Here is a 144,179-nt window from a genome sequence, read left to right as displayed (position 1 = left end):
TATATGGTTTCACGTCTTATGTTTAAGTCTTTAATCCATTTTGAGTTAATTTTTGTGAGTGGCGTAAGACAGGGGTCCAATTTCATTTTTTCTGTATGTAGTTATCCAGTTTTCCCACCATTTTTTATTGTAGAGACTATCCTTTCCCCACTGAGTATTCTTGACTTCCTGTCAAGTGTTAGTTGACCATATATGTGAGGGGTTATTTCTGGGCTTTCTATTTTGTTCCATTGGTCTGTGTGTCTATTTTTATGCCAGTACCATACTGTTTTGATTATTATAGTTTTTTAGTATAGGCTGAAATCAGGAAGTGTGAGACTTCCAGCTTTGTTTTTCTTTCTCAGGATTGCTTTGGCTATTTGGAATCTTCTGTGGTTCCATACACATTTTAAGATTTTATTTTTTATTATGTGAAAAATGCCATTGGAATTTTGATAGAGATTGCATTGAATCTATAGGTGGCTTTGGGCAGTTCTTCCTTTTCTATAATAAATAGTCTTTGTTTGCAGCTGGATAGCTTTCACATTCTGCTTCTTTCCCACAGAAGGTTGGAGATCCAAAGGCCTTTTTTCAATTTGTGCTACTTCTGTCTTTCAGTTCAAGATGGTATTGCTTCTGCCAATATAATTCTCTTGAAAATTTTGTGGGTCTTTATGAATCTTATTAGAGTTTCCTTCCTTAGGCAAAACCCACAAAGGGTCTTTGAGGCAGACCCTTCTCTATCTTGGACTCTCAGTAAGACTGCTAAGGGCAATATCCTTAAGAGTCTAGAAGCTCTATTATTTAAGAGGTAAGGTCTACAAAGCATGACCTTAAGATCCTTAGACATTTTTAATATGGTTGATGATGTTTATGAGATACCACTTGGATCTTTCTGAAATCTTTAAAAGAATGTTTTTAAGTCACCTTCTCTGGATTCATTTTTACCCTGTGACTACAACTTCCTGAAAATATTTTTCCTGGGGCTCTTTTTTTACTTTAAGAACCCTTTGCTGGCTAAAAATATTCTCTCGGGCTATTTGTATATCCTCCAAATTCCACTTGAAAACTGAATAGTTGGTTTATCAGTTTATCTGTTTATATCTCTCTGCCCTCATTTTATTAAAGGCAGCTCAAAGAAGCCATGTGGCATCTTAAACACTCTGCCTAGAAGTTTTCTTAGCTGGAGCATAGAGTTCATTGAGTGTACTTTCTACTTTCCACATCGCTGCAGGTGATGGTTTTGCTAAACTTTCCACCACTGCATTACAATCATCTCCTTTCCTTCAGCTTCTTGTAACATTTTCCTCACATTCCTTTAAGTCCTCACTGACATACGTCTCAGGCCTTTCCAGCCCTTACACCTTGCCCAGTGTCAAAGTCAATGCCACACATTTTAGGTTTTTGTTAGAGCAGCCGCTCATTTCCAGGTACCAAAATTCATTTTTGTTACTATTGTTGTGTAGAAAACTGCCTCAAAAAACTTAGGGGCTTAAACCAACAGTTTTATTTTGCTCGTGATTTTGTGCATCAGAAATTTGAAAAGAGCTTAGCTGAGCAGTTCTCACTTGAGGTTATTCATGCAGTTGCAATAAGATGTCAGCTGGGGCTACAAACATCTGATGACTTAACTGTGCTGGATTTCCAAGACGGCTCACTCATACGGTTAAGAGTTGATGCTGGCTGTCAGCTGCAAGCTCAGCTGGGCTGTCGATCAGAGTGTCTACATGTGGGATCTCCAGCATGGCAGTCTCAGGATACTTGGCCTTCTTACATGTTGCCAGTTTCCCCTAGAGCTAACATCCCAAAAGAACCAGGCAAAAGACTTTTCTGAAGCAGTTTTGCAAGTTATGCAGCATTACTTCTACTGCATTCTATTGGCTACAAGGAGGTCATAAGTCATCCCAGATTAGAGGGGTGGAGACATAGAAACTACCTCTTAAAGAGAGGAGTGGCAAATAATTTGCAGATATGTTTGAAAACTGTCAGACAACATATTAAATTCTCTAGGATTAAGTACAAAAGACAGAATCTAGAATTGAATGTATACTGTCATTGGAGCAATACACAAGGAACGAGGATATGGAAAACATCAGAAAGAAATGCAAAAATTATTGTAACTGTTTTGTTATTATGGATGATTTTTCTTCATTTATTTTATAATAGGAAGGAAAGGTGGAAGGAAAGAAAACAACATATACCACATAGATCTAAGTGATTCCGTGTTTTTGCTTCTTAACCTCTGTTCCATTTTTCTTAGAGTTTACAATTAGTATAGCTATGAGAATCACTTTAAGCTGGGTCTGGGGATGAGATGGGGAGCATTGAGAAGATGACTGGTTGGACATGAGGCAGCCCTGGACTGAGCAGTGGTCTGCAGGCTTTTATATGATACTATCTAATTTAGGGCCATGCAGAAGCCCACAGGTGTTACCTTTTTCTTTTCTTTTTTCTTTTTTTGGCTGCACCACGTGGCTTGTGGGATTTTAGTTCCCTGACCAGGGATCGAACCCAGGCCCTTGGCAATGAGAGCACAGAGTTGTAACCACTGGACAACCAGGGAATTCTCAGTGTTAACTTTTTTTTTTTTTGCGGTACACAGGCCTCTCACTGTTGTGGCCTCTCCTGTTGTGGAGCACAGGCTCTGGACGCACAGGCTCAGTGTCCATGGCTCACGGCCCCAGCCGCTCCACGGCATGTGGATCTTCCCAGACTGGGGCACGAACCCATGTCCCCTGCATCGGCAGGCGGACTCTCAACCACTGTGCCACCAGGGAAGCCTGAGTGTTAACTTCTTAGTTGCAGGCTCAGTACCTCCCAAAGCGGGTTCATACATTCCATTACAATCAAATTCTGTTTCTTCTGTGAAAGAATTAAAAGGAGAAATAGATCAAGTGATGTCACTGAAAAATGGTATAAGCCTGTCCAAACAGAATGTGCTTACATTCAGTCACCCAAGAAATGTGGAGTCAAAAGCCACCCATGTGTTACAGCTGTATATACTCCACCACACCCATCTGCCCCCTCCCCGTCCCATCCCCACTGTGGCATCCAGAGAGCTTCCTTGATCTGCTTTTGCTCACACATTAGAACCTGGATCATGATACAAGTGGAAGAACTCTTACGGACTGAATTGTATACTCTCAAGATCCCTATGTGGAAGCACTAACCCCCAATGAGACTGTATTTGGAAACAAGGTCTTTAAAGAGGTAATTATGGTTAAATGAGGTCATCAGGGTGACCTAATCTGATAGGATTAATGTCCTTATCAGAAGAGGGGGAGATGCCAGAGATGTCTCTCTCTCTCTCTCTCTCTCTCAGCGCACACACAAAGGAAAGGCCATGTGAGGACACAGAAAAGAGACAGCAATCTGCAAGCCAGGAAGAGAGGCCTCAGGAGTAACTCAACCTGCCAACACCTTGCTCTTAGACTTCTAGCCTCCAGAACTGTGAGAAGCTAAATTTCTGTTGTTTAAGCCGCCCAGTCTGGGTACTTCATTATGGCGACCAGAGCAGACTAATACAAGGTCCATCAAGCTGGTTCCTGGTGTCATTTTGACATGTCCCCATTATTTATTGATCACTTCTTTACTTTCTGACACAATCGAATGCTTTCGCTGCCTGTAATAGACAGAACAATGCCCCCTCCCCCCACCAAAGATGTCCACATCTTAATCCTCCAAGTTTGTGAATAGGTTACCTTGACAGCAATCAGCCCAGCACATCTGCTGCCATATGAAATTTCCCTCAAGAGAACCAAGAAAAGAATTCTGAAAAACACACATTTGTAATGTTTCCTAATGAGAGAAATGTTGAAAATGAACCTAACTGAAATTTAAGAAAATGAGGAGCTGGCCTGAGGATGAGACAGTTCACTTCTTACCGTCTCTGCACAGCAGAGATAAGTGAAGATGGTGCAGAGCTGCCGTGGATGGACCCTAAGTGGGTAGTAAGGGGAAATGGAGGGCATATGCCATTGGAATGAGGCAAGTACTGGCTCAAAACTACCCTTTGAGGGAACGCATGTAACATATGAACCGATTCTGAACAACTCCAATGTGTCTACAGTGAGGCATGGAACCTGGAACTGAGGGGAAGCCAGAGATGCTTAAGACATGAACCTTGTCCTCAAGGAATTTACAACCTAGGGATAGATTCGCATCTACATGGGCAACCAAAGAGATTGCCTAGACTATACATGGCATGTTTCTGGTGCTGGCAAGGAAATCAGATAAGTAGTGTACTGACCCAAGTGAGGGGTGTGGGGAGATGGGTGTGGTGTGGTATAGACAGCTGTAACACGTGGGTGGCTTTTGACTCCACATTGCTTGGGTGACTGAATGTAAGCACATTCTGTTTGGACAGGTTTATACCATTTCTCAGTGGCATCACTTGATCTATTTCTCCTTTTAATTCTCTCACAGAGGAAACAGAGTTTGATGGTAATGGAATGTATGAACCTACTTTGGGAGGTATTGCTGGGTAGCTGGTAGCAGGGAGGCAAACAGAGGGGCCTGGGTCAGTGTCTCTTTACCAAGGAGTATGAAAATATTACAATGTTTTAACAACCGGAGCAGCTGAGTATGGATACACACCAGTCCTGCCTACACATACCTACACACAACACAGGTGCTCTCACCCCGACGCCATTTCCTCATAGGGTACAGATAGAAGACTGAGGCTCTGGGGCTTCCCTGGTGGTGCAGTGGTTAAGAATCCACCTGCCAATGCAGGGGACACGGGTTCGAGCCCTGGTCTGGGAAGATCCCACATCCCGCGGAGCAACTAAGCCCGTGCGCCACAACTGCTGAGCCTGCGCTCTAGAGCCTACGTGGCACAGCTGCTGAAGCCCGAATGCCTAGAGCCGGCGCTCCACAACAAGAGAAGCCACCGCAATGAGAGACCCACGCACCGCAACAAAGAGTAGCCCCTGCTCGATGCAACTAAAGAAAGCCCGTGTGTAGCTTTCTACACCTGTGCTGTGTGTAGGTATGTGTAGGCAGGGCGGGTGTGCATCCGTACTCAGCTGCTCAAACAAACCCCATTCAAGGTCTTCACAAACTCAACCCATACCCTCCTACTACAAATCAATGAAGTTGACTCAGTTTCCTGCTAACTCACAGCAGTCCCGGCTTTTTCAGTCAGCTGGTTCCACAGGTTAAAAGTGGCTCCTGGCAGAACCCACCATCTCTGGGAATCTGAGCGTCGCATATGGCCACTGGGAGATACTCGGTGTGGTCCTCAGACTCCCTGTGTTGTCCTCACGGTCTGGATCTTCTCACTGGGCTGAATATTTCCAGTTTGCACTCTGAAATGGGAGAGTGAACAAGAGTGGGTGGTACAAAGCCAGATGGAAGCTACTGGGCCAAAGGCCTCCGATTTCTCACTCAATTCAAAGCCTACTTGAAATCAAAGACCTTGGGATATTCAGGCAACATGATGGTCAGCTGCTTAGAAAAACTGGATTCTAAAGTAAACTAAACTTCCACACATGGGGAGTTACTACGGAAGAAAGTAAACTCTATTGCTGGTGACAGAGAAAGGCTCTGAAGCCCTTTTAGATCTTCCCAATAAGCCACATATTCCTTTCTGCTGAGACCAATAGAACTCTCAACACTGATCTTTTTAATTCTGGGTTTTGATACTGGGGTTCTTTCAAGAGAGCAGAAGGAATCAGATTTTCTTAAAGGAATATGTTCCTGACTTAAGATCAACGTTTTTACATCCACTCTAGTGAATCTCCTTCCACAATTAACACTCACTCCTGCTGGCAAAAAAAGTTGATAATCTTTTAACAAAAGCATCAATTAATCTTTTAATAAGGCATCAATAATTGGGGGAGCAGCTAAGGAATTTAAATCGAATCTGTTTGTAACCAAACCAGAGAAATATACCTTCAAATAACCGCTGAACTCTTGTCCTTACACCCTAAAGATGAAATTTTTTGAGTATCCCCTAACACCTGTTAAATTGTGAGAGTTAATTTTATATGTCAACTTGGCTGGGCCACAGTGTCTAGATATGGGATCAAACATTCTTCTGAATGTTTCTGTGACAGTGTTTTGGGGTGACATTAACATTTACACCAGTGGACCTTGAGCAAAGCAGATAGCTCTTTATATCGTGGGTGGCCCTCATCCGGTCAGTTGAAGGCCTGAATAGAACAGAAGACTCAACCTCCTCAAGCAAGAGAGAATTTAGCAGCAGATGGCCTTTAGACTTGAACTGCAGCATCTTCTCTTCTCCGGTCTCTCGTCTGTGGGCCCATTCTGCAGATTTTGCACTTTCCATCTCCATAGTCACATGAGTCAATTCCTTAGAATAAATCTCTTTCTATGTACATACACACCCCGTTGGTTTTTCTCTGGAGAACCCTGACTAATACAAACGTGTTTCCCTATTTCCCTAATTTGATTCCCTGCTCATATTCTCTTCTCAATCTTGACAGAACAGTGGACTCACCAAGGGAGTTTTAAAAAACACAAGTGCCTGCGTCCCCAACTGCAGAGTCTAATTTGATTTGTCTAGGCTGTGGCCTGGACATCAAGATTTTAAAAGCTTCCCAGAAGATTCTAAAGTGCAATGAGATGGTTGAGAAACACCATCTTCCAGTTCCTTGATCAAATAATCTAAGGAAGAGCTAGGCTGAAACTCTACAACTATCCTATTTCCTAATCCCCTGATTGGCTCCCTCTGCCGCAAATCTCACACTTATGGACTCCAGAGCAGGGTCACAGTGTCCCAGGAATGGATTTTTTTCTCTTTCTCTTTTTCTCTTTCTTGTGAGAGTGCTTGAGGTCACCAAGTATAAACCATGTTACTTTGTATTTACACAAATTCCAATCTTTAAGAAGAAAAACATGCTTTTCATTTCAAAGTTTTACATTAATTATTTGACCTGGCAAGTGGCTAGTTAATTGGCATCTATTTTATTCACAAATAGAATGGGATAAAACAGACAATTTCTTTGCATAGAATTTTTCCCAACAGCCCAAACTGTCCAGTGAAGGAATAAATTGTCTTCTGAGAATTTCTTCCCATAGCGGTTCTTAAGAAGTCATGGAACCATGTCCTCTGCTATATTTGCACATGAGCAAATGACACGCATACAGGGTTAGCCGTTAAAGTCTGGATTGTGGAAGTAAAAGACTGGAAACAACCTAAGTGTCTACTATGAAGGACTGGTTAAAAAATTATAGTACATCCTAAAATGACCTGCTATGCAGTCATAAAAGGGAATGAGGCAGCTCTTCATGCTCTGATAGGGAAGGATCCAGTTGTGTGCTGGAGGTCGCTTGGACCAATTCATGAGCGCAGATAATTAGCTTCTCTTCCTAACTCTGCAGTCAGCGACCTCACAAAGCTTGAAACTGACCATGGTGGCAGTTATGCCATGGACATCTGTAAATGCTACCAATCAAGGAACTCCCTACCCCACGAGACCTAGTTGTTAAACATTTACTAGCAAACCACTGAAAAGATCTCCAAAACCCATTGTCAAATAAATAAAGCAAAGTGTAACACAATATGCTTAGTATGCTAGCAACAGTGTGAAAATAGGGGAAATCGCATGTTTAAAAACCTCTTATTCCTCAATATTTAAATTCTATTGTATTACTGTATGACCCAGCAATTTTACTCCTAGGTATATACCCCAAAGAAATGAAAACATATGTCTGCGTGGAAACTTGTGCACAAATTACTATAGCAGCATTATTCATAATAACCAAATAGGTGAAAACAACCCAAATGTCATTCATCAACAAATAAATGGATAAATAAATTGTGGTATATACATACAACAGAATGTTATTCAGCCATAAAAAGGAAAGAAGTAGTGATACACGCTACAACTTGGATGAACCTTGAATACATTATAAGTGAAAGAAGCTAGACAGAAAAGGTCATATATTGCATGATTCCTTTTAGAGGAGAGATCCGGAACAGGCAAATCCATAGAGATGGAAAACAGATTAGTGGTTACGAATAGGGGGAGGGGGAAACAGGGAGTGAGAGCATAATGGTTAATTTTGCTTCTTGTTGTTTCTGGGGGGATGAAAAAGTTTTAGAGAGAGGTGATGGTTGCACATTGTAACTACACTAAATGCCACTGAATTGTACACTTTAAAATTGCTATATGTGAATTTTACCTCAAGTTAAAAAAAAAAAAAAAACTCTGGGAAACTATACATAGAAACTGCATTGTATAAACTAGTCGTCTCTGGGAAGGAGAACTGTATACCTGGGAGACAGGGCATCAGGGTGCCTTTTCATTGTATGCCTTTTAAAAAATAATTTTATTGAATTATATAGTTGATTTATAATGTTGTGTTAATTTCTGCTGTACAGCAAAGTGACTCAGTTATACACACATATACTCTTTTTAATGTTCTTTTCCATTATGGTTTTTCATAGGATATTGAATATAGTTCCCTGTGCTATACAGTAGGACCTCGTTTTTTTTTTTTTTTTTTTTTTTTGCTGTACTTGGGCCTCTCACTGTTGCGGCCTCTCCCGTTGCGGAGCACAAGCTCCGGACGCGCAGGCCCAGCGGCCATGGCTCACGGGCCCAGCCGCTCCGCAGCATGTGGGATCTTCCCGGACCGGGGCACGAACCCATGTCCCCTGCATCGGCAGGCGGACTCTCAACCACTGCACCACCAGGGAAGCCCCAGGACCTCGTTTTTTATGCATCTTATATAGAATAGTTTGCATCTACTAATCCCAAACCCCCATCCTTCCCTCCCCCACCCCCCTCCCCCTTGGCAACCACAAGTCTGTTCTTTATGTCTGGGAGTCTGTTTCGTAAATATGTGCACTTGTGTCGTGTATGCCTTTTTTGTACTTCAAAATTTTGAACCATGTGGACAAAAGGGGATACAAAGGTCTAACAGACGTATGTGTCCCCTCTACAAAGCCCAAGATAAACAGATAACGAGTTAGTGGCAGATAATATTTAAAGTCTATAAACACAGATTCTAGCTCAGTCCTCCAAATGCTAGCTTTCTAGAGGCTTCCATCGGTTGGGCTAAATTCGCCATATCCCATCAGGTGGGAACATCTTTTCAGAGGGCAACGGGGCATCTGGATTGACTCTGCCCTGTGAACGGAAGATACAGCAGAACACCTGGGAGACTTGGTGGTAGAGTGGGTGAGGCAGTTTGGGGGAATGGCCATATGTCCTTAGGTTAGGCATGTGACCTCTCTGAGACTTGATTTTCTCTCTGTAAAATGGGGATGATCAGACCTACCTCTCAGGGATGGTATGACAATGTTATAGAGTATTAAGGTAACATGAGGATGTTCCTGGTACTCTACAGGCACTCAGTGCTAATCTCCTTTCCCAGAAAGGGGCCAGTGCTGCAGGTCTCTTCTGCATGCTCAGGAGACCCTACCTGATGACTCAGCATGAAGGTTTGCTCTCCCTTCATTGTTCAACTAGTCCAGCTACAAGCTTGATCTTTCTCCAATATCTTTCTGAGCCCTCCATTTCTTCCATTTTTACAAATCAAGATTGCATCCTTGAAGTGGAGAATGAATAAAAAAGTTAAGAATTAGACTCCTAAGAGCAACTAGAGCTGTGATTTATTGAGTGCTTACCTTGGATCTTGTATTTTAAATGTATTGTTTCTAACTCTTACAACAGCCTTAGAAGCAATATATTTCGATCCTCATTTTAGAGAGCACAGAGAGTTTAAGTAACTTGCTCGCAATAACACAGCCCTAGTAAGAGAGCAGGGGTTGGAACCCAGGATTGCCTGACCTTCTACTCTATCACACTCCATCATGGGACCCAACTTGCAAATTTCCGAAGTCAAGGCTACTGCTCTGTGTGGCCTACAACAATCACAGAATCTAGATGAAAGTTGGAAGACTCCCCAAAGAGTATCAAGTCTAACCTCCCCTGACAAGGAACCCTCGCTTCAACATCCCTGATTCTTTGACGGGGAGCTCACCACCTCATGTGACAGCCCATTCCATTTTTAGGCAATTCTAATTACTAGGAAGACTCACAATGTGCTATTTGCCAGTCAGATGCACTTTCTATTTTCATTACAACTTCATACACCCTGAGGAGGCCATCATTAAGACATCCTCAGCTGAAATCCTGACTCCATTACCTCCTGGACTTACAATAGTCCCCCAACACCATTGCCAAATAAAGTCCCCCCAGAACATCAGCGATGCAGACAGTCATGAAAGGGATGTTGATTGCTGCTTCAGATGAGTCTGGGATAGGTGATTATCTCTTCCTGAGAAAAGGTTTTTCTGGATGGGATGTATTGTCACTCGGGACAGAGGTATAGCATATATTGCAAAAGTTTAAAAATAATCAACACAATTCCTCGGTTAATTAAAGCACTGCAAAAAGCAATGAAAGCTGATTTTTGTGCTTCTCCTTCTTCCTGGTTTTCAGCTTCTTTGGCAGTTTTCTGTTGAGTTGAAGGACAGTCAGCTCTAAACAATGAAAAATGAGCTACTGTCACTAGCTTCCTGCACCATGACATTACTGTAAGATCCAACCGCTAATAATGGCGATTAAAAACGGATAATAATTAAGAAGGGGGTAACAAAGGTCTTCTGAGTGTGGGAGCTGTGCTCATCTGATTCTCCACAGGGGAAACAAAATATGTTTATGTGATTGTGCAAACTGCGGGAAACTAAAAGATGCCAGGGTCAGAAGAGCAACGTGGCTCCTCTGGGATTCCAGGTGGCAAATAGGATGGAGAATCTTAACTTTAATGAGGACAACAAAAATCACATAATTAACACACACTGTTAACACCTCATTAGTCTCCCGGGGCTTAAGTTGTGTTAAAAATAATCAACACATTTTACTTAAATAGGGTGCTCCTACAGGTGATTGTGAAGGCTGCCTTGGCCGCAGCAGAATGGGGCCATGGCTCTGCATGTCCTTCAATTGCTTTAAAGCAGGGTTTATCTTCATACCAAGGAAAGGATTATTAAAAACATATTAGAGTGGAAATGAGTGTGTTATGAAGAGCTTCTCTGACTCTGAGCCTGACTCCAAAATCTTGCATAACCCTATTTCACAAGCCAGGTCCCTTAAGTCAGTGTTGTCTCATAAACTAATCTGCTGGGGGACATTGGTACTGGCTACAAGTCAAGCTGTAAAAACAGGCCAGTTTTGTTCAGGGCCTTCTCTTCCTTGAGACAGTCTAAGTATGAAAACTCCTAAGCATTAGACATTTGCCTCCACCGAATCTGGTTTGGCCCATGACTGCTCTGACCAATGGAATTTGGGGGCAGTGACATTACAGGATTCTGAGCCCAGGCATTACAGAGTGAAGTAAGTCAGAAAGAGAAAGACAAATACCGTATGCTAACACATATATATGGAATTTAAGAAAAAAGAAATGTCATGAAGAACCTAGGGGTAAGACAGGAATAAAGACACAGACCTACTAGAGAATGGACTTGAGGATATGGAGAGGGGGAAGGGTAAGCTGTGACAAAGCGAGAGAGTGGCATGGACATATATACCTGCCAAACGTAAGGTAGATAGCTAGTGGGAAGCAGCCGCATAGCACAGGGAGATCAGCTGGGTGCTTTGTGACCACCTAGAGGGGTGGGATAGGGAGGGTGGGAGGGAGGGAGACGCAAGAGGGAAGAGATATGGGGATATATGTATATGTATAACTGATTCACTTTGTTATAAAGCAGAAACGAACACACCATTGTAAAGCAATTATACTCCAATAAAGATGTTAAAAAAAAGAAGGCCTGAACCTTTTGCCATGCCTTGAGCTCCCAAGTAAGAAGTTGGAGTACCCCAATCGGAAAACAAGGCCACAGGGAGAGGCCTTAGAGGATGAGTCAACACATGAAGGGCAGTCACATGGAAGAACACCTGAGGCTCAGATACCCAGCCTTGCTGCCCACTGATGGCAGTACGAGAGAGAAGCCAAGCGAGGCCCGTAGAGGAACTGCCAGCAGCCAATTCCCAGCCAACCCACTATCAAAACCACCCATGAGACATGATAAAAGGGTTGCTGGGGTGCGTGCTGCAGGGCAATAGATAACCCAAAGGCCGCCTCTCTGCCCCTCCCCTTGACAGTGTCCCTGCTCACCCACTCTTGAGCACCTCTCTGTGCATTTCCAAGGTATCTTCTAACACATTTGGGAAAATCCTCTACGTGTGTTCACGTGTGCTCACGGAAGCAGTTCTCCCTCCGTTTCTTGGCAAAATAATCATAGTCACTGGAATTCTTGGAGACGAGACAGCAGACTTCGTCGTCAGCTAAGAGAGAAATACTAAGTTGCTCTTGGTCTTGTTTTCCCACTGTGTAAAAATCAGAGCACTAATATACCCGCGTGGGATTAAATAGCAAAACCCCGGGCTTAAGGGCTGGTGGTGGAGAGGGGTGAGAGTCATTGGTTAATTACGCGGCCCTGGACGTCTCCCTAAGTTTTAGAGTCAGTGATAGCTCTCCAAGGGGACTTTTCAAGTAATCCTCAACTTGAAAGCTCTTCTGTTCCTGTCAAAAGTCAGGGCAGATAGCAAACCTGCTCCTACCCCCTCAGTGAAGATTGGAGCTTGCTCCAAACAGGGAGTGGCAGGGAGGCAGAAAACAGCCATACAGCTCTGATAGACAGAAAGCAAAACAAAGAATTTTGTGAGCGTATTGAAGGAACATTTACACAGACCTGTGCAGTAGCCTCATCACTAGCAGAGCTAAAGTTTTAGAAGTATTTTTTTTTCTTTTTTACTTCCTCACGTCCCAACACGCTATTGTAGAGCCAGATGGCAAACAAAATAACATAAACACATAAACAGCAAAGCCAGAGAAAAGAATATCCCTCTAAACCGAATCTAACAGTTGTAGAAGTATTATTGACAAGACTCTGTCCTTTGATTCTTAGAAAACTTATATTGAATGAATAAATGGACGGATAGATGGATCGCCGGATGCCCATGATGGGCAGAGAGAGTGCAATGTGCCCACCAGCTCTTCTAGAGGGAAACGACCATATAACATTGTGAGACCCAGAGAAGGTCTGTGAATGGTGCAGAACCAGGAGGATGAGGAAGGAAGATCTGGGTGAAACATTTCCTTTAGTTGCACCTGGTTAAGGTTTACATCACTCCCCTCAGGTAAGGAGGGATATACAAGACTTTGTTGCTGTTCCTAGTCTGGGTCCTCTTTGTTCATGCTTAAGTTAACTATAAGTAGTTAATTCCATGGAATGAGCTTGGTCCTTCTCAGCTAATCTTCTTGCCGTCTTTGTAAAAATCTCAAATTAAAGAACCTCCTTAGTTTCTTAAAGAACTACAGATAAATATCTGAACTAGTGTTGCAGTCATTGTGGGCTGCCTACCTAATAAACATTCTCTTCCTTCTTAATAAGGAAAATTCAGTTTTGTTAGGGTAGCGGTATGTTAGGCTAAGAACAGTTACTCGGCCAGATTCCCATGAACCTAGGGATGCCCTGTGATACGTTTCTCGCCATGAGACATAAATTGAAGGCAACTGGGAAATCTGCCAGTGCTGTCACTGCCCCCCTTCTCCTGAACCAGATGCACCTCTGGAGGTATAAAAGCCAACTTGCAGCAATGAGGCTACAAGCATGAGGTCAGAAGTCTACGCACTGCTGATGAAGACAGAAAGGAAAGATGTGAATGCCCCGAGCCCAAAGGTAAGGTAAAGCCACCCTACCAGCTGTGAACTTTTTGTTCCATGTGACAAACATCTAAATGTTTAAGCAACTTTTTATCATATTTGCAGCCAAAAGCACTTTTGGCAGTTACTCTTGGGTTGATCTGATTCAAAATTACAGTCTGGGTTCTAGTGCCCAGAGTAGGTTAGGGAAGAAGCAGTCTTAATTGGACATTGCCTGAATGAAGGGCAATTCCTTACAGGGTATGGTACATTGTATTAGTTTGGGCTACATATAAAAGAAACTCCTGACTTGCACTAACTTATATAACAAATCACAGAGTAGAAAGTCCAGAGGTAAAAAAGACACAGATGAAGAACCATCACAGCCTTAGGAGTCCAGATTATTCCATCTCTCTGCCTGACTATCCTTGGGGAACCCCATGTGCTCGTTGAAGTAAATTAATCAGGAACTATCCTCGGTGACCCCCTGAACCCTGTTGGGTAGAGTTAGATACTTGGACAAAATGTATGCCTATTAGAAAGGAAAAGCAGGGATTGATAATCATAGCAAACCAAAAGTGTCCACGACACACATGCTGGATAAATGCTTTGCAAAATGCGGAAAGTCCCAAAGTACGAAATGATGATGATTCTACCAGCCTAGTGCCAGCATTAGTTTGAATACATTCTTCTGCTGCCACTTGAAAAAAAAGAGGGCTTGTTTTCTTGTCCATTCAGCTAACATTTACGGCTTCCAACTGAATGGTCTGATTCATTCATCCCATTTGACTGGTCTCATAACAGGAAGTAATTAAAATATCCCAAGGGATCAAACAGCCCGCTTGTAAAATTGGAATCTTTGAAAAAAAAACAAACAGTTCCTTCCTTCTCTTCCTCCCAACTAAGCCACCTTCACTGGTAGTATCGAATAAACCCAAACCCTGTTTAAATGAAAAGAAAGAGATTCCAAAGTCTGTTTAATAACAAGACATAGTCATGGATGCTTATTAGAAATGGTCTTTTTTTCAGTGTGGAGCTAAGGTTCTTAAGAATTTTAACAACTGGCACCTCACTGGGAATAGATGTGAAAGCTGAGTGAAGGATCACATGATGTGTAGGCAGCTTCACAGGAGTTCATTTCTCCTCAGAACACCAACCTGCTTGTGCGTAATCCACCGTGGTACTCAGTGTGGCATCCGTCGGGGAGAACAATTCCTAGTTCCGGGAGCCACCTGCCAGACGTGCAGAATTTTGACAGAGTGGCATCTGTGTTTTCCTTTGGGGAACTACGTCTTTCTCGTTCTCCCCATGTGGTTCTGGTGGTGCTGACCCAGCTCCTGGTAGGGGTGGGCCTATCACACAGTAGTGTATTCCATCCTTATCCAGGCAGCAGCTGGTTATTCTGCTAATGTTTACAAATGTCTTTGCTTTTCAAATTTATTGAAGTACAATTTACAAGCAATAAACATGCATGATCTTTGACAAACATAAACCCTTATGTAAGCATCCCATATCAATATATAGAACATCTCGATCACCCCACGTCCATCATCCCAGAAAGATCTCTTACGTCTCTTTGTAGCTAATTCTGACACACATCCATACCCAGTGCCCCTTAACGCCCATCCTAGGAAGCCATTGTTCTGATTTCTATGACAATAGATTAGTTAACCTGTTCTAGAACTTCATTTCAATAGAATCATACAATATGTACTATTTTGTGTCTGGCTTCTTTCACTCCAGGTATTATTGTTGACATCAATCCATGTTGTTATGTGTACTAGCAGTTTATTCCTTCTTCTTTCTGAATAGCATCCGATTATGGAAATATAACACAGATGATCTATGCACCTGCTTATGGACATTTGTGACGTTTCCAGTGGAACAATTATGAATAAAGTTCTTATGCATAGTCTTGTATAAGTCTTTGTGTGGACATACATTCTCATTTCTCTCTTTTTTTTTTTTTTTTGCGGTACGCGGGCCTCTCACTGCTGTGGCCTTTCCCGTTGCGGGGCACAGGCTCCGGACGCGCAGGCTCAGCGGCCATGGCTCACGGGACCAGCCGCTCCGTGGCATGTGGGATCTTCCCGGACCGGGGCACGAACCCGAGTCCCCTGCATCGGCAGGTGGACTCTCAACCACTGCGCCACCAGGGAAGCCCCTCATTTCTCTTGAGTAAATATCTAGGAAAGAAATGATTGGATCACATGTTAAGTGAATGTTTCACCCTATAAGAAACTTCTGAAGTCTCTTCCGAAGTACTTCACCATTTTACACTCTCACCAATAACGTAGGAGAATTCTAGCTACTCTACATCCTCGTCAACATTTACATCAGTCTTTTTCTTTATAGCCAAGCATATTGAGGTACAGTGACATTCGATTGTGGTTTTGTTTTGCATTTTCCTGATGACCGATGTAGATGCTTATTGGTCATTTGTACTGAAGCACTGGTGAAATTCTTTGATCCCATTTTAAAAACAGGGTTAGCTTTCTTCTTAGTTTTTCATTGTAAGCATTCTCTAAATATTCTGGATACAAGTCCTTTGACAGATATGTGTATTATAATATTTTCTCCTGGTCTGTGGTTTGCCTTTTCAGTTTTGTAAAGGTGTCATTTGAACAGCAAAAATTGTTAATTGTGATGAAATGCTATTTGTCCATGTTTTAAATGATTTATGCTTTTTTGTTCTACTAAGCAAACTTTACCTACTTGAAGGTCACAAAGATTTATCTCCTATACTTTATTAACAGAGTTTTCTAATAGGTCTTGAAGTCAGGTAGTATAAGTCCTCTAACTTTTTTCCCCAAAATTATTTTAGGTATTCTAGATCCTCTGCTTTCCCGCACACATTGTAGAATCACCTCTTCAATTTCTACTTTCAGAAAGTCTGCTGGGCTTATGACTAGAATTGCACTGAATCTGAGATAACTGACATCCTAACAATACTGTATTTTATAACCCATGAATATGAAGTACTTGTATATTTAGATCTACTTTAATATCTCTCAGAAATATTTTGTATTTTTGTACATTTTAAGGGTTGAGGTATTAAAATCTTTTCTAAATTTATTACTGAATATTTTATTCCCAATGCTATTATAAATGGTATTTATTTCATTTTCAATTGTTTATTGCCAGTATATAAAAATTCAATTAATTTTCTTTACTGACTTTGTATTATGTGACCTTGTTAAATTCTTTTACTATTTACTTTTTTTAAATTGTCCTTGGGATTTTCTATGTAGACAATCACAATGTTTGTATAATGTTTACTTTCTTTCTCCTCAATATCCATGCATTTTTTCTTGTCTTACTGCACTGGCAACGACTTCCAGTACATTACTGAATGGAGGTAGGAAGAGCAGGTATCCTTGCCTTGTTCCCAAACTTAAGTGGAAAGCAGTCAGTATGTCTCCATTATGTACGCTGTTACCTGTAGGTTTTTCATAGCTGTCTTTAGTGAAATTGAGGAGGTTCCCCTCTATTCCTCAGTTGATAAGAGTTCTTATCATGAATGGGGGTTGGATTTTGTCAAATACTTTTTCTTCCATTATCAAGATAATCATGTGATTCTTCTCCTTTATTCTGTTAATGTGGTGAATTACATAAGCAAATTTTCAAGTGTTAAACCAATCTTGCATTTCTGAGCTAAATTCTACTCAGTCATGATATATTTTCCATATTATATATTTTCTGGATTTGTTTTGCTAATATTTTGCTGTGGAATTTTTCTCTATGTTCATGAAGAACATTGGTCTGTTAGGATTTTGGTTTCTGGTTTACGCTAGTCTCATAAAACGAATTGAGAAGAATTTTCTCTATTTTCTGAAAGAGATTGTGTAAGTGTGGTATTACTTCTTTCTTAAATATTTGATATCCGTTTGGTAGAATTCACCAGTGAACCCATGTGGGCCTATACTTTTCTTTGTGGAAAGGATTTTTACATTACAAAATAAATTTTTAAAAAATGTATAGGGCCATTTAAACTATTTTTCTTGTGTCAATTTTGGTAAGAAGTGTTTTTCAAGAATTTTTCTAGTTTATCTCAGTTATTGAATTTATAAACATAAATTTGTTCAGAATATTTACTTACCCTGTTGATAGCTATAGGATATGAAGTGATATGCCCTCTTTCATTTCTTATATTGGTAATTAGGATTTCTCTCTCTCTTTTTTTAGTTAGTCTTACTAGAACTTCATCAATTTCATTAATCTTTCCAAAGTATCTTCTTTTGGCTTTTTAAACTTTCTGTAAAGTTTATCTTGCAATTTCATTGATTTCTGTTCTTTATTATTTCTTTCCGTCTTCTTACATTGCTGTGATTTTTCTAGCTTCTTAACATTTAAACCTTTCTATTTTTCTGATATAGTTATATATTTTCCTCTAATAAGTGCTTTGGCTGCATTCCACAAATGTTGATCTGTTGTTTTCATTACGATTCACTTGGAAATATGTTCTAATTTCCCTTATGGTTTCTTCTTTGACTCATGGATTATTTAGTGTGCCTTATTTAATTTCCATATATTTGGGGATTTTCTAGATATCTCATCGCTATTGATTTGTATTTTTCCTTCATTATAATCAGATAACATAGTCTATAAAGCTTTAACCTTTTTAAATATAATGAAACCAGGATAGACTAGGATATGATCTATCTTGGTGAATATTTCATGTAAACTTGAAAAGAACATTTATTCTGCAATCGTTGGGAAAATATAACTTTAGTCATGTTGGTTGATGGTGTTGTTCAGATAATCTATATGCCAACTGCTTTGTCTATTTCTTCTATCAATTAATAAGAGAGTATGTTAAAAAATGTCCAACTATGATTATGTACTTATTTTTCTCTTTAGTCAAGTTTTTGTTAATGTATTTTAATGCCTTGTTATTGGGTATATAAACATTTAGCATTATTGTCTTCCTAATAAATGTGCCTTTTATCATCATGAAATGTCCAGTTGCTGAGGTTATCTACAGCCATCGTCTTTGTCTTGCCATCTACTTTGTCTGATATTAATATAATCATGCTCATCTTATGCTTACTGTTTGCATGGTAAATCTTTTTTCATCCTTTTACTGCCAATTTATCTGTATCTTGATATTTGATGTATATCTCTTACAGGCAGTAAATAACACTATTGAGCCATCATTTAAAAAACAAGAAATATCACATAGAAATGTGAATCTCTGGCCTCTCTTGAGATCTGGCAATAATAGGTAGCATTCCCATAGGCAATGTCTGGTTGGGCAGCTGCTGCCTCCCTATAGATTCAGAATGTTCTCTCCAGTCCCCACTCTTCTCTAGTGTTTCCCAGACACTGGGGCTGAGTTGCCATGTTTTAATGGGCTGTTGCTGTCTTTCTCATAGAAAAGAAATATTTTTTCAGGCAAATATCTCCACTAGAATATGAACACAAAATGTAGATAGGAAGGTTGTATGTTTAAAGACAAAAAGGAGACAACACGTACCTGGCCCACTTTATTCATGATGCAGCCTGTCTGGCTACCACAAGTGCTGGAGTTTTCAATTCCTGTTGTAGTAAATACTCAAGTCCTCTTTGAGATGATATAACTTCGAGCATTAGAATTCAAAAAAGAGAGGATGGTTTCAGCCTAGACATAGGCATTTTCTTTTACAAATGGCTATTCTCTCCTAGTAATGCATTTTAAAAACAATGTCAAGTCTATACTAATGTGTATATAATAAACATATGCTCACAAATAAGCAGATAACTTTATTCTGATCAATAATACCCAACCAGAACAATGCTCTGATTATTAAAACACGTCTCCATAAGTAAAATAAAGTAGTTGAGCCAATAGTTAGATCCCAGCTCTTCTGCATTGTCTTTGAGGGAAATTGGCCAACGAGAGATAAACTCCTGCTTCTGATGTCAAAGTTTTGTGGAGAAAGACCAGTGTGAAAAGCTTCTGATGCTGAGATGGACAAAAGCTGGAGAAACATTCAAAAAGTTCCATGCTTTGGTCCCCAGATGGGGCTGCCAACAGCTCCTATTACATCACCACCGTAAGGAGGATGTCCTAAGACCCAACCCTACTCCTTCTGTTCTCTCCGAGAAGGGCAAGATGGATCCTGCACAGCTGGGCCTGGGCCCAGAAGAACCGTCAGGAGGTTGACTGCTTTATAAGATTGCTCCAAAATTCCGTGAAATGAAAGTCAAAGTATACTATTAGGGCCCTAACACAGGACCATCTAATCTTCCAGATGCTGCTGCCCCCCTGGATTTATCTCTGGGTGGCCTTGGTGGGTGATGGTGGTTTGGAGGCTGTGATGGGAGTTGCTACCCACTCCATTTGAGACCGTCACTTAAGAAGGGCCAGAACCCTACTGGATTCATTTTCTAAGTGAGACACGTGGCTGCTTCTCTATTTTCCTCCCTGGGCTTCAAATCTGAGGCTTTTTGAATTCTGTCAGCATTTAGACTTCCCAATTCCTTTTCTAAAGTAGAGACTGAGTCAGAGGACCTCTCCTGTACAGTTTCTTCCAGCATCAATTTTCTATAATCCTAGGAGTAAAGAATGTTATATCACTTCTGCCCCTAGATTCTATTCTCTACATGTTGCAAGTTTGTGTATTTTGTACAAGCTCCCTGGGGGTTTTCTGTCCATCTTCTTTCGTTAGTCTGGTTGTTCTGAAGGTGTGGAGAAAAGGAACAGCGCCAGGCTGGCCATTTGAGTGCAGAGAGTTTTTCTTCTTTCCTGAATATATTCACCAGAACCTGGTGAGGTTTCAGGGTGTGTGTCTGAAGAGGTCAGCAGGGCAAAGGTGAAGAGATGGTCTATGAAGCCTCAGAACTGGTGAGGTAGAACGTCACCAATCTGAAGGTTCAGTGAACTGGGCTCAAGTTCTTCCTCTGCACCTAATAGGTGTGACACTGGACAAGTCAATTAAGCACCGTGGGTCTCTGTGTCGTTATTTGTAAAATATGGGAGTGACACTGGGGAGGATCTATGGTCCTTCATATATATGTCTCTTCAAATGGATTATAAGCCACCTGAACTAAGGCTATGATTTCTACATCTTCACAGTCACGATGCCCAGTGCAGAATCCGGCACATAATTGTATCAGTTGGCATGAATTTGGCTGCTAGTAACGGAAACCCACTAATAGTGGAACACATTGAGGTTATATTCTCCTATTACGAGAAAACTACAACTGTACTGGTGTTGGTTAAGGTGCTCAGTGAGACACTTTCCCTCCCTTTAGCTTTTAATTTTTTAATTTATTTTTTCAGTGAAGTTTTTGAGGACCTAGGTTCTCTCCTTCTTTTCCCCTCCATCCTGTGCGTGTTGGCTTTTGTTCTCATTCTCACTGACTATAGTCCCAAGGGAGCTGCCACATTGCTAGGCATCAAAAACATGTTCAAGACAAGAGGAAGGAGAAAGAGGCAGCACCAACCATTTCTGTCTCTTTTATAATGAAAGTAAGAGCCTTCCCCAGAGCCACATCAGGTTATGTCTCATTGGCTATATCTGGGTGACATGACCACAGCTAGCTGAAAGGGAAAGCTAGTGCCTGGTTTTCCAGCTTCTATAGTGGGAGGCAGCAAGAAGAGGGGTCAATATGGCCATTGGGTCAACAAATATTTTAAAATAAATACGACTAGAAAGTAAGCTGACAAAATGCTTCTCTTTTCCCAAGTGGAATGTACCATGCAATTATTTTGAGGAAAGAAGGGCTTCATTGGGTATGCTTTTAAATTATTCATACTGCTATTTTTTTTTTTATGTGGCAAAACAGGAATGACCTATGTGTTCCCTCACAGGTATGGGCAGGAAGTGGAACTAGAGGCAGGGTCAGAGTTCATGAAGGACTTAGCTTGGAGGGATTTCACTTTGATATTTTCCTGAGAGAATACTTTGCACACACTCACCTTCTGATCAGAAAGGCATTGCTTTCGTGTGCTACAATTGGTCTTCTCCTCACATGGCCAGCCAAGTGTAACTAGTTGAGAAGTTCCTGGTTCTGACTGGTTTCCATTACCTTGTGATTCACGCACATTTGAACAGAAGGGTGACACATTCACGGTGAAAAGGAAATTTCCCAGAATGTGGCATGGACACAGAATGCAATCTCTCTTCTTCACTGAAAAGCAGTGTTATTAATGCAACGAAAAGGTGCATGAAAATCATTTACAAGTGCCCAGCATGCAAGAGGCACTGAATACATGTGAGATGGTATGATTTTATGACTGTTAATAAGAATGATGTTTCTTTTCTCCCTGCCCACCTTGCCAATAGCATCTCCTTTTTTCCATATTACCCTGACGTGTTTGGACAAAATGACAGGATCCAAGATTGAACCACACAGGTCACTGGTCCCACTCGTACTCTCTGGGGGGCTTCTGAGAGAACCTCAGGCAGGCAAGACACGCTTGAAGTTTTCTCAGGTATGTCTGAATTACTCTGGTTGGATAAACTGTCATCACACAGAACCTGGCCTTCTAGGGATGCAACCTGCCACCGTAATTGTTGCTTTCAAAGCTTTCTCCTCATGGTAACCACTTTATTTCCTGGTAGAATTTAATCCGATCAGTTTTTTGAACACAATGAAAAGGAAGTTATATACAATTGATATCCCTGCATAAAAGAACTACCAAGTTCTCTAGCAGAGATCTCTTCTATACAGATAGAAGTGCTTTTGAATGCATCTCCTAATAATGGCTGATTTACAACGTTTGCTTGATTTTCTGTTGTATTACACATTAACACTGGGGAAAGAACAGAGGTCAGTGTAGGTGTCTTGTTTGCAAGGCGGTCACTGATGTTACAGAGATAACTGTGAGGTGTAGACTCATTTGTTGTTTCTAACTTTTCTTTCATCTCCCCTTTGGACTGGAAGGTAATAAAGTGTAATGATTAAGGGGTCAGGATTAGGAATCGGAGAATCTTGAGTTTAAATTTTGAGTTTGCCATTTTATAGCTCTGAAACTTTGGACCTATTACTTCTTTTTTTTTCTTAGTTGAAATATAACTGACCTATTATTCAGAAAGCATAATTATTCTTTCTGAACCTCCTTTCCTTATCTACAAAGTGGGCAAATTAACACCCATCCCACAAAATTATTGCAAGCATTAAATAAAGTGTTCACTTCCAAGTGCAGAAAATGCAACCCAAACAACTTAAGCAAAAAGAGAATATATTTGACTCACATAAAGAAAACAGAGTTTCAGGTACAGCTGGATCCAGGGGCTCAAACACTGCAATTAGGTCCAAATTTCTACTTTTATTGCACTTCCCTCCATTGGCCCTATCCTCAGACAGATTCTCCCTTAGGGGCTGAAATAACTCCACTCTTTCTCCTCCAGTTTCAAGTCCACTGGGAAAGAGAAGATACCTCTCTTACAACAGTCCCAGCAAAAATGTCATTGAATCTCACTGGCTCTGAATGGATTATCCCAGAACCAAGGCAATGTTATGACTGGTCAGGAGCCCACCTCTGGAGCAAGGGGTTAATCAACACCACTTGCATGGACTGAAAACGCAGTGGTTTCCAAGGAGGAAACTGGCGTGCAGTTGCCAAAGGAAAGGGCCATGAATGTTGGTGGGGTCGGGTGGGAGAAAAAGCAAATTTCCCCTAGAATGCCATAAAAAGGAAAGTGAATATGGACTTTAATATCAATCCTAGAATACCATAATGGAGGAAATCTTTCTTGACCCTTAAAAGAAATAAAATTAGGTTAAGTGAAGAAAGTGCCACCGGATACAGTAGTTACAAACTGATATAATTATTACTTCAAGAACTGAATGAAATACAGATTATATTCTTAGTCGAGTGAAAGAGTCACAAAGAGAAACCAGATGTTTCAGGGTGGGGCAGAGTGGCGGGCAGCATCTGGAACCTGGAAAAGTCATTAGTCAAAGGCACCTATGCCCATCAACAGAACGCAGAGAGGCGTGGATTGAGCTGATGGTGCCCGAGTTCCCAGTGAACCAGAAGGACTGATGTCGGGGACAGAGGGCTGGAGGCTCTGAGTTCTCAGAAGTCTCCACCTTATCTTGCGAAATGTCTGCCCCGGGACAAAGATCTTTAGTTTTTCTTCCTGCCAAGTAGAGGTTCCCAAACATGGTTGTACCCCAGAATAACCAGCTTTTAAAAAGATGATTCCAGAAAGTCCTTGCTGGTAATCGATTCACTCAGCCTGCGATGGTGCCTGGAAGTCTAGATTTTGAACACGCTGTCCTACGGCCAGGACTAATGTTTGGGTCTTTAGGGACCCTGTCCATCCCTCCCCAGAGTATGAACCCCAAAGGGCAGGGACCCTCCCAGCTTTGGGTACCAGCACACAATGGAGCGAGCACCCACTAAGCATTTATTGAAGGCAGGTTGGCAGGCAGACAAGCAGACAGGCAGGCTGCCTTTTCCCATGTGGACTTTTCTGGGGGAAAAAGCTCCTTTTGGAAAGAGCTGCTGTGATTGAGAAAAGATCATGGCCGCAAAGGAAGAAAGACTCATGGGTGCCTCAGACCACACTCTTTTAAAAGACTCTTCCATAACTTTAATAAGGAAGCGAGAACAGGATGAGCGTGATAACGTTTGGGGCATCGGGTTAGCCTCGCCTCCCCATTTTACAGATGATGAAACAGAGGCACAGGGAGTTGGTCCAGGAGCACATCCTTAGGAAGTGACACAGCTGACACTCTGCAGCCTGAGTCCCCGCCTGCGTCTCACCTCTCACAGGTGTGGCCGCACAGTTCTGGAGGAAACATCACGCATATTTGTGGGCGTTTCCATCTTAGCTGCATCCAGCAAAAATAAATCAATAGCTGAGGAAATCAGGGGAGAGCAAAGGGCCTCTCAAGAAAGAGACCATTGTACACGTCTCCAAACAGGCTATTTTCGGTCTACTTTTTATTCCGCTGCTACACCCTGAAGGTCACTTGCTACGTCTGCACAAACCAGTGAAGTCACGAAACGGAATACTTGGCTAGGGAACGCGGGGCTGGGGGGAGGTGACAGCGCTGGAGGAGGTGAGGCAATTCCACAACAAGGACTGCCTAGCCGCCTTCCCTCCCTAAACCGGCCCAATGACTTTCTTTCCTCGCGGTGACCACTCCCCCCGAGGCTGCCCTGCGCGGCCACAAACAGCCCAGGAGCCCGCTCCGAGTTCCTGCGACCGGCTGGCGGCTGGCGGGGTACTGCTCCCCAGGTCTCAGGAGGGAAAGCTCTCTTGGAAGAGCTGGAAAGGTGAGTGCGAAGTCGAGGTTCATTTCGTTCTTCTCGGAGTGTGCTTACTGAGTTTGAAACTGGGGCGGGGCATCCAGCCTGTCCCAGGAGAAGGATATGATCGTTTTCGTGGGACAGAAACACGCTTCTACTTCTTTTTATTTTTTAACATCTTTATTGGAGTATAATTGCTTTACAATGGTGTGTTAGTTTCTGCTTTATAACAAAGTGCATCAGTTATACATATACATATGTTCCCATATCTCCTCCCTCTTGCGTCTCCCTCCCACTCTCCCTATCCCACCCCTCCAGGTGGTCACAAAGCACCGAGCTGATCTCCCTGTGCTAGGTGGCTGCTTCCCACTGGCTATCTAAACACGCTTCTTGACAGAGCCCAGCCGCTGTAAAGCAGAGGAGTGGGGAGGCGGGGAGAGGGGTGAGGAGGGCAACCGGGGAGGAGAAACTGACTATTCTCGGATCTGCTAATGCCAGGCCAAGAGGACCTCAGCGTCCTCCGGGTTAGAGAAAAAAGAAATCTGGAGTGAGGAAGGCGGATGTTTCTGGATGTTGCCTGCATGGGTGGTGAGGAAAAGCCACCTGCTTAGGGGAGGCACAAAGGGAGGGCCTGGCTGCCTCAGGCGCACAGCTGGGACCCCTTCTCGGAGGGCGCCCAGGCATTAGAACACACCGCAGCCTTCGCGGGGGCTGCAGTCTTCCCAGACCCAGACCCAGGAAGGAGGCACCGGCCCGGAGGCTTGCTTTGTCCCCTGTCTCTGATAACTATGTTCTCCCTTCTGGACCAAGTGGGCCCTCCAAAAACCACTCGGTCGTCCACAGCTCAAACTGAGTGAGAGACTGAGCCAGTAGGGTGAGCCTTATGCAGGTGGGCCTTGAGGGCTAGAGTGAAAAGCTTAATAAGACCCAAGGAGTCAGGGGTTACCTGGGATTTAAGAAGAATTTTCTTTTTAAGAGAAAAACATCTCCTTCAAGTGTTCATTATGACCCAAGCATTCTTGGAAAAGAAAGCTTTGTGGACACACCCAAAACAATCTGTCTTTGCTGTATGTTTTTAAGGAAGTACCTTCCGATCGGCAGAGCCCACCTGAGGGCCACGACCGGTTCAGAAGGAGAGGGGTGGTGGGTGATGACGGAGACCTTGAAGCCAAGGTCTGGCCTCAGGGATGCTCCTCCACTCCCACCCCCACTCTCTGGGGCTTCAGCGTAGTAACCAGGCCACAGAGGGGGTTCCCTTGATGTCACTTTCTGGACTTCTCCTCCTACTTGTCCCTCCTTCTTGGCGCCTTTCCTGGCCACCTCCTCCTCCCAGGGCTGCAATAGCATCTTTCAGCTGATGGTCCTGAAATCCCTATCTGCAGTTTCTCTCTGATAGCTAAGAGCTGCCATTTACTGGGAATTTTCTATGTAGCAGGCTCTGGGCTAAGTGCCTTGATGAGAGCTGTTCAGTGTGGTGCCGAAACCTTGGGCTTGGAGCAGACCACACCTTTCAAATCCTGCCTCAGCTATTATTGTATGTGTAACCACAGGCAGGACACCTGCCTTTCTGTGCCTCAGTTTCCTGCACTTTAGAATGGGCATAACAATGGGCAAAAACCCCAGAGGGTTTTTGTGAGACTTAAATGAATTAACACATGCCAAGTGCTTTTAACAGTGCCTTCAAGTGTGTTCAGTAAATGCTGGCAATTCTAATTGTGTCTTAAGCCTCACAGCAAGACTCCAAGGTAAGTATTATTATCTCTATTTGCGGATAAGAAAACTGAGGCTCAGAGAGGAGGGGGGAGCCCAACTAGAGTTTGCAGTCCAGCATTTTCTCTGCTACTCTGTAACCAAAATAACAATTATGCTAACTCTTAAAGAGTAAGTGAAGTGGCAGAGTCAGGCTTCAGGTCCAGTGAGTTCCGGAATCCATTCTTTTAATCACCACACTGGACTGCATTCCTGTAATGGTTACGGAAAGAATAAACACTCAACCCCAGAATTTAATTTTAAAATGGCACCTGCTTGGGGGTCGGAGAAGCCCTCTGAAAGTGCAGTTGACCCTCAGACCAGCTCTTTGGAGGCAGCATTGATCCCTGTGGGCAGACTGAAAAATGTGAAAATAGCCTGGCATCTCATATCTCGTTTACACCTCCTGGTGGCCCTTGGTGGTCTTACCAGCCTTGTTTTACAGCTAAGAGAGAGTCAGTAACTTCCCCCATGATATTGTGGTTATGCAATATGGTATATGTGTCTCACCATAACATTCCTGGTTGGGTCCCCGAACCTCTGATGGAGCTTTAAACAAAACAAAGCAACTCACGCCCACTGAATCAGAATCCCTTAGGGTGGTGCCTGGGCGTCTGAACTTTAAGAACCAGAATCTGACGTGCAGCCGACACTGAGAACCCCTCCCCGTTACACTGCCTCTTACAAAGGCCAGAAGCCCCATTTATAACCATCTGCTGAACATCCCACCTGGGATCTCGCATCTCAGCAGGCTCGGGTTGAACTTGCCCTCTCTCCCTTCTTCTCGGGGCCTGGTACCACCATCCATCACCCAGTCTCCCCTGCTGGGAACTCAGTCATCCTCAACTCCTCTTCCCCACTGCCAGTGGTACCCAAAATGTCTCCTGTATCCATGCTGCCTCCACCTTGGTAATAGCCTTCACCACTTCTGGTCTGGATTGCTGCTGCTGCCTCCTAACTCATCACCCTCTGACTACCTCTATTTCTCCGCTGTGTCTCCATTTCTTCTTGTCCTTCTCCCCTGTCCTCTCTATTCCCCAAATCCAGCCCACATCCTTTCTCCTGCCAGACTTAAGGAACTAAAAACTATCTCAACACTCACTTTTCTGCTTAAAAACTTCCACCAGCACTAGCCTCCTGGCTAATAACCACACACCTTAGTACAGAAAAGCCAGCCCTTCCATCCCTGACTCAGCGTTCCCTCTTCAGCCTCGACTCCTCTCTGGTGGCACAGGCCATGTTCCAGCCACACTGAATTACCCCATCCCCAAAACGAACTGTGTCCCTTCACAGCCTGTGAACACATCATGTTGTGCCTCCTGCCTGAAATGGACTTCTGACCTGGCTTGGCTGAAAAACTCCTCCTTGTCTTGTGAGACCCTTAAAAGTCACCTCCTCTGGGAAGCCCTCCTGGAGTCTCCCAGGGAGATGGGCGCTCCTTACTCTGTCCTTCCCCAGAACAAGGCTCCATCTTCAGTTACAGGATGGCATTGGAATGATCTGATGACACATCTGTCTGTCAGTGAACTCCTCATTCAACCTTCACATATTAAACATGTCCTACTGCCAAGTGCAGGCCCAGATGCTACGGACACTGATGAATAAAACTGAGTTTCTAGCTTTAGTCTACTGAGCATGGCAGAGAAGAAGGGATAGGGCACTTCAGAGAGAAGGCACCGCAAGTGCAAGGAGCGCGGCAGCGAGCCTTATGCTGCCTGTGTAAGAGAGGATGCAGAAAGAGAGCAGCAGAAGATGAGAGGCAGAGATAAGGAGAGGGAGGACATCGAAAGGGCCATGAGAGCCTCGCTCTTGTATCCTGAGACAACCCCCCACCCCGGGCCAATTGTCCTGGACTCCCCACGCAATGGAGATGGGACTTGGGAGGACCGTGATCAGATCTGTGGCTCAGAAAGACCCTCCTGAGTTTCTTGAGATTATGTCCCACCCATCTTTACAACCACAGCACCTAACACAGTTCCTGGAACGCAGCAGGCCCTGAAGAGACAGGGGCCGAAAGAACAAAAAGCACGCTAGGCAAGGAAGCCCCTTGGCAGGCAGCGTTTGGATTCAAGGGCACCGGGTCCCTGGGATTCCAGGTTTCCAGTGACTAAATCTCGCTCTGCCCCCACCCCCTGGGGGTGCCCGCAGGTGCCCGACTCCGGCCATGCTGGCGCTGCTCTGTGCCTACCTGCTCCTGACATCCCGCACCTCGGAAGTCTCCGCCGACCCGGACATGGAGCAGCCCGGCTCCCGCATTCAGGAGCAGATCCGCGACATACACGCCAAAGTGACGGAGATCTGGCGGCAGCTGACGCAGTGGTGGGCGGCGGGCGGAAGCCAGGACGCCGCGCTCCACGCCACCTGCCCCGTGCTGCCGTCGGCCACGCTGGACGCGGCGCAGCCACGGGTGAGCGGCGTCGTGCTCTTCCGGCAGCTGCGGCCCGGCGCCTTGCTCGAGGCCTTCTTCCACCTGGAGGGGTTCCCGGCCGAGCCCAACGGCACCAGCCGCGCCATCCACGTGCACCAGTTCGGGGACCTGAGCCAGGGCTGCGACTCCACCGGCGCGCACTACAACCCGCTGGGCGTGCCGCATCCGCAGCACCCGGGCGACTTCGGCAACTTCGTGGTGCGCGACGGCCAAATCTGGAAGTACCGCTCCGGCCTGGCCGCCTCGCTCTTCGGCCCGCACTCGATCGCGGGCCGCGCCGTAGTGATCCACGAGGGCGAGGATGACCTGGGCCGCGGTGGCAACCAGGCCAGCCTGGAGAACGGCAACGCGGGCCGCCGGCTCGCCTGCTGCGTGGTGGGCCTGTGCGGGCCGGGGCCCTGGGCGCGCCAGGCACAGGAGCACGCGGAGCGCAAGAAGCGGCGGCGAGAGAGCGAGTGCAAGGCCAGCTGAGCCCCCCACCCGGACGCCCCGAGAGCTCCCTGCACGCTCCAGACCCATTCCATGTGCCCTGGGAGCCCCTCCACGCCCTGACACCCCTACAAGTGCCTGAGATCCCCTCCGAGTACCCCAAGACCCCTCTACGCCTGACACCTCTCCAAACTCCTGAGATTCCCTCCATGTGGCCCAGGGCCCCCTCTACTTGGATCTGTCTGTTCTGTGACACCTCTCCCAAGCACCCTGAGACCCCTTCTACACCCTGACACCCCTCCAAGTGCCCCAGGATCTCCTCTACACCCTGACTCTCCTCCCAGTGCCCAAGATGCCCTCCATGTGACCCAGGACCCTGTCAACACATCCCAGGATCCCTCCATGCCTGACAGCACTCCAAGAACCCTGGGACACCTCTACACCCTGACACCTCTCCAAGTGCCCAGGATCCCCTCCGTGTGACCCAAGTCCCCACCTTCTCATCTTGATTTTTCTCCTTTTGCTCCCAGAGACACTCCCTACTCTGAGGTACCACTTTTGCCATGGCTAGGATCTCCCCGAAAATCCCCTCCACCCTGAGGTCTCAAACCATGTATACTGAGACACCCCCTTTCATCCAGAGGGCACCCTGAGCTCGGAGGACCCCCAGAGATACTGAAATATCCTCATTTACCCTGAGGGTCTTCCAGACTCCCCCCCTTCCACCCTGGCAACCCTGCCCTCACCCTGTGAGCCCTGAGATCCCTCAATGCCCTAAGAACCTACCTACCCCCACCCCCTTTAGGTTCCTCCTAGGCAGTCTGAGACCCCTCCTGAGGTTGCCTCTCCCCCTCCCCCTCCCCAGCATGTGCAGTGCAGCCTGGCGCCCCTGCCCGGTGTCTCCAGCTATTCCCCCAACCCCACACCCCAGAGAGCTGCTCCTTTGTGGGCTGTTTGGCAGTCTTCGTGTTGCGCATTAAAAACTTAGCAATTCAGTACTGCATGGGGGCCTTGGTTACTGTTTTGGTTTATTTGAGGCTTCTCTCCCCACTCAGCTATTTTTTGGGGAATGGCAAAGATGTTTCCCAAACCTCTTAGGACTTCTCCTTCTCCCTGCCCAGCTCTGTTGGCTGCAAGGCTCAGTCACTGATCATCATGCCTTTGGGGTGTGGCTCGCAAGAGGGAGGAAACCAGGATCACTTAGGGAAATGGGGAAAAAAATACAGCTTCCTGGGCCACATGCCAGAGCTGTAGAATCCAAAGGGAGAGGAGAAAATCTATTTGCAACAAGCTTCCCAGCGATTCTGATGCTGGAGCCACTGGCCTGGCATGAGCGGTTCACCAGCTCACTGGGCCCACTGGCCTCTCACATCTGCCTCTGTGGGAAGCCTGAGGTCCATTTCCCAGAGGGCGGAGACAGGGCCAGTGAGGCAGTGTCCCTGGGCAAGTTATAGGGAGGTTGGTGTTGGTAGCTAAGGTTGTCAGCTTTCTCCACAGCCAGGACAATGCCCTTCTTGACTTCTTGATACAAAAGCAGTTGGAAGCAGTGGGGTCCAAAGGCAGGTTGGTCTTAATTAAGGCTTGATGGAGGTTCTGCCTCTCTCTGTGAAAATTATAATCTATACACAGACTAGATCAGTCTTGTGTATTCACTTTCATTTACTGAAGTATCCATCCTGGGGTAGACCCGCTTCCTAGCTGTGGCTTTCCCACCCTGGTTCCTCAGAGGCAGCTTCTGTTTCTCCCAGACTCTTAAGGCAGTGAGTCAAACTGAACCTTAGCCAGAAAGCCATCCCCAGTGGTTATTTTTACCTCTTACTAGGACTACCTTGTTATTTAAAACCCTTTCCTTGAGCCCAAGCGACAAGTGGGAAGAAAGGCTATTGCCTGGTGAATTTGCTCCACCAACCGGTTCTCACTGGTTTTGAAACGGAGCAGGACTCTGCGAGGCCTTCCCAGGGACAGACCCCTTGTGTCCCCCCACCCCACCCCCCACACACACCAGTTTGTATAAAAGCTCTAGCCTCGGGCTTCCCTGGTGGCGCAGTGGTTGAGAGTCCGCCTGCCGATGCAGGGGACACGGGTTCGTGCCCCGGTCCGGGAAGATCCCGCATGCCGCGGAGCGGCTGGGCCCGTGAGCCATGGCCGCTGAGCCTGAGCGTCCGGAGCCTGTGCTCCGCAACGGGAGAGGCCACAACAGTGAGAGGCCCGCATAACGCAAAAAAAAAAACAAAACAAAACAAAAAAAAGCTCTAGCCTCCTAGGCCTTCCCCAGGTTCCAGAGAGCAAATTTAATCAGAGAAGTGAGAAAATGCAGAAACAAAGGAAAACAGTCAAGCAAGACAATAATAGTCTAGTTATAAAACAAAGTCAAGGACCTTTAGTTCCTCCTCAAGTGCTATAGAGAACATCCTGAGCCATATCCTTGAGCTGTTTTGCAGATACTGAAACCCTCACCAGGTGGAAGAAGTTAACAGCATGCTGACCACCAGCACGTAGACCCCCAGACCGGCTGGAACCAGAAGGTTGATGACTGAGATTCCTGAAACATCACCCTGTCCTCATCACCAACCAACCAGAAGGATGTCCATGAGCTGATTGTGCACCCTGTGACCCTCTCCCTCACCTTGCCTTTAACCCTTCCCTGAAAGCTATCAGGGCCTTTGCGTCTTCTGATCATGAGCTGCCCGTGCTCCTTGCTTGGTCCCACGTTGGGTGCCTTGCAATAAACACTGTACTTTCCCTCACCACGAGGCAGTGTCCGTAGATTGGCTTTACCGCATGTCAGACGAGCGGTACCAAGTTTGGTTCAGTAATGGTTTGAAATATTAACTTGAAATGTACGGGTCAGCACGGAAAAGGGAATTAGCAAACTGAGTCTTCAAATATCCTGATTTCACATAGAGGCATTTGCCTACCCCCGCAATTAAAAGTTGTGAAAACAAGGCAGCAATTACATAGGAACACACGATGGACAGGAATAAAAACCAACACCCCATCTTCGACTCTGCCGCCCAGATTATAGGTTAATTCAGGATCATCAAGGGAAGTTTGCACTTAGTTTTCAGAAGGGGGCTGGTGCGTCTCATCGCTTGTCTTCCGTCTTGGTCTGTTCAGGCTGCTGTCACAAAATACTGGAGACTGGGTAGCTTATAAACAATAGAAATTTATCTCACAGTTCTGGAGACTGGGATTCCAAGATCAGGGCGCCAGCATCGTCAGTGAGAGCCCTCTTTGGGACTCATAGCCCGTACCTCTTTGCAGTGTTATCACGTGGTAGAAGGGATGAGGGATCTCTTTCAAGCCTTTTTTAAGGCAGCAACCTCATTCACGAGGGCTCCCCCTTCATGACTTTGGGACCCCCTACCAAAGGTCTCACCTTCTAATACCATCATATTTGGGGGTTAGGATTTCAACATATGAATTTTGGGGGGAACACAAACATTCAGACCACAGCACCTTCTGTTTTTAGTTTCTCTCTTCACTACCCTTGACACCCCCCAGACTGAAGAAATACCCTCGCAGATCTGCTTCATTTCTGTCGTGTCCATTCATGGGAATGGGATTGATACACTATTCTATGGGCCTCCAGAGCCAAGAAACAAAGAGAGGAAATAATAAAGGGGCAAGTTACCGTTCACTGTAAGGGCCAGGAATGTATACAGCACAGGGGCTGAAAGTTTAGGCTGAGGTAGAAAGGCCTGTTTGGAACCTCAGCTCAGCCACACTTATAAGCTGTGTGACCTGGGCAAGTCACTTCACCTCTCTGGGCCTGAGCTCTCTCATCTGTAAAATAAGACTATCGCATTGGACTGTTGTGAAGATTAAATCAAGAGTTACTCATGAGAGGTGTATAGCATAGCGTGAAGGCCTAAGGAGCTAATGAATGGCTAAGGTCAAAAATAGCTACCTAGTCATGGATTGGATGACCTTGAAAGGTAGTGAGTGTCGTGTCACTAGAAGGATTCAAGTAAAGGCAAGGCTGCTACCTCTTCGGTTTGGAAGGATTTCCGCATCCATTAAGAGGCCAGCTGAGATGAATTCTGTGATCCTAACTCTTGGGGGGAGGGGCCAAGATGAAGGAAAGACTGGTGCCCATAAGGGCAGGCATCTGGTTCCTGCACAGAACCGGATGTGTGCCACCAGACCCGCCCACAGGACCCCATTTGGCCCCTGGAGGCTATTTTTACTCCTCTCCTCTTACAGATCTATTTTGTTAATCTTCTTATATTTGCTGTTTTGACTTCCCAGCCAGCTTGCTAATCAGTTTGCCTATTTGACTCACAGGGTTTGCGTTTGTCACTGAGACTTAAACACACACTTGTTTTGATTTCTTTTTGTAAAATTAGAAGCGTTTGATGTAATGACTCTACCTAGACGCAGCTGGTAAAGTGAGAATAATGCTCCAGTTTGCACAGTTTAAACACAATGTCGACAATAATTAGAAACGCTATCTTTAGATGTTTAGGATAAGCTTTTTCTCCGAATTGCAGTGAATTTTTCTTCCAAGTGGGGCTTTTCAGTGCGTGTATATACAGAAATACTAAAAACGTAAGAAAATAGAGCAAATCAGTGAGTGCTTTGGTCAACTTGAAAGATGGCAGGAAATTAACTAACTGATTTTAGATCTGGCGTTTTTGACTGAATGCATAAAATCTTTACATTCTCCACATTTTTCACGACTAGCATATGATCTAAAAATTTTAGGGACGGATTGCAAGTGATAAGTTGCTGCAATATGCTAAAAGCTATGCTCAGCCTAGCCTCGGCCGTCGGCGAGGGTGGGAGGAGGATAATGTAAATAATACCGATGATTAATCGCCTACATCAGGATAATTACATTTTAATTTTAGGTAACAAAAAAGATACAGTTATGATACATGATGATCATAGATCCACTAAATCAAGGTCTACAACTGAATAGAAGTTACTTTGTTTAAATCAAATTACAAAACAGCACCTGATCTGTTGTTTTTTTTTTTAAGTCCGTTGTTTTAAATTTAATAGGCTATCACTGGCCTTTGCCAAGATCCCCAAATATATTCCTGGGCTCATATAATTCCAGAAAATCATACTTGTCAGTATTATGCAAACTTTCCCTAAGAATCCGAAAAAACAATCCTCATTTGGTAAAGAGGTGTTATGAAATGTAAGGCGACACATCTATATCTATCGTTTTAAATTACCTTCAGGCTGTATCAACTTGTTTTGTTTTGTTTTGTTTCTGTGAACAACTGTAATATCGAGAGATGGGTCCTTCTTATTTTTCTGCTTATTTCTAATTAGATTCACTGCCTCGCTCTCTATTGCATCTGTAGAATGTTCAAATTTTTCTCTGTTCAGAAAGACATCTGGAAAACAAGGAATATATTAATGTAGTGGGTTGAGGGGAATCCTTTGGCTTTTTGACATCCTAACTGAGCCTTATGAAGGTACCCTCAGTATTATTAAGGAGGAAGATTGCTCCAGATGGAGGCTTCCAAAATGAAAGCAGAGGGCAGAGATGGAAGGGACTCAAATAGAGACCTTCTTCAAAGAGAAATAAGGTATCAAGTCACAGGGCTACAGGAAATAAACCAGCCAGGAGAGAGCCACAGGTTTTAGAGGAAACCAAGAGTGGCAAAGGCATGCTGTGATTTGAAAGAGACAGAAAAGGTAACCCCAATGAGCAAGTAGCTGGTCTTCGAAATTCTTTAGAGAGAAGATTGGACATGCATTTGGAACAATTCAGATGGTGAGCTGGGGTGCAAATGCTCCCAGAAGGAATAACACATCCCCAAATTCACTCCAACACATGAATGACTGATACTAGAACTCTTTTTTTAGAGCTTCAAGTCATGATGGTGGTGTGTGTCTGGGAGTGAGGGCACAGAGAGAGGAAAAATGATGGGAAAATGAATTTTGCTTCCTTAAGACTGCCAACTGGGAGCAGGTTCCAGCAGGGATTGAGCTGAATGCCATCGGGGGCCTCCTAACGACAGAGGCTGTTCCAGGAGAAGGAGAAAGGGGGAGGGGGAGAGGAAGGTGCAGAGGAGGCATGGAAAGAGGAGTTAGGGATGAGAAATGTCTGGCTTACAAAAACCAATCCATTTCCACAGGCCTTAATTAAAAGAATGACAAACACTCATATGTAAAAATCCACACCTAAAGGCTCCCAGGTACAGAGCGATCACAAGAAATGCAGAGTGTACAAACAAGCTTTCATTAAGAGACCTGTCAGCTCGGTTTCATTTATCCAGACTGTTCAGCATTCTGCTGGCAACTGAGCTGGAAAAATAATGGAAGGACAGATACACTTGAAGAGGTAAACAAAGGTGGGAACGTTTCAGCTGCAAAATAGGACAGGTAATAAAGAAGTCAGGGAATGGGAGAGATGAGATGGCATTTTTCTTAACAAACAAACAAATAACAACCACCCCTCCCTCAACTCCACACTCATCAGTAATGCAATATTCTGGTTTTTAAAAGAAAAAATAAAACAAGAACAGACATGTGGGGTTCAGAGACAATGCTATTGGTGGCCTACTCAAATCTACTCAAATCTATCCCCCACTCTGCTACACTTCCCAAGATCTGATTTTGTTTTAGTGTTCACCCTTTTAGAGTCTGCATGTCCAGGGACAAGTCTCCTCCCCAATTCAGAGGATAATCTTGATGAATCTAAGCCCATCAGAGTAATTTCATCTTCCTTGCTAAGGACTGTTTTAGACATAGACATGTGACATGGTCATATAGACATGTGACAATTTTGACCAATGAAATGTGACAAGAACTGGGTTACCTGCTCTTAAAACACACACACACACACACACACACACACACACACACACACACACACAGAAACTTCCTTCTGCCTTTGGACACAGATGTGAGAACAGGTGATGGCTGGAGCTGTTGCAGCCATCTTGTTATCATGAGGGAGTAGATGACACCGAGGCAGGCAAAGCAGGAAGACAGAAACTCAGATCCTTGATAACTTTCTTGAATGAACCAGCCCTGCCTGGCATTCCCTACTTCTTAAGTTCTTGTTATGAAATATAATTCATTTCCTTATTGTTTAAGTTTCTTAAAGTGTGAACTGTAGCTGAGAGTACCCCAACTGATTCAGGGTTATCTGGTGGAGTAGGGCACAGAATGAAATACATTTTCACAATGACTCTTAAAAAGACAAAAGACAACCATAGGTAATTGCTGAAACTCTTTTTAATGTCTGTGGAACAGAAGAACCATGTTGAGTTGGGATAGCAGAGGTGGGACAGTGTCACATGTATGTACAGGGCAATGTCAAGATTACAAATATGACAGGATCATCTCATTGGCTCCAATTCCATCTAATAACACAAGACCCACCCCCCCCACAGGCTGATTGGATACACAGAGCTTATGTTATCGCTCCCTATGACCCCCTGCCCTGAACCCCATACTCTGGGACTCATGGCAGTTTTCTTGCCCATGATGGAATGTGTAGGAGTTTATTATAAGCCCTGCTTTCCAGAAGGTGATGAATGGGCCCTAAAAACATGCACCTGGCCAATCGTGTGTCAAAACCAAGGCTTCTGTGGAGAGAGATTTTTCTTGTTATTATCATTGTATTAAATCTGGCTGTGTTTTCCTTTGGTGGCTTTGGCGTCCTATGCAGTAGTGTTAAACATTTGCAGAGAGTTTAGGCCTGGTGCAGCAGGAAAGTGATTTCTGTGGCTGCTGGCCTGGGCAAACTTTGCAGCTGCAGAAGCGACCTCCGTGGAGGGAAAGGTAAGGGGATGAGTCTGGGAAGGGGGAGAGGCTGGAGCATAGAGGGATGAATGGGGCATTGGGGCCTGACGGGCAGGGGTAGATGTCATGTCCTGTTCACCGGGAGCCACAGTGCTCTGACTCAGGCGTGCCTGCATCCCTCTAGGTGATGAGGGTGGACTCAGGTGAGTGGGAAGAAAGCAGCTGGAGGTCCACCCAGGGTGCATTTGGCAGAGGATGGGACCCTCTGGTCTGCACCTTGCCCTCCTTCAGAGCAAGACATGCAAAGTCTGATGGATCCCACCCAGCTGGCAGAGTGATGTCAGGAGATAAACGTGGCAGGGAAGTTTTGGGGGCGGGCAGCTGGTCACCCACGTGCATGCAGGATTCACACCTGGGATCCCAAGCCTGGTCTAAACCTCTGATTTCTAGGATGAATTGAGGAATTTTCTACCTCTCCCACCTTGGGAACTTCTCTTTTCCCTGCAGGAGAGTCTCTCAAAGGAGTCATTCTGGTTCTCAGGGATGTTCTGAGCTTTGCGATCTAGTTTTAGGTCTTCCTGGAGAAATGAACTGCGTTCAGCACAAAGAAAGGTCTGTCATTTGATGAGGCTTCAAGTGCTGCAGCGCCAGATGCCGCCTAGAAGAGTTAATTTTATCCCTAAGGAAAGAAGCAGGTGGGGGTGACCACTCTCTGCTTTCCCACTCTTGGAGCTTGAACTTGGTTCCCTAGTCCCCTCCCCTCCCCATCATCACAAAGGCCGTAATGAGTTACTTTGTTTTTCCCTTTCTTTCCACTCTAGGGCCACGAGCTCTGTCTTTAAAACCCCAGTAGCCGGCAGCACAGGGGGAAGCAGCCGCAGCATTCTGTTGGAGGAGTGATGCTAGAGGTTTCAGGTGGTGGGGGGATTGTGGGTTGGCCCCTAAGCAGCTATATCTTGCCCCAACCCTACAGGACCATAAAACCATAAAACCCTATATGTAGCCTGGGATGAAGGGAGAGAACCAGCATTCCCAGGTTCTGGCTCTCATCTCATCTCAGAAACAAAACATCAAAACACCACTGGAGTCCCCCCCATCTTCCCTGTGTATCCACAGCCCGCCCCACTCCCCCCTGTCCTGCCCTCCCCAGTCACTCCAGGTCGATTAATCCTCTAGAATTACAGGCTGGAAAATTCAGCTCTAGTAGTCAGCAGACAGGTCTCAACAGGGGCTGTGGATTTCAGACCGGAAGCCTAACCTTCTGAGCCCACTTAAGCCCCTTTCCGCCTGCCAGTCGGTGCCACTACAGACAGCGCTGCGGGCAGGATGCCAAGAACACCCACGCTGGGAGGTCCTTCCGGGCCCTGACGTGATGGAGAGGAGCCGGGGGCCCTCTGGACCCATTGTGCTTAATTACACCTTACTCTACAGCCTCCTAATCATTACAAAGACCGGAATCTGATTAAAAACCCCATCCATTTCAAGCCCTTCCCATAATTCTGATCGACAACTTTAACCGCAAATAGAGAAACATCTTATCTCTAATAAAACAAGTGCTGACAGAAAGATGGATGTCGAAAACCAGCCATATGGCTGACACGATTCCGCGCCTGGCCATGTTCACAGCGTGCAGCTTCCGCAGAAAGAGATGACACTGAGAAGCTTGAGGACCCGCATTTAATAAATCGAACTGTGCTGGCATCATCAGGATATTCACAGTTTACAGCAGGAGCTGTGTGTCCTTTTTCACTTGCAGACTTGGAGGTGTTTTAGGAGAAAGTGACTTCGGTGAGCTGTTCTGATGCTTAATTCTTTACCGACCCGGGTGCCTTCAATGTGTCATCATGCCTGACCTCGTTCCCCTTCAAGTTTTCATGGTGTTCCTTCTACCTCCACTCTCGGGGGTCTCTCCTTGCCATCTTCCAGGGTGGGAGCTTCTGCTGCACGCTGGCTGGACTCAGCAGAGTCCGGGCAAGGTTTGGGGCACGACCCCTTGGCGGCCAGGTCCGGCGGGGCTGGCCCCATCTCGTCCCTCCGACTCTCCACGGGACCCTCTCTTGTGACCCCTTCTGGTTTGGCAGCTGCCTGCTCCTCTGCCAGTTTCACGATTTCCCTTCCAAGCCTGTTTACTTCTTCTTCCTCAGAAGGTAGCTGGGGTAATGAGGGATGAAAGTGCTTGCGTTGGTTCCTGTGACTCTGATTTGCTGGGGAGCTAACGGCGGGAATCCCAGCATCCTCCCGCACTGTCAACGCCTCGGCAGCGGCACGACTTTCATCTCGTTCTTGCTTCTGAGCCTCCCCTGAAACAGACCAGGGACAGCGTCAAACCTCTGGCTGGAAGTCAGCCCTTACTTCCCCTCTCCTCCCAACCTCAGGCCCACTGCTGCCAGGCCTCCGACATAGAAAATCCTGCTGAAGGGAACACAGGACCCACAAAAAAGAAAACAGCCACTCTGGTGATTCCTGTGTCATTAATGGAGGGAAAGGGATCACGTGGGCCATGTCTGTAACCCCTCCTTTCCAGGCGCCTGGTTATCGCCTGCTTCGCTCTCTGATGGTGGTTCCTTGTGCCCATGAAATATTTAACCTGAGGACAAAGGGTTTGTAGGTTCTGTAGCTCAGGGAAGATCTGGGGCTCTTTAGTAATGAAAAGAGGTTCTCGCTGCTCTCTGTGTGGGAAACAGAAGGAGAGTTAGGGAGGGATTGAGCACCTCCACCCCCATCTCCATCAGCACCTCATTCTTTGATGCAGACCACTTGTGCTTTCTCACTTTCAATAAAGTGCTGTATGCAAAAGCAACTTCAAGCTCCCTACCCCGCCTCTCTAAACTGTTCTTTCTAAACCTGTACAACAGAAATTCTCTAGCTGCAACTGGAGGGGGATGGGAGAGAGCATGGGGCCCTGAGAGCCAGCATCCAGACCCCATTTTCCTATTTGCTTGCTTTGTGGTCAGGATGACCTGTTTGGCCTTCTTTTTTTTTTTTTTTAACATCTTTATTGCAGTATACTTGCTTTACATTGTTGTGTTAGTTTCTGCTGTATAACAAAGTGAATCAGCTATACGTATACATACATCCCCATATTCCCTCCCTCTTGCGTCTCCCTCCCACCCTCCCTATCCCACCACTCTAGGTGGTTGCAAAGCACTGAGCTGATCTCCCTGTGCTATGCGGCTGCTTCCCACTAGCTATCTATTTTACATTTGGTAGTGTATATATGTCAATGCCATTCTCTCACTTTGTCCCAGCTTACCCTTCCCCCTCCCCGTGTCCTCAAGTCCATTCTCTACATCTGTGTCTTTATTCCTGTCCTGCCCTTAGGTTCATCAGAACCCTTTGATTTTTTTTTAGATTCCATATATATGTGTTAGCATACAGTATTTGTTTTTCTCTTTCTGACTTACTTCACTCTGTATGACAGACTCTAGGTCCATCCACCTCACTACAAATAACTCAGTCTTGTTTCTTTTTATGGCTGAGTAATATTCCATTGTATGTATGTGACACATCTTCTTTATCCATTCATCTGTGGATGGACACTTAGGTTGCTTCCATCTCCTGGCTATTGTAAATAGAGCTGCAATGAACATTGTGGTGCATGACTCTTTTTGAATTATAGTTTTCTCAGTGTATATGCCCAGTAGTGAGATTGCTGGGTCATATGGTAGTTCTATTTGTAGTTTTTTAAGGAACCTCCATACTGTTCTCCACAGTGGCTGTATCAATTTACATTCCCACCAACAGTGCAAGAGGGTTCCCTTTTCTCCACACCCTCTCCAGCATTTATTGTTTGTAGATTTTTTGATGATGGCCATTCTGACTGGTGTGAGGTGATACTCATTGTAGTTTTGATTTGCATTCTCTAGTGATTAGTGATGTTGAGCATCTTTTCATGTGTTTATTGGCAATCTGTATATCTTCTTTGGAGCAATGTCTATTTAGGTCTTCTGACCATTTTTGGATTGGGTTGTTAGTTTTTTTGATATTGAGCTGCATGAGCTGCTTGTATATCTTGAAGATTAATCCTTTGTCAGTTGCTTCGTTTGCAAATATTTTCTCCCATTCTGAGGGTTGTCTTTTCATCTTGTTTATGGTTTCCCTTGCTGTGCAAAAGATTTTAAGTTTCATTAGGTCCCATTTGTTTATTTTTGTTATTTCCATTTCTCTAGGTGGTGGGTCAAAAAGGATCTTGCTGTGATTTATGTCATAGAGTGTTCTGCCTATGTTTTCCTCTAAGAGTTTTATAGTGTCTGGCCTTACATTTAGGTCTTTAATCCATTTTGAGTTTACTTTTGTGTATGGTGTTAGCGAGTGTTCTAATTTCATTCTTTTACATGTAGCTGTCCAGTTTTCCCAGCATCACTTATTGAAGAGGCTGTCATTTCTCCATTGTATTCTCTTGCCTCCTTTGTCAAAGATAAGGTAACCATATGTGTGCGGGTTTATCTCTGGGCTTTCTATCCTGTTCCATTGATCTGTATTTCTGTTTTTGTGCCAGTACCATACTGTCTTGATTACTGTAGCTTTGCAGTATAGTCCGAAGTCTGGGAGCCTGATTCCTCCTGCTCCATTTTTCTTTCTCAAGATTGCTTTGGCTATTTGGGGTCTTTTGTGTTTCCATACAAATTTTGAAATTTTTTGTTCTAGTTCTGTGAAAAATGCCATTGGTAGTTTGATAGAGATTGCATTGAATACGTAGATTGCTTTGGGTAGTAGAGTCATTTTCACAATGTTGAGTCTTCCAATCCAAGAACATAGTATATCTCTCCATCTGTTTGTGTCATCTTTAATTTCTTTCATCAGTGTTATAATTTTCTGCATACAGGTCTTTCGTCTCCGTAGGTAGGTTTATTCCTAGGTATTTTATTCTTTTTGTTGCAGTGGCAAATGGGAGTGTTGCCTTAATTTCTCTTTCAGATTTTTCATCATTAGTGTATAGGAATGCAAGAGATTTCTGTGCACTAATTTTGTATCCTGGTACTCTACCAAATTCACTGATTAGCTCTAGTAGTTTTCTGGTAGCATGGCCTTCTTTTTTTCAGATACAAAATGAGGGGCAGGACTCTCTGATGGCCCTTCCGGACCTAACAAGCAAAAGAGGCTCTGCATGCCTGGGAAGCACTTGGGGAGTGAACTCTTGGCACCCAGACATGTGTGTTCAACACTAGACCCTGTGGTTCTCAGAAGTCAAGGCAGACCTTGACTGCTGTCCCCACACCCCAAGCCTCTAGTTCTGATACAGATTTGCTTCTCACATTCAAAAGAAGCCATTTTCCTTCTCTTAAGTCCTTTTAATGACCATAGAAATTTCCCAGGGACAGACATTCGACCAAATCTTGTATATACTCTAAAGCCTGTATTTAGTCATGGACCACTATGTATTACTTTCCTAAGAGCTCACTGACTTCAGTAAGTATTGTACCTGAAAATGAGACCATTACTTGTGCTTAAATGAAATTCATGAATATATAAATGAGTGACTAAAGCAAGCCTTGATTTTTAAAAAAGTAACTCTTCAGATCTGTTCAGCCAGGATAACGTATGTTAGTTCCTAATAGGTTCCTGTGCTCCCCAGCTCCTCCTGCTGTAATCCAACTATCAGGAGAGGAACCTTCCCTAAGGCTTTGCTACTGAAAGTGGGGTCTGTGGACCAGCAGCAGTGGCATCACCTGGCAGTTTGTTAGACATGCAGTATCCTATCCCAGACCTACTGGTTCAGAATCTGCATTTTAGTAAGGTCGCAGGCGATGTGGCTGCACGTGACAGTGTGAGACACACTAGAGCTGAAACACAAATATGACTATGCCTTTCCCCAGCTCTCAAACCTCCAAAGGCCGCCACCACCCCGAGAACAAAGCCCTAGCTTCTCCTGACATTCAAGACCTTCAGTGACCCAACATCCATTTACCTGCCATGCCAACTCTTCTCCTCGTGTCCTTATACTCCAGCCACACCGAACCCTTCACGGCACCCAGCCCTGCCCTCTGCGTCTTTGCTTACATGGTTGATGCCTCCGTGACCATCATTCCTTGATGCGTCAAGATGACCAGCTTCAAGAGTGAGCCCCACCTCCACCTCCGCCGTGAAGGCTGTTTGATTGAATCCTTCCACTGTCCTAATCCCCACAAGGTTGTGTCTGAACCTCCAAGGGAACTTCATACTTCTTACTTTTTTAACCCTTAAATTGTTACTTATGTATAATTAGCTTATAAAACGCACCTGAAGTATAAAATCTTACCTGATTAATTTTTTACCTTTGCCAGTAAAGGGGGGGCTCAGTAAATAGCTTATTAAATGTTTGAATCTATAGACATATACATGAATGCATGAATAAATGAATATGTTTGTACATATATTTCAATACCATCCATAAATAAATGAAAGCAGTCCTTGGATTTATTTGTTCCAGGTTCAGGTTACTAAAAGTTCTTAAAATGGCACTTTGAGAAAAAAGGATTTCTAACTCACACAATCATTTAGCTACATCTGTGGTAGCTCAGGGAAGCAGTCACATAATTTTCATACTAACAAATGAAAAAATGTTATAGTGGTTATACAGGAGACACGGGGAAACACGGAGTCAAAATGAGCCAGTTTCCAGCATGGTGCAAGAAGCTTTATTCAAAAGGAGTAAATTATGGTCCTTTCTGCGGCTAAATTTTTCACCAACGTGAGATGAATAAACTCCTTCTGGAAATTACTCTTATGAAATTACTTCTTCCAGGACACTTAATAGTATATTCTGGTGCCCCTGAAAAATTAATTAACCTTATCCATAACAACCTAACCCCTAAACCATTTGCGCTGTTTTTACTGTAGGTCAGGTTAATCTTCTCTACCTTAATTTACATCTAAGGGAGGGTGGTCTAAATTACACTGGGGCCTTTTGGTTCGCCGGTCCTTTGCCTTGTGCCATTTTTTTAGATGACATTCCGCTCACATCCAAATGTATGAATCTTTTTTAAAATGGCAAACCTCTGAGATTACCAGGTAGAACTTTTCAACTTTTGGGTGGTGAGGGGAATGGGGGCCACACTGCTGTCATCATTATAGGTCAAGGCACAGTCGCAATAAGGGGATGGACATGGCTGTAATTCTCTTGTCTGGTCCTATTGTGGATTTTTTTTTTTTTTTTCCAAGAAAGCCTAGATTTTCAGAGTCTCAGGACCGTAAACATATAGAGACCAGGCTCTGAGACTGGCTTATGGTTCAACAGCAGGATTTGCCAATCCTCTTCTCGCTTTTGTTTATCCAAAAGATATCTAAAAAGTACACTCAAGTAGTGATCAGAAGACAAAGAAAAGTTACTGAAAATACCACAACTCTTGAGCTAATAAGGAGGACCTCTGGTTATTTGCTGTGGGAGCAGAATCTTCCTTTAACTCTGTGATTCTGGAATGTTGACGCTTAAGCTGTGGGAGTTTTATTTCTCCTTTGAGAACAGACACATAGCATTGCCATTTATTTTTTATTTATTTATTTTTTTTCGGTACGCGGGCCTCTCACTGTTGTGGCCTCTCCCGTCGCGGAGCACAGGCTCCGGACGCGCAGGCTCAGCGGCCATGGCTCACGGGCCCAGCCGCTCCGCAGCATGTGGGATCTTCCCGGACCGGGGCACGAACCTGTGTCCCCTGCGTCGGCAGGCGGACCCTCAACCACTGCGCCACCAGGGAAGCCCTTGCCATTTCCATAAAAGAAAGATTTCTGAATTGGCTCAGAATTGGAAAATATTATTACCCCCCAAATAGTAATTATTCCGTGCTGCTTTAGCAAACAGAATTAGTATCATTAATACTTATTAATAACAATATACATATCAATAATGATGAGGCAATCAACTGATACAAATGCATTAGGACACAAATAGTGCAGAAAGAAAAAATATTTTCTCTAAAAGAAAAAAACAGTAGCTCTTTGTAGAAAGGATTGCTGGTCTTCTAAAAATGTGTTCCCTCCCCCCTAACATTGGCCCGAAGGGCACATTCATCTTCTTTTGTTAACGGGTCTCTGATGGGCTTTGTCTTCCTGAGTGTGAGCTGCTTTCAGTTGGAATTAATCAGAGATGCAGCCGTGATGAGGGCATCCCAGACACTGACAGCAGTTACATAAATGCTTCCTTGTTGCCACCCGTGCTGGCGAAGGACAGGGTTGGAACAATGAGAGCTAATGATGGAACTCTGAAAGCTATCATTTTGAATCAGGCCATTACTTACGCTACCCTTCTGAAAATCAAGCCAGGCTCAGACTCCATGTCAGGTTAGCAGGCTTGGGCCTGCCCGGGGGCTCAGCAGGCCACAGCAGACAGAGGGCTTTGGATCTCCATGGGGACACTGGATGCTGGCATGGGATGACCTCCAGCCAAGACATGTTCCAGACTGCACAGTGGGCTACGGTGTGTCACAGGCCAGCCTTGCAAACAGCCCCACGCTGCTGGCTAGAAAGTCCCCGCCTTGTCTTCTGGCCAGTGTGGGAACCCCACAAGTCAGGAGCTCTCTCCAGGAATTCTTCCCGCATGTGCTTGGGGAAACTCTCTGTTGAAATCCTAGACCCGTCCAGGCTTCTCTTCTTACCATTCCATGCACTAGTATGAGTGATCTGGTTAGGCTTCAAAACACACCTGTACAGAAGCAGGAGTGAGCCTTGCTGAACCCAGCTCGGATTAGCAGAACCACCCATCGGATCCAAAGACTCAGGATAAATAATACATAGCTGTTGCTTGAAGTTCTAAGCTTTGGGGTGTTTTATTATACAACAGCTAACAAGAGACAGTTGGGAGCCACTTGAGATTTTTGAGCAGAGTACAACCCTGATGGAAAGCAGTGCTCCAGAAGCTTCATCCCACAGCCGCAGGATGAAGACGGGAAGGGAGTAAGGAGATTCTGGGAGGCAGGAAAACCAGGATGGAAGCCTTGCCGAGAAGGTCAAGAGGGCCCAAGCCAAGCCAGAGGTGGAAGAAATGGAGATACAAGAAACTCTGAAGAAAGAGTAGCAGCAGACTAGATGTGGATGGAGAAGGAACGTGGACGGTGGTTGATGATGACTCTGTTGGATAGCTAAGTGACAAAAAGAGGAAGCAGGAAGAGTTGTGATGTCATACTTGAGAAGTCCACAGAATATGCAGGTGGGAAAATTTGTGCTTTGGGAAATATGGGACTGTAACTCTGCAGAGGGGACCCACTGGGAAAAAATGTCAAAAATATTTTCATAGAGGTGTGGTTGCAGGCATGACTCTGAGCAAGAGAAGATGGAGAGGAAATGTAGAAATCCAGGAAAGAAGCGTGACACCCGTGTGCCGGGTATATTAGTTATCTGATGCTGTCTAACAAATTGTCTCAAAACTTAGCAGCTTAAGACTCAGGAGCCTGGGAGCAGTTTATCCGGGTGGTTCTTGCGAATGGTCTCCAATGTGGTTGTCATCAAAATGTTAGACAGGGCTGTTGTCATCTGAAGGCTTGACTGCAGCTGGAGAATCTGCTTCCAAGATGGCGCACTCACGTGGCTGATGGCCGGAAGCCTCAGTTCCAGGCCACGTGAAGATCATGTAGGGCTGCTCAAGAATCCTCAGGACGTGGCAGCCAGCTTCCTCCAGAGTGAATGATCCCAGGTAGAGACAGTAAGGCAGATTCCACAAGTCTTTCGTAACTCGGCCTCAGAACTCACATACCATCACTTCTGCTGTAATCCATCAGTCACACAGACCAACGCTGATACAGTGTGGGAGAGGACTACACAGGGCACAACTGCCAGGAAGTGGAGATCAATTGGGGCCATCTTGGAAGCTGGTAACCACACTGGGGGCGGAGGGAGCAGATGAGCAAAACTCAGAAAGATGTGAAAGATAGTTTAGTCAGGGAAATGAGACTGCCACCTGGGAAGAGATCTGGTTCTCGACCCTGTTGCTTCATCTGGCACCTTAAATGGGCCCTTGATCCCCTTCAAAACACACTGCCTCCAGAAAGTGTGCCTGGTAAAGAAATTGTTTTCTCCATCCAACTGATTCCTAGACCACTTACCACATTGCCAGGCAATGTGCCAAGATTTCCCTGACGTTGGTACCACATCTCACCGTCTTATAGGTAGGGAAACTGAGGTTGAGGTTACCAGTCCAAGTTCTCACAGCCAGTGTGACGTGGGGCTGGAATATGAACCCAGGTTGCTCAAATCCTGACCCTCGCTCTTAACCTCTATGCCACCATGCTGAGAGTGCAGGGACGCTTGTTCTTCTGCAGGAAGCTCCAAAGGAGACAAACCCACACAGGCAACAAGAAGAAACATGAGGGATGACCCAACGGTGCCACAGAAGCTGCAGGAAGGCGAGGGACTGATGTCCTCCAAGCCCCTGGAGGGCTTGGCCAGGCAAAGAAAGAGCAAGAAATCAAGGGCCGCTTACCATCCTTGGGACTTGCTTTGTTCTCAGTGAGCTGCTCGACGAACTTGAGCAGTGGGGATCTCGACCTCTGCGTGGTGGGAAGAGCGGGGTCACCAAACAGTATGGTGTCTTTGCCTCCTGTCATGGAAAAGAGGAAAATGGACATATTATGTCACCACTGGAGTCACGGTCACACTCATCCCACACAAGGGGCTGGCTGTTTGGGTGAACAAGGCACCTTCTTCAGTTGTAGGGAGTGCTGTGGGAGGGAAAGGGCCAGCATTGCCCTCTCTGCAGTGCGAGGACCCGGCAGAAAGGTCCAGGGCCAGCCGTCTATGAGTCCTAGAGTCTGCTCAGGACATGGCTGCCCACAAATGCCACCGTTAAGGGGTAGCCTGCTATGTCTGCCAAAAACTGAGTGGCTTTGATCTGGGTGAGACAATAACAATAATAACGACAGCAGTAGAGTGCTTTGAGCGCAGGCTCTGGAGCCATGCTGTAGCGCTTGTGTCCTGGACCCCATCGCTTGCTAGCTGGGCGGCCTTGGGCAAGTCACTGAACCTCTCTGAGCCTCAGAGCCCTCATCTGTAAAGTAAGGAAGAATAACAGCACCCACCTCATGGGGTGGTAGTGATAAAATGAACTGATTCATGTAAAGCACGTAGGCATTTCATCAGCGCTCAATAAATTTCACACATTGAATTATTACTTTATGGTGGAGACAGAACTGCCGTCCACGTATCTCTGATTTAATTAGCTTTGGTCATTTAGATCGAATCATCAGTATGTCACAAGGCAGGTAGCATCAGGTTCCCTAAATGATCACAGCTAAACTCTACTTAGGACACAGAGACCTGCACCAGCCAAAGCCTTTTATGGATTCACGTGAACTCCCTGAGTGGATAGAGAAAGCCTGAGGCAAAGAGAAGGAGGAAAGGAAAACCACTACAACTCTACTTTTGAGGCCATGGCAAGGTATGGGGGTGAGGATGAGGGAAGCGTGGCTTTGAAACATGAGCTGATGAGCACAGACACATGGACACAAGACACGTACACAGGAAGTGATGCTGCCCCAGTGATGAGGAGAGCCCTGCAGGTAGGATTGGATCCCAAACTCCTGCCCATGAGCCCTGAAGATTCTCTCGGTGGGAACCACCATGCCAACAGCAAAGACCCTGGGGGCCATGGCCCAGCCCATGCTCCAGCCTCAACGGTCTGACTTTGGATGAGACCTTATCTGAAGCCAAGTCACTTGAACGTCTCTGGGGCTCAGATCAGAGGCTCTAAAGTTCTGACTCTACTCAATTTCAGGTTTGGCAGAGCACAGAATGGTATTTGGGTCAAGATGTCCACTCCCTTGGATAGCCAGGTGAACCTTGGTCTGTACCTCAGAGCCCTCAACTTGTTTATAATACTACCCTCCCTGTAGGCCATGCACGTCTTATTAACTTGATTTCCAAGACTGTAGTAGAGAGTTTGGCGTATGGCAGGTGCTTCATACACAGCTGATAACTGTGCATAAAATGGCTGATGCATTCTTGGAAATCCTGATGTCTTGGTGGGCATGGGGGCTTGCAGCTGCCACAGGCAGATGGAGTATGTTACTAGCAGCCATTGGTCTCTGGTTTCCGCTATATGAGGGTCATCCCAGAAGAGAAATCTGATAGGAGCTGACCCTGAAGTTCTCCACCAGCACAGCTATTGTCTCAAGTGGAAAAAGTCCCGAAATCTTCAGGACCACAGTCTGGAGAGGTTTCCCAAGGAGAATCATTTGAGTTATACCTTGGGATATTTTAAAAGGCTCTCAGAATGAAGTCAACCCAGTCAGGACTCTTTTGTGCTGCAAAGATAAAATCTAGAAACACCATGAGGAACTAATGGTCGTTATGAAGCCATAGCAGATGCCGCAGGTGGGCTTCTTTTGTTTCTCTCCACCAAGGCAACAGTTACTGTCCTCAAGTCAGGGACGGGACTGCAATTCCTGACCCATCTTTCTCTAGAAGGTAGGCTGGAAGCTCTCTAACCGTAAGGGGACTCAGGAAGAGGCACACTCTGCACTCTGTGTCCCAACAAACCTTCCAAGTCCCCTCTGCCCTGTGGCCAAGGAATCAGAATTATGGGCAGAGTCGGGAGCTGGCTGTAGCCGAGTGACTAAGGCACCAGGTGGATGGTGCGGGGAGCCTCGGCCCTTTCTACTGTGAGGAATTCTCCAGGGCAGGATATCTCCGTGGCTGTTTCCAACCACAGGGATTACCCACTCCGCAATGGCTCCTCAAAAACACTGGTACCAGCACATAGAACTTCTCCAGGGATCTGAGCAACAGGCATGCAGACAAGGGAAACAGAAGCCGCCATTCATCCATTTCCAGTCAAAGCAGGGGCTGGGGAGAAGTTAAAAACCTCCCTAAATCCCTGCCTGCAGAGATCATTTCCTTATCTGATGGTAAAATGCCAAGATTTGGTTTTTGCAAAATATTTGAAGAATTCAAAGACCTTCCTTAGAAGGCTCTCAGTTCTACTGTTTCCAACTAAGCCCGGATTCTATCTGTGTTGACTAAATCGAGCTCTAAACTGATGGTCTGCTATCTCCTAGTTGCACTTTGGTTCTTGGGACTGGGGAGTGGGGTGAGGGAGATCCACGAACTAGATGTGAACCACAACCAATGTAGGTCACACAGGCCCTTCCATTCAACTGGTGTTTGAGTTTCTGGAAGCCCTCCTCATTCCCTGTAATACAACGTCCCTCGTCCGCTTCTCCAAAATGTGCCAGTTACTTTCAAAATGCACATTTTCCTCCTCAGGCTGATGTTGAGAGTGGAGAACAGAGAATTCAAATAAAAAGCTCAAAGAGCCAGGCTCTGCTCTTGCCAGATTTTTTTCTGGCTTTCAGTATTTCTTTCCAGAGCATGAGCACATCCAGGAAATCTCCCCAGTCCCCCTCTCCCCCCAAGCATGATTCTCACCTGCAGACTCTAGCATAAGGCTGGGAGAATGAGGCTGACAGGTAGGGGCTGAGGAAGGTGGAGGGTCATTCCTCCCTGAAGGGCATGGCCAACCAGCCCACCCCCTGGCTTCCTCAAAATAGCCCCGTGCCTCTCCCACTTCTCAGGGACCCGTTAAACAGTCTGGAGTACACTCTGCTTTCCAGATGATTTTTCCATGTGGGCTGTGACATCTGTTAGACTTGTCTACTTCCCAGCAAGATCACACATTTGCCCCAACTTTATCAGACACCATCAAGAGCTATATATTGTTGGCTGAGAGAGCGAGGAGGGAGGGAGAGGAGAGTCAAAGGAAAATCATAGCATGCTCCAAGTCCAAGAGTAATTCTGCCTTATAGTAATGAGTGATGGGCTCCTTCACAATGGTCCTTTAAAGTCTCAGGATAGATGCTTCCAGCTTCTGAATTTTTCTTCTCCAATTCAACTTGCTTTGAGAACCAATCCCCAGCTGATCTTATCTATACTCTACAACCCCCAGCCCATGCGTATGTCTCTCTTCTCTGAATTGTACTTCCCCAGTGCAGGTGGAGCACTGAAATGAAGATCTGAACACCTGAGTTCAGCCTCTGTGGTCTTAGGTATGACCTAATTTCCTGAGCTTCTGTTTCCTTATCTAAAATGAGGGGATCAGACTAGATCAGGAAAGGGAAATATGTTTTCTCTCACATATCTACTCTGACCAAGAGGTGGCTTCTTGGAAAGCAAAAATGCAAGGCTGTTTTTAGGGCCACATGTGAGATCGGCAAGGAGTGATGTGATTGATTAGCAATGCCTGCCACTGGCAGGAGAATGGTGTTGGTTATATACACCAAGCATTTGCCATCCTTGAACTTTTTGCTCTCATCTGTCCTTCTAAGTCCAGCATTCGATGACTTGGCACATTATTCCCTCACACACTAACACCTTTATCACTTAATTGATACTTAATTATGTAATATTTTGTGCTTTCTTTTCACTGTTTGATGCATATTCATCTTACTTCCCTAGTGGGACTGTAGATGCTTGGAGGGGGCGAGGGGCATGTCTAGAATGCCTGGTACAGGACTGAATTCACAAAGCCGATGCTCAAAAAGGTATCAGTATATTATAGGTTGACTTATTAGAGGAGCCACTGATCCTTTCAAGATGCTGGTAAATAAGAGAGAGCTAGCAATTCTCTGAAGCCACTGGGACTCAATCCCCTCCAGCTGGCTTAAGTCCTGTGATTTGGCTCTTACTTGGGGAAAGAGGAAGAGGAAGAAGAGAAGAGAAAAGTGGAATAAGAAGAGGAAAAGGAGGTGGAAGAGGAAGAAGAGAAGGAAAAAAGAACATACTTCCTCTTGCCCCGCTATTCAGAAGGTTAAATGGAGACCACAGAAAAATGAGCAGACAGGAGAGACTGGTCTGATTTGCACTAAAAGAGGCCACTCCCCACCCCCCAATCTCACCATGGTTTGAAAATGATCATAAGGTGACACCTCATTACAACCCCCTTCATCACTGCACCAGGGTAATGCTATCGCCATTACATAAACTGTGTCAGATCAGGGGGAATTGCCGCTCTTTATTTCTGTCTTCCCACTTTGTATCTATGTGGAGGCCAGAGATTAGAACAAACATAGCTAGGACATAAAATCCATTCAGTTACTGCTGTCCAAACTAATTTTACCATTTAATATTTGCTTTGTGCTAATTGAATTCTCTATTTCAATTGGCTGTTCTAATCAGAAAAGTGCAAGGATACATAGAGAATGCATTTCTATTTATTTACATGCAGGGATGATATTAATGCACTGCTATTAGCCACAAACAAAGATATTTCAAATAGAACATACTCCCAAATCCTACGGAAACGTTGTAGCTCAGGCCTTCAGGCAGCAAAAAAAAAAAAAAAAAAAAAAAGGAAAGAAACAACTGTTATTGCATAATAGCCATTCTAACCTAGACCAAACAACAGCAGAGATAGGAAATTCTCAGCATTCTTTCATTTATTCAACTTCCATCTTTTTACATAAGTTGTAGAAATAAAACATTGTGAAATCTCACTAAGTCATTTGGAGAGAGAGAAAAAAAAATCCAAACTCCAGTACATGAACAGAAATAGCAATCTGACTGCACAAATAAACGAAAAATTTGCCTGACTGTGTTGAAATTCAATGCAATAAAAGAAAAGCCTTCAAAGGAGATAAGGTTTTAACTGCATCAAAATGTTCTTGTGCAAAATGGATCATTCAAATCCCCAGGATGGCACCCGCCACTAATTAGGTCTGTTAGGTCTTTTGACATCAAGTTCAAGGAATCTCTACTAAAAACTCCAATTTATGAAACACACTTCCAGGCAATCTAAGGTGGCTAATCAGATTTATGTTAAGAAAGCATGTGGTTTTGTCCATGTCCCCGTGGCAATGTTAATTTCTCATCCATTACAAGGAAGCAACCAATATGATTCAAGGGTAGAAAAGGGTTTGTGCAGAAAGGTTAAGTAACTAAAAATATTCGTACAAAGTTGTTTCCAGGGAAAGAGGAGGTGGTGGAAATGATAAATATAACTTTCTGGAGAATGTGAAGAGAAAGAATAGCTGACAGGGGTCTCATGGAGGGGGTAGTTTACCAGGACAAATGGGTAAATATAGCTAATTAAAGTGAAACATCAGTTTCTTCACACCCTGTACAACTGCAAAAAATAATCTCCAGAGGAAGTTTTGATTTTCAATCTATGTAACAAATGGAATGGGGGGGGGGGGGCGGAGAGAGAAGGAGGTTATAAAGTGCATTTGGGATAGACAATTGTTGGTTCTTATATTCATTTTTAGGACTGATGATTAAATTGAACAAGTCTTTGTAAGTTTGTACATTCATTTTTAGAACTGATGATTAACTAGAATAAATTTTTGTGAGTTCCTATATTCATTTTTAGGGGTGATGATTAAATTGAATACATCTCTATAAGACACCTACAGGGAAAAAAATGAAGCAATTTACCATACTCATAAAAGTTAAAAATAAAATGTATACAGACATATACAATGACAATTTCAGAATTTAGATTAGCAAAACTTCATAGTTCACCTTGCATATTTATTATTTTTTTCTGATTTCCTCCAAAATGATGGCTTCTAAGTTTAAAACACTTGTAGATTTCTCAGCAACGATCATCAAATAAAAGAACATTACAAAGGTAAAGTCTGCTCTGCAAATTTTCAAAACAAGAAACTTTTTTTTCAAAAAAAGAAAATTTTCATGAAGTTCTACTTACCTGGAAGACTCCACAAACCAGAAACTTCCAGAGTTCTTAATTTTTTCTCCAGTTCAGCCACCCGATTCCCTAGGATTCTGGAAAAGGGGAGAGAATGACAATAGACACCAATGAACATGGATCTCATCAGCTCTCAGGGCTGTGAGCAGGATACTTGGGAAGCCCCCTAGTGCCCTAATAGAGAGAACATGTTTTGAGACTTAAGATATATGCTAAAAACTGTGTGTGTGTGTTTGCTACACACACACACACTCTATTGGAAGTACATATGAAAATATAAAGTGAATAATTAAAAATGATTTTAAAATTACTGAAATGTTGCCATTCAAGTGAATCTTCTCACACAAAGGTAGCTGCACAGCCAAACAATGATTCTACCATTGCCCAGACATCTTGCATCATTTCTATTTGCTCAATGCTAAAGATGACACTTAATTTTGAATACTCTTACAAGTATCACACCCTGATTCTTTGAGGGTGGATCTGAGTTTCAGAAACAACCAAGTCTAACAAATAATATGAAAGAACATGCTTGGTAATGTTACTGAGAGGTAATAAAATAATAAGATCTGCCTTCTTAGACCTAAACTATGGCTTACAGACGTCCATATCCTTGATATCTAGCATAATGTCTGGTAGATGGTAGGTGCTCAATAAATATATTTGATTAAATAAATGCTTTCCTTTTTTTCATGGCTTGTAACGATCTCCGGAGAGAATTTAAAAAATAGGCATACCAAAAACTTTTCAGAAATTACAGAATCACTAGAATAATTACATTGCCTTCCAAGGTGCCCATTCTGACTCACTGTGATGTATAAGATCTAGAATGTGTATTTGAACAGATTACTCTGTTTACTTGGAAGCCAAACTTTGTCTATATGCATGGAAAGACATAAATGTGGGCATATATTTTCCCTCCTTCACTCTACACAGAATTAAATATAGCTGGGAAATGATTTGATAGTCATCTAAAACTTCAATCATTTTCCATTGGCCCGGAAACTGAAAAACCAGTCTTTATCTTTGGCGGATTTTCTTGGCATTGCTGTGCTAAAATGACGTAGAAATCACCTTAATAGCCAAGTTTCAAATCCTTTCAGCAGGAGAAACCAGAACACCAGAATTGTTCTTCTACCTCTCTTTATATTCCAGACACAGCTGCACACACCCACATACATACCGAGACATGAATATGCATATATATGCACATATATATGTGGCTTTGAATTCACCCTTATTTTACCTGAATTCACTTGCGGCGTCTTAATTAATATTCCCTTTGAGTTCACAGAAAACTCTTTGACATGACTCTATGTGGTTTTGTTCATCTAGGTACTTAGAGTTTTCTTTTCTTCTTTTCCTTAAGTCTTAAATTCTCCATAGTCGCTATCAATTACTTTCAATTTTCACTCTATGTGTTGGGTCTGTTCTGCTTTCATGTCTCTGACCCCTCAATAAACACCTCTTTTCGTAATCTCACTTTCAATATTTTGCTCAGACCCTCTGATCCGAGCTCCCTTTTCACCAGCTGATGGGTCTGAGATGCAATCACAGCAGTGTTCAAGTTGACGCCTGCTTCTTAGCGAGATCAGATCATCTGTATGTGGCTGCCTCTTGGAAACAAAAGATAAGGCTTAACTCTTCTGTGGACAATGAAGGATGCCGTCAGGGCAATGTTCAAAGGCGTGGTGCAGAGACATTTGGCTGCATTTTTTCTGATCGTCCTGGATAACGCAGCCATGTCTCCCAGAAATGCACTGAGGTGAATTTGCTGGGGTCCCTAACAACCTACTCTCAGGGACTCTGCCTAAGTTTGTCAGGGCTGACTGCTTTCTTCTTTAGCCTGACATAAGCATCGGATGCAGGGCTGGAGGTGATAAAGTGGACCCAGCAGAAGTTGTGGTAGTAGTAATAGTAACAATAATGCCATCAATAACAATAACAACCACACTACAGTTAACACAAATAGCAACTAATCTTTCCTGAGTCCCAGGTCTGAGTCAGAGCCTATGCCAAACACCTACTAAATATGCATTTTTAAATCTGACCTGGCAAAAACTCTGCAGCGTTGACTGTATTTTTATCCTCCTTTTACACGTGTGAACTCTAACAAACAGAGAGGTTAAGCAACTTGTCCAAGGACACACAGTTCATCTCAAAGCTGTGTCTTTTCCCAACCCCCAGTGTTCTCACCCACAACACTCGACTCCTCCCATTAGAAAACAGAGGCAGGGAAGTTAGTTAACTTAACCAAAACCTCATGTAGGACTCAGCTGGTGATGAGTCTGGATTTTTAACCTATACCTCAGTTTACCTCCCAAGTGCATGCTTTTAACCAATAACCCCCTAATGGCACTAGAAAACCAGCATTCTCATACCTAAAGCAAGGTCTCTTTAAAACCGTTCATAACTGATATATGGATGCAGCCATAGCTGGTCTTGCAAAATATAACCCAAGATACTTCAAATGACAGAGAGTCTTCTAACTGGCCTCACACTGAACAGATATGGCAGGTGGTCCACTGAACGTGGTGTGATGCAGTCCACAGAGAGAAGGGGGTTATCTGAGTCTCAATAGCTGGCAGTATTCATAGATGGAGACAGTAGAAGTACAAACAGGGTCTGTTCAATGAAGTTCAACCAATCCAACAATTACTGAGGCTGTAGGGGACACTGAAGAGAAGCAGACCCTATCCCTGCATTTAGGGACTAAAATTCTGGTGGGAGACAGACAGATGCACACAGACAGACACACACAAGTACAGTACAGTGGAAGGCTTCAACAACAGCTGATAGTTATTAATCACTTGTTCTGTACCAGGTATTACTCTAAGCCTTGCACGAATATTATCTCCCTTAGCCCCTTGTGACAATAGATGAGGTAGCTCTTATTACGTTTATTAGAGGCCAACTAACTTGCCCTGGGTGACACAGCTGGTAAGTGGAGGGTCCCGAATCAAAACCTGAGCCTGGAAATACACAAGTCCTTCAGTAGAACTGTGGAGAGAACTGTGAAGATTAAATGAAAGATGAATCCAGAGCGGCTTGTAGGGACCGAGATCATGAATGATCTTCTCCATATGGAGAATGGCGAGACATTTTTTCATTGGCCACAAGGAGATATTGAAGGGTTGTAAGCAGAGAAGCAGCATAAGGAAGTTTAGGAAAACTGGTTTTGATGTGGCGTTGAGAATGAACTGGAAGGAGGATGAGTAGAAGCAGAAAGACCAGTTAGGAGAGTGCTGTACTGGGCAGTGAGGACGATGGCTCAAAGGAGGCAGAGGGGATGCAGGGAAGCCAAAGGGATGGAGTAATAATACGGAGGAAGATGAGAAGTTGGAGGTGTCTACGGGATATCGGGGTAGACAGCTGCACAACTGGGAGACAGGAGGATCTGGGAGAGCGAAGATGAGAGTGTACGCTGGGGGTGGGTCTGCTCCCCAGCAGAATGTGAGATGTCAGAAGAAGGGAGGGCCAGAGCACCACCCGCGGAAGGTGAGAAAGGACCAGAGAGGCAGAGGTGGAGAGGGGAGAGGAGCACCAGGGGCATGTGGGGAAGGGGAGAGAAGGTTCCCGGTGGGGCAGCATGGTCAGTATCGTCTTATTCTAGAAGGTGGTCACACAGGATGAAAAAGGCCACTAAGAAGACATGCCCCACCCTTGAGAGAGCTGTTACAAGACAGAGGAAGGGGTGAAATCCAGAATCCAAGTGACAGGGTGGGAAAAGCTGCCTATGAGAAGGTTGAAGCAGTGAATATAGATGACTCTTCAAGTAGTTTAGCAGGGAATCCAAGGAGACAGCCAGGGCAGTAGCCTGAGGCATAAACAGGCTTGAGAGAGGATTTTTTTTTTTTTTTTTGTAGGACGGGAGAGATTTTAAAATAAAGTTTTTATTTAGCGGTGGCTTGTTTTAGGATAGGGGAGATTTCAGCATATGTCTACCCAGTAGTCTAGAAAAATCCTCCAGATGCCAGGCTTCTAGAGAGATTTTCAGTAGTAGTTTCTGATGATAGCAACATCACAGGAAATCTGCAAAGACAGAACGAACCCAGGAGCCGGCCACCACTGTGCCGCTGTCCTTGCTCTCTGGACAACACAGCAAGCAAGAATCTCTGAGTGAGGGCCCTGGGGGGAGCCCGATCCCAAAGAGGAAGAGGTGGCCGTGGCCCCCCGCAGACTGGAGAGAGCCGTGCCCCCCTACCTCCATCCCACGGGACCTTCTTTTGAATCTCTGCTCTGATCCCCGACAGCTCCTGCTGCTTCCAAGACCTTGAACTTCCAAGGTCTTGAACTACCACTGGCCACCACTACCACTACCTTGAACTACCACTGGCCAGGGAGTGGGGAGAGCAGTGAAGAGTTTTAGGCAAAGCACAGAGGGTAGCGAAAGGCCAGCGTATCCTCACGTACTAACCACCACGGCTATCACCCCAGCACTGGCAGAGTGATGGCTTGCTGGGAAGGTCTGGAGGACCAAAGGTGGTGTGCTGTGAGACATAACTCTTAACGTCTGTCTCTTCATTAATGCTTTGCCACCTGTTTCTAAGACACGTGAACCCCGCCCCTTCTTTAACCGTAGCTAGACAACTGCAAACTCACAAGAAGTCCCTCAAGCAAAATGCTTATTAATTGAACTTCCTCTCAAAATATAAAGTCCTAGGTTTATTCATCAGTTCTCCAAGATGGCTCCCACTGGGCCTTCTCAGCGTCGGGGGGTGGGGGGGGTAGAGGGGGGCTGGGCCAGGCAGTGAAGAAGCAGTAGGGGGAGCACACTCTTACAGGACAGAGCACCTGTATCCCTACTTCTAATGCTCCAGACAAACAAAGCTATTTTTAAATCTTAGGTACAAAAGGCTAAATCACAGGACAGCAAGCAGACCAAATGCACATTTTATTCTCAGCCCTCACTCCATCTGTTGCATAATCCGTTTCTTTCCATGCCCCCAAATAAAACATTTATTGAAAGTGTGAAACTTAAGACCCTCAAAGGATTAAGAATGGCACATTAGGTACTTTATGTACTGACATGAGGCAATCTTCAAGATCTATTGTTATGAGAGAAGAAAGCAAGGTGGAAGACAGTGAAAAAAACTTTTTTGATGAATACTAGATGCCATTTGTAAAAAAAAAAAAAAAAACTAAAAAAAAAAACTATGTCTATATAAATATATATGAGCATTTACGTGTGTCTATATAAATGTACTATGCGTTTGCTTATATATGCATCCTTGGAGAGGATACATGAAAGAGGAGGAATGGTGGTTTCTTCCAGGCAGGGGCATCGGGTGGCTGAGAGATAAAAGTAGTTTGGAGATATATTGTTGCTCAACCTTTTAAAACGTAAATCAACAGATGGTTCAAAATTATTAAATAGTAGTTAAAAATGGAAAGGTACATTAAAAAAAATAAAGCCAGCAAAATGAAAATGTCTGTCTCTCTCAACAGAGGGCGAGAGCCCATGGCACCTGGGGATGTGTGTGGTTGCAGTGGAGTATGGGAGGAACGTATAAGGAAATCAATCTGTCACAAGAGGCGGGAGTGTCAGGCCAGCAGCTTGGGGATACTGAGTTTGGCAGGCGGTGGGACCCAGCTGGGCTTTTCGGTGGAGGCTTGTGTCGTGATCGGCACTGTAGCCGGCAGGTGGGTCTGAGTGTGGCCGGGCAAGCAGTGGAGGAGGTGAGCTGGGGTCTGAGGATGGAGGGTTGATGGGAGGATCTTCCCAAGGACAAGGTAATGGTCTGGTGGGAAGGAAGAAGAAGGGGCAGGTAGGAGATATACACTGAAGGACCTTGGCAAGCACTCAGGAAATATATACTGAATAAGTGAATGAATGCATGAAAACCATAAAACTTAATGCCTGTTTGCATGTGAGTATTAAGGGAACAGGAACAAAGGGTTAGAGGACATTCAATCATCCATTCATTAAGTAATCACGAGCCCCCACTGGGCCCAGCACTATCCGACATACTGGGAGAGAACAGTGACCAAAGTGGACAAACATACTGGCCCTGGGACAGCTTCAACCTGAGTGAAGTGGAAGTTGGTCAAACCTAGGTATTAGGATGGTGAGCAGAGCACGTTAAATATTCTTCAAATCACGCTTTAAATGGCTGCATGGTACTGTGCCTTATGGATTTACGGTAATCTTAACCATTCTCCAATTTAAAAATACTTGGGTTGTTTCCGCTTTTTTCACCCTTATAAATGAATCCACAGTGAACCACCTTATGTATAAATCTAGGGCATCATTCTGATTCTTTTCTTTAGGATAAATTCCTAGAAGCGGACCCTCTGGGTCAAAGGGCACAAGCATTTCACAGTATTTCAAATGTACTAAGGGATGGTTGCTCCAGACTCTAGACTCATTGAATCCGAGTGAGTCAATGAGGGTGAGAAAGTGGGGTTTGGGAGGAAGATTGCTATGGAAAATTCACAAGAGGTCTTGGGAGGTGTTGAAGCAAGGTGATCTTTTGTTCCTGCCCAGTGGCATCACTGGGGGCTTGCTAAAATCCAGAATCCTGATATTCCCTCCAGAAACCCCCCTAAATCTGCATTTCTAAACAAGCACCCCCTCCAGGTAATTCTAACACAGGTGCCCCCCAGAACACACTTTGAGGGGGTGGCTATTGAAGAAGTAGAGGTGGCCTCGTGTTCACAAAGATTGGAGGTGAGTGGAGCTCACGGGAACACTTTGGGGGGTTCAGGAAGACCTGGGAGGTTTCTGGGTGAAGATGCAGAAGCAGGATGAGGGGCAGAAGTTGAAGAGGTTGAAAGAGGAGGTCACAGGAGAGCTGGGCCCCAAAGGAGGGAGGACGGTGTGGACCCACAGGACAGTGTGTTGGTGTGCTCCCCGGAGACTGGAGGGATAGGATGGAAGACATTGCTTTGGCGGGAGCAGTAAGCCTTGTGGCTCAGGACAGGCAGGCTTGGTTTTCTCAGTAAAAGAGGAGCTGAAGTCACCTGCTGGGAACAGACTAGGGTTTAGAAGACCTGAGGAGGTTTGAAAGAGCCCCAGTGGGTGCCTTATAGGGAGCTGGTGAGGACAGAGAAGGCTCCTGGGGACACTGCTGGGGGCAGGGGATTCTACCTGAATAAAACTGACCTGGTACCTATTCTGGGGAGACTCCCGTTTCTTCGTCCTCCCCCAGAGGCATATCTCCATTTTGGCATCTGGCTGTTTCAGTCCTTGATTAAGATTTCTTTCAAAGGAATTTTTAGAACTTCTTCTGTCAATAAATTACCCCTGTCATCCCTTTGAGATTGCCCAGACTCCCTCCACTGCTCTCTGCCTTCTTTTATATATATCTTAATCTCCTGCTCAATCTTCCCTTTACTCCCGGCCTCTCTTTTTGTTATTTTATTTTTACAATACTCTCCATCATTTTCCAGTTGCCTCTCTCCTTGCACCCCGCCTCGCCGGGCCCCCGATTCCCTGACCCCTCCCTGTTCGTGCTGGAAGCCCAGCCTTGGGCACTTGCTCCTGTATTCCACGCTTACATTTTCCTTCCACATGTAGGTCTTATAAGCAGGACCAGCTACGTAATTGGCAGAGCTCAGCGCAAAATGAAAACTCAGGGCCCCCTTATTCAAAAAAGATTAAGATTTTCGAGATGGTGACGCAAAGCATTGATTAGACCAAGTGCAGGGACCTTCTGGGCACTGGGCCATGTGTGACTGCATGAGTCTCTGGTCCTCAAAGCTCGCCCTGTTTGCAATGTGTTTTGCTTTAATTTATTGTTTATTCACCGTTCTCTGAACTCTTCCAATTTTGCTTCTGTTGTCCTGACCTGCTACTTTAACTTGCTTGATTTTGCCCAACATAGTCAACATATTTATAGTAACCAAATAAGACATTCTGTTTTAATTATTGTTTTTTGCTGATCTGGAAAAGTGGCACGAGACTCCATTCTAGGCCCAGCTGCCTGAAAGCTGATGCTTGGGTGTTCCTGCTATTCAGAGCCCAAGAAAGCTGTGCTGTGAGGTTAGAATGGCACGAGGAGGTGCCTCCCCTAGAGAAGATGTGGAGGAGAGTAGATTAAGATCCCCCGGGCAAGCATACCATCAAAATCAGCCAGGTAATATGCATTACTCTGTGAGTGGCTCAGAGGAAGCATTCAATAAGCAAGAACCAGTATTATTTCCATGTTGGTTCCAGCTGAGAGCCAAGATGCTGTCATAATGCAGAAGCACAGTTCTAGCTCAATAAGTTTCCCTCCAGATTTAAGGGCTCTTCTTCCCTTAAGGCCGGCAGGCCCACCACCTGGTTGCCACCCACTGCTGAGCGTCATTGTCTCACATATCTCCCGCCCGCCCTGCACCCCAGGGTCCAGCCACCTACTTGTTGGTCTGCCTCTGGTGCTGGATCACCATGTTTTTCTCATGGATTGTCTCCAACAGGGCTGTTGCCAGAGATTTCAGATCAGAAATGGACTGTGGAGTGGCTGGGAGGCTGCACCCGTGATCCTCAGATAACAGATCCTGAACTGGGTGGGATATAAAATTTACAACTCAGTCTTAAATCCTTCTGGAACGTTGGAATGCAAACCAATGTCAGTTCTTCCTGGATAATGAAGCTGGGATCAGTTCCCGGCTTCCACACGCTACTGTGTTGTAATTGAAGGGTCCACTTCAAGTGTCAAAAGTGAAAAAAAATAAAATCTAGTGTGAGGGTTAAACAGAAAGGAGGAAGTACTCATGGACTTTTAGCAACACCTTTTATTTAAAGGATAATAATTTTTTGCATTTGTCCAGTATTTTATGCTTTTGAAACACTCATGCTGACTAACTCATTTGAGGCTTCAAATTTTAAAAAGAACGTGGAAAATGTTATTTATTCCCGTTTCATGGACAGAAAAGCAAGGTGCTGATGGATTAAAAACATTCGCTGAAGGTCACACAGCAATGCAAATGCAAATGGCTCTAGTCCTGAGCTCCTGGCTTTATATCACAGCTTCCCACAGTACCCTTGGTGGGTGGTAAGATAATGTAGGAGATTATTTAGAACACAAAGTATATTTTGTATATGCATGGTTTTAGAAACTAAGAGATAACCCCAAAAGACCACAACCACTTGTATTCCTATGAGACAGAAAAAAGAAGAAATAATATAAATCTCTCATTATATATCTTTGAACACCATTTCCTATATGCCTATATGTAGACACACAAATTCACACATTTCTCTCCAAAAATGGGAAAAAGCTCTGCTTTTTTCACTTAACCTTATGTCTCATCATGAATATCTACTAAAATATAAAATGTAACGGCTGCTTAGTAGTCCATGCATAGATCTACAGTAATTTATTTAATTACTCCTGGACAATTATGTTGTTTCCAATGTTTTTTATTATAACTAACGTAGGAAGAACTTTCTTGAAGCAAAATGCTTGCACATGTCTGTAATCATTTCTTGTTGGCTCAGAGGGGATCAGTTTAAGGCTTTTTATAACAGAGAACCAAATGGTTCTCTAGAAAGGTTGTGCCTGGTTGACGGCCCTGCCAGCGTGTTTGAGTGTGGCTAGCATTCCCCAGGTCGGTGACAGGACTGGGTCTCAACATTCAAACATCCAACATTCAAAGGCTATCAAGGATATCCAGAGCTATACTTAGATGGGCTACTTCACGTTTGTATAGAGGGTGTTCTTTTCTAGTTGAGTGAAAAAAAAAAAAGAAGTTGCTTGGAAAAGTGCCTTGATTATTAGGTAGTCTGGAGATTCACCATTATTTTTTAATCCCCCGTAGCTCTGATGAGGACTGCCACATGATCCTTGTTGGTCTGCACTGCCAACAAGCCCAAAACAGGCCAGTCCAGCATGGTCCACTTGAGGATCATGTTTAGAACTGAATTCCCAAATACTAAGTGTCAGAAGCAAGCTCTCTGCTATTTATTTCCCCTGACTGTTCCTGGAAGATCATTATTTTTCATTGGAATCGACAAGAAGGAGGAACAAAATTGCAATCAATAAAAGCTTCTTTAGGGCTTCCCTGGTGGCGCAGTGGTTGGGAGTCCGCCTGCCGATGCAGGGGACACGGGTTCGTGCCCCGGTCCGGGAGGATCCCACATGCCACGGAGCGGCTGGGCCCGTGAGCCATGGCCGCTGAGCCTGCGCGTCCGGAGCCTGTGCTCCGCGACGGGAGAGGCCACAGCAGTGAGAGGCCTGCGTACCGCAAAAAAAATAAAAAATAAAAATAAATAAAAGCTTCTTTGAAAAAGGCACATGTGCCATGGTAAAATGACTTCAGCAGCTGTGAGACTTTTCTAGTCTGATCATAAAGGCCAGGAAAAGGAGAAACTCAATGAGGATGGAACGGACACTTGGAGATGCTAACCTGGTGATTACAGAAGGGAAAACATTCTGGAAAGAGGAGCATAGTTAGGGGAATAGATGCAAATGGGGTCCAGTCATTAGAGAGACCTCTAAGGCAGCGGCTCTCAAAGCAGGGTCCCCGAACCAGCATCAGCATCACCTGGGAACTTTCTAGAAACGCTTATTCTCCAGGCTCACCCTAGACCTAGTAAATCAGAAACTCTTGAGGTGGGACCCAGTAATCTGTGTGTTAATAAGCCCTCCAGGCAATCCTGATGCAGGTGGAAGTTTGGGGGTGACTGCTCTAAGGATCACTTCCATTCCCAATTCAAAAAACGAGATGTGGACCCACAGTGCTCGCATTCTGTGATCACAGGTGGTCCCTCCCAGAAAATGACCCCTACCTTGCTTTGCAGACAGGACTCCAGTCAGAGCACTGCTGCTGGATTTGCCCTGGCCTTTTGAGTTTTTCCGTCTCTCAAGAGCATTCTAAAGCAGCATTGGGAGAAAACAAAAACCTCTGTCAGAAAAGCCAATAATGGAAAAATACCTAATTCCGGTAGATGCCTCCTCCCATCCAGCACACGAGAACTCTTTACAAACTCCAAATGCTAGCCCAACTTTTAAAATTCAGAGTCCCTGCCAGAGAGTTATGATTTTTATGGACCTGGTAAAGAGTTTTGTTTTTTTCTTTTTAAGTTGGTGCCCAGCAGAATTACAGCAATTATATCCTCCTATATATAGAAGGTACTCAATGCATATTCGTTAAATTAAATCAAATCTGAAGCAAGAACTCAGTCTAATGTGTGAAGTCACTAGTTATGGAAACCCCTTCCAAACAGACATGAGATGGAGACTAGGTTTACTTTCATGGCGCAATGCCAAAAGATCATTAGTGGTGTCTGGAAGGTTTCTGTGGCTGGACTGGAAGAAAAGCCATGATTGATTAATGAAATCTGCCATGGACTCAAGGTTAAGGAAGTGCATGTGTGTCATTCCTAGAACAGAACGTTACATTAAAATTGATATGTGCTACACAGCCAGTGCTTGGCACATAGAAGAACTGAATAAATGTTGTTAAGTGAATGCATATACACATTTTTTAAATTATGTATTAATTATACAACTTTAAGAGCTGTATTCTTCTTTGGCTGTGTGTGTATATATAGATGGGTGTAAACTCAAGGGGGGCCCCCCCGCCCCAGATTGGAAAAGGAGGAACAGCATGGAGACTTCTGAGAAAAAAGTGAACGTCAAAAGCCAGGAATATGAGATGGCTGCCCCAGCATAGAGACGGCTGTAAAACTTCACCCTCAGGAAGAGAAATCAATCTATTTTCAAAGCAGAGAAACCCAGGAGATTTTGCTAATTATAACACTTACAACTAACATCTGCAGAAACATATTATCTAACGAATGGCACTGGAATTAGACTAAATAACAGTGGGGAGAATTTAAACATTCTGTCCTTTTCGTGTGACGTGAACATTATCGTTTAGATTGTGATTTCCCAATCTTTGTTTCTTCATTGCTCAGAAATCATTTTCTTATGGATGATTAGGGGACAAAGAACATCTGATGACAGAACACTTTATAGAAAAGCTGGATAGGAAACCTAATTTAATATAGACCGAGGCTGTATAGTGGTCACATCCAGATTCTGGTGGTCTCAGTGTGCCCTGTCCAGATAACAGAAGCAGCTCTTGCAAAACCTGTTTTTGTTGTGTTTGCCGTTTGGGGGTTAGTTCTTACTGGTTCCTCAGTTAAAGCTCTTATTGAACTATCTGGGAGGGCAGGCAAGCACTAGAGTATCTTTGGCACATAAAAGGGAATTAAAATAGAATGACACTTAGATGTACAATAGTGAATCATCACCGTCACCGTCATGATTTTCTACCTTATATTTGGCAATGTTAGATTTCAAGAGGTTGACCTCTTCATGAAGTTGCTTTAATCTCTCTTGAAGGTACCTGAAAAAGAATATATACAACTAGGAAGAGTTTGGAGGCAAAATAAAAAACATACACTCAAGTAGGAGAGGATAAAAAGAAAACCACACACCCAAAGAGCCACCTTTGACCTACAGTGCCTTCCCACCACCGAAAGCAGAAAAAGTGCACCTTGGTGACCTCTTCTTAAATGGATGTGATCAAGGTCAAGTATGCCCAAATCACTGAAACCTCACTTTAGGACAGCCCTCTGCAGAGATCCCCTAAGGGATATCAACACAGTTTTCACATAATTCTCATTAAGATGATTCCACTGGGAAGCAAGGCAGCAAGAGGCAATACCAGACACAGCATTAAGTTAGTCACATACACACACTGAAATTTGCCTCTGGGAAAAGAGACAGCTAAGGGAATTTCTCAATTTATTTTCTTATTCTTTTCTGTCTTCTTGATAGCAATAATAAGCAGCTTTCACTGGTTCCCTACCCTTCTCACCCAACCGGGGAGGGCAGGGGGAAAGAGGGTATGGATGTAGGCATGTAAGCATGTGGTTCTTCTTTTCTTACTGCTACAATTAACGTGTGACATTAATATCATTGTTTTAGGGTTGAGACTTTCCTTTCACTGTAAGGCTATTTTCTGAAATGTAAACAGGGCTGCAAATAACTCCCAGCCTGCAGGCAAGTGGAGAGCCAGCATCCTACCCCAGTACGAGCCTGGGACTGGTCACTTACCTGTTCTCCATACACAGGGCATCCACGTCAATGATTCGGTTCTCGTGGCCGCTCAGGATGTGGTTTAGCTCCTGGTTGAGCCTCTCGACTTTGTCCTGGTAGGAAGACCGCTCTTCTTTAACATCCTGAAGCTCGTCCATAGAGGCCTGCAGGTCATGCTCCAGAGACTCAATCTGAAACCAGAGAAGTGCCCTTACTCAAGGTATTCTGCAGGCATCAGCCTTATGGTTAGAGACGAGCCTTCCACTTGGCTGACTGACTTTTAGAGAGCTTATCAATACCAGCGTCTGCTATAAAACCGTAAGCGCCACACATCGGAATATGATAAAAGCTGAAAGCAAGGAACAACTTCCGGCCAGACACTTACTATATCCAAGATGAGATGGATTGCAGCAGCTTGGAAACACAGAACTGATCACTTACCAACTGCAGCCTGCCCTAAAGCCAGGGGCTTGGAGAGGGCAAATCCAGATATTGGGAACAACAGCCAGTGTCTTACAAATACATACTTTTTCAAACCACTCTAGACCCAGAAATCATGTTCTGCTCTTCAAAACCAATTAGTGAGAGGAGAGAAACGAAGCCTAGGCTCTCTAAGCTGTTCCCTAACTAGGGCTCGGTACCCGTTGAGATTTTGCCTAAAAAGCATCCACTCAGCATTTCAGCAGAAACTTGCAAATTAAGGCCAGTCTGTCATGTTTGTTCTCTCCCTGTCTATCCTGGTTATGGGGGAGGTTTCTTGTTGTGTTCAGAACAATGGCACCCAAAGTGAGAGAGCAGACCTGCTGGAAGACAGAAATGCAAAAGGCTGCTTGGGAACCTAGCAGAGAACAGAGGGAGTAAATGCATTCAAACTGCATCTTCCTTCCTCCTCTAACCGCGTTCCAAGCACCCCACGGTCTCTGAGAAACTGGGGCACAGTCTACTCTTCTCTGTGTCACGCTCAGCTGTGCAAACATATCCCCCACTCCTAACAGATGTTGGCGATAACCTGTTCCCTTGCTCTCTCCAGCTGCTGAACCAAATCTTCACGCTCATGGGCTGCAAAGTGCCGCACGCCGATTTCTTCGTCTCCCAGCCTCTGTTTGGCAATTGTCATTCTCAAGAGCTGCATTTTCCATTGGTAGAAAAAGAAGAGAGAGAGGGAGAGAGAGTTAAAATGAAGAGATCCAAACGAAACCCCAAGCATACCAGGCAGAAAGTGTTGGAAGTTAAGATTTTCCAAGAAATACTGGAGAAAGGCACAAGACAAAGAAATTTCTGGCCAATATCATTAATTAAAAAAAATTTTTTAATCCATATTGTATGTACAGACACATGTGTGCAAACACACACCTATGAGGCTAACGGGAACACAGGCCTGGGCATCTGAAGGGGGATAGCCTGTTTAGCCCTGCCATAGTGAGGGAAAAAACTCTGTGTCTCTTTTAAACTTAGCAAAGATTAAAAAATGATAACACAATGTTGTAAAGTATCTGCTGAGATGGGCATGCTCCCACATTCTTAACAATTAGGCTATGTTATCGAGAGCCTTAAAGATGTCCCTATCTGACTCTTGCATCTGAGTGCTAATTCAGATTTAAGCCTAAGTAACCTCATCGCCTCTCACCCCATGAATGTTGACAATGGATGAAATACTTTGCTGTAGTTCTGGACTAAAACGCTGGGGAAGAAACTTAATTTTCTTTTTTGCACAACTCAGGAAAACAGCTACTGTGCAGAGTTTCCTTTCTGACCTCAGCAGATGAACTGGACTGACAGTGTTAATTCAGATTTAAGAAATTATCTGAATCTTGGTTTGAGTAGATTTGGGACCTACATGCAATATTAACTAGATCGGATACCTTTTATATTTTCACATGTATACATAGGCTCTCCTCACCCTCATCAACATCCATTAGTTACTGAACTCTGTGAACTGGCACTGAAACATTCCAATGTTTTGCTGCTCCAGTTTTGTAAAGTTTTACAGTGCAATACCTGTTACTTTTCAGAGACAAACCAAAGGTTAATTTCTCTAGGTTCTTGCTGTTTGCTTTAGCAGCATTTGATGGAGGATCTTTTTATATATATATACATTTGTAATAGATGAAAAATAAACCAGATTGCAAACCCCATTTTTTTTTTTTGAAGCAAACCATGTACCAGGTTTTTGGTCCAAATTGTGTAATATAAGTTAAATTGCATTCTATTAACCCATATGAGTGTATTTCTGTACCCATAGTTATGTTGAAATAAAGTTCTAAAAAGCAAAAAAAAAAAAAAAAAAAAAGTCCCTATCCAATGATCCAGTAACTCTACTTCTGATAATCTGGGCTAAGAATAATCCCAGACATGGACTAGCTTTAGGAAAAAAGAAAAAAGTAGACTGTGCTGTTATTTATAGAAAGAGTAAAAAAAACAATAGAAACAATGTCCAACAATAGTGGAATGGCTAGCAAATGATAATGCAATCAATCAACTGATTGATTGTTTGATCAATCAATCAAACAGCAAATTTCCAGCTGTTTAAAATGAGGTTGATATGAACTATGTAGTACCATGGACATGCGGATGCTGCCACACTAAGTGGGAAAAAAAGCAGAAAACTAACTTGAATACGCAGTTTGGGGACTTCTCTGCCAGTCCAGTGGTTAAGACTCCATGCTTCCACAGCTGGGGGCCTGGGTTCAATCCCTGGTCAGGGAACTAAGATCCCACAAGCCACACAGTGCAACCAGAAAATAAATAAATAAATATTTTAAAAAAATGTTTAAATAGAGGCACTTTCCTGGCAGTCCAGTGGTTAAGACTCCGAGTTTCCAATACAGGGGGTGCAGGGGGCACGGGTTTGATCACTGGTCGGGGAACTAAGATCCCACATGACGTGCGGCACAGCCGAAAACAAAATATGCAGTATGATTGAAATTATACTAAGAACCCACATACAAAAGAAAAAAATTACCAAATACATTAAAACCCTTAAATGTGTGTGTGTAAGTTTAGGTGATGCAAGACTGTGTATGCTATCTGTTCTTTGTTTTCTAACTTTTAAAATAAGTATACATGACTTTCATAACGTACTTTTTAAATGTTTTAAAATCCCTAGGAACTAAATTCTAGTCCTAAAAGTGTAATTTTCCAAAGCATCCCTGCAGAACCCTTGGCTTTCCCAGTCTCTGGGGCCGAGCTCCATGTGCAGCTCCAAACTTTCCAGTAGGGCCGTGATGGAAACTATGTTAGAGACTCCAGGAAGGTCCAGTGGTCCCAGAGCATCCCCTACATGCCGTTCAGTGCCAAGCAGGTGGCCATTAAAAAGTGCTTTTTTGACTTTACAGCACTGCTTCCTGATGCTTCTTCGAGAGAGGTCGCAAGACTGATTCCTCCATCTCCCTGTAGGGTGTGTGCAGATGGGCTTCATATATGGATGAAATCCTGGGGACAGTTTTTTGCTGCCACACAGATCCAACCCATCCAGGAATACCTGCTGGGGTATGCTCTCCCTCGTTCCTGTGTGGATCCTAAGGGATTTGTTGCCAATAGAGAGAATGGCTTTATTTTTCAAGTCCCTGAGGATTTAGGGGCAGGTGAGAAAGTTAAAAGCCAAGGTAGAATATTAACTATATAGGAATAATAAATAACAGCAATGAACTGTGCAGGAACTGATGACTACTGAAAAGTAAAGAGCATTTTCAAATGACACATATATATATTTTACATCTTTATTGGAGTATAATTGCTTTACAATGGTGTGTTAGTTTCTGCTTTATAACGAAGTGAATCAGTTATACATATACATGTGTTCCCATGTCTCTTCCCTCTTGTGTCTCCCTCCCTCCCACCCTCCCTATCCCTCCCCTCCAGGCGGTCACAAAGCACCGAGCTGATCTCCCTGTGCTATGCGGCTGCTTCCCACTAGCTATCTACCTTTTCGTTTGGTAGTGTATATATGTCCATGCCTCTCTCTCGCTTTGTCACAGCTTTCCCTTCCCCCTCCCCATATCCTCAAGTCCATTTTCTAGTAGGTCTGTGTCTTTATTCCTGCAAATGACATATATTTGGGGTCCTTATTTGAAAACTAGTCAGATGAACTGGACGTGTATTTATTGTGCATCTACTATGAGCAAGTGCATCGTTAGGATCAGCACACAATGTTCCAGGCAGGTGGAACAGCTTGTACAAAGGCCTAGCAGGGGACATACGGCACTTAGGTACACAGATGGCCGTGCTTAATGGAATCCCCATTCCAAAGCGCAAGGATTCTGAATTTGTATACTTGCCTAATGCAAATTTATCTGTAGTCTCGAAATCAGCATTCATGGTGCTTTTGCATCATGAGGGGACATGTGCAGATAAACACAGAGTTGCAAAAACTGGGAAGCATCCCACAGGAACGTTCCCAGCTAAAGTGGAACAAGGCAATGTTCTGCTTTCTTGTTTTAGCTCATACTGTAAACAAGTGTCCTTTTCATGGTTTCTTTCGTGCCACTTTTTTTCACATTTTTGTGCTTTCTGTTGGTGTTTTGCCATTTAGAATGGCCCTCCTGTGCAGTGCTGGAGTGTTGTCTCGTGTTCCTGAGCACGAGAGGCCATGATGCGCCTTACAGAGAATATACGTGTGTTAGATGAGCTTCCTTCAGGCACGAGTTACGGTGCTATTGGCTGTGAGTTCAATGTTAAAGAAACAACAATATAAATTAAATAAGGTGACTTTAAAGAGAAACACATATAAAACAGTTCTATGTTGATCAGGTGACAAAAATATTGTGACCAGAGGCTCAGAGGAACCTAATCTCCTATTTCCCCTAGGAACAATGGTTCAATATTCCCTAATTCAGTGTTTGCAGTGATTTTAGAGAATGTAACTATAGCAAATGTCAAGAATCGGCTGTACTGTGAGAGGAACAGAGTTTATGTCAGAACTGGTTAATTTACCTGAAAGCTGATATGTGAAAACATCTTTCACATCACAGTCTTGGCTCAGGACTTTCAGAACCCCAGGTGAGTACACAGAAAGACAAACAGCTAACCAAGCAAGAAACATTTCTCAGATGAAAGGGTCTAGGAACAAGAAGGCCTGTGCCACTTTTGGCATGAGGCAACAGGAGGTCTGCAACACGGCTTTGAAAGCGGGACGCTTTTCCTCGTATGTGAAAAGCCAGACTGACAGCCTGAACTTTAAGTAATAAAACACCACTGAGGTTTTCCATTCACAGTACGCTTCGCCGAACACTTAATTTAGAATCACACAATTATGTTTGCTTAATGCTAATTAATTATTAAACATGTTTATTGAGGTCTGACAGCCATATAAGAGAGTCATCTTTTATATACTGGATGCCTGTTAAGCTTCAATAAACATGTTAACAGTCATTTGGTGTTCAATGTGCATACAATATCGGCTATTAAATCTCAGGGCTGGACTAGATGAAACACTTATTTTTAAAAGTGAGGCCCAAGTTGGTAAAAGCTGGATCACTGGTTGGGTCTGACACTCAAGTTCAATCAGCTGAAGAGGCCCAAGGAGGCCATCGCGATAGGGATGGCAGCCCCAGGGAGAGTTCTCTTGCCTTCCCAGCTGACAGCTGATGGGCTCTGGAGTCCATCTGCCAGGGGGCGGGGGGGGTGTTCTGGGGCCAAGTTCGAGAGCTGTGCAATCTCAGGAATATGCCTGAACTTCTCTGAGTCTTAGTATCCTTCACTGTAAGAATACGACAGTAACAGTACAGCTTTTTCCTGGCCAAGGTTGCTGTAACTGTTGGGGCCCAGAGTAGGCTGCCCCCAAATGTGCCTCAATGGCATATTTATTATTTTGAATTAAAGTTACTTAAGAAATGCCCAACACACGAGGGACACTCTGACCCTCCTTTCTGTCACCCCAAAAGCAGGAAAAAAAAATCTCTCATGTGAAGGGTGCCCTCCTGCATCTGGAGATAGAAGGATGCCCTTATCGCCAGAGATGGGGATTTGGGTGAGAAACCAGTACAAACAAACCCTGTTACTGCTTTAATTTACTACCCCAAGCCCAAACTCGGTTTAGATTCTTCACTAATTGGGCACCCCGAACCTAAGTTTCTTTGTCCTGTCAACTCCTCCCAAATTTATTATTTCTTTGTCTAAAAAGTATAAAAGTTACCTGCTTTGCGCACTTCTTAGGTCCCATGTCTATGGGACCAGCATGAATTAAAATGTGTTTCTTTTTCTCCTGTTAATCTGTCTCATGTCCAGCCACAAGAAATCAAGAAGCGGGGGATTCCCTATTGGTCCAGTGGTTAGGACTCTGCTCTTCCACTTCAGGGTTCAATCCCTGGTTGGGGAACTAAGATCCTGCATGTCGTGTGGGACTCCAAAAAAAAAAAAAAAAAAAAAAGAGAAATCAAGAGGAGTAGAGGGGGCAATTTCCCCTACCCAACATTAAACACAAAGTAAGAGAGTGATGTTGTATTAAATGAGCATTTAATTTGGGAGAATTCAAATGTGTGTGTTTGGCAAAAAGATGACGGGGAGAACCAAGTGGAGGAAGAGAGAGATGGAGAAGAGGGGATGGGAGAGAAATGAAAATGTTTTAAATTGGTGGCCCTACCCACCCCTGCTTTCAATGTCCCAGACTGAGAGCGAGGTGGGAGAGGGACTGATAACACATTTAGACAAAATCATACCGTTCATATTTATACATAAGACTCCTATTCAGGAGACACATGGCCACCTGCCCTGAACTTCATGGACAATTTAAGAGACCGTCAAGGTGAATTTCTGCTAGACACAAGGTTTTGCCTCTTACCCGCTGACTTTAGAACCTAGTCCCAAGTAAGAGAAGATGAGATTTCTCTACCATACTTAGCACAGCCCCTGGAACATACAAAGTGCTTGATCAATGTCAGCTGCTATTACGATTATTGCTGTGCTCATTGGTGTCCTCCTCCACGTGAGTTTCCCCACACACATGCCCACTGGGGAAGTCGATCTTTCTTCTAAGCTGGAGGAAGCCGAGCTGCTGAGCCAACCTTATCTGTAGACTGCAGGCAGTGAGGCTGATTTCCCCCCTTGGAAGCTCTATGAAGCAACTGCTTGGAGTGCTTGATTTCCTACAATGGGGCCATCAACACTGCATGGCTAGCCTCCCTGTGCCAACGCTTGAAGTGGATCAGTGCCCTGAAGGCGCGCACACGGCCACCAGGAGATGCATCCACTTGCTGATTTAGATGGAAATAAACATTTATGAATGAATTATGGGTGTGAATCGTCCGCTTATGGATGAGGCGCAGCTGCAGCTGGGATGTGGCTGAGGGACACGGCTGCAAAACGATGTGACAAGAGGCTCTTGGGCGCTCTCCCCCCTCCCTGCCGATGGAGTCCAACTCCTCTGCCAAAGCCCTGCTCAAACTCTGGTCCTGCCAAGGCCCCCCAGTCGGAATGACTCGCTTCTTCCTTGATCTCTTCTTGGGCCTCATCCCTCATAGCCCTCAACAGTCTCTCCCTCCTCTTGTTTTCATTTGCCTGAATCCATTTTCCCCAACAGAGAGTGGGAGGAAGGCAGCTGGCAGCAGGAGCAGCTATTATTCTCCAGGTGTAATCTGTGTTCAGATCCTGTATCTGCGGATCCTAGTCACATGTCTTTGGCTGTCATCTAGCCTCACTGAGCCCCAAGTGACTTTAGTGTTTTTGAAAGTGGAGATTGCCTTAGTCTATTCAGGCTGCTATAACAGACTACCATCGACTGCATAGCTTATAAACAACAAACATTTATTTCTCATAGTTCTAGACGCTGGGAAGTCTAAGATCAAGGTGCTAGCAGGTTGGGTGTCTGGTGAGAGCCTGCTTCCTAGTTCATAGATGGCTGTCTTTTTTCTGTGTCCTCACATGGAGGAAGGGGTGAGAGAGCTCTCTAGGGTCCCTTTTATAAGGGCACTAATCCCATTCATGAGAGCTCCACCTTCATGATCTAATCACCTCCCAAAGGCTCCCACCTCCAAATACCATCACACTGGGGAGGAGGTTTCAACATATGAATTTTGGGGAGGTGACACAGTCTATAGCATTCCACCCTTGATTGCCCCCAAATTCATGTTCTTCTTACACGTGAAATACATTTACTCTACCCCAATAACCTCCAAAGAATTAACTCGTTCCAGCATCAACTCTTAAGGCTAAAGTCCAAAACCTCATCTAAATATCATCTAACTCAGGTATGGGTGAGACTCGGGGTGAGATGCATCCTGGGGCAAACTCCTCTCCACCTGTGAAATTGTGAAACCTAGCAAGTTACGTGCTTCCAAAATACAAAGGTGGGACACACACAGGAGCGACGTTCCCGTTCCAAATAGGCAGAAACAGGAAGGAAGGAAGGGGTGACAGGTCTCAAGTAAGTCCAAAACCTAACAGATCAAACAACGTTAAATGTTAAGGCTTAGGACTAATCCTCTGGCTCGATGCTCTGCCTTCCAGGCCCACTGGCAACATCACCGCCAAGGCTTGGCAGGACAGCCCTGCAGTGGCTCTGCTCTGGTGCCCTGCAGCTCTACTGGGCTGTGGTCTCAGCCCTGGGGCTCCGGGAGGCCCCCTCCATTCTAACCCAGGTGAAGGCAATCTGTCCCCCAGAGCCATGTACTCTAGGCCTGTGGCGGGAGTGGCAGCCTTGCTGGGCTCTAAATTAGCTTCCGTGTCATTCTTCTCTTGCCCTGAAAAACAGCGCCCGGCCTCTGACCCATACTCATCCCTTTACCACATGGCTGTTTGGCCAACACCCTTTGCGTTCTCATTTTTTGCAATATGGACAGGCTGAGAATTTTCCAAATCTTTAAACTCTGGTTCCTTTTTGCTGAACAATTCCATCTTCAAATCATCTCTCTCGTCTCACATTTTATAAGCAGTCAGGAGAAACCAGCCTGCTCCTTCAACACATTTTTAGAAATTTCCTCAGCTAAATATCCAGTTTCATTGCTCACAAGTTCTACCTTCCATAAAACAATAGAACTCGATCACAGTTCAGCCAGATTGTTGCCACTTTATAACAAGGATGGCCTTTTCCCCAGCATCCAATAACGTGTTCCTCATTTCCATCTGAGGCCTCATCAGAATGGCCTTTACTGTCCATATTTCTACCAACATTCTGTTCAGGATGACTTAAGTATTCTCCAAAAAGGTGGACGCTTTCTCCACAGCTCTCTCTTTTTTTTTTTTTTTTTTTTTTTTCTGAGTCCTTACCAGAATTGCCCTTAATGGTCCATTCACAGCAATGCTGTGAAGGACAACAGGCTTTTTCAAGCAGGAACCTCAAAACTCTTCCAGCCTCTACCCACTACCCAGTTCCAAAGCTGCTTCCACATTTTAGGTATTTGTTATAGCAGCACCCCACGTCTTAGTACCAACTCCTGTCTTAGTCTGTTTAGGTTGCTATAACAGAATACCATAGACTGAGTAGCTTATAAACAACAAACATTTACTTCTCACAGTTGGAGTCTAGGATGTCCAAGATCAAGACACTGGTAGGTTCGTGGTCCAGTGAGGGCCCACTTCCCGGTTCATGGTCAGCTATCTTCTCACTGTGTCCTCACATGGCAGAGGGGGCAAAATTGCTACTGGGGTCTCTTTTATGAGGGCACTAATCCCATTCATGAGAGCTCTGCTGTCATGACCTAGTCACTTCCCAAAGCCCCCACCTCCTAATACCATCACATTTCGGATCAGGTTTCAACATACGAATTTGGGGTGGGGGCACATTCAGTCTACAGTAAGAATAAAAGCTATCTTGTAGACAGAACAGCTATGTACGGCTGCCCAGCCTGTGCACTGCACAACTCCAGCTCTCGGGGTTTCCATCCTTGCAATGTGAAGATACAATGCAATAATCACTCTCTGAAGAGCTTTAAAAGTACAATCCCCAGTTATAGCTGGTATGGTTATAATTCTTATACAGTGACTCTCTATCTGTCAGAGTTACTGGGAAGATGAGATGCAAGAATTTATAGGAGTGGATGTTAGCCCTTCCTCACCCCCGGTCCTTGTGTACTGCTGCAAATAGCACGCCTAGGGAGAGGTCAACACCAAAAGCCATTTATCAAACATTCATCTGCCAGTGTTGTGCTGGGCGACTTAATAAACAAGGTCCTGCCTATCTTTTCTTTACTTTTCCTGTTGGTTTTTTCCACATCCTCTCCAACTGCCCCCTGACCTTTTGAAATACCCTTGATAAAATTAGACGGGAGAGCTTTCAAAGGCTGCAAGTAGGCAACTCTATTGTGTATACCAAAGTTCAAATTCCTAAACCTATATGGCAAATCTAGTTCTAGCTTTAAACAAAAGAATTTGTCACTTAAAAAAGAAACCCAGCAGTTTTCATATTCTTCTTCCCAGGCTCTGGAGATTATCATGCACACACTCATTAACGTGTGTCAATATTTCCCAGTTAACGAGCACCCAACTTGGGCCAAACAACATGCTATATGCTTTCCTTACACACGATACCTCCAGTGGCTTTTCACTGCAATGGAATAAATTTGGAATAAATTGCAAAGCCCTTATGAGAGCTGCTGATGCATGAGCTGCCCCTGCCCACCTCCCAACCCAACCTCCAACCACCTCCCTTGTTTGCTGGCCACACTGGCTCTCCTTCAGTGCCTCAAGCACAACCTGCTCCTGCCTGCCTCTGGGCCTTTGCACTTGCTCTGCCCTTGAGCAGCCTGCCCACAGGTCTATCCAGAACCCACTTCTTTTGTCTCTTTCAGGTCACAGATCAAATGTCACCTCCTCTGAGAGGTCTTCCCTGGACACTGTCGCTGAAGCCGTTCACCTTCAAGGGCCCCACTGCCTTCATCATACTGCTAGAAATCACCTGGTTCATCTGCTTGTCCCTCCCCCTGTCAGCTCCACTGCAGGAACCTGGCTGTTCATACGCGCTGAAATAGCCGGCACCCATAGCAGTGTCTGGCTAACCGCAGGGAGTCCTCAGATACACCTTAAATACAGGAAGTCTCTCATGTGCTGCTTCCCAACCCCAGGAGGCAGACACTGCCCCGTCCTCCTCACAGGGGAGAAGCTCATAGGGGCTGCTGCAGGGCTCTGAAACCAGGGCTCCTTGCCTGGGGCCCATGCTCAGATCAGGAGGCTGCAGTGTCCCCTCACCCTTAACACAACAAGCCCTGTCCTAGGTGCTTACGCACATTGCCCCAGTAAGTCCAACAGACACTCTGTGATGCACTGTTACAATCCCCGTTGTCAGAAGAGAAGCAGAGACACAGAGAGCTGGAGTAAGTTGCCCACGTCACAGACCTTAGAAATGGCAGGGCCGGGAGCTGACCCCAGGCAGGCGAGGGCTCTGGAGTGCATGCTCTGCGGCCTCTCTCCACACCGACGATAGCACTCACTGCCTGGCGCTCCCCCTGTGGAGTGTGTTCTGCATTAAGTGCCCTGTATAACTTCCTGTATTTAATCCTCACAGGAGGCACGCTGGCCCCCTATGTCGTGCCTGTGTCACCCAAGCTCGCTCACTCAGGGTCTCTGCACCTCATCGCCCGGTTATCTGACCACCTCCCACCTCACTTCCTTCAGGCCTCTGAGCAAAGGGTGTGTCAACAGAAATGCCTTCCTGACCACCCAGTGTAAGTAGTTGCCCCCCTCCCCTATCCCCGGCAGCCCAGGCTGCACTGTACAGCCCCCTAGCCTGCAGTAACCTGTTAAGCACTTAGCACCTTCTGACATATTATACTGTATTTCATCAAATATGAGACTCTATCAACTCTAAGACCCACCACTATGCATGACCAAAAAGACTGAAAAATACCAGTCATCACTACATGATACCAATAACTACATCAGAGATGTTCAAATTGAAAGCCTGTGCCTCTCAGAATCTGTGCAATGTCATATATTAATTTGTTTATTTGCTTACTGCCCATCTGTCCCCACTAGAATAGAAGCTCCATGAAGGCAGGAACTCATTGGTTTTTGTTTACTACCCTATTCCCAGACCATAGAGTTGAGTCTTCAGTAAAGATGTATTGAAATGAATTGAACTGAACTACCCTCCATAGGCAAGTTATCTCCATTGTACAGATGAGAACTGAAGACACAGAGAAGTCAAGCAACTGGCCCAAGGTTACACAGCTAGGAAGCCCCTGAATTACCTTCAGATAGTTCAGAACACATTGCTCCCAGAGCGACAATCTTTAGAGAGTTGCACCAATCGCTTCTCGGCCTTTTGGCTAAGATCAAGTGTAGAGAGTTGCACCAAGCAGTTTTTTTTTTTTTTTTTTTTTTTTTGCAGTACGCGGGCCTCTCACTGTTGTGGCCTCTCCCATTGCGGAGCACAGGCTCCGGATGCGCAGGCTTAGCGGCCATGGTTCACGGGCCCAGCCACTCCACGGCGTGGGGGATCTTCCCGGACTGGGGCACGAACCCGTGTCCCCTGCAACGGCAGGTGGACTCTCAACCACTGTGCCACCAGGGAAGCCCGCACCAAGCAGTTTAAAGGTGCTTCAATTTGTTTTCATTTTAGTGTAATTTGGGTATGGTATACTATAAAATAAGTCTTAGGCAGAGATATCTTTCAGAATCAGTTCTCTACAAAGTGTAATTACAGTGCATTGTCTAGGGGACGAATGTCCAAAACCACACTGTTTTGGTCGCTTGGTCTACCCGGACTGTGTGCTCATATAAGCCAGAACAAGCTCAAATATGGTGTCTGAGACCAAATTCATTTGTCTAATTCATCTGACAATAAAACATGAGGAAATGGTGCACTAGTCTGGCTGCTTGCTGAACTGAGCATTGCCTGTGTTTCACCATCAAGATCCCAGTTAGAATAAGATATGATGGGGCTGGAGCAGGTAAAGGGCCCTTATCACTCACTTTAATTCTTTGTAATTAATTTTTATAATGCCCCAAGGTGAGAGCTTTTCATTAGAGTGCCCTCTTCATGTGGGTTTCCCACAAGCTAGGGCACCTCCGTGCTCCTCTGAAGCATAAAGAGGAAATGTTTACAAAGAGCTCTCTGATCCCTCATCCTGGACTGTTACAAACATCCAAGCTGAACACTTTTTTTTTTTAACAGAGTATACTTCAGTTAGTCACCTGCATGCTCATTGGTCTGCCTGAATTAGCTGGTGGCTTTGACTTAACTGGTTTGCTTGCTGAATCCTTCCAGAAGTCCCACATCAATAGAGGTACGTTCACGGAAGGGGTCTATCATTTTATGGGGCAACACCAGATAAAACAGAGGTACTTAAAGACCTTCAGCTGGTGTAACATAAAGCTCATTATTAAGGGCAAAACCCCGTGTTTATGCGCCACTGCAAACAGTTACATTTAAATTGGCCAGCAGGGGCCCAGGAAGTGTGACTGCCTGACACTGTCCACCTGAAGTTCCTTGCTTTTGAGTACTTCGCATTGCATTATTGTTCGTCTGCACTTAAAGTGCCATAGTCTGTAAAATGAAGGAAAGATAAAAGCAAGCAGACAAGGAAACCCAGCAGGAACATGAGATGCGGCTCCCGGCCTGTTCTATTAGGTGCTTATTCCACAAGGGTACACAAAATGCAAGGAAGCTTCTGGGAGCGTGACACCAAAGCAATGACGTTTGGGGTGGTGATAAATAATAAAGTCGGGTGGTGATAAGGAGGGCTGAGTTTTGGGGATCCAGATGCCAGATGCCAGGCTTCTTACCCCCAATCTCTGTCTCTGTTGGGAGGCACATACCCCCGGGGTTCACTGGAAACAGTTGATCAACAGAAAGGAAGACCTTGAGATTCCTGGTGGAACTCTGATACAAGAGGACACTAGGCCAATCTGGGCCCAGGTTGTGCTAAAGATACCAGCAATGTTTACCCTTTACGGGTGCTTACTGGATGCTTACTATGCTACGCCCTTTATAAACATAATATTGCATGCACACACACACTCCCAACCATTAAATCTCCTGCTTGCTTTTCTTCCCAGCACTAACCACTGTCTGATGATCTTACCTAGGTATTTGATTTTCTTATTCTCTGTCTCCCCAACTAGACTGTAAGCTCTGTGAGAACAGGCACCTTGTCTTTCTTATTCCTGACGTAGTCACAGCTCCTAGAACATTAATCAGCACACAGTGAGTCCCCAATTATGTATTGATGAATAATGATGAAACCTGACAGCAATTCTATGTAAGGTATCATTACTTCCATTCTACAGATGAGGAAACTGGGGTCTAGAGAGACAACTGACTTGCTCAAGGCCACACGGATAATAACTGGCAGAGTTAGAATATAAACCTGGGTCTAGCAGTTTCTAAAGATGGACCTCTTGGACTATTCTAGATTATACCACTTGGCAGTGGGAGGCTGGAGCTAGCTCTTTCTGGAGTCCCAAGCTTTCTAACTCCCAGTTCAGTAACTTCACTTTGCTAGCCTGATGTTTAAATGCCATGGCATCAGTATTTACACCACGGAAATTGGTAAAGTGCTACCAGCCAGGCTTCCTCTTCAGAAGAGCTGGTTCACCAGCTCACCTCTGGATATCTGTGATTCAAGTGTACTCTGCTAGTTTTGTGGATTGCCTCTTACTGATTCTTAAGTTCTCAGAGGCCTCCTTTTCCCCCCGGTCCCCTTTCCCTAAATCCACTCTTTTCTTAATGCCCAGAAGAGGAAGCAGGCATACCTCTGGAGCAAGAAGGGGAGCTGTAATTCTCTGGGTGGGTTGCTCTCCACACTTGAGGCCCTAGCATTGCCTGGGTTTTCCACGTAATTGGTCCTTATTCCTCACAGACTGCCACACAAAGAACCCTGGACAATCCACCCTCATGAAAAGCTTTCCCCAGGGTGATTTGTGGAGGTGTGAGTTCTCCCTTCCCCACTTAATCTTTCAGAGCTATTATTAGCAAGGAAGGGGAGGGTGTCTACTAGGCTTCCCCTTTCCCACCCCTCCTCTGGTTTGAACTGGGCCTTTGTGTCTGTCCAGAAGCCTCAAGAAATTCTTGGGGTGCTTCTCAGAGAGATAATAGGTTTGTTGATCATGGAATCCCACCCTCCACCTCCAACCCTGTGTGAGTGCTAAGCTGCTTGTAAGACAGGGTGGTAACACATCTTTCAAGAGGCTGTTTGAAAATGCTTTATGGCACGTAGGGTTACAAGGCTCTAGCTGAACAAATGGAAAAATTAGTCTACCTTAAAATAGCCAAGGCAAGTAATTTCCTATCACCTTGTTTCTTAAATGTTCTTAACATCTAGAATCTGGGCTTCCCAAAATATGGCTAAGGGTCATCAGTTAAAATGACAACTTGGAGATAAAAAACTTCCACTTCAATAGTTGCTCATAAAGTGATGCCACAAGCCCTTCTGTTCGGAATGGGGGGAGTTAGGAATCCCACAACATCCATTATTAAGTATTATTGAATTTAACAGGCTTGCGCCAGCCTAGGAGCAGGACTCTTACTTACCCCACATCCACTAAGGCTCAGCGTCGGATCCCCTGACCTTTCCAGGGGCTTCCTGAGGTCTCACACCTTAGGTTTGGCTTTCTTCTGCTTTTTCTTGGATGGAATAGTTTGCTTTTCTAGCTCCTTTCTCCAGGTTTCTAAACTACTCCTTACCCCACAAGGAGAGTTAGTGATGACAACCACAGGGGCAGTCAGTCTGCTATTTTCTTGTGCTCTTCCTTTTTCTTTTCCTCTTCCTCTTTATTGAACCTTTTTGCATTCCCTTTATTCATTCACTCATTCATTCATTTATCCTATTCCATTCCTTCAATAAAGATCTATTAAATAATGTCTGTGCATCGCGAACTAAGATGCAAATTCCTAGGGATACAGGAATTTGGCCTGCAAAGCGTTTACCTTTGGGGGAGGGGTGCCAAACAAGTACAAGCAGAGGGAAAAGAGCAGGGCACTGTGGGTGTGTGCAGGACCTGCCCCTGAGAGCCGGAGAAGGCTACATTTGACCTATGACCTGAAAGGTGAGCGGGAGTTTACGGAAGTAAAGGGGAAGAGTGTTCCAGAGAGCAGACAGCAGGTGCAAAAGGCCCTGAGGCACAACTGCAGTATGGCTCAGCTGAGGGGCTGAAATTAGTCCTGCAGGAATGAAGTGTGAGGTGACTAATGGCAACAGATGTGGCTGGAAAAATCAGGAGGGGCCAGATAATGGAGGGCCAAGCACACCATGGTAAGGAGGTGGGACTAGATTCCAAAGGCGATGGAAAGGTTGGAGCTGTGACGTGACGAATAAGAGAGCAAAGAAAGGGTTAACCCATTCTCCACCACACAGTCATGGCCACCCTTCAAGAGAGGCCTCTGTGTTTCTCAAGATGGCTGGTGTCATTACTGAATGAGTCATCCGGCCTTAATGTTGATGACTGGGGGTAGGTGGGGGGAGGATGACCGTGACTCACAGGGGGATGAAAATAAACCAGCCCTATAACTTTAGATGCAAATGAGAATAAACAGAGTCTCTGGGGCTCACTGCAGTTGGTCTTTTTTGAGGAGGAGAGGACTGGAGACCGAGATACAGGGTCTACTGAACGTTTTACCATCTTGCCTGCATCTGCTGGCAGGAAAATTACTTCACAGGCCATGAATATGAGTCACTAAATTCTAAACCTTGAGTGAGAAAACCACGTTTGATAAATGTGTCCAGCTACTGGAATAAAGACCCAGAATGCAGGCAAATCATGACGCTCAGATGGTGCCGATGCAAAAGCGGCCCCAGACCTGCGCTCAGTGTCACACTCACGCACACACGCACGCACACATACCCTCCTTTTCTTTCCCTGAAATATCAGTCGCAAATGTCAATTCCTAAAATATCTCAGGCCTACAAGGCGATACAATTAAAAGTGACCAAAAGATGAGGCAGAGGTGTGTCTAGGACAGTCGGAGGTGGGGGGGCGGGTACCTCAGAAAATAAAAAAGAAAAGAAAAGAAGAAGAAGAAAAACAATCAGTCAAGAAGAATCATGCCTCCAAAAATCACATCTCAAAATGTTTCAGTATTTTCTGGATTTATAACTTCTCCAAAATTCCTGCAGTATTTTTATGGGTTTAAAAGGAAATGATTGCACATACTTGATTTTACTCTCTAGAAAACCTTGCCCTGGTGCTATCATTTGATAACACCTAAGAAGGCCTGGCCTTTAATTAGTGACCAAATACCTAGGTTACAGAGCTTAAATCCTTTTGAGAGGCCCGATTAGCTTGTCCAGGGTTAATTAGCACCCTTCTTAGCATTCTCGCCCACTCCCTATTTCATGACGGAGAATAGTCATGAAATATTTTTCAAATATAGTATGTTAAATCCAAGAGGTTTAAAAAAATTTTTTTAAAGGCAGACTAAGTGGACAAGAGGCTATGTAAAGAAGACTTCCCAGTATGCCCTTATTATTATTATTTTTTTTACTTTTTGACCACACCTCGTGGCAGGCAGGATCCTAGTTTCCCGACCAGGGATCGAACCCGTGCCCCCTGCAGTGGAAGTGTGGAGTTTCAACTGCTGGACCACCAGGGAAGTCCCACCAGTACGCCCTTAGATTGAGCCCCTTAAGCCAGCAGTAAGCACACAATCCTCTCTGCTCTTTGTCATGGAAGAGTTCTCGAGATAATCCAGACACTTCCATACATTTTTAAAGAATGAGCATCTTTCAAAATGGCGCCTTCCAATAACCAGTGACTCCCAGGAACAACAAACATCCCCATCATTTGTCAGGGAATTTGGTACCGTTCAAAAGACATTGCCCAAGAAAGCACCTCCTCCCCGCCATGTAGTTTGCTTGCGTGAAACTCCAAAGGCCATCCCTGTTGGGAAAGCTGGCTCTGGCAAGAAGTTGAAATTGAATCTATTGGCAAAATGGGAAATTATTTGGGGGCGATGGAATTGAACTTCGGTAGTTTTTCTTCCTTTTCTCAATTGTACTTTTGTTCACAGCTTCAGCTGGGAGAGACAGTGCTCACATTAATTTGGAGTTTATGAGTTCATATTTTATAATTAACGTTGCCAACAGGGGAGTTTGATTAATACCAAGCAGTGGGTTTTGAGCAATGTTCCATACAAATTGCCAAATTTAGCAATAAAATAAATTGGTTATGTGAACATAATTAGTAGGATGACTACTTAAAATTCAAAACCGAATGTGAATAATTCCAAATCATATGAGCCACAAATCCATTATCTGTATAGAAAGGAGAAAGTATAGCATTTGGGTTTTATTTTGCCCTCAACCACAATGTTATTCAGCACCAAGCTGAACATGATGAAACTTCTACAATGGGTTGTGACAATATTTTAGAGCAACCCAGAAACACACACAGACGCGTGTGCAGGCACACACGCGAAGGGAAGGTAATAAAGATAAGAAATGCTAAACTGTGAATTTTCATTGCAAATGTAAAAATCTATAACAAATTTTTCCGCAAATGCTGCATTACATTCTTCTGATGCACCATACATAAACCTCTGGCACAAAATTACTCAGGAGAGGTTTTTGCCTTTAAATATTCACGGTACCTTATTGTCGCCCTGGACTTCTCCAAGCCTTTGCTGAAGTTCTTTAATTTCTTCTCCCAGACGTTTATTTCGGTCCTGAGAATCTCTCAATAGTTGTGCAAGATTAGCCTGCAAACTGACAAAGGATTAATCTCCAAAATTGACAAGCAGCTCATGCAGCTCAATATCGATAAAACAAAAAACCAAATCCAAAAATGGGCAGAAGACCTAAATTGACATTTCTCAAAAGAAGATATACAGATTGCCAACAAACACATGAAAGGATGCTCAACATCACTAATCATTAGAGAAATGTAAATCAAAACTACACCAGTCAGAATGGCCATCCTCAAAAAATCTACAAACAATAAATGCTGGAGAGGGTGTGGAGAAAAGGGAACACTCTTGCATTGCTGGTGGGAATGTGAATTGGTACAGCCACTATGGAGAACAGTATGGAGGTTCCTTAAAAAACTACAAATAGAACCACCATATGACCCAGCAATCCCACTACTGGGCATATACCCTGAGAAAACCATAATTCAAAAAGAGTCATGTTCCAAAATGTTCATTGCAGCTCTATTTACAATAGCCCGGAGATGGAAACAATCTAAGTGTCCATCATCGGACGAATGGATAAAGAAGATGTGGCACATATATACAATGGAATATTACTCAGCCATAAAAAGAAACGAAATTGAGCTATTTGTAGTGAGGTGGATGGACCTAGAGTCTGTCATACAGAGTGAAGTAAGTCAGAATGAGAAAAACAAATCCCATATACTAACACATATATGGAATCTAAAAAAAAAAAAAATGTTCTCTAAAACCTAAGGGCAGGACAGGAATAAAGACACAGACGTAGAGAATGGACTTGAGGACACAGGGAGGGGGAAGGGTAAGCTGGGACAGAGTGAGAGAGTGGCATTGACATATATGCACTACCAAATGTAAAATAGATAGCTAGTGGGAAGCAGCCGCATAGCATAGGGAGATCAGCTCAGTGCTTCGTGACCACCTAGAGGGGTGGGGTAGGGAGGGTGGGAGGGAGGGAGATGCAAGAGGGAGGGTATATGGGGATATACGTATACGTATAGCTGATTCACTTTGTTATATAGCAGAAACTAACACAACATTGTAAAGCAAGTATACTCCAATAAAGATGTTAAAAATAAATAAATAAAAATAAAAGTTAGATTTCAAAAAAAAAGATTAGCCTGCAAATATTAACACATTATGAAATATAATCAGAAACGGAGGAGTGGAGAAATGCAGGGCTTTCTTAGGCTTACTGCAGCCATCATCCAAGCCCAGCTGAACCATTAGAATAAACACATGTATGAATGCAGCAAGTGTGCAAATCACACCACTACAACTGCATGGAGAGAAATAAGTTGGCCGTGAACCTCAATTTGGGGATGTTCTTTGTTTCCAGAATGGCTCACAGACAAGTGATGGAGGAGTTGGGTTTTTTTTGTTTTTTTTTTTTTTAATTTAAGAGCTCCTCACAAAAACTCTTCCAAGTAGTCTTAGTTCAATTCTAACTTTGGATCCACAATATAGGAAAAATTTCATTTCCTTGTTTGGGTAATTTCATTTCCTTGTTTGGATAGTTTTTTTTTTCTTCAAATAGATCGTGTTTAATGAACTTTTCTTTGCCACCTTAATGCCCAGAACTTTGATCAAAATTGTCAGCCAGAGAAGAGACCAGTGAGGTGTCACGATTTCAGACATCAGGATCCAGAGGTAATTCAGCAGTCTCCTGGGCTGTTTTTCTCACCTCCTTATTCCCCTGTTCTAGTTCCTAGAGTACCAAACAGCCAGGGTGAGTGCCTTCCAGTCCATCTTCATGATGTCAGCCCTTCCTTCAGATTTCCTCCTGCTCAGAGCAGATCCCTCTGGCCCCCGTGCGCAGTTCTCCACCACACCCCCTCCCCTTCTCAGTCCAGCTTCATCGACACATCTCGGCCCCTTTCCCGGAACCACGCAAGCACCCTTTACCACGCTCTCACCCTTCTCAGGTTCCCCGAACCTGAACCTGCATATGCTCCCAAACTATCTACGTGCTTTTTCCACTCAAGCCTTTAACTTACTATTCCACTTTACCTCCACGGCTGCTTCTTCTATACTATTTGAATTTTGCTAATTTGCTCTAATTCTCACCTTGCTTATTGCACTCTTATCTAACCTCAGCAAGAAGAAATGAGCTATTGAAAGGCAGAGATTCTCGTTTTCTCCCTTCTCAGCCTCCACGTACATTGCTCCAAGAAGTGCTCTTGTCCCAGCACATGTTTTAAAGACCCACGATGAATAAATGGAGGAAAGAAGGAGGGAGGGAAGCAAGCCAGCGATCGGAATGTGACTCCTAAAAAGGAATCTTTCAGAAACAGTCACACAAGGGATTTGAAAGTTATCTTTTAGATTCCTTCCATGTGATAGCTGAAGAAACCCAAATCCAGAGACATTGCAGATGAGTACAACTATAGTGGCTAAATCTCCAAAGACTCTGATGCTAATGCTTTCGGGAATACTGAGTTATGTTAGGTAATCAAAAGGGAATCAAGTGAAAGAATATAGAGATTAAACCTTGGCTTATCCTGGACTCCTCACTTTGCCTTATCTCCCATATTCCATCCATCGGGATATCCAGTGTCTCCACCGTCAGGGTAGCCCCCCATTCAGCTCCCCCGAAGCTCACCTCCTGGCTGTTGCCCACATATACCAGGCAGGAGCCCATCTCAGCGCTGCTCTCTCTGCCTTTTCTCTGGACTGGACTGCTCTCCCTCCAGGGTACCTCTTGTTCACTCCCTTGCCTTTTTCAGGTCTTCGTTCAAACGGCACCGTTTCGACGGGGCCCACCTGGACCACTTGATCTAATCTGCAGTCTGGCCACCTCCCCACTGAACGCCCAAGCCCTTTCCCCTACACTACTTTTTATTTCCATAGCACTTACCATCTCTTAATATACCATGTCATTTACTTTACAGTTTATTGCCATATGTTTACATATGTTTATTACTTACTGTTTATTTCCTCTCTCTCTCTCCCTACTAAGACAGAAGTTCCATGAAGGGCAGGGAACTTTGTTCTCTCTACTGGTCTCCCCCAAGCACCTAGTGGATGCTCCAGAAATATATCTAAGTGAAAGATAATATGCTGAGTCTGGAGGCTGTGATCTCAGCCTAGGGAATTATCTGGAATAATAAACTACGGAAACCAGCGCCTGGCACACAGCGTTGCACAGAAACCCCCCTCATCCCCACTGGCTGGCTTTAATCTAGCTCTGATTTCCACTCACTTGTTTGTGAACATTACTCAATAATGTGATCTAATTCTCAGCCCCATATTTGCAAAGCCACCCTTCAAGTCATATCTTGTAGTCGTTGTGTTTCAACTGTCCCAGATTTCCATTCTCATCAGATAAAAATCTGGTGAAGGATGAGGAAAATTAATCCCCGTTTTACAGGCAGGAAAGCAAGAAGACAAGAGGCACTGTGATCCGCTGACTGTTCTTGGAAATGTTCAAATTTCTTTTTGGAATCAGATCGACTAAGTTGGGTCCCAGTTCTGCCACTTACTGGGCTGGGTGACCTTGGGTAAGATTATTAACCTCTTGAGTTTCCCCACCTGTGAACTGGAGCTAACCATACATACTTCATGTAGTAATCTGATACTTACATTGAATAATGAACCTAGGATGCCTACCACAGTGCTTGGTATACAGTAGGCACTGGTTAAATGCTGGTCACCTCCCCTTGACTCTGCCCTTGCAGTGGCTCCAATTCGATCACTCAGTGGACGGTTGGATGGATCTGGCCGAATGGCTCCTTGGACACAGCTGGCTCCCTTGTCATCCTGCCCCTTCACTTATTCATCCATTCATCTACACAACAAATATTTAGGGAGTGCCTACTACGTGTCAGGCACTGTTTTCGATTCTGGAGATACAGCAGTGAGCCATACAGACAAAGCCTCTTGCCCTTGTAAACTTACATTTTCATAGATGATATTATATTAATTACATTATATTACAACAAAATGAATAATGACTGAGGAGCTGGATGATAAGTACTACGGAAACAGATACAGCAGGTAAAGGAAACAGTGTGTGCTGGGGAAAGGCCACGGAAGGCGTCACAGCGAAGGCCACACTTCAAGTCTTAAACCAAGACTTGAGAAAGGAGAGAGAGTGAGCGTGAGCCTTGTGGATATCCCGGAAAAAGTTCCAGGTAGGTGCAAAGGCAAGCGGCTTCCCTCTCTCCTTCTCTCCCTCACATCACAAGATGTCCATTTTGGAAAGCAGTTCAAGGCCACTAGAGCAGGCGGACCCCAGGGACTGCAGTGAAGTGGAGAGGTGATTCAATTCCCAATTTTCTTTTCCTGGTCCCTCCCCTCTGTCCTGCAGCTCTCCTGCCTTAGCGGCAAGGTATGACAAGTGGGCGGCCTCTCCTTTTCCTTCCGGGAACTCCAGAACACTTCCCAGACATTAGCTCAGCAAGCATAATCCCTCCCCCAGGTGCAGGGACAGAAGCCCCAGGCTGGAGCGACTGGCTCAGAGGTGGGGCGGGAGAAGCCACCCGGGGCAGGTGCTGGCAGGCGGCTAAAAGTGGCCTCCGCGAGCCTGCTGCCACCTGCACACTGCATCTCAGCACCCCATCTGCAGGAGACACAGCAAAATTCACCTTCACAGGAGGCTGCTTTTCTTAAACAGTGGAAGAGATGTTCAGAAAGAAATGTTTGTAAGAGCAACAGTGAAAAATTTAACAAAAGACCAAAAAAAAAAAAAAAAAAACTGAAACGTCCCTAACCTTCCCTTTTTGAATCAACAATGGCTTGAGCCCCTCAGGTGGGTGGGAAGACCCTGACATTTGCTCACCAATGTAACCACAAGAGCTAAACCCGTACAACTCAAACTATCAGTGGTGAAAGACCTCAACCTCCGATCCGTCACAGATCAGTACTTGTGCAAAATACAATAAAAATCAATTCCTAGGAAAACAAATTTAAGAAGACATCAAGGCCCCAAGTGTTTGTTAGATTCACCTGACGTCAAATCATACAGACTGTCAGATTGCTATAAAAGTTTCTGAGCCCTTCCTCTCAGTTTCTGCACTCATCTTGTCGTAGGGACCAGAAAAGGCAGCTTGCAGCCTGGCACTGGTCCTCAGGCCCCACTCTGAATAGCACTGAGCCCAGCGATACTCCCCAGTATTTGGAGGTTACAGCAAAGCAGGCACCCACGTGTTATATATCAAAGGTCCCAGTGACACACGAAGCAAAGGACAGCGCTGCTTTAGGAGACAGCGAGTCAGAGACCCAGTGATGTGACTGTCAAACATTATTTACTCTGCAGCCTGGCCGAAAAGAAATCTACCCAAATAAACTCAAGCATTTCTACAGTAGCTGCAAAGCAATGGTTAATTAAAATCACATCGCCTCCAAGAGGATTCACTGTAAATCTACCCCAGATTTCAAAGTGACCCCCTGGGGGAGGGTAGGGGGAGGGAGACCCCCCTTTTAAAGCAGGTGACTGTAATTTTCTTTCACATTTCACAGGCTGGCTTACTTGTCAACACACAATTCTTTTCTATTCAGTCCTTCCACCTCCTCAACTCCCAAACAATAACTTTGAAAACTAGAACATGAGTATTCTGATACGGCGCCTAGTTCCTTGACATACACCTTAAAGAACAAAAAAAAAAAAAAAAGAGAAAGAAAGAAAGAAAAGAAAAGGAAGAAAAGTAGTACATTTCAAAGCACTCAAAATAGAGGAGAAAAATTCACATAAATCTTTTGACCAAAAAAAACCCCCATGACTCACACACATTCACTATAACCACCCATCAAGCCAACACACGGCGCCTGCTTATAATTTATCAGCTATGTAGACCGTTTTGTCTCTGTGTTATTGAGAAGGACTCTGTGACCATCAGTTTAGAATAGCAGCACTATGTAAAGAAAATGTCAGGGAAAAAGTGGCAGACCGTCTAACACTCGAAAGGATTTCACAGGGAAGGAAAACAAAACCTAGAGATTATTTCCTCTAAATCTCTGGGGCAGGGTGGGTAGCATAAATGGCAAAACATGAAAAGGTTTCAAAAGAAGCCTCTTTTAAATATTCAGATATAGCCAGGGCTGACGTTAAAAGGTTGACATCTTCTCTCAGATAACAGTGGGATGTTGAATATCCTGGAGTATATTGTAGAATCTATATACTTAAGTCACTCTTTCTAGCTCGGAGTTTATCTGTTAAAACTGTGATGGGGAAGGGAGAGAAGACAGATTTGATGAAAACATAGCTGGGAGGCTCAAGGCCAAAAGGACGTTACAGCTGTCCATTCCAACACACGTTCCTTTGTCAAGAATCAAGTCAACCCCCAATCACAACGGATGTCTGCAGAAGTATGCCGCCAAGGCCAGCCCCTGGCGTGGGGACTTTGAGGCTCGGGGAAATTCTCTCTGCACACAGATGAAGGCTACACGTCCTGACAGTTGTTGCAAAGGCAGAGATCTGGGAGTTGAGAGAACTGTGTGCATCTCGCCCCAACCTCTCTGCCTTTTTGTGGAAATTCTCACTGAGGTAGATTAGTAACGGGGACAAGGGGATCTCCCTTTCTTCAGGTCCTGCTGCATCCTAAACTCTAGATCTTGCCTCTACCACTGTATTTGAATTCCCTTATGAATGAATGTCACAAAATACATCCAAATTTATACTATAGATGCAATACATTTTTGAAACTTAAGAGAAGTGGGAGGAGATTTTTTTTAATGGTACATCACATTTGGCAATGACAGTCTCTGTGAAGGAACTCCGTTTTCAATGATCAAGTAACGAAGACTGGTTTACAAGCAAGGGGGAGTTCAGGATACCAGTTGTAAGAAACAGCCCTAAATCTTTTAGATGGGGAGAAAAGGATCCACTATATACCATTTTCCTCCCTGATGTAAGAAATGAAAAGTTGGATATGATAAGATCAGAATATGCCACCCCAAAATATGCTCCTTTACCATGAGGATTATTTTGATCTGAAGGCAACTGAGAATCAGAAGATACAGAGAATATTCTTCCCTCCCCTTTTCAGCCTAAAAATAAGGGCATACATTTCCCTTTGTGAGTTGTCCCATCCCCTCCGTACCAGGAAGAGAATAGCAACTCTAATCACTGGACACAGAGCATTGGTACCATGATGAGTCTGCATAAACAAACCTAACTAAAATAAAACCCTATCTTCCATTAGTTTCCCATATATCTCCTAGTCACTTTCCCACAATTTATCATCTCTTAAGGCCCAAACCCCCTCTCTTTTATTAAAATGCTATGTAAGCCCCCAAGTCTTAACACTTCTTTGAATTTCACTTCTCCTCTCTGGACTCCTGTGCATGTAAAATATTCATGAAATTGTTTGCTTTTTTCTCCTTTTAATCTGTCTTTTGTCAGTTAAATTTGCAGGCCTCCATGCACTGAACCTAAGAGGGTAGAGGAAAAGCTTTTCCTCTCCAACAGATAAAAATAAAATGAAAGAAAGTGATGAAAAGTTTAAGATTAACCTTCAAACCTTGCACTAGCCAGACACTGGGAAGGGCAGTAAAACGGGAAGGCCGTGTGTTTTCTCCTAAGTCCTTAAATAATTCAGCCCAGACACCAGGAGGGGAAAGGGGCAACATTCCAGTTACTATCCCTCAAGTCACCCTGAAATCTTTGTAATTTATTAGATATACACCACTTCAGTAATCTAGCCATGGAAAAGTCATTTTCCATCATAATGTAAAAATGATGTATACCGGAAAATCCTATAACTTCCTTCTCAACTTGCTGACATATTAAAACTCAATGCAAAAATGGGAGGGGAAAAAAATGAGAGAGACAGGTAAAACCTTGGCCTAGGCACTTCCTCAAGGAGAGTTTTTTGCTTGTTGTTTGTTTTGTTTTGTTTTGTTTTGAAAAAAAAAAAAGAGTGTCAGAGAGAAAAGGAGACCAGATTTATAAAATGCTCCTCAACAACATGGTGTTGACCCCTGAATCCTTTAAACTCACACCTTCAATAGGGTAAAGTACTCGATTAAGCAAGAATATGTGAAAAAAAAATGTCTGATAAAACATGGAGTGTACTTGAGCAGTGTGATTGATAGCAAATTTAATTGCAATTTCTACCCCACTGCTTTGGTCTACGGCGACTTCTGTGTTAATAGTAATAGAGTGAAACTTGCTTTGCTGAGCAAGCGCCCCCTATTCATAGCAACTGCCCAAGCGATGACCTCTGCTACAGTGACAGCTTTCTTATTTACAAGAAACAACCACCCAAGAACTCATTCCACACACAGTTTTTGGCTGTGCAAGGAGCCCTCGGCAGCCTACTCTCACCCCACAGTCTCCAAGCACACACTTGCCAATGCAGGCATTTCCAGGCCCACAGGCAAATGCTCTTCGGTAGGTTTAGAAGGTTGCTATTTAAATAAATGTTTGCTTAATCTTGGCCATTATGGCTCCGCGTCTGCCACTTAGTGGCTCCCTTAATAGTTCCCGAGTTCTTTAGATGCACTGAGCCTAAATCCCTCCGTGTTTAAGTTGGGGGATGCTCTCACCTTCCTGACAAAAATCACTGCAAGGATCCGAAGGGCTTCTGAGCAGGAGGTGTGAATGCTCAGAATGAAATTACTGTTATTATGATTTGGGAGGACTCCCGCAGGCTGAACCCTGGATTTCTTCCCAGCTTCCCTGGTGTAACAGTGAAGTTGTACTGTTCGAAGTGGTATAAAAAGAAACATCCCAAAGCACTTGAGATCTTTGAAGGAAGTTTTAGGTTCTGAGCATCAAACTGAGATGCATACACAAAGTGGCTCTGATTTGTGGTCACGGGGGACCAAAATAAGATTGACCAAGAAGACTTTTCTATTGAAGTAAAAGGTTCCCTCCCATCCCACAAAGGGCCACTCTGTGCTCTGATTTCTCCAGGGTTGTCATCCTGGTGCATGTCACCATCTAAATAAGTCATCACTTTTTAAGGGAAGAAAGCCAAGGCTCCCTCCTGGACCGGGAGGAATACCTCCCGTGGTACCTCGGCTTGAAATCAAAACAGGGAAAGACAGAGATGTGTTTGATTGTTTATTCAAGGAGGAGTTTGCATGGGGAAAAATGTGTTGCTGTGACCCCAAAGAATCCCAACTTATAAGAAGATTAACCCAGGATGATTTAAATTCCCCTTTATCTCCTTTGGAGGAATTGCTTGTTTTGCAAAAGAAAAATACTGAAAGGGTCGTTTGAGATCTTTTGGTGATCTCTCACTGCAGTGCAGAGAGGTGCTCTGTGTACAGTTCTGCCTGGAGTATCAAGAAGAAATTTTCATTTCAATATCCCACGAGAAGCTATTAGTGAAATCACTGTTGTCACGATTTCTTCACAGCTTCTTCAACGGATGATTTGCCATTGGAAATTGAGTTGTTTTAAAAAGGATTCTAAATTCTAAAAGAGAGCCTCGATCGACAACCATATTTCTAGAACTACAACCATGAAAGTTCTGGCTGTCCTGTAAGGAGGAGACAAAAGAGCAGGAAGACATTATGGCCAGACATTGGCTGCCACAGGAAAGAACACTGGCCTAATGGGTAAAGACTCCTAGCTCAGTTTCTGCTTCTCAACCCCTCCTAAGCAGAGGGCTTCAGATACAGCACTTCACCTTTGAACTTCCAAAATGGGTGGATTAAATGTCGATTATGCTTCTTCCCCATTCAAACAGCCTAAGAGTTAAATATGGAACAAAACCCTGAACTAAAACACTGAACTACAAGTGAGCAGATTTGGATTTTTAGGCCTGCTCTATTAACCTGCTGTGTGACCTTGGACAAGTCACAGGAAAAATAAAAAACAGCCAACACCCATTGAGCGCTCACTAAGTAGAAGGCAATGGGCATTATAAGCATTATCACACCGATTCTTAATGAAAACTTTATGAATATATCTCATGCTGTTGTTCATTTTGGAGAGGAGGAAATTGAGTCTCAGAAAGGTAACACACCTTGCCCCAGATCACCCAGCCAGCAAGTGGAAGTGTTATATTTGAATCACAAAATTGGATGCCAGAACCCAAGCTTTTATCTACTGCCATCCATGACGCTGCCTTGAGATTTTATGCAAGACCTAACTTGCAGTGTGGCCGCAGAAGACAGCTGGGAGATGACACACATACATAGATATATACGTGCATACACACATGCATACACAGTCTCGGAAAAGCACAAAGCACTGCCAAGCCTGAGGATGGGGTATTGTTTCTACTTATATTTGAGAAGAACCCTCAATACATTTACAGTCAGCTTGAGCTGCTACAACAAAACGCCATAGACGGGGTGGCTTACAAACAACAGAAATTTATTTCTCATAGTTCTAGAGGCTGCAAATCTGAGATCAGGGTGCCAGCACAGTTAGGTTCTGGGAAGGGCCCTCTTTCAGGTTGCAGATTTCTTGTTTTGTCCTCACACAGCAGAGGGCAGAGCAGAGAAAGCAAGTTCTCTTGTGACTCTTATAAGGATACTGAACCCCCTCGTGAGGACTCCACCCTCATGACCTCATCTAATCCTAACTCCCTCCCAGAGGCACCACCTCATGATACCATCATATTGAGGACCAGAGTTTCAACATATGAATTTGGGGGGATGTAAACATTCAGTCCATAACAGAGTGATGACTGTAATCTCTCCTGAGCTGAGAAATGAACAGGGGAGGAGTCCATAGAAATTCCTCCTTCAGGTCAAGAACAGGAAGCCACGGTTTCAAGGCTGATGGGGAACAAGATGCTCAATGTGGCATCTTTTCCTTTTCCAATATGTGGATCTTTTGACCCCCAGGTCCCACCTGTTACCCCAGCAGCTGGTTCTCGTTCCAGTGCCTTCTGCTTACACAAGGTACATCTGTTTTGCAGCTGGAGGGGTAAATACTTCACCTACTGTTTTGCCTTTGGGATAAACATGTGATATAAGACAGGAGACACCAGGTCAGGGTGCAAGCTTCTACCCCTGTTCCTGCTGATGAAAAAGTTAAGAAGGTAACTGTGCCTCTCCTTTCCGGTACCGGATACATGGATGCCAAAGCTGTCTGCTTCAGACTAAATGGAAAGTTTCACTGTAACCAGTGCCTGCAAATTCAATGGTGCATTTTCTTCCCCACACTGAGCTAATGAAGAGGACATCTTAACACTCCCCCTCACTCATCCAAAAACCAACCCCATGCTTTTATAAATAAACTAACTATATGTAAATAAAATTTGAAAACATATATTTTAAACAGGTAAGATTATTTTTCCAAATACTGGAACTATTTTCCTCCACTGCTAATCGAGATGTTTCTTCCATTACTAAGCCAGAATTCCCTCCCTGGCTTTGGGCTATATTTTTCTCTCCATTGCACTGCTTACCATTTAACATCCTATATATTTTAATCATTTTGTTGATTGTCTGCTCATAGCATCCCTACTAGAATTAAGGTGACTATATTATTTATCATCCAAACCAAGACACTTTGGAGAGTACAGGGAGCACTAATACAGATTATGCCAGGACAAGAGGTAAAAATGGCAATGATCCTGAGTAAATGGAAGGTCTGGTCGCCCGAGCTACAAGGCGAGTTCTAAGCATGAGCTCTGAGTGGACTGCACGACTTTGAACTCTGGCTCCACCAATTACTTACGTTATTTCCCTTGGGTAATTTACTTGACCATCATAGGCCTAAATTTCCTCATTTGTCTGATGGCAATCATAATAATAACCGCCGACTCCCATGGTTGTGGGGGAATCAAATGCGATCATCCTCATTGCAATGCTGGGCACAGGGTCTGACAGACTGCAAGAGTGAGCACTCAGAAACACTGGCTGCCGTCGTTATTACCTATCATTCCAAGACTCTCTCAAGAAAGCATGTACGGCAGATGGTTAACACATGGTCTACCCAGCACCCCGTCAACATGACAACAGTAGAAGCAGCCTTGTATCTACAGGATGCCTGGCCATGCCCAGCTGACTCGAATGGACCCCTGGCCTGAGCTTGGCCTAGGCGAGCTCTCCCCTGGGATTCAGGGAGCAGCTTTTTCCTACAGGTCAAAGACGTGGGGTCTGTAGCCCTCATGTGACCAGCAGCCACGTTTCCTATTCTACAGAGAAAGCAGGTCCAGAAAAAGAAATGACAGCTGACACAGAGAATGCTGAGGGCAGAGGAGAGAGCTGGGGGCACCTGAGTCCAGGTGGTAGCTGGTCCTGAGGCCTGGCTGCATTTCTGCTTACCCAACCCTTTTGAGGTCCTATGAGCCAGGAACTTCTTCTTTGGCCCAAGCTATTTCAAGCTGCCAAGGGTAGCCAAAAGGGTCCTGACAAAAGCACGTTAATATATGATTGATTAAAAAAGAAATGGATGATAAGGAAGAGAAGATGACAAATATTTATTGACGCTCACCCGCTGCCAGGCACTGTGCTAAGGACTCTACTTGCGTACGTTATCTCATCTGTTGCTCACAGCCACCCTATGTGGTGGGTACCGTATTTATTCCCACTTTGTAGATGTGAAAGCTGAGTCTCAGACACCCAAAGGAATCTTCCCAAGGCCACACCATTAGTTTGGCGGGTGTCATTGCTGGCTCCCTAAGCCCTTCTATCCCAGGTGATTAATCTAAGCCAATTAATGTATAGTACCCTCCCAGTGCATGTTAGTAGACCAGGAATGGGAGTACGTCCTACAATGGCCCAATGAAACTGGAGGGAAGGACTCACATTCCATGGCTGGGTTTCCTGCCTTTCCTGCTCCGAGGAAAGCTGATGTTAAGTTCAAGAGGAAGCTGACGTTAAAATCGGCATAACGGTAGAGTGGTCAGATAAAATATAGGATGCCCAGCTCAATGTGAATTTCAGATAAATAATCAATAATGTTTTAGCATAAGTATGTTGCGAATATTGCATGGTACATACTCTTATACTAAAAAAGTATTCATTGTCTATCTGAAATTCAGATTCACCTGGGTATCCTGTATTTTTCTTTGCTAAGTGTGGTAGAGAGGAGAGAATGAGTACATGATGACAGTACAGCATCTGAGACCTCCACTATCTCTCAACTTGTGGTTATGCAAGGGCATCGATTCCTTTATTGATTCAGCAGTTTAGAATTTCTGTCACTTGCACCCCAGCCCGTCCTATGTCATCCATCCCAGGCAGGAAGAATGCAGAGCAAGCTTACACCACCACACTAAATTCTAAAGGGACAGAAACCAAATGCCATATTAAAAGCTACAAAGCCAGCGCTTAGGACATCGAACTTGTTTTGTTTGTTTGTTTTTTAGAGCTGTAAGAATGCAGCTTGACAGACTTACTGGAATTCATCAGATTCTCTTCAGTCAATGTAAATTTTTTATTATAAAGTCACGGAACGTGAATCCACTTACACTGTAAAACTCCTTCATGAATACTAACAAACTCTAAAATCGCAGCAAAGATGACGGCTCGTAGCCACCAAAAACACAGAAACAAAAACATTAGCAATTCCACATTAAGGATCCCAATTTTTAAACATTTATGCTAACTTTCCGTGTCATTTTGTTTAGGGAAAAAAAAAACAAAACATCAATTAGCTCCATAGAAAATTTTGACTTTAAATCAAACCTGGAGCATTACAAAATAATCAAATAAAATAGGAAAGGAGTGCGGGAGTGAGCAGAACTGAATGACTGAAAGGATAGCCATAGGACTGAGTTGTTATTTAAGGGTGAACGTCGTGTGTGTGTGTGTGTGTGTGTGTGTGTGTGTGTGTGCGCGCGCATATGTGTGCATGCGCGTCTACTGTTTATTCAGCATCAAAAATCACAAGGTAATGAATCCAAGGAGTTTATATGCTGTGCCAGGTATACGATTGATGAACAAAAATAGGATGTTGTCTTAGCCTTTACAGCTATGAAGACAGCAAACAATTCCTGCGTCCTTATTTTCATCCACCAGTTTTGAAGTCCTGTTCTGATGCAGAGCATTTCCCATAACATGGTACACACAGCACTAATATCACCATCATCCAGGCTCCCCTCAAGCCCATAAAAGGCTGTAAGTCAGGGTATGTCAGTACAGAACAATTGTAAAGTTGAGGAAAGTGTTAAAAGGCAATATATCTATATATATGCATGTAACCGGATTAAAAAATTTGATGTACGATATTCCTGGACATAATGCTATGAAAGTATTAACTGTCCCTATATTGATCTATACATTTAACAAAACCCCAATCAAAATACCAATAGGGATGGGTTTGGGGGGGGGAATCAGAGGAGGACTTGATAAAATATTTGTCAGTTATATCTAAAAAAAGAAACAAGAAACATCTGAAAAGAAAGAGTAAAGGGAAGGAGAATAGCCCAAACAGGTATTATTACAAGTATTATAAACAAAAAACAGAATAATGTGGTACAAACAGGACAATACAGGAAGCTCAATGGAACAGAACAGAAAGTCCAGAAAGACACACACACAGACACACAGACACACACACACAGACACACACACACACACACACACACACACACACGGATTTGTCCATTGCTAAAAGTGGGCCTCCAAAATCCGTGGGGAAAGTGGATACTCAATAAACGATGTTGGTTACCATTTAGGAGAAAAGAACATAAATGGCTTATGAGTTTTAGTGAGATGGCTTTTAAAAGTCTGAAGCGGCAGGAGCTGAATAGCAGAACGGCATCCATCCACAGAACAGTAAGCTAAAGTCCTCTAGCAGTGTGCTCTCAACTTGTGGTTTTCTAAAAGGAGTCCCAACAAGAAAGGGAGCACAGTCAACTGGTGTGCCCTCTTCCACTCTGTTAGACTTCACTGTGTTTCCTTCGCCCAGTCCTTAGGCCCTCTCTGTAGGCAGTATTTCTCTAGCACCCACTCCCCCCAGTAATACAAAATGATTCTGGGAAATTACAAGATTTCTCTATACATTTTGGGATTCCCTAATCCCCCAGTTGTTGAAAGGCATCAGTACGAACATTCTGAGAGTTGTCAAAGATCAGGAATAAGTCTTACCTGTTTCCTCTTTTCAGGGGGAAGTGATGGATCTCCATCCTACAAAGAAACCAGTGTTACATTTTATTTTTTAAAAATTAGATGCGTGTAGATTCAAGAAATTGAACCGAACTATGAACTAAATTCAGACCCTCCCCTCTCCCGCCCCCTGCAACCAACAATGTGCTGAACCAAACTCAAATATACTTTAAAAATTTTAAACTATAAACTGAACCAGAGTCATTTTGGGAAAACCTCTAAGGAATCACTTCCAATTAGGACCAATCTGTATATTTTCTAAACCTGTGTGAGCCAAATAAATAAACTGGATTGATCAAAATTACTTTTGAGCAGAGCCTAAACAGAAATAGTATTTCACTTGGTTTGAGTTGAGCTCCTCTTTTAGATAGATCCAGAGGAATAGTAATGGACACATACTTGAGTTTTCTCTATGGGCAGAACAATTTGGGGGGTGGGGATAGGATATGCTCAAAATAAAAGAAAATTAACTGAGAACTTCTAGTCCTATCAGACTTTTTGTCTTAAAAGGATTCAATTCCTCTCCCTCGTGTGCCATCTGGGAATGCATAAATATGTCAGGTGAACGATAAATGCTCAGGAAATAGTACTTCTCTATCTGATGCTGCCCACATACAAGTCAACATTATTTTAACCTCAGGAATCTTTCTACTGTACTTCTGTGTTCCAGGACAGTTCAATGACCCCAGCACAGACGGTTAAACGTAAGCAATAGTGTCAGCACTTAAAAAAAGAGATGGCATCCGTGAGAAAGAACTAAGTGAGAATGCAAAATAGCGCTATGCAGTTGGTATCCTCCATTTCAGTAACATTTGCATCCTGAAAAATCCTGCCATATGAAAACTAGAGAAAATCTAATTGCCCAGGAAAGGGAAAGGTTTAAAAATTATGGAAATATTACTATGCACTGTTTTAAAAAGTGAGTTAAATCTGTATATATGGCCTAGAGAGATGTCCAAAATAAAGTGCTGAGCGAAAAGAGCAAGTTTTAGAACAACATTTATATAAAGCTGTCCAATAGAACTCTCTGCAATGAGGGACATGTCCTACAGCTAACTGTCCAATATAGCAGCCACCATGGAAATGTTCTATATCAACACAGTCCCATACGGTAGCCACCAGCCCCCCATGGCGATTGAGGGCATGAGATGTGATAAGTGAGACCGTGTTCAATTTTATTTAATTCTAATTAATTCAAAATGAAATTTAAATAACCACATGCAGCTAGTGGCTTCTGTATTAGTGCAGATTTATAACACAAATCCTCTTCAAAAAAAAAAAACACCTCCATACAGTTTTAAGTAAATAGGCACACACAGACACATTCAGATATGCGTGTAAGATCACGGGCGCCGGAGCAATTATCCGGAAGCATGTACTTATCAACTAGCAAGTGGGACTGGATCGTGGAATAAGTAGGGTGATGACTTTCACGTCTTAATTTTTCCACTTTGGAACTCTTCGTGACGTAATACGTACAATCAGCTCACGGTACTTCTTCTTTAGGGACTGGTGGCGCTCTCGAAGCTGATTGGCCATGAGTTTGTACTGGTCCCTTTCCTGCTGGCATGTGTCCAGCTCCTTGGAAAGGATCAGCAGGGCTTCCTTCTTACTCTCCAGCTTTCTTTTACACACCAGGTACTGCAGAACAAACACAGGCAGGCGACTGCTCAGAACCGTCAACAGGCCTCCCTCCTCTCACCTGCGCTGGGGTTCACACACCCTGCAGAGTCGGTTTTGTTGCCTTTTTTGTTTTAAGAGATTGCATACCCAGAATCATTTGTCAGTCAATGACATGTGAGCCTAAAGGCTGCTACTGCACCCGACATAGTCCCCTCATGACAGAACCAAAGCCTTGGACATTCATGAACTTTGGCCAACTGAGACAGGAAAAATAATTGATAAATAAGTTAAAAAGCAGAATCCTTTTTGACAATTACACAGATAGCTAAATAAATAGATAGTTGGACCCAAAATTTTATTTAAAAAAGGATTTAGATATCCAGGTAAGATGATGTAAAGTTCTATTAAAATTTTACCAAATGATACAACACGGAAAGATTTAATAAAAATTGTATATACTACTAAGAATTATCTCTTGGGAGCAAAATTATTTGCATTTTTTTTATCCTTTATACTTTTCTGTGTTTTCTAAATGTTATAGAACACACCTATATGGCTTCTATAATTTAAAAAAGTACCAAAAATGTAATGAAAGATAATTTAATTGAACCATAAATTACTGCAATAGATTGTACCTGCCCATGCAACCCAGCAGACATTTTCTCACCTGAGAATTTTTGTTCAATAAATTCGGTCAGAGGTGTGCACCTTCTCCTATGATTCCAATGCAGACACCCACCACCCAGAGACCAAGTTTATGAGCTAAGTATTTTAGTCACACTTTGAATTATCCCCCCAAAGTTGGGTGTATCTTGCTGGAATTCTTCCTCAGAGTTGTGGGATATCTTCGTTCCTCCATCTCCCCACTCCCCACACTGCGACCGACCCTCACCTGACAATCACCCACCACCCGGACCAGTGTGAGCCCGACTGGGATTCCGTCCTTTTATTGGATCTATAGTACCATCTGGTGTTATTCACATATGTGAAATGTGGAACTTAAATACCTTTTGAATGTGCCCCGTAAAAGACCAAATTCAGAGCATTCATGAAAACAATTTATAGTTTCATTATACACTCTGACACGAGCACTTTGTCATTACGGATGCCCACACAAAGCAGAGACAGGATCAGTACTCCCATACCATTTGAGTCAATGCTCTTTCATGGACAAAAAGCATTACTCATATATAGTGCTTGCTTGGAACTGACTTTGTTAAGTTCAATTTCAAATAAATGAAAGGGGAAAAAGAGAGTTTTGTGCATTAGCACATTTTTTTTCCTTAAAAAAAAAAAAGTAATTGCTTAGCTTCAAAAACAAAGGGGAAAGAAAAGCCATTCTGAGACGGATTTGAGTTCTAAGAGAGGACACTTCCACCTTGGATGAATCTTATTCCTGGCAGTAATGAGGCTGGAATCCTGCCTTAAAACATCCTGGATTTTAACACTTTGACATCGTCTTGGTGGAGGCAAACGGTTCTGTTGCCACAGCGATTTCTCAAGAGTGAAATCCCCAACGAGTAAATATCAGAGGAGGGAGAGTAGCCCAAAAACCTGAACTGCAATGTCCTAAGGGAGGTATTGAGATTTCACAGGAAAAAATACCATTTACACACAGTTTAACAGAGCTGCCCTTGTGCCTTCAGTTCTCTGCCTGTGATCAGCGGCCTCGGTTGGCAGTGCTATTGGCATTGGTGGCACAAAAACAGTCACCTTTGTCCCTTCAATGTATCAGATCCAAATCTAAGGCCTCAAAAATATTCCGTGTCTTCCAACTTTGGGGAAGAAAATCGCAATAGTGCGGAGGCATTGTACAGGACAGCAGGCAAGATTAGAATCACATCCAGTCTACTGAAGGGGACCAGGGAAGGGTCACCACTTATGGGCAAAGTAGAATTCAGGTTCCCTGACCTTGAACTGCAATCTCTTACGGTCCAAGAGAGAAGCCATTTCTCTCCCAAGGCATGGTCCAAACAGGGCCTTGGAAGCTGCTTAAAGGGCAGTAATAGGCCTCCATTCCCTCTGGGTCTAAGACACCTGGCAGATGAACAGGCACAGAGTCCTCTGCTAAGACCCAGTGACCTGGGATTTGAGGAGTGGCATCACTGCTCTTCGGGTCTCCTTAGGGCATGAAAACAGGACAATTATAAGCTCCATCAAAGGGTAAGAAACTGATTCTGTATAGAAGATGAAGCCACACCAAGAAAAGGGCGGGCTTTAGAAAGCCACTGCTGGACTGTTCTTTCTTTTGCTTAGTGTGGTCTAGAACAGTGAATTTCAAAAATGTTACTCTACGTCATTTATTTTGATCAGCAGAACAAACCTTAGACTGAAGCCTCATTTATAAACAGCTCAAAGGGGCGCTGCTCTGGCTGAAGACGGGACACCTCCCCTGTAGTCCTGCCGCCCTCGCGTGGCAGCATCCACAAGGAGCCCTGCTCTACGTCACCCTGGGATGCTTGTGAAAATGCAGATTCCTGGGTCCCAGCTCAGACTACTCACCCTCAGCTCACCCCCATACTGCCTGAATCATGAATCTCTGGTGGCTGGCTCAGAAATCTGCAGTTAGCACATGGCACAGGTGATTCTTACTCCATCTATACTTTGAAAACCCAAGCCCTGGAGGCCTCCAGCTTCATGGTGTCTCAAAAGTTAGAAACAATTAAAATAGTCTGGAGGGACTGATAGGCCCGCGGCAGCTCAGGAGCTCAGGGCAAGGCTCCGTCTCAGAGCCATTCCAGGGTTGTCGGAGCACAGAGGGGTCTGAACAAGTACAGCACAGACTACATTTTACCATCTGGCCAAAGAGTCTAAACATGCAGAGTCTCATTAAAATATCAATAGAAACTCTGGGATGTGTATGGGGGGTGGGCAGTGGGAGCGTTAGCAGAGAATGGGATGGAATTTCTTGTTATTATTCTAAAATGGTGACAGTTTAGTCCCTGTGGTGGCAACTGCTAAATTGTCCCATTTTCTATCCCTCCAATTGGAAACAAACAAGCAAAAGCCTGGAAAGAGAGAAAAAGGTGTTGAAGATCCTTTTCCGTTGGCAGCTCTGGACAACCAGCAAATGCATGGACTCGGCCTCTGCCTTAGAAGGGACCGGAAATAGAAGAGGAAGCGAGACAAGCCAAGTCACTGCGCTTGGGACGTGTCCGCTTCTAAAGGAGGATGAGTAAGTGTAGACGATGGAGGGGGTGGACAGCAGAAAATCATCAGGCAGGGTCCGGAGGCCTCTGTCCAGATATAAGTCTACCAATGGGCTAATCATGAACTGTTGGGACCCTGGGAAAGCCACAGAACGCAAGGAACGAAACAAAGTCCCACTGCCTGGGCCTCAGTTTCCACACTTGGAAAATGAGTGGGGTTCCCAGAGTGCCCTCCAACTTGAGGAACCCATGATTTTAACATCCCATCCAATATCACTGGGGTGCTGGGGAGAACGCTGCGGGGAGGGGCTCCAGGCCAGGAGGTATGACTCACTTCAAGCACCGAGAAGTTGCTTCCTCTGCCTTGTCTAGGGCAGAGCCAGCTCAATGATTTCCAAATATCACCTGCAGCAGGGGCAGTTCCAGAATCTCCAGACATTGCGGCTTCAGGGCAGCCACCTGGTTGGAAAGGGTGCTGGGGCTGAAACTGTGTTTGCAATAACAATTTACAATAGCGTGAGAAAAAGCTAAATGTCTGAGTGGTCAACATTAGTGCCCCTCTCCAGTATTTCTAGTTCTCCTTTCCTTGCAGGCGCTCGGAAGGACTATTCTTCCCCATTGCTTTGGAGTAAGGCAGAGCCATGTATCTTGCTTTATCCAATAGAGAGGGACTGGAAGGAACATGAGTCACTTCCAGGGTAGAAGCTCTCAAGAGTCAAGGTATGCACTACCAGCAGAACCTGGATCATGGAACCGGCACAGCAGACAACTGCCCTGAAGAGTCATTTGGGTCCACAGAGAAATTTGTGTGATCCAGAAATAAACTTTTGTACTTTTAAGGTACAAAGATTTGGAGGGTGTTTGTTATCAGAGCATAACTTAGCCCATCCTGACTAATACAGTCCATAGCAAAGTGTAAGGGTAGGAAGGCTGATAGAGATCATATCTGCCCCTGCTCTGTGCTTCTATTGAGTTACCACAATGATGAAGAGGAATAACATTATCACTATTATTATTACTATTAATAACAAAAATGAAAGTTGTACGGCAAATGCTTTCCATGTATAATCTCCTTTAATCCTCACAAAACCATAATGGGGTTACTGTGTTATTATCATGTACATTTTCTAAATGAGAAGGTGAGACTGAAAGAGTTTACGTAATATGCCAAGGGTTTGGCAGAGCTAGAATTCGAGCCCAGGTTTTTGTACAGCCAAGCCTGTGGAACCCCAGTTCCTGACCAACCAAGCACTCAGTGAAAAGACAACCAGAGTATTCATGGAATTGGTTACTACATCTAGTTGGTATTTTCAGCATAGGGAAGCTAAGAAAAGGGAATTTTAAATTTGGCTACTTTTTACACCTAGAATCTCTTGACCCACCCCCTTCTAAAACTAGATGCAAGGCCTGAAGAAAGAAGGAAAAAATAAACAAAGAATCCACGAGCATCTCTCCCCTCTGCTCCTCCTGAGGGAGCCAAGTAGAGGCAACAAGGTTTCCATCCACTTAAATGACATGGGATAAAACTAGAGGCTGTTTTCTCAAAAGTGGCTTGGTCCTAACAATTTTCTATAAGCTGTAGTTGCTCTCAATCATTCATTCAACAAATATTTTCTGGGTGCCTTCTATGTGTTAGGCACTGAGCCAAGCATTTGGTCTCCTAAAGGGATAAATGGTCCTGGGGATTTTGAAATGGAAAAACATGATACTTGGATAACAAAATATAACTTCCACAATTCCTTATGGGTTTTTCTGAAACCCCCGAAGTTTTGAAAACTGAAAATGTGTTCGCATCCCGTTAGTGACCTCAGCCTATGTGAGGGTTTTTACTGTATTTATGCCACTGATTGTGAATATTCATACATTTGCTGAAGACAAATCAATGTGTTTGATTTCCAGCTGCTGCCCAGAACTCTACTGGGGTTGATACACGATATACAGGACACTTATTACATTTCCTTTCAGACACCAAAACTCCTGCCTCTAAAACATATCTGGGGCCCAAGGATTTCAGATATGGAACCTGCCTATTATTTGAAAGTCACCCTTGCAAATCTCTGTATAGTCTCAAAGACATGCTGGTGACTAAAATCAAATCTTTCTCAAGCAGCAATTGTCCAAAACCTAAGAATTTATTAGATTTTGACTTCCTCATGTAGGCCAGGAAAAACCAAAAGTGTGTTATATGCAGTAAATGTTCAAGCTGCCACAGTGCTTACGTGCCTATTCCCATCACCTCACAATGCCTTTATTCTTGAGAATTAGCATGAATGCTGGAGTGGAAAAGAAACCTCCCAGATAACCCAAGTGACTTGCCCAATTGCAAAGAACAAGGTTCCCAGCTGCCAGCATCTTCCATAATAGTGTCTTCCAAATTGTGGGTCACGATACATTAGTCTGGGTGGTGAAATCAATTCAGCTGCAACGCTCATTTTCTTTAAAAAATAAAGAACAGAAAATAGCGTGAATCCCATGCAGTAAAGGTAAGCATTGCTTCCTGAAACCTTTCTTTTTGCATACGTGTATATGAATAAACATACATATATGTATGTTTTCACACATTTATGGTGGACTGCCATTTTAAAAGTTTGGAAATGACTCTTCTATAATAAGCCACTTTGCACATTTATTCATTCATTCATTCATTCATTCAACAAACAGTTAGTAAAAGGCACCACGAGAGGCAAGAGGCAGGCTGGGGGGTAGGTATTGGGCAGGAAAGAAAAGCTTCACAGAGGAGATGACGCTTGAAATGAGTTTTGAGAGATGAGTAGGTATAAAAGGCACCCGAATAAAAGCCATTACGTAACAGAAATAATTAATCAGTTCTTTGGGATTGAAGCACAATTCTGATTAATTAATACCTGCTCTGCCCACCTTACTGAGATTACCATGAGCTTGAAATTCAACGTACTATGCTAAAATTTGGCTTTGGAAATGTTCTCAAAATTAAAGGTATTATTTTTACAGCAGTTAAAACTTACAAAACATTTTCCCAAAGACTCTCTCGTTCGATGGCCAACACTATATGACAAGTGTGACAAAAACTGCTTTTCCCATTTTACAGACAAGATAGCTGAGATTGTCTTTCCCAGAGTCAAAAAGCTAACAACTGTCAGCTCAAACTAGGGCTCTTAACTACAAATTCCAGGCTGTTTTTAGTATTCTATATTGGTACCAATTAAATTATTAGCAATTCCACAAATTACCTCTCTTGGGTCAAACTATATTTTTAACAAGACACTCTAGGAGATAATTGTGTAACTGAAAGCAATGCATTTTAATTCATAGTATTTTGAGACCCCGTTTGGAAGACAGGCAGCCCTCCTGGGGCCTTTTCAATCATATTCCATGGGGAGCGGCTGAGGAGATACAGGCCACCTAGAGTCCTGCTCAGTGGTCAGCCAATTCCATGTCCCAAGTGCTCTGGCTAGCCGAGTGTCGGCTGACGGGCAGTTCACCACACTGGGGTCTTCATCAGCTGAATCACGGGCATGAGACACTTTACTTTTCAAAGAGCACTTGAACTCATAATTGTCTAAGTTGTGACTCAGGCTCTAGCCCTCTTGGCTAACTCGAATTCTACCCCTGCCCAGCCCTGCAACAATGTGATCTCATACGGTCCAATGACTTTCACTCTCATCTCTGTGCTGATTTCACCCAAACTGATATCACAGCTCAGACCTCTCATCTGTACCTCTTGCTCTGCTATGAATGTGTAACTCTATCTGAACATCTCAGAGGCATCTTAAACTGAACCCTTGATATTCCCTCGGACCTGTCCCGCCCCGAAACTTCCCTCTTGGTAAATAAGTGGTACAAACCATATTTGGTTTTCCATGAAAACCTTGGAAGCATCCTTGCCTCTTCTCTTTCTTTGCCAGCTCTCATTTAATTCATCAGCAAATCCTATGGGCACTACTTTCATAAGACATACTGAATTCGAATACTTCTCACCCACTTCTACCACTGTCACCCTCCTTCAAGCCACCATTATCTCCTGACTGGACTGTGGCCTTAGCCTCCTATTTCTACCTCCTGCTTCTACCCACCTACAGTCTATTTTCCAAGTAGTGACGAGAAAGATGCTTTTCAAATGATGGCAACATGTGGTAGCTCAAAATCCCCCATGGCCTCCCATCACCTTTAAAGCAAAATCCAAAGTCCTTCCACTCTCCCTTGCTCACTGCTCTCTACCCTCACTAGCCTCCTTGCTAGCTTTGACCACATCAAGCCAATTCCAACCTCAGGACCTTTGCACTTCCCTCTGCTTAGATTGTGTGGCTTCCTCCCTGGATTCGTTCAAATCTCTGTTGTAATGTCTCCTTCTCAGGAAGCTCTGCCACCACGCAGACTCTCAATCCCCTTATACTGTGTTACCTTCCTTCACGGCACTTATTACTTGACCTTGAGTTACATAACTAATTATTGATTTACTTTCAACATGTCCCGCTCCATGGCAGCAAGAATTGTGCTGTTTCATCCCAGATCCCCAGTGCTGAAAACAGCACATAGTGCATAGCTGGTGAATGAGAAAATTCAATCTTACTACATCTTCAACATACCTGTGACACACGTGATATGGTACCCATTTTACAGATTCTCAAACTCACAGCTAGTGAAGACCTCAGGAATGATCTAAGTCAGGCCCCTCATTCTACAGATGAGGAAACTGGGACTCAGAATGGTGAACTGACTTATCCAAGGCTGGCTAGTAGGCCCCAGAGTTAAAACCTAAACTGAGGACTCTTCTCATTCCAAGTTCAGCACAATTTTCACATTACCAAGTTGAGGTACACATTCCTGGCTGGGGAGACATAATGTCTATAAACTTACAAGGGTACCTGGTACTTTTATATAGTCATAATAATTATTACAATAAAATAGATAATAATAGATGATAGTAAGGGGCCAAATGATCATTCATGAATACTTACTAACTATAGTATGTTAAGTTCTATAAAGAGATGAAAACAAAGCTCCCAGAACACAGAGAAAAGGAGTTTAGCATAATGGTTGGGAGCATGGCAGAAAGAGCTGGAATGCCTGAGTTCAAATCGTGGCTTTGCCACTCACTAGCTATCAATTACTTAGCCTCTCCATGCCTCAGTTTCCCCATTTATTAAATGGGTATAATTATAGTATCTTCACAGGGCAGATGTGAGAATTAAAAGAATTTGCATGTGTAAAACATTTAAAATAGTAAGTGCTGTATCCACATTCATTGTTATTACTACTATTTCTATCACGAGGCAAGTGATCATAGCTTGGCAAAGAAGGTACTCAAAGAGTTGGAGCAAGATGTGAACATTTGAAATGGATTCCGAAGAATAGGTAGAAGGATGTGTTTTGTTTGGGGATAGACGGAGTTGTGACAGGTAGTGGTGATGAGAAAACAATACTGCTGGCAGGGAAAGAGCCACAGCAAAGCACAAAGGTGAGAAGTAGGAAGACATATTGTCAGAACAGCAAGCAACGAGCAACGCGCTGGGCTGGCTTCGGTGGAGGGGTGGGAATAAAAGCTGTGTGAGATAAAGCTAGAAGGAGAGATAGATGGTGGCTGGGTCAGAAAGGGCCTGGAAGTGTTGCTGAGCAGTACAGATTTTACTCTGTCAGCAAGCAGGAGCCCCGAGGGTTTCTGAAGAAGGGAGTGACACTAAGAATCCTTTTAGGAAGACAGTTTCATCCTGACACCATGTGGTGTAAATTATCTTGGACTATACAGCTTGGGTAGAATTGGTTGCCAAGCTCACAAGGGGAGGGAAAGGATTTGAGGTTCAGGGTCCCCTGTGTAGACACAACTCTGGATCCTGCGTTTTGGTCCAAACTCTCAGGCCTACAAAGAACGCACTGGCTTTGCTGTTTCTTAATGCGGGGCCTGCTATCACCTTGTCTAATGCAATATGGACAGGCAGGGTGCTACCCAGGCAACCAGATGCACTCATGGGTTTAGCCTCAGCCTCAGCAGCTGGCATCAGAATCACATCAGTGGGCGAGTGGGTGCCCAACCACACTCCAAAGGGCTGAGCTGAACAGGCAAATGCAGCACTTTGTGGTCACTCGGGTGGGACCAAGGGATACACACTGGGTTCTCCTTAGGCCTCCATTTTTGCTCCACAGTTAAGGTATAATTCAGCTTGTCAAGTTCATGTGTAGTGTACAGACCAGGGATACTTGCACTCTTCTCTCCCCCGGAAAAGGAGGGTTTGTTTTCAGGAGAGGGGAGGGAGAAAACAAATTAGTATCTTTTTGAATGTCTTCTATGTGCTAGACACTGTTAGGAGTAATAATAATGAGAAGACGACCTTTATTTGATGATACGAGTAAGTGGGGCAGCCGCTATTTAGTGAACATTACTATTTTCCAAATTGTGCCAGACGCTCTATTTGAAACATCCTATTTAACCCTGTGAAATGGGTTGTTTGATTAGCCCCATTTTGAGCTGAGGACACTGAGGCTCTCAAAGAGGTCAATTTATCCTTCATCACAAAGGTAATCAGTAGCCGAGCAGACCGTTCTCTGCATGTATCTGTTAGGATCCTTCGGTTGTAGGCAACAGTAACTCACACTCTCTCATGGGAACATGTTGGAAGGATACTGGAACTCACAGAATTGGCAGGAAGACAGAGAAGTAGACCTAGAAACAGGTAGGCACTGAGGTGATTCTGGAGGCAGGACCAGGAACCACCAGGTCTCAGTGCAAGAAAGCTTGGGTTAGAGGCTACTGAATGGGGTAGAGATGAACTCCGTTATGTTTCAGATTCCTTGTCTCTCTGCTCAAGTGTTTCTCCAACTGGCCTAATGCTGATCACGTGCCATCCTTTGCCTGGGGGACAGGACACCCAGACTGTATCCCTCCAACCTGTCCCTCCAGATTATACCCCGTGGTAATACCATCCAAATTGGGGTGCTGTTGAGAAAGACAGATGAATGCTAGGAAGTGAGAAAACAGCAAATGTTCACCACGATAACCTAGTGTTGGGCTGCTCCCCACAGGCCCATAAGACCAAAGAAAGAACCCGGAGTCAGCAACAGAGACATCAGTGGTTTAACGGATGCAGGAGCTCACACATCTGAAGCAAGGTCCTGGAGCGACACCCTGTGCGCAGCAGCTGGCAGGCAGGACTTGGCGGCAGGCTTCGCTCCGAGGGGGAAGGGGGAGATTGCCAGTTACAGGGGGAACTGATGTCAGGTTGGCTCATCGGTTACCAGGGAAACCAGCAGAGGAGCACATCCCTCACCACTCCTTTGATAAGAACAATCACTGGCTGGGACCTGGGGCAAGTGTGTAGGAAGGTCAGTCCTATGAGGAGGGTGTAGGTGAAGCAGGCACTGGCTGGGCAGGGGATGCACAGGGAGCAAGAGAACAGCCATCTTGAGTGGCCTGACCATACTCCTAGGTAGATCCATCCTATTGAGCTTATTTCTCAACCTTGCTAAGGTTCCCCTTCCAGTGCTTCATGAATAAAGGGTGGAAAAGAAATGGTGGGCATTTAGGGAAGTCCTTGGTGGCCCAGTGGTTAGGACTCGGCACTCTGACTGCCGAGGGCCCGGGTTCAATTCCTGGTCAGGGAACTAAGATCTTACAAGCCTCGTGGCAAGCAAAAAAAAAAAAAAAAAAAAAAATGGTGAGCATTTAATAGCAAGTTTTAGTTGAACTAACCTCTGAGCCTCTACTCATCATACACAGAAACACAGATACAGTGGTGAAGTTTACATGGCTCCAGTGGGGTATATAAACCTACCAATTGGAGAAAGGAAAAAAAAGAAGACACCACCAAGTACAATGGGTAATCAGTGAAACATGAACGGAATAAACTTGGTAAAATAATGTATACTAGATATCATGAAATGTTTTCATTATCCTCTCAAAAACAGATCTCTTTTGAATTGCATTTCAATTATATTTTTAAAGCAGAGCTTATAGCTCATTTGTGGATGTTAATTCATGCCCACGTGCAAACACCTGAAGGTAGCCTTGTGCTTCTCAAGAACCCAAACCCACTGTTTTCACCACTGAGTGGCTTTTATCTACCCATTTACTGTTATCTGCAATAAAGCAAGTCATAATTGCTACAAGGAAGATCATAATAATTAAAGGACTATCTGACATACTACATTACTATTTGGATGGCTTTACAACCAGATAACGGCTGAGAGAGATGAAGGTAGCCTGGGCGTCAGGGAGGGGACCTCTCCGCCAAGTGACCCTCTCTGTCAAACAATGACTCATGGTCCTTGGAGGCTTTTACTGATGGGATCAGGCTAGCTCTCATTAACTGCTGCAAGAACATGGCTTGCTAATCCAGAAAGGCTTCTCCGCGTGACGATAAACACATGTGGCTGAAGGGTTCATGTTCAGGAATAATTTAGAAACTTCTCAACAGCACACTCACTCTTACTCTGAGAGGTGTTTCCTCCCCTGGTGCCCCTCTGCTTTCTACTGTTACTTTCCTCTTCCTACCCTACCCTCTCTCCCCCATTCAGGGATACCTCCTCCCCCATCCACTAAGTAGCGCTAGGTAAACAGTATTCAACAATCAACAGACCTGCTCCAACCTCAAAAAGCTACTCCCTCCATTCCTGGAACCCCTACTCTGTGCTGCTCAGTGATCGCTAGCTGGAACCATCATTTGTCTGCCTACCTGTCTAGTCCAGGTACCAGTCCCTTTGAAAACCATAACTGGGACCTGCCACTCTTCTTTAAAAACATCTCCATTAAGGAGAGAGGCAAACAAAAGCCCTTCAATGTCTGGCTGAAATCCAATTCCCTGACTTTTCCTGCCCACTATGGTTCTATCAAGGCCCACTTACTGCTACCCCAAACTCGCTCTCCCTAACCTCTCTCTTTTCTTGTCAGCTCCTGGACCCAGCTCACAAGCCCCTGACTGGGAAGCCCTCTGCCATTCCCAGGCAGAGTAAGAGCTGGCGGCCACACGGCATTCTGGGTACACCTTGATTAGAGTATCACACGCTGCATCACTGTCACCTGCCCACCCACCTGCCTCCCCACAGACTGAGGTCTCTTTGCAGCCAACTCATTCACCTTTGCATCTCCAAAGCCAAGCACAGCTCCTGACCCAGAGTGAATACCCACACAATATCTGAGAAATAAATGAATTTCAGTTTCCATGAAGCTGAAAAATATTTATATACATATTATCTATAAATTTATTTATAGATATTTATAATATATATTTTTAGCAAGATAGCCACCAATTTTTATTAAGCTTAAATCTCTAAATTCCATTTTAGCACCATGTTTGGGGGAAAAACGTCCAGTTTTATATAAACTCGATGTGTATGGAGAGGGCACAGGATAGCTCCTATAGAATTAGCAAAATGGTGTTTGTATTTAACCTCATTTTTATCACTTCAAATGAGCACTTCCCTACATCATCTGGGCATATACTCCATTCACCACCTTTATTGTTCGAAGTCTTGCAGAATCACTGCTCTAGATAGAATATAGGACTGTGACCTGCAGATAACACGTGTGTATACTTATAACTCCACCAGACCAAGTTTGGGCATCTACAGCGTACATGCCATTTGGGGCCCACCATACGCTGATGTCCACTTGGCTGAAGTCCTCCAGCTGCGGCGATCCCAGCCACGCACCGCTAACCCGCTGGTGCCTTCGTGTGAGTCTTTCCTGTCCATGCCTATCTCCTGTCTCCAATTGTACAGCTCCCTGAGTAGTCCACAGCCTTCTTCTAAATCTGCATTCGCTTCTGTGATTTTTAGATAACATTTCAGCAATTTCAAGTTTGTAACCTAATGATTCTAATGCTCTTCTCTAAGAAGACTTTTTTTCTTTTTTTTTTTTTTATGATTTACCTTTCTCAGAGTCACCACGGCAGTTTCCCCTCTCTGGTATTACTTTCCACAGGCAAACTTTGATTATTTGAACGCCCCAGGGGATGTGCTGAAATTTAAGTTAAGTGAGATTTCAGGTAATTGGAAGAGTTTATAATGTGAACCACTGTAGCTGGGGGGTATGTGAAATTCACTGACAGTCTTGGTTAACTGCAGTTTTGAGTAAGAAGGTTTGCCTGAATATCTATTTCAATCCTTTCACTCCTGTTATTTCTCCTTTCCTCCCTCTACCCATCTTCTCACTCTCCAAAGAGTGTATTCTTATTCTTTTCAGGCCGATAAAGATGAGAAAAAAGCAAGGGAAGAAGATTGGGTTTCCTTATAGTTGGCTGTACGTGGGCTAGGAAACCCCTTCCCATTTGCTGAAGAGAGCATATGTTTTTAAAAATCATCCCTTGCCTGGAGTGAATTTGCTCTCTCCCCTGTGCTAGGCTGATCCGACCTTGCCTTGGGCCGAGATGCTGAGGGTGGAGCGTGCAACTCTGGTTCGTTTCAGAGACTGGGTGTTCAGGATAGAGCACAAAAACTACCTGTGCATCTGAGGCTCTCCCTTTTCCATCCAGGTTGCCAAGAGCCTGGGATATGCTGCATGAAGGTGACAGCCCACGTCACCAACTCCCACATATGCAATGACCCATTATAACATATAACAGTCACATATGGAATGTAATGATAGATTCGCTGGTTACGTCATTATATGATAATAATTCGATTCAGTTGCAGAAGGCTCCCCCTGTGGGCTGGGTGGCAGCAAAAAGCCAGCAAAGCATGGACAACACTTCGGTCAAACTGCCTGTCAAAACTGTAAAAATGCTGTGGCTCTCCTTCCCCTTGTCTCAAAAAAGAAATCATAAAAAACCCTAACATTCCCCAATAAGGCGCCGCCTTGTGTATCTATCAGCTCTTAACCTCTCAGCTCTGCCCCGAAACACCAGGAGCAGAGGGGCCTGTGGCCATGTCTTCACTTTATATATGAGGTGCTGAGAGGACTAACTGGGGGCATTTGCAGAACCAGAATTGATTCCTGGACCATCCTTTAATAAGAGGGAATTCGGGAGATACAGACAAAGGAGCCATTAATAGAAACAATGTGGCACGTGGGATTTAGAACTGAAATGTGGGTTTCACTGCCATCACCTACCACTGGGCCATGGGAAGCCCCGCACCCACTCTGCGCTTCAGTTTCCTCTTTTATAAATGATGAGATCAATAACCACCATCATTTATGGAAGCTACTCAGTGCCCAAAGATGAGTCATCATTTCACATATATAAATCATTAATCCTTATCACAACTCCAAAAGGTAGATGTCATTACCTTCTTTTACACATACAGAATCTGAGGCTCTAAGAGGGTAAAAAAAAAGGCGTGCAGCCTGTAAGTGACAAAGGTGGGATTTGAACACAAGTCTGCCCCATGTCCTTTCTGTTGCAGTGCACTGCCTCTCTTACAGAACACTCTAAGGATTTTATAAGGCAATGCATGTTAAAAAGAAAAAAAAAGCACTCAATAAAGTCTAAGGGCATCAATCTTATTATCACAGTATCAAAAGAATCAAGAGAACTGTGTCTGCCCTATTCAAAGAAAGAAAACAATCTCCACTCCTAAGTTTGTCAGCAGACCTTGCCTCTCTGAAAAATATTAGCTCCCTGCTGGGATGAATAGTTCCATAAGAGGGCCAGAGTACTCAAGATGAAGAGTCAGCTCAAGATGGTGCGTTCTGTGGGACTATTCCCTGGCTCCCTTCTCTCTGATACTTGAGTCAGGTGCAGATGCTCTAAAGCAAGGAGGTGTTCCATCCCCGTCTGCCCCAGAAGGCAGTCATCTGCAAACTAGAGATCTTGAAATCAGCCATGCAAATCCGTCACCATTTTAATTATCCAAGTAAATAGAGCTCTTACCACCATCTGCCAAGATTTCAACCAGTCGTGTTCATTAAGCTCCCCCAGCAGTTCTTTCTGGATGAGAACCGTGGAGTCATTGCTAAAGGGCCACTTGGGCCCAAATTTCCGCCTACAGGATGAAGGTGTCCCCAGCTGAAGCATGTGTCTCGGAGCTGTTTTTTCCCCTCTCTACACCTTGCTCACATTTTTCTGAAAGCCATTAATTTGCTCCTTCAAAGTAACTTCATCTTTGTTGTTCTTACTTCCTTTCCACCAACTCCAGGCAGTACTGATTAGTGAGAAATTTTCCTCCCCAAGAACTGTCAGCTCAGAACTCAGCCCCACAGCAAAAAGTGAGGTGGGGCTTCATTCTGGAACACGGATGGGTGTGCGATCCTGGTGAGTCGAATCACCAGAGATCTCAGAGACCAGACTAAATTGTAAATGCTTCTTAAGGCGGGGACTCTGTCCAGGTCTGTTTCTCTGGCTGATAACTGTGCAAATGAGTTGATTATGTTAGTGAAAGGCTCCCGTGGGCGACCTGAGTTAATTATGGCTTTCAGGGAAGATGGCAAAATCCTCACTAGCTACAAATCACCAATGGACCACAAGGCAGTATTGGGTATAATTGTACTTGCTTTCCTTGACAGTCAGTTGGTCCACCAACACCACTACCTCTGTCATCATCGTTCCTCAGGATAGCATTTAAATGACAATAAAGTGATTACTCTTCTCCTAGTACAGAATTAAGACCTGACACTCAAAATATTCCTTGGAGAAGGATGCACAGACATCACTGATGCAGGTAATATCCAAGTTTGGGCATTTCTCTTTCACTAAAGAAAATTCAGTGATAATCACAGCATCACCACAGACAGCAGCAACAAATTGCTAATTGCTAAATATATGATCGGGCTGACCGCTCCAAAAGGCGATGACATTTCAGAGGCAGAGAGACCTAAAAGTATATGGAGGACAGTGGATATGCTGAGGAAGACCCTGATCTGGAGACCCAGATATGACCATGGAAGCGTCAGTCAAACACAGAGGGCAGACCCTCCTCTATCAGTGACGGTGCACCAGGCACTTTACACACATTAGCTCATTCGTCCTCACCATGAGACCCTACAAGGTAGGTACTACTATGATCCCCTATATACATATAAAGTGCTGGTCAGTAAGATGGAAGCAGAAGTGACCTTTGGGACTTCTGGGAAGTTTCCTTAAGGGAGGGGTCCCCAACCCCTGTACCGGTCCGCACCTGTTAGGAACCGGACTGCAGAGCAGGAGGTGAGTGGTGGGCGAGCAAGCGAAGCTTCATCTGCTGCTACCCATCCTCCCCCCAACCCTGTCCGTGGAAAAACTGTCTTCCACGAAACCAGTCCCTGGTGCCAAAAAACGTTGGGGACTGCTGCCTTAAGGGGAGAGGTACACCCTTGCATGTCTTCCTTATCCTGAAATATATGGTCCACAAGATAGAAAACCTCACTCTTGGAATGGAGCAGTAGAGCAGAGAAATGGAAGGTGCCTGGATCCTTGACAAACATTGAGCTGCCATATCAGCCCAAACTGTCTACCTCCAAATTTATTGTACATGTGTGTGTATGGCTGTTAGCATAACTGAGGCAATCTTGGGCCCTTAAAGTTTCTCCTGCCCTTTTGCTGACCCTACCAGGACTGTACTGTGCAGTAAGTCACTTCTTTGTCATCAAGGGCTTTGTATTGATAGTTAATAGATATTGTTTAATAATCATTAGGACCAGGTGGCCTCTATGCTCTGTTAGTCCCCAAACAATGATGAAAACCTTCACTGACGTATTCCTTGTGCCCACGAGACTAGTTACTCATTCATGAATCTTGACTTAGAAATGCACGTCCTGTTTCCCAGCACCTAACCCAATACCCCTTTAACTATAAAACTGTCCCCATGGCCCCTACGCAGTGCAGGTGCAGCTGTGAATGCTTCCAGATCCTTGTCCCCTAACTCATCCCACCCTGTGAGTAAATTACCCTATAATAAACTGATCCATTGACTGTATGGAGCTGTTTGCCTCATTTTTTTTTTTTGGTCTCCAGATGCCTTCTCAATTCAGTGGGCACTTTTTGTTCCCTCTGACCTTCAACAATGTGAGTGAGAAATACAGATAATTCTATCTTATTTAAACCACTGTTATTTCTATTACATTAAAATTAATCCTAAATAATATACTGATATGCCAAACAACTGATATTGAGGAAATTTCAGAAGGAAATTAATAAAGCAATCCCATTTGCAATCCCATCAAAACTAATAAAATAGCTGGGAATAAATCTAAATAAGGAGGTAAAAAAAACCTGTACTTGGAAACCTGTAAGACACTGATGAAAGAAATTGAAGACAACACAAATGGATGGAAAGATAGACTATGTTCATGGATTGGAAGAATTAACACTGTTAAAATGACTATACTACCCAAAGCAATCTACAGATTCAATGTAAGCCCTACCAAAATACTAATGGCATTTTTCACAGAACTAAGACAATTCTAAAATTTGTATGGAAACACAAAAGACCCTGAATAGCCAAAACAATCTTGAGAAAGAACAAAGGTGATTTCAAACTATAGTACAAAGCTACATCATCAAAACTATATGGTACTGGCACAAAAACAGACACATAGGTCAATGGAACAGAACAGACAGCTCAGAAATGAACCCACACTTATATGGACAGTTAATCTATAATAAAGGAGGCAAGAATTTACAATGGAGAAAAGACAGCCTGTTCAATAAATGGTGTTGGGGAAACTGGACAACTACATGCAAAAGAATCAAACTGGACTACTTCCTCTCACCATATGCAAAATAAATTCAAAATGGATTAAAGACTTAAGTATAAGACCTGAAACCACAACACTTCTAGAAGAAAACATAGGCAGTACTCACTCTTGGAATGGAGTGATAGAGTAGAGAGACAGAAGGTTCCTGGATCCCTGACAAATGGTGAGCCCCCATAGCACATATCTATATTTTCCAAATCTGGCGTGGAGGGGTGCAGTGAACTCAAGATTACTTGGATATTTCAAGTTACATCCACCACGACTCAAGGTTTTATCATCTCTAGGCATCAATAATACCTTCAGCCACTCAGTTTTCTTCCCCAACCTTTCCTCGTTCACAGATTCAGGCCATCAAGGGCAGGGACTCGCTGCTGCGATGAGGACACTCTGTGATGGGGGTGAACAGGCAGGGGTGGAAGGCTGGAGCCCCTCACTTCCACGGAGCCAGTGCTTGGACAGGGCTGGGTCACCTGGCACACCTGCCTTCCACCCACAGCACAGAGGTGGTGTCCTGCCCGTCCTTCGGGATGTGGTTACGACTGCAGGTCTCCTGACACCACTTTTGCTCAACTTCCAACTGAAATTGAAGTCATGGCAGGAGTCTGGAACCAGACCCAAAAAGCCTCTTTTTCAGCTCAGGTTTTTAGGTTTAGAGCTAGGTCAGTTGACGTGAGTGTACAGAGGGTCTGAACCCAAGGCTCCCAGAGGGAAAACCTTCTAACCTTCAAGTTTAAAAGCCTAGCTCCACACACTTGCTTCTTTTTGAGTGACCATAAAAAAGGACTCTGAATTTCTGAATATTTCGTAAACACTCTGAATTTCCATCTCTTCATCTATAAAGACCCTACCCCCTGCTCATGCTAACTGGTAAAGTAGTTATAAGACATTGATTAAGGAATACAGAGGAGGGTGACAACATCGTGTTGCATTTTGTACCCCAACTTTTAGCAAAGTGCCTGGGACATAGTTAATTCTCTTAAATATCAGTGGAGGGAAGGCAAGTGTAAGGAATTATTTTTATTTGTTACAGCTCATGATGAGAAGATGGCCATAGGGACCAAAAAAAAAAAATAATCGCACACTTTCTTTGCATGAGAGTCAACCGTGGGTGGCAAATAACCTTGGAACAAACTTAAATTCTAGTCCAGAGCAGAGTTAAAGGCTGGCATCTGTTCAGACACACTATAGTACAGGTCAGAGTCCAATACAGAAAGTAGCTCTTTATAACCAAATGATTTCCCACCCGCAGCTTCTGCCTGACTCTTTTCAAGCAATATATCTGATAGTATAAAATTCTAGTTTGAAAGAAAGGAAGGAAAAGAAGGGAAGGTGGGAGGGAGAGTGGGAGGGACTTGACTTCTAGTAAATTCATAAATCCCTTAGAGCTTATTAAAAGGAGATTTGACTTAACTACCTTTAAAAGATCACAATCTGTATTTTGAGAGTCAGAAGGCCTGTAAGATCAAATGGAGATAAGGGGACTTGGGGGGAGAAAAAGAGATAAGAATATTGTTCTGACCAAAAAAAAAAAAAAAAAAAAGATGTCCTTGTTTTAATTCAGCAGTTTTTCAATTCAAGTATTAGCTGAGAATCCAGTGGGGTTGTCGTCTCTTTTACGTTTGTTCATTACATGCAGCACATTGTTCTGGGCGCAGTGGGAAATTTAAAAAATGAATGTACCCATCCTGCGTTGAGTAACTCCAGGCTGGAGGCAAGACGTACATAAATAATTCCAATGTGAGGCAACCCGGCAGACGCTGGTCACAGAGGTGTGTCTAGACGCTTGGGATTGCAGAAGGCAGGAGACCTTTCCGTTGGGGGTCAAGGTGGTCATGACGAAACCTTGAAAGAAGGGTGAGGAGAAGTGAGAGAACAAGAGTTCCTGGCAGAGGGCACAGCCTGAGCAAAGGCCAGGTACATGGAAACACAGGCTTCCAGCAAAGACCCCCAAAGTGGTTCTGTTTGCCAGGAATACGGGACATGTGAAAAGGAGAAACGCAAAATAAGGCTGGAATGTTTGGTTTGGATGAAAGTAAGAAAGGCCTTAAATGACAGTGGAGTCCGAGCCAAAGGCAGAGCCAATAGGGCCGTGGAGGGCTTTGAGCGAGGAAGGTCAGGATCACGGTCCTGCTTCCAGACCCTTGACCAGGCAGGGATGGACTGGAAGGAAAGGCAGAAAGAGATGCAGGAGGCAGGGAGGCTGATGAGGAGGCACCTGCAAGAATCCAGGGTGGGGAGCTGACTGCTGGCTCTTTGTGAGCAAGTGCTGCGTCTCGGGCACCGAAATCGGCTGAATACGAGGCTTATTCAAAACCCCAACAAATGAGGAAGGTAAAGTGGTCAGCAGGAGACTGGACTGAGGGAGAGTGAGAAGGGTGCAAAGTCACAAGGTGAACAAGGTGAGCGCAGAAGAGGCCATGGGATGGAAGTCGCCCAGGAATTGATCGAGCAGTCTGCAAACACATTAGAAGGTCTGGCAAAGCTGGAGACTGTTGGGAAAGCAGAAAAGGTTACAGATTGACCCTGACAGCATTCACCAGTCTGGAGCAAATTAAAAAGCAAATTGGAACTGGCTTAAATAAAAGGGAGTCCCATCGCTGCCACCTCCAATATCTCCTTGGTCGTGGGGTCTACAGACGGCAGAGCAAGCAGGTACGTCAATCTGCACTTCATCAATATGAATTTTCAATGGCATCATGTTGACAGCGGCAGCTGACACATCACCTCCCTGGGCTGAACCATCCCTGAAGCCCTGGGAAGCCTCTTCCTAAAGCCTAGGCAAGGACAGGACCACCCCCTCAGCTGTAGAGGGTGGGGGACTTTAAAACACACTTTCACGTACATCATCTCACTTTATTCTCATCTTAGATGAGAGACACAAGGCAGGTATTGTTTTCTTCATTGTACAAAGTCCAGAGAAACTGAGGTCTGGACAAGTAAGGTGATTTGGCCAAGACCGTGTAGCTATGTAGTGGTGGGGCTTGATGACTTACATAACCCACTGCTGCCTGAGAAAGGAAGCTGCCCGGGACACCCGGAAGCTGCCCGGGACACCAGGCATCTGCCAGGCCATGTGGACACTCATGCTCCTTCACAGCCATGGTCAGCCCAGGGAGACGTTGGAAGTGGGGCACACTGGCAGGTGAGTAGGGCTGGCTTCAAAGAGAATGTTGAAAATGACGAGGTGAACCGTTTTTCCTTCCTTGTTTCCTTCTCTTCATTCCTCCCCTCCTTCCCTTCCTTTCTTCCACGAGTGCCTGCCAAGGATCATGTGCCAGGCACTGTGCTAGACACTGGTGACCTCCCACCCCTCTGAAGGCCCCTCATCCTCAGGAACCCCAGTTGCCATACCTGCTCACAAGGCCCCACGCTGGCTTCCCAACTGAAATATACCATCCACGTCCCGATCTCTTGAGACCCACAAAAGGTAGGAAACCCAAGTGGAGGCTATGACATCTGAGCTGGGCTGTGAAGTGTGAGTAGGAGATCATCTTTGGACACAAGCAAAGGCTTAGAGATGTCTCAGGGTACGGAATGATCTGGTAACAGGAATTCTATAGAGCGTGAGGGAGGCGGTAGCATAAGGGGTACAGAGGAGTTACTGAAGATGAGGAGAGAGCAGGCCCTTGGAGGCCACCTGAGGAATGGCTTTCACTCTGTGGGCCCTGGAAAGCCATCGGGGGCTTTAGGCAAAGGAGTGGTAAATCATTTCAGCACTTGGAATGACAACTCAAGTAACTGCAGGGAATAAAGAAGATCTTAGAGGGTCTTTATGCAGATATTCTGGGAAGAGTGGATGAGAACCTTGGCCATGGTGGCATAGTAGGAAAGGTGACACAGAGCCCTTATTAAGGACTTGTACCAAAGCAGAAAATATGGGTCTTTGTAGATAATTAGATGGGTGTGGGGTAAGTTGGGAAGAAGAATCAAGGCAGATTCCACAGTGATGTCATTCACTATGGGATAGAAGAAGGGAAGAGAGATGGGAAGGGCTGAAGACAGGGGGAGGGTAAATTCAGTTCAGGGCACGCCGAGTGCGAGGTGCCTGGGGGACACGTCCAGTAGCCCTGTGGAGGGATGCAAAGCCCAGCGTGTAGGGGGAGAACAGTGGAGCGTCAGAGGCTGCACAGCCAGGTGTCAAGTAGGTAGAGGACTGAAGAAAGACTGCCGTATGTGGCAAGTAGGAGGCTGGTCTTGGGCGGCCTTGGCAAGAGCATTTTCAGGAGTAAACGTGGGGTGGAAGGCAGGCTCAGGCGGGTTGAGAGTGGAGGAGGACAAGGGCACAGAGGGACAGGTGCAGGTACAGGGGGCCTCCTGGGTCCTGCTCAGCCCTCATCCCCAGGCAGCTTCTCCCTGTTCAAAGCGTACAGTCATGCCCTTTGAGTTGCCTCTAGAATGAAGGCCACTCAGGACCCCAGCACTCTCTAGACAGCTAACCGGGCATTCAAGGTCAGCCTAACAATCATCAGCTGATGCCCCACTGTGTGTCTCCAATCACAGAAACACATCTGGGATTTCCCAAACAAGCCCTGTATTTTGCCATCTATGCACTTTTGCTATCTCCATTCCTTCTGCCTAGAACACCTTTCCTTTACATTTCCACTTGCAGAAGTCCTGCCTAACCTTCCTGGCCCAAGTGCTACCGTCATCAAGAACCTTCCTCAATCCCCCAATCCAAATGAACTTCCTTGCAAAGCACAAGGCTATGCATACAACATAGTTGTGTGCAACACAACACAACACAACACAACATAGTTGACCTTCTTCTTTGCTATCCACCTGTCCCACTGAAATACCTCCGGGCTGTGCCTCATTCTTCTTTTACGCCAACCGACCAACCTATCACAGTGATGGATCCATCCTGACATCACTGACCCCCCACCTGTGTGTCTGTCACTAGTAAACTATAGGTGGGCAGGCACGTCCAAGATTCTCTTCCCATAAATGAGAATGTGAAATCAAAGTCGAGGCCCTGCAAATGGGCCAGAACTAGGTCATTTGGGGGATGTTCTCTCAGTATCCTCACTCAGGTCCTGCACCTCTTGAGTCATAGCGCGAAGCCTCATCATTCTAGAACTCCTGTCTCCTACCCCAACACAGGTGGTCATGGTCCCTCCCCTTAGGAGCTCACTAATTTGTGTAGGAGTTAAGATCCACACAAAGAGAAGGTCCTTTCCTTTCTCAGGGAGCATGGAAATTCTACATGAGTGGTTTGTAAGCTACACTACATAAGGCAACAGGAGGAAGAGCTCACTTCAAGCTTGGGTGGTCATGGATGATTTTATGAAGGATGTTGGTGTCTATTCCATCTTGAAGGACTGGTGAAGGCTGTGGTCAGGGAAGAAGTGGAAGGCCCACCCAGATGAGGTCAGGATAATAAAGTAGAAGTCAGAATGCGGAACAGATCAGTTTGGCTGGAACAACCAATTTATGAGGGAAAACGAGGCGTAAGGCTAGAAAGATAGGCCAGCTTGGGGCAGGCCTTGAATACCCAGTAATGGGGAGCCACTGAAGGCTTCTGAGTAAGAGGTCCTGGTGAAGTATCTTTTTTAAGGTAGTTTAATAGGCTAGTCATATAGAAGGTATATTGGCTTGAAGAAGATATGATATTTTGAACAAATGTAAGATGTTCATTACAATAAAAATACCATAAGGTAATGGAAACAGAGTAGCCTAGAAGAAGTGAAATGAAGATGAGAAGACTGCAAAATAAAAAATCTGCCAAAGGTTTGTGTTCCTTGGGGACCAGGTGTCCCCTACCACCGGTGCCCTTTTACCTGAAGGACCAGAAAGAGATGCAGACTCTCAACTAAGCAAAGTCCTCTGCCAGGAGGCACCCAAAGCCCCGCTATGGTTTTATTGGTGGAAAACCAGGCAGTGGGTAAGAAACGTTGCTCACTCTGGTCATTTTCATTCAGGGACTAGCCAAAGTCCTCTTCTTATCTTCAGCCAATGTATTTTATTCAATGTGAAAGTCACTAAATTAATTTTTTTAACATGATAAGAGTAGCAATTGTCAATTTTAGAAGCACATATGCGAATTTCCCTGCACAGGAGAGAACATGAATCCCATTACTTAAAAATAGCAGTTGTGCTCACTTTCCCCCACATGCTAATTTTAATAAACTTACTCTAAAATTAGCCTGCCACTATGAAGATAGCTGCTCATCAAAAATGTTCCCAGGAAGCACTAAGCTTGCCTCGCAAGAGTTCAAGCGCTCCTAGGAAACTCTGAACAATGCGGAGCTCTAAGCAGAACTTGTCCTCTTCTCACCAGACTCAGTCACCCCCAACCCTCTGTCAGACCCATCACCACCACTCTCCAGCCACACTTCGAGGGTCATCTTGGACTCACGCTATTGCATCTTCCCGATCCAATTGGCTATGAAATCCTGTATGGGTCTTCCTTTAAAATCTGTCTCATAGCCATCCCTTTTTCTCTCTCTCCACTGATGCCATAACTCCTTATCACTTCATTTATTCAAATAGTCAAGCATTCACATATTCGACACTCACTGAGTACCTGCAAAGGGCAAGGTACAGTGTGAAGCGTTAAGGTCACAAATTAATAACATGTGGTCCCTACCCTCAAGGAGTTCAAGATCTTTTGGGCCCAGTGGAGAGAGAGAGAAGTCAAGGGTTTATCAAAGAACCATATGATAAGTGGTATGACCCAGGTGCAATAGAGGTAATTGGGAATATTGATGGTGACAGAGAAGAGACTAGATTACTGGTAGCTCATCTTCACTTGTCTTTCCCTGACTCCTGGGAGAGCTACCAAATTTGTCTTTATATTCCCGCTGCCTGGCACAGTGCCTTGTGAATGACAAAGGCTCGGTGATTACTGAGTTCAGTGGAAATGAATCTTTCCCAAGTACTTTCATCAACTTACACTCTAGCTAAAAAAACTTTCAGAGGCTATTACCAGCTACATTAGAGTACACCCTTCTGTCTTGCTTTTGAAGTTGTTCACCATCTGGTCTACCCTGGCTATCCAACCGCCATTTCTGCTATACCTCAACCCACTAGTTTCAGGCTTTATCTGGAGCATTTCCTCAAAGGCCAACCACCAGTCCAGTGCTCAGGCCTGCTTCCTGTCACCACCACCACGCTCTCTTCAGCCAAAGCGGAGGGACCCAGTTCTACTTCTTCTAAGAAGCTTTTCCCCACTTCTTCAGCTTCACCAACTGCCTATATATGTATCTAAGATATATTGTTCATTATTTTGCACTATTTTTTTCATTTAGTATTATGAATGTGAATAATGCTTTGAAATATTAAATGGTACTCTATTTACCTTGCCTCAAATTCCTATAACTCCTACCCTGTTACTCTCCACATATCCCTCTCCCTTTTATTTTTTATTTATTTATTTATTTTTAAAATAAATTTATTTATTTTATTTTTGGCTGCATTGGGCCTTCGTTGCTGCACGCGGGCTTTCTCTAGTTGCAGAGAGCGGGGGCTACCCTTCATTGCGGTGTGCAGACTTCTCATTGCAGTGGCTTCTCTTGTTGCAGAGCACGGGCTCTAGGCACACGGGCTTCAGTAGTTGTGGCACGCAGACTCAGCAGTTGTGGCTCGCGGGCTCTAGAGCACAGGCTCAGTAGTTGTGGTGCACAGGCTTAGTTGCTCCATGGCATGTGGGATCTTCCCGGACCAGAGCTCGAACCTGCGTCCCCTGCATTGGCGGGTGGATTCTTAACCACTGCTCCACCAGGGAAGCCCCTCTCTCTCCCTTTTAAAAGCCAGACATTTTGCCTTCTCCAAGGAAGAGAGTGCTCAGCAGAACACTGGTAGCAAAGTGACTGGCTTTTCAGTTTTGAAGGCCTTGTCCTTCACCAGAAGATACCAGAGCAAAGAAGAGTCTCCCCATAACTCCCTCCCCCATGACTCTCCAAAAGACTAGAAAAGATCTCCAAATTTGAGGAAAAGGCAGACAGAGTGCAAGGAAAGAGAGCCTGGTTATCATTGAATGTCTAAGAATGAACACTTTATCAGCCTGGTGTCAGGAGAGTGGAGTAAGGACAGTGGGACTGAGATGTAGGGGCCGTGGCTAGTTTTGACGGAAACCTGATGAGTTGGGGAATCAGAGAGGTAAAGAGTAAAGCTCTCTATAGTGATGACTGTCTTCAATATCCATTCCGCCCCTTTTTAAAGACTTAAGTTTACTGAGGTATAATTTACGTAGAGAAAAAAAATCACCCTTTTGAGGTGTACAGATCTATGGATTTTAACAAACTTATACAATCATGTAGCCATCAACTCAATCAAGGCATAGACTATGTCCATCACTCTAAAAAGCTCCCTCGTGTTCCCCTGCAGTCAATCTGTTCACTCAGTCCAGGCTCTGGCAACCACTGATTGGTTTTTCTGTCCTTTCCGTTGTGGCTTTTCAAGAATTTCATATAAGTGGAATCTTACAGTCAGTGCATTTGAGTCTCTGCCTGCTTTCACTTGACATGTTTCTGCATGCATCAGTAGTCTGTTCCATCTTAATGCTAAGCAGGATTCTATGATGTGGATGCAGCAATTTATCCACGTGCCAGTTAGTGGACACTGTTGTGTTTCCAGTTTTCAGCAATTATAAATAAAACTGCTATAAACATTCACATACAGGATTTTGTGTGGACACGTGTCTTCATTTCTCTTGGGTCAACACCTATGAGTAGGATTGCTGGGCTGTTGGGTTTAGTGTAGGTTTGACTTTATGAGAACTTGAAAAACTGTTTTCAAAAGTGGTTGTACCATTTTTTATTCCTCTAGCAACGCAGGAGACTTCCAGTCACTCTGCATCCTTATCAGCACTTGGTTTTCCCATTTTTTCTTTCTGTGTCTGTTTTCCGTTCTAACAGATTCGTTGTGGCATCTTATTGTGGCTTTAACTTACATTTTCCTTACGGCTGACGATGCTGCGTATCTGTTCATGTGCTTATTTACCATCTGAATCTCTTCTTTAGTGCAGTGTCTATTTAACTCTTTTGCCCATTTTTAAAATTAGATTGTTTTCTTACTATTGTTTTATGAGAGTTCTTTGTATATTCTGGATATAAGATATGTGTTCTGCACAAAATTTCTCATCTGTGGCTTGTCTTTTCATTTTTTTTAACAGAGTATTTCAAAGAGCAGACATTTTTTATTTTGATAAAGTCCAATTTATCCTTTTTTTCCCTTTATAAGTTTGTGTTTTTCCTGTCCTGTATACCTTTCTAACTTTTTAATAGAACCCTCCCAAATTTAAGTTGGGCATACCCAGCTTAAGATGACATTTCCTAGCCTCTCTTGCAGCTACATGTGGCCATGTGACTACACTCAGACAAATGGGATGCGAGAAGTGATACGTATAGCTCTCTAGTCATCCCTAATTAAAGAAAAGCCCTTTGCCCTGGACTTCCCCTTTCTCTCCTTCCCCTTTCCATGGACTGGGACAGAACATGGCAACAACCTAGCTTTAACTATACAGTTGAGGACCATCCCCTAAGAAACAGTAGAGAAACAAGATGGGAGAAACCTGGGTTCTTAAATGACTCATGGAGCAGGGCTGCTCTCCCAGCCTGGACCACCACACTATGACACGAAAGAGACCTAAATATCTACCTCACTGAAACCACTATATTTTGGGAGTAGGTATCTTTGTTAAGTGGCTTAGACTTTACCCTAAAAAATATACGCTTCTTTCTTAGGAAGTAAAAAATAATCCCCAATTCCCCAGTCCCAGCCTCGTGTGGTGTGGTGTGTCTATGCGGAAAATTGCACCATGGTTTCTCAAAGTTTCCCTCAGCTCAGGAGTGATTCAGAGACAGCAGAACACGACTGAATTCCCCCACCTTGGGCAAGGGAGCAAAGCCCCCCATGCCCAGAGTAGTGAAGTAGCAGTAGGTCACCTTGTTCTTCATTCACCCAAAGTAGCATGGGTCTGGTACAGACACCAAAGGGCCAGAAGAGGGGAACAAGGGCAGACACAACAGTGACTGACAGTGACCAATGACCAGATGCTAGACTGAAATGAGGAGAGTGTGGCTAAACAAAAACAGCCCAGACCAGTTGTGTGCCCCCTACCCCATCACCCCTGCCAGTGGCTGAGTACTGCTTACCACCCCTCGAACTCAAATACAAGTTCAGGCAGAGGTGTGATTCCAATCCAGATTACGTTCCCCCCCACCGCCTTACAAGGGGAGTTTGTAATCATAATTAAGGTGTTAGAGCAAAATAAAGTTTTCAGTTTGTGAACACCTGAGTTTGTGCCCTGAGCTCCACCCTCACTGTACTAATGTTTGCCGAACATTTACTGCTTGCCAGGAAGACAGCAAAACACGAACGAGCATGATTTCCCTGGATCCTCAAATTAGAGCACCTACGAGTAGGTGCTTTACGATCCTGTTTAAAGATGAGAAAAATGAGGCTCGGAGAAGTTGCATGGCACGGTGATTCTCTCAACACCCATTCCCCTTCTTCTGGCAATTGTTCCCACCCCCCGACCCACTCTCAGTCCATGTGGCCTGGGCAGGGCCCCGTGCACGACTGCAGGCCTGAGACAGGTCGCCGGGCTCCTGAGTAACTTCCTCCAGGGCAGGTGGGGGATCTAAGTGGGTGCAAAGGGAGTGATTCCTGGGGTTCTATGGGGTCTCCTGCAAAAGAGTTTCTGTCTTCCCCTCTGGACTTGAGCTTGAGAGGGTGGGAGGCTGAGACTGAAGTCAGGCCCCAAGCAGAGCCTAAGATGGAGAGAAAGCATCTGTTTGAGCACTGAATCCAGCTGTGCCCCCCCCCCCCCCATCTTGGAATGATTAGCCACGGCAGCTGTGTTAGTTTGCTGGAGGCTGCTGTTACAAACTGCATAAACTGGGTGGCCTGAAACAATAGAAATTAATTTCTGATAGTCCTGGAGGTCAGAGGCTCAAAATCAAAGTGTCGGTAGGGCCAGGATCCCTAATAAGACTCTAGGGGAAGACCCTTCCTTGCCTCCTCCTAGCTTCTGGTAGCTGCCAGCCATCTTTGGCTTTCCTTGGCTTGTGGTAGCATAACTCCAATCTCTGCCTCTGTCATCACCCGGCCTTCCTTCCTCTGTGTCTTCACATCGTCTTCCCTTCGTGCACCTCTGCAGCCTAATTTCCCTCTTCTTATAAGGACACTGGTCATTGGATTAGGAACCCACTCAAATGACCTCATCTTGAGAACATCTGCAAGATTCTGTTTCCAAATAGGGTCATAGTCACAGGTATTGGGGGGAGGACGTTAGGACTTGAATATATCTTTTCGGGGACACAATTCAACCCACAATATCAGCTGATAAATTCCCTTTGAGCTGAACCTGCCTGGGTTGGGTTTTGCACCGAGAAAGAAGTACAGCCAAGACTTACTCTCAGTTCTCAGTCAACAAACAAGACCCAAAGCTGCGCCCTTATCCACAGGCTCAGACTGCAGGCCTGTTCAGCTTCCCTCCGCAAATGTCAGCGGCTCTACTTCGGGCAGAGGCCCAGGCTTAACCATCTTCTATATCTGCCTCCTAGTCACTCACTGCATACAGCATGCTCACGGAATACAGGACCGATTGCTATCTAATTAATTCACCAAAATTCAAGTAGTGAAACTGAATTAGTCATGGTTTATCACAGGGCAGTAGGCTGAGAGATGACCAGGATTTTTATCTTAGAAATAAAGTTACGGATTGTCTGCACGACTGCGTTTCAAGATTTCCCCCTGATTTGAAAGATCACCTCAGGTGGTGATGAGAGGAATGCTTCCCCCTCCCCAGACATTTAATTTCCAGAATAGAACAGAAGCCACACCCCTTTTACACGCATGGCCATGTTTACTTCACGACCTGAGAGAAGGCTGTAATTTCAGCTTGTTACGCTAAAAATGTGAAAATAAAACTGATTTCTATAGGATCATTTAAATGAAAACTGCTTCCTAGAGGCAAGCCGAGGAAGCAAACTGATTGAAAGAGAGCACAGGGCTCTGGGCAGGAAGGGCCATGGAGTGTGGACCCAGGGTGGGAGGTAGAACCGGGGACTTCTGTAGAAACAGACTGGAGCCCATTTGACCCAGGTCACACGTGTGGTGATGCCTTCCCCAGTTCCTTCCACTGGCTTCCAAAGTCACTTTCAAACGCCACTAGCCACGGACCATTCTCTTCCTTGAATCCTACTTGCCTAGGGCCAACACGATTTCTCCACGCCCACGGAAGCCCAGGCAACTGACCTTGAGTGTGCAGGGGAATCCCCTGGTGAGCTCCCTTTGCAACAAAAGCAGATTTGGGGCTACACCCCCAGGCACTTTCATGAAGTAAGGGAATTCGTTTCCTGTGGTTGCCACAGCAAATCACTACAAACTGGGCAGCCTGTAACACAGAAATGTATTCTCTCACAGTTGTGGAGGCCAGAAGTCCAAAATCAAGGTGTCAGCAGGATTGGTTCCTTCCGGAGGCTCTGAGGGAGAATCTATTCCAAGCCTCTCCCAGCTTCTGGTGGCTGCTGGCAGCCCTTGGCATCCCTTGGCTGTCGCTGCCCATCTCCAGTTTCTGCCTCTTCACATGGACTTCCTCTCTGTGTGTCTCTGCTTCCCCATAGGCTTCTCCCTTGTATCTCTGTGTCTCAAATCTATCTCTACTTTCTCATAAGAACACTAATCATTAGATTTAGGGCCCATCCTAAATCCAGGATGATCTCATTTTGAGTTCCTTAGCTTGATTATATCTGCAAAGACCCTGTTTCCAAATAAGGGCTTATTATAGCTACTGGGACGTTAGGACTTAGATGTATCCATGGGGGGAAGAACACAATTCAGTGCACTACTGTGGATTTGAGGAGAGACCCAGAAACTTGTATTTTTTCCCCCAAATGCCAAGTGACTCTTTTTACTCTTTGCTCCCAAAATGACTCTGATGATCTGTAAATCGTCCTCTGAGCAACAATGATCCAGTTGCTGAGGATTCAAAGATGAATAAGACATAGACCCCTCCTTTGAGAATCTGCTGTCTAGGGGAAGATACACACAGATGAACTGGTGATTAAGATACAAACTGTGGGGCTTCCCTGGTGGCACAGTGGTTGAGAGTCCGCCTGCCGATGCAGGGGACACGGGTTCGTGCCCCGGTCCGGGAAGATCCCACATGCTGCAGAGCGGCTGGGCCCGTGAGCCATGGCCGCTGAGCCTGCGCGTCCGGAGCCTGTGCTCCGCAACGGGAGAGGTCACAACAGTGAGAGGCCCGCGTACCGCAAAAAAAAAAAAAAAAAAAAAAAAAAAGATACAAAGTGTGGCCTAATGATCCCAAGCTCTGGAGTCAAGCACCAGGGTTCAACTTCTGCCCCCTCCAGATGTGAGGCTCTGAGCGAGTTCCTTAGCATGTTTGGGCCACAGTTTCCTTATCTGTAAGATAAGAAATAATTCCTACCTTATACCATTGTGAGTATGAGGCTGTGTAAATGTTAAATATGAAGGATGGACTTGAGGAATGGCCGTTAGCTCTTATGAAGGTGGGAAGCGCCTTGCATTCATTTTCACATCCCACAGCCCCGAGCTGTGTGCCCTCTGCGTCCTAAGCTTTAATGAATGTCTGAAGGCAAGACAGCATTACTCTGGAGATACAGAGCTGGGATAGGCAGGACAACTACGGAAAGACCCATATCCAGATCTTGACTTATTCTACAAGCATTTTTTGAGCACCTGCTGCGTATGGAGCTCAGCGTGTAGGCACCTGGGACAAAGCCAAATAAAATACACAGCCTAGTGGGGAGACCATTAGACTGCAATACTGTGTGGTCAGGGCAAGACAGAGGCACCCTCGGTCCAGGGACAGCCATGCCAATAAGAACTTCCTTCTTTGGTTTCCCATCCTTCCCAGTCCACCCTTTAGGATTCTCTTAGTGTTTATGGTGTGACTCTCCTTCCACACTATACCATATGCTTCAGGAGTTCTTTGAGGGCAGAAGGGGTCATCTGTCTTCCTGGCCATTGTATCCCAAAATACCGAGCAATGTACCTGACTCCTAATAGGCATTCTACAAGTATTTGCTGGAGTAGTGAACATTCTGCTATTTCAGAGCCCAGCACTGGGCTTCCATGAAGAACCACCTCCAGCCTCCTTGACCACTGGGTATGATTCTTGACGAGCCAAGAGAAAAGATCCCCAGAGGATCTGTCCCTTAACATAAAGCCTGACAGAGGAGATGGGGACAGGCTGCATGACAACATATCATAATACTGTCCAGTTATTACATACAGATCAAGAGGGAACAAACTGAACTTGGGGAGAAGCTGTGACAGTCCATTCCCCATTCCCCTTCAGAAATACAACGCTTTGCATACACTGGACATTAAGTACTGTTATCAGACTGACCTGGAGGCCCAGGAAATGGTGAAAGGAGAAAGACGGTACAACGTTTCCCTTCCAGCACCCAACGTGGGAAGGAAGCCAGCAAACCATTACACCCTGCATTGTGCGTATAGAAGTAAGAAAACGGAGGCCCAAGCTGGCCTTGGGGACGGGGATGGTTCTCAGGAGGGAGAGAATGGAGAATTTCCGGGGCGTGGTCGGCACAGCTGGGTAAGTGGCTAACGCCATCACAAATGGTGGTTAAGTCAGGACGAACAATTTACCTGTGAGGGGGAGACACCAGCACTCTCTCTCACCTGGAGAAGTCAGGCAGCCCCTCCCAGGCCAAACCATTCTTAGGGTGGGCTGAAGAGGGAATAGCATAGGAGTCCAAAAGCCGACCCCAGGGGTGTTTCTGACAAAATCGCTGGGCCGGGGGGCGGGGGTGGGGGGGGAGGCACGGTATCCTCTGCTTCCACAAATCGAATGACTTCTGCACCAGTGTTTCACTCCTTTGATAAACGGCGCGCCACCTTACACACAGAAGGCCCACGGTAAACGTGTTGACTTAATTGAATAACTGAATGAACGAAGGCTACGGAGGACCCTATGGAACTCCCCTCCCCCACAAAGCTCCGCTGCAGGTGATTCCACCTGGCCCGGCCGTGGCCCCAGAACCCGGATTTCCCCCTGGCACCACCTTTCCGCTTCAGCACTGGGCGTCCAATCGCTTGGCTCCAAAACAGCGGCAACCGAGAAGGCAGGTGGGGCTTGGCTCCCACTCCCGGATCCCCGCTCTCCTCTCGCCAATCCAGTGCCCAGCCCTGCCCGGAGGGAAGGCCCCTCCCCAAAGGCTGGCACCAGCTGGCCTGGAAGAAAGTGGCGCCCGGGCAGACCGCAAAGGGCGGGAGGAACGGCGCACCTGGAGGGGCGCATGAGAGCAGCCAGCCGAGGCCGCGGGGTGCGCGTCCCCCGCGAGTCCCCGCCCGGCTCGGCCACCCGGGGGGCGCGGGCTCGGGGCTGGGGACCGCTCGGTCCGGCCCATCCCGCCCGGCCGGCGCCTCGGCCTCACCTCGCTCACCAGCCCCTGCCAGTCGCTCTCGGTCCGGTCGCCGTTCATGGCCTCCTCCTCCAGGCACGGGCCGGCCTCATGGACGCCACCCTCCTCCTCTGCGCCCTCCTCCTCCCGCCGCGCCGCCGCCGTCGCCTCCTCCACCCGGGCCCCGCGCGGCCCCGAGAGGGCCCGGCGCCTCCGAGCCGCCGCGCCGCCGCCTCCTGCGGCCGCCCGCGCTGTTGACTCAACGTCAGCCTCCGCGGGAGGAAGGGGAGGAGGAGCCGCGGTCGGTGCCGGGCCGCAGCCGGAGCCGAGCCGGCCTAGGAGAGCGCCACGAAGCCCCCGGGCCCCGCGCAGCCCCCGGACCCCGCGCTCGTGGCGGCCGAGCTGCTGACCGCAGGATTACTGCTCTCCCGGCGGGAGGCGGCTCCGCGTCCCCCACTAGAAGTAAATCCCCAAAGCCAGCCATTCCCTGACCACTATCACGGCTCTCACCATTAGAATGTAAGCCCCACCTGGGCAGAGGGTTGCTTCCCTCTCGGATGAATGTTGGGTACAGGGCCTGGCACACAGTAGGTACCCTACAAATATTTGCTGAACCTGTGGATGAATGAACCACATGTTCTTACATATTTAACATGGTTTTTTAAGCTACTAATGTTTATTTCTATTTCTTAAATCATCACCTGTCATAAATAAAAACATTGAAAATAAAACGATAATGAATTCTAAATAGGACCGAAAGCTCTGAGTGTGATGCTTAACATGGGTCAAGAGAGGTGTTGAAGACGTATTAGCATCAAACTGAGACTTTCTCCTAAGAGGAAGGGCTAAAAGGGAATTACATTACAGAGGACAGGGGAATCTTCACACGTGAGTCAATATTATTCAAGGTGGTTTTCCCCAGCCACCTAAAATCCTGTCCTGAACCACTACCAGTAGTGAGCTTTCCATACTTGCAGAAGTGCTGCCTGTAGAGATGAGCATGTAGGTTGAGAAGTTGTGAACCCATTTTAGTTGTGGACACATCGCAACCAACATCTATTTGTTTTAGTCCCTGTTGATCCTGAATCGATCCTGTAGGATGGATGTTACCTCCATTTATGAGCAAAGGTGGAGAAACAGAGACTCAACTAGGACTCCTAGCTCCCCGAGACACTTCCCAGCCTCTTGGAAACCTGAAAATGAAGTATTACCCCTGGGAGTTGGAAATATTGCATTCTATTGTTGGCCTTGTTTTATTGGCTGTTTGCAAAATGATGTCCATAATTCCCATGTCGCACCCACTGTCTTTGACTCTAGGCTCAGCCATGTGACTTGCTCTGGCTAACGTGATGTTTGCAAGTGTGCTACACAAAGAGGCTTGTAAAATACCTGTGCAGTAGGGCTTATTCTTGCTTACGCTCTTAGGAACCTCTGATCACCACCATAGAAACAAGCCCAGAAGAGCTTGCTGGATGATGAAGGACTCATGGCCAACAACCAGCCAACTGCCACATGTGAGTGAGGCCACTGACCCCCAGCGGCCACAGATGCCTGCATTAGTCCAGCTGAGGTCAGCAGAAGAACTACCCAGCTGACCCTTGCCCAATTTGCTGACCTACAGAGCACGTGCTAAATACGCTGTTGTCGTTTTAAGGCCCTAAGTTTTGGGGTGGTTTACTATATAGCAATAGATAACTGATATAAGTGGTGACACCACTAATGAGGAGCCTGGATGGCCTGAACTCCCTCTGGAAGCCCTGGCATCATGACCTGTTGGGTCCTCATCTAAAGAAGATTCTACAGCAGATTCTGGCAGACCAGGGGCTACAGGAAGGAGCCAGTCTAGTAGGTAGCACTTTTATTCAGTGCCTATTGTGTACAAATCCTGAACACATTCAATAGCATTGCAGACCACGGTCCCTGTCCTAGAGGATTTGCAAGGCTTACCATTAAAGTTTTGCAAACAAGTGCTCTAGGGAACAAGAGAAAAAGAAGGGGCTAGAATACAGCTAATGTTTCTGGTATTCTGACCAGCTGGGCCACCTAATCCATTCTTTGTAATCCAAGAGGGTGGAAAGAAGGTCATCCCTGAGTTGAATGTCTAGGGTTAACTCAGCACCAAACACTTGTTCCTAACAGCCTGATCGATGTCTCATGCTAAGAAGAAAGGTACTGTCTGCCAATATATTGCCCTCTGGCAAACCATCTGGTTTCATTCCAACCTGTCAATGAGATAGACTTTAGGAAGAGTGGGCATAACTTGGTCCATCTGCCTTCCACTGCCTCGAGGTCTGCGCCTTGCTCTCGGCTGGCATTCAGGTGGGACAGCAGCCCGCCCCTTCTAGTTACTATGTTTAGCTGAGGCTTTCAGTACTGCTGTGGCTTTGGAGCCTTCACTGGTATTTCAGGCCGCAGGACAATCAGCAAGCTGTTGGGAGCCAAGGGACCTTCACGAGAGGGATCATGTACCTTTGCGACAACTCTCTGGACGACTTTTTGCACCTGCTTGCTTTCCTTCTCTGAAGTAAGTCAGCCAGTTATTAAGGTGTTTAAAAATAAAACTGGGGAGGAAAATCAAAGAGCGGCAAGGCTCTACCCTCCCCAGTGTGTGGAGAAACTTTCAACTCAAGTTGAAACGGCACCTCCAGTTGCCTGGGTTTCCCTTAGAGGTTTCATGCCCCAAGTGCCAGGTCGAACCTGCTTAGCTTGTGAGATGTGATGAAATCACAAACCACGGCAATGTAGCTGTGAACGATTCTTTTTTATCTCTTTTCATTTACGTAGCCTGACATTGAGTAATAATAATAATTAAACGCAGTTTAAGCTTTCAGGCACCTATACCAGAAGGCCTCTAGACACCTCATCAACAGCAGCCCAGGCTGACAGAAACGAAGCTAATACTATTGTGGTTTACATTTTTCAGAGGAAAAAATAAAACTGCTCATCAACTGTCCTCACCTCTGATAAAAGCAGTACATTAAATGTTCCATCCCACAGTCCATTTGCATGGGACCAGTTTAAAACCAGGGGCCCTGGTCTTAAATTTGCTACCCTGACACTAACTGTTGAAACATTGTTTTCAGCCTCTATTTTCACATCCCCTTAACTCTCTGACAAATCTCTAGGGACCCAATTTTTCTTATATATATATTCAGAGCCCCAGGGCCAATTCTATCAATATTTATTTGCACGTGTAGTTAGAAGAAAGTGCTTAGGTGCTTTTGAGCGATGCTTTAAACTTTCAAAAGTTTGGGAGGGTTTTAGATATGGAAACTCCAAAATAGCTTAATCTAAGAAATTGAACTAGCAGATACTGATGAAAACAAAACAAAACAAATCTCTGGAGAGACTGGGAAAGAAAGGATGGCTTGAAGTTATTGTTAGAAACGTAGCCTCTCCTTACGGGTTCTCTATCGACTTGCAAGATAACTTTGGCTAAGTTTCAGCAGCCTCAGACACACGGGAAAGCCCTAAAGCTTTTGATACAACTTCTCCAGACAGCATTTTCAGTTCAAATTCTGGCCGCCCAAGCCAGGATGTCAGCATTCTCATTAAAGGAAACTGAGCAAATCTCCAGTAGAGATTTTTGGCTCAGCTTTTCTCTGAAATGTACAATTGGGGCAATATTTATGGCCATTCATTTCTCCAGTCACTTTTCTCCTGCCTGAATTAGGAAACCCAGTCTGATGAGCCTGGGAAGAAAATGATTCTTAATGACTGTGGTTTATAGTGGTGTGTGTGTGTGTGTGTGTGTGTGTGTGTGTGTGTGTGTGTGTGTGTGTTTAATGTATATATTAATTAGCTCTATATGAGCCAAGATCCTCAATTCTTTCTCTTGTCAAGGGAGGGCCGTTTTGACAGGTCCTGCCAGGAGTCCCTATGACCGGGTTGCTAAATGGCTTCCTTTGTTCGTGACTTTAACCCAGGGCAGGGAACTGCAGGTCCCAGTGTGCACTGCAGTCAGGCCTCCTGCAGAGCCCTGAGACCTGAGGTCCTCTGGGCCACTGGCCTCAATTCTGTAAAAGGTAAGCCTCTTCCCTTCCTTTCTTTTCCCCTACCTGGGGATACTCTGCAAAGGGCCTCATCCATCATTTCCCTACCAGGGCCCGCAGCCACACACCAGACAGACAGACAGACAGGGGATTCTGGCTGGGTTCCTGACTCAGAGCATTCTCTGTCTCTTAGCCCCCTGAACTCCTGGCCCGTCTCTGTGCTGTCACCAAGCCCTCCCTGCCCAGCAGCAAACAATCAGTTGCATGCTACTCCTCCCCACCCTGCCCCCCAGCCCAGCCAGCTGCCAATCAGCCGGGCAGCAGCGGGTGGCAGGAAGTTCCACTCCCTGCTGAATCTCTTCCGAGGTGCTCAAAATGACTGAGTGGGGCTGATGATGGCCTGTGGACCCACAATTGCCATCCCCGGAAGGGGCGGAGCGTGATTGACTGGAGCGTTGAGGGCAGGAGGCTGGGGACCGGCGGAGGCAGACTGGCAGCTTTTTTCTCTACCTGTGGAAGGGTCCCGACAAGGGGGAGGAAGATGTCAGGAGGAAAGGGCCCTGAGCTGGAGAAGAAAAGGAAGAAAAGGAGAGACAGAGGTAGATGCAGGGCTTGCGCTCCGGATAAGAGGCCAAGAAATCAACTAGAGAAATCAATTAGAGATGATCATACTAAGTGAAGTCAGTCAGAAAGAGAAAGACAAATACCATATGATATCACTTTTATGTGGAATCTGAAATATGGCACAAAGGAACCTACCTACCAAGCAGAAAGAGACTCACAGACATAGAGAACAGATTTGTGGTTGCCAAGGGGGGTGGCGGAGGGATGGACTGGAGTTTGGGGTTAGTAGATGCAAACTATTGCATATAGAATGGATAGACAACAAGGTCCTGCTGTATAGCACAGGGAACTATATTCAATGTCCTGGGATGAGCCATAATGGAAAAGAATATAAAAAAGAATGTATATATGTATTAAAAAAAAAACAACCCACAAGAGAAGAGTGGAAAACATTGGACACAGCAGTGGATGGGGGTAAATCCAACCCTGGCCCATGGGGGGAGTGGAGTGAGCTGTAGCCCAAGGAAGCAGTTAAATGGAAAAGAGACAGGGAAAGTGAGTCTGCTCTCAGATTATTCAAATTTGTTGTACTTATTGATAATGTATTTCATTTCTTCTGCATGGGGGGCTATGATTCAGCACAAATTTGATGTAAATTTATGGAAATGGAAATGCAGAGAGCGGCTGCAGGCCCTGCTGCTGGCGGGTTAGCAGCTCGGTCTTCACCCAGGTGGAGGTTACCACTCTCTGGACTTGGGGAGCTGAAAATAGAAACGTCTGACTTGGGGGCCACTGGCCTCTCCTACAGGCCAAGAGAGGGACTGACCCTGTCGCTCTGCAAGGCTTAGTTAAAAAAAAAAAAAAAAAAAAGGCTAATGACTGTCTAAAATAGTATCACCTACACTGTCTTCTTATCTGATTTTTGTCTCAGGGTGGGGGGAAGAATTTTTACCCAGTAGAGATGAGCAGGCTTATTCCAATGAAAGGGAGGAAAACAAAGAAGAGAATTAACATTATCTAGGACCAACTGTGCACAGAGCTCGCTAGTGAAGTGACACAAGTGTTTTTCCTCCTGTACTGTGGAAGAATCAGGGGCCTGGGGTTAAAAAAAGAAAAAGAAAAAAAAGAAAGAAAGAAAACAATTTGCTAGAGAGGGTGAAAAGGTGGCATTCCATACAAATGGATGGAGCTGGTCAAATATTTATTGTCCATTAGGCTGTCCTTCGGAATGCTGGATGTTGATTTCTATCTTTCCCCCTCATACCAGGTCATGGCATTTGTCTAATGATGTGCCTCTCCCAGTGGGTAGCAGCCTCTCTGGCTTGGCCGTGACCCTGACAGCCAAGAGAACTTTTCACAGCTTAGGAATAGCTTCTCTGAGCCAGACCTTACTCTGCAACTTGCAGTTGCAATGAGACAAGAAATTCAAGAGACCAAGATACAAAGCCAGGCCAAATGGTTTTAGAGCCCCTTCATTCCCGTTAGAGAGAAAGTTTACTGGCACTGGTTCTTGCTTTCCACCAAAGCAGGGATTCCTTTCACTATCCAAACAGTTGTGAGGTCCCGAGCTGCCGTGCTGAGCTGGTCTGGGGGCAGACAGAGGCGTTTGCCTACAGCCCACAGCCATGGTTTGTGGGTGTATTTGAGCAAATGTTTCCAAGGATGGCAGTGATCTGCTCACTTGGATTACATCCACGGGGTAGAAACTGTCAGCCCTTGGTGACACTGTTTATAATGCTTTGACCTCATTCAGTCACCAAAGGGCAAATTTCTCTTTGTTCTCTAACAGGAACACAACATGGCAAGTAAACATGATGTCTAAAGAGAGACCGTCAACAAGGGCATTTACGAGCTATCATGCCCCTGCTGTTTCACTGAGCAGTTTACCTCTGGGGAGAGAGGCACATATATGCCCCTTATATGCCCACATGTGACACAACGATTGCCGTTTATTAACGCTGTTTGTTCCCACGAGACAGGAAAAATAATCTTAAGGTGATACAAGTGAGCCTGAGGAGGGTCTCCTTTAACATGCAGGGTTGTTTATTCACGTGACAAACATTTCTTGAGCTTGTCCTAAATGCTGAGCTAGTCAGTGGGGATGACGACGAGGCTAAGACCCACTCCAGCCTCGAGGCTCCTAGTCTAGTAGCTGAGTTCCCCGAGCAGCTGAACACTGCAGAACATGGAGAAGTATTCCAGAATTGGACCCTTCAACTATGGTACATCATATAGTCAGCATCTTCAGGGACTGGGAATGAACCATGAAACCAGGTTCATTTGGTATGCTTATAATGGTTAAAATGGCAAGTTTTATATTATATATATTTTACCATAATAAAAAAAAGTTTAAAAAATACTTGAAAAAATAAAAAAAACACAAAAAAGAAAAACCAGGTCCATTTGGCAAGCTGGGAGAGGGCAAGATCAAAGGTGACACAGACCCATAAAGCATGAGTTGGTGAGTTTACTCATCAAGTCCCAGAACATTTGAAAAAGAAGAAGCAGTGACCCCTTTCCAAGGTTAAGGAAAGTTTTAAGTGGACAAAAAATACTTTCAAAAGGGAGCAGTGGGTTGGAGCAGTGACCCTGGGAGCTGGGGTATCTTCATCTCTCTGTGACTTAACTGTACAATGAGCAGATCAAGCCAGATGACCTTGAAGGTCTATGACTCCACGAAATTAAGCCTAATTTTACATTTGGGTGGAACTCTGTACAAAAGGGTAGTGAAGGTACTGTTAATATCATCGAAGAAAGATTACAGCACCATAAAGTGTTACAAAGACAAGGAATCTTAGATAGCTGGACCCCTTACTATACAAGAGAAGAAGTAGAGGCCCAGAGTGATAAAACACTGTGCCCAAGGTCACAGAGCTTGTTAGGGACAGAGCTGTGGCCAGAGTCCAGAACTTCCAATTCCCATGCCCTGGCTGCTTCACGATGCCCTGAAGCTTGAGGTTCCTGAAGAGCAGGATTCTGGTTATCTATTACTATGCAACAAACGATAACAGGTGCTTAATAAGTGTGTTTTGAGCTCTATTTAAATACCATTCTTCTCAGTAATAATGTAAACTAGCATTTATTGAGCAATTACCATATTCCAGGCACTTTGCTAAATACTTGACGTGTGTCACCTCGTCTGATCTTCACAAAACTGTATAATTATCTGTAATTATCCCAGGCCTGATATTCAGTAGGTAAAAGCCAGGAAGGCCTTATTAGTTGTCGAAATTGTAAAATACTTCCATATGAGTTGGTAAATAACAGCTGCTCTGTGCCCCTGAAATAAACCACTGACCTTTATACCTCCCCACTGAACACCCCAGACCAAGAGGGACCCAGGTGGGCACAGCCAAGGGGGAACCCCCATCACGTCTGAAGCCCTGTATGCCTCCCCCACCTTGGCTCCCATCCCCGCGTGTCTCCCTGTTCTAAGCTGACCGCATGCTGAAGGGGTAGACAGAGCTTGGTGGTTGTGTTGGTGCCTCAGCAGGTAAGTGCTTGGTGCCCATCCAACCAAGAATCTTCAAGAGTGAATGGATGGATGGATGGATCTTCAAGAACTAATGTGCTGGAGGCCCTGTGGCCACTTATGGGATTGGCAGCCTCTACAGAGTGCTTTATGGGCCGTTAGGTATTTTGAATATCACTCTTGATTACCTGCATTTGATAGAAAAAGAAGCTGAGAATTCTAAAGAGTTTTTAAATGACTTGACCAAAGTCACACAGCTAGCGAGAGGTGGACCCAGGACTAAATGCCTTCTAGCACCACGTGCTCTGCTATTGTACTAAGCTACTATCTTAGTATTTTAGGGCTGCTCTAACAAAGGACCACAGACTGGGTGGCTTTAACAACAGAGCTTTATTGTCTAGCAGACCTGGAGGCTGGAAGTGTGAAATCAAAGTCAACTGTGTTGGTTCCTTCCGAGGACTGTTAGGGAAAGATCTGTTCCAGGCCTCCCTCCTTGGCTTTGGAGGCCATTCCCTCCCTATGTCTCTTCACATCGTCTTCCTTCCACGCCTGTCTGTCTCTGTGTCCAAAATTTTCCTTTTCACAAGGACACCAGTCATATTGGATTAGGAGCCCACCCTACTCCAGTATGACCCTATCTTAACTAATTACAGTTGCAATGACCCTATTTCCAAATAAGGTCACATTCTGAGGTACTGCGGATTAGGACTTCAAACATAGGAATTTGGGGGGAGGAACACAATTTTTTTTTTAATGCAACTTCCTCATCTTTGTGTAACAAAGTTAATTAGGTGTCTACATAAATTATCTGGAGAAAGTCCATGATGGATAGGTCAACTAGCTCCCCAATCCATGCTTCACCATTGCCAAGGCCCCCTTTACTTCAATCAGAAGTAGTGTGAATTGATACTGACTCAGCGACTTTTGCCCTTCTCCCCATGCAGTCCATATCTTTCCATTATGCCAACCCCTTCTGATGTCCAGTTGAAGGCTCTGAGATGAGGTGTTCTTTGCTCATTTTTATTCTTTTTCACGCTATTTCAATGTCCTTGGGCTCATGGCTGTTTCTGCAATCACTGCCGGATGCATGAGGTTAGTACTTGTCCCTTCAGCCATTCAGTGAACTCTGCAGCTCGAGAGACCCTGGAACTGCAGTTCATGTACAATGAGCCCCTTCTTAGTCTCAATGAGTTACTGCAAAGGCCTTTCCCAGGAAGTGCTATCTGAAACTCTTTTGTCACTGAGAGCTTTAGTTCTACT

At 44.8% G+C, this 144,179-nt stretch overlaps 2 protein-coding genes, 1 non-coding gene and 1 pseudogene across 3 annotated transcripts; 3 read left to right on the top strand and 1 right to left on the bottom strand.

Moving 5' to 3' along the window:
- The first annotated feature begins 24,692 nt into the window (after window positions 1–24,692).
- Window positions 24,693–30,396, top strand: SOD3 (superoxide dismutase 3). Its single transcript, XM_060011782.1, has 2 exons — window positions 24,693–24,820; window positions 28,691–30,396. Exon 2 carries the CDS (start codon window positions 28,707–28,709, stop codon window positions 29,439–29,441), a length of 735 nt encoding a protein of 244 aa, XP_059867765.1. The 5' UTR covers window positions 24,693–24,820; window positions 28,691–28,706; the 3' UTR covers window positions 29,442–30,396.
- Window positions 30,397–36,595: 6,199 nt separating this feature from the next.
- CCDC149 (coiled-coil domain containing 149) lies at window positions 36,596–135,517 on the bottom strand. Its single transcript, XM_060012740.1, is given in 14 exon segments — window positions 36,596–39,021; window positions 39,024–39,412; window positions 47,503–47,619; window positions 52,298–52,330; window positions 53,719–53,795; window positions 62,060–62,204; window positions 64,433–64,517; window positions 65,925–65,997; window positions 66,711–66,883; window positions 67,702–67,818; window positions 85,150–85,257; window positions 100,168–100,206; window positions 101,665–101,826; window positions 134,925–135,517. Coding segments are annotated over 14 exon segments (1,611 nt in total). The 5' UTR covers window positions 134,973–135,517; the 3' UTR covers window positions 36,596–38,976.
- LOC132426359 (U2 spliceosomal RNA) lies at window positions 78,870–79,045 on the top strand (annotated as a pseudogene).
- TRNAQ-CUG (transfer RNA glutamine (anticodon CUG)) lies at window positions 112,460–112,532 on the top strand. Its single transcript has one exon. It is a non-coding gene; the product is annotated as a tRNA-Gln (tRNA).
- Window positions 135,518–144,179: the final 8,662 nt, after the last annotated feature.

Source organism: Delphinus delphis, chromosome 5, assembly GCF_949987515.2.
Source record: "Delphinus delphis chromosome 5, mDelDel1.2, whole genome shotgun sequence".
Lineage (NCBI taxonomy): Eukaryota > Metazoa > Chordata > Mammalia > Artiodactyla > Delphinidae > Delphinus > Delphinus delphis.
The sequence above is the reverse complement of the archived record's forward strand: the minus strand, read 5'-3'. Positions and strand labels throughout refer to the sequence as shown.

Bases quoted from the DNA above. Each gene is read 5' to 3' on its own strand.
- SOD3 (XM_060011782.1), top strand. From the start codon at position 28,707: ATGCTGGCGCTGCTCTGTGCCTACCTGCTCCTGACATCCCGCACCTCG.